Genomic DNA, 143,614 nt, shown 5'->3' with positions numbered 1-143,614 from the left:
CAACAAACATCCCTCTGGACTCAGTGTCTGTTTTTAATCTGTTCAACAGGGTGAGGAGGGAGGTGTGCAGAAGCTCTTCCCACTCTAATCAGAGATCAGGTTGGACTGGAGTTTCAGTATTGACCTGGAAACCAACCAGAACCAAATCTCTTCATGGTATGTCAGTGCACTGCCAGCTCTGCCCTGTTAAAACAGCCTCCAGGTTCTCCAGCAGCAAGGTAAGCTGCTTCATGTCTAATGGTGGGTGGAACAACATCCACCTATTTGTAGAGCTCGGGTCAATCGAAAACGCATATCTACTTCTTTTCAGATTTGGATTTGGAGTTAGTGGGAAGGATCGTTACAGCTTTTACTCCTCACTTTTCACACTTGCTCTCTTTTGTAACCTTTCTGCTCTGCTGCACAAAATGAACTCCACTCACCTCAGGGCTACAACACAGGTCTCGCTCAGCAGCACAAATGGACTCACCACTACGATTCACCAGCCGCCCTTGCATTGCCTATAAATCATCATTAGGCTTCCATAAAGTCCGATATTATAAGAATGAAAAAGTTTTCAATGCACTGTAATGGAGCCGGAGTGGAGCAGTGGGAGGTTTTGTATTACCCCCCATATGAGATAATATGTTTGAGATTTGTCAGCTGGGATTGCAGTCCACATAGAAAAAACAATTGTGATAAATTATCTCAATTAATATGTCAATTTCATTGGAGAGAAATGAAAACATGCCATATGTTTATTTACCTGTTCATTTTACATTTAAACTAAAGGACACTGGATATATTTTGCTTGGAATAACCTCAGGTATCAGTAAATATCACATCTCCTGCCTTGAAGGTATGAAAATTGACATTAAATATAACAAAGCGCTAGTTAACAGACTGATCACGCACATTAATCACATCAACAAATACGAGCTGACCCAGAGCATACCCACAGCATGAGAGTGCTGCCTTCCCAGAGGGGAGTCTGATGTGCTGAATATCATTACATCCTGCCAGAGTAAGGCATATTTACTGTTTGCCGCATACTGGAGCAGCTGGTTCCCCACAGAAACGTATTCCCATTATGGACTAAAACAACACTGGAATTTGAAAATGTCAAGGATATTTTAGGGATTTTATTTAATTCAGTATGCAGTGCAAAACTAGACAGCACAAAAAGATGATATATAACCCAGTCTGAACTTACTAAATTGAATAACAATACAGTTTTAATTGCCTGCAGAAGTGAAACGAGTAGTTAATTAATTGATGACAGAAAATTACTCTCCATCAATTCTGATAATTAAGTACTTGTTGAAGTCATAAGCAAAATACTTTTCAAATAAAAAAAACAAAACACTGACAATAAACTAAATGTCTGAGCGTGACTGTTTGGACAAATCCAAAAGTTTGTATATGTCCTATAACACTACTGCGCTCGTGAAACATCTTTTAATGTAAATACCAAGAATAAAAGAAAAGAATGCAAAATTAAAATCACACTCAATTTAAGATAATGTACCCTGATTTAAACATTTATTACCTAAACACAAAATGAAATTTCACAAAATGTGCAAACAATACACACATTAGACATACAATTGGCCATTACCAAATTTATGGTAAACAAATGATACATTTCCTTTACCAGATAGTTCAGCCATCCTCCAGCACACCCCCAACTTGTATCCTAGCATTGAGCTCGGGTTTCATGCATAAGGTTTTGTTTTTTTATTTGCAAATATATTATGATATATTTTAAAGTTTTGAGTTCGTGGTTACCATATGGTTAACTGTGGAAGAAGCAACAATAAAGTGTTTTCAAACTGGGCACAGTCCCCCCAAGAAAAATGAAAAATGTCATTTCAGCAAGTGCTGTAAAAACAACATATGTGTATACTCAGGTGACACAGCTCTCTATCATCTGTAGAAACAATGATGATGTTGTGTTAGTGTGACAAAGTTCACATCGGGAAGTGGTTGGATGTATGGATGCATGGGGGAACACGGGAGACAGCTGTTCATTTCCTGTTTTCAGTCTCAGTGCTCTTTTTTAAACCATGACAATGATCATTCCCAAACCATTCTAATCCAAAACATGATCCCTAAACCTATACCCAAACCTGAACTGAAGCATTCTCACTTCATTAAACAGATTAATTTTCCAACAGTGACAAGTTTTGACAAATACAGTTGTGCCAATAGGACTATTTATTGTTCTAGAGGGCACGGGCATATTTTGTTACTAATTTGACTTGATGTGAAATTGCCTATGCACTTAAAGAGCACTTGTAGAATTGATCATATTGGTTTCTTTCTAAACTGTAAATGGCCACATTATGGCTCAAGGGAATAAATCAAAAAATACAATACCCTCCCCCTTTAATACGTTTCCTCCAGACCCTTAGCACTGTAAGATAGCCACACTGACTTGATCTCACGCAAATCAAATGGCTGTTACATCCCCGAGTGCTGATGCTGCCAACAGCTATAAACCATTTCAGCAGTGAGAACTATTCCCTGGTTGATGTGTGCCATTTAGCAGCAAACTGAAAAGTGCACACAATGCCCGGCTTGCCCCGCCCTGTCATGCGGTAAAAGGCTTTGGAGATTTCAAAACCGTGGGAGTAGGTGGTAGTTCCACATAGGGCTCAGATAATACTACTTACACTGACAGCTGTTCTCTCTGCTGTGCCCCCAGCATGTATTTACTGTACACCTTAGATTACCTCTTCAGTGACTCTGGGCAAGGTCTCTAATCTTTGTGGCTGGAAGAGAAGGAGAAGAGGAGGCTGGTAAGAGAAAATATATTGGAGGGAGCAGATGATGAAGGGGAGAAAGGCGAGTGGTGATGAGGGGGGAGCTTCGAAAGGGAAGAAAAGCTGGCAGGTTGGAGAGAGGACAGAGGGAGATGGTGGGAGGCTGGAACGAGGAGAAAAGGAGATTAGGGAGAGCACAGTCGAGGGAGAGAGAGAGAGTGTGGTGAGTAGGAGAGACAGCAGGAGAGAGTATGAGGGGTACAGTAGGAGAGAGGAGGGGAACATGGAGCTCCCCATAGGGAAGCACTGTCCTGTGAGTCATCCAAAAGCAGCTGGATCTGGGCCTGTGTAAGCCACAGACTCCCTCCTATGGTCTTATGGGATATTAACAAAGAGGGAGTGATGAATGGCTGCTCCTTGGATGAAGAGAAAATAGAGGAAAAAAGTCTCTGGGTGAATTCAAGGCTGCCTGAATGTGTCTCTTTTCATGTGAAAGAATGCAATGAATGAGTGAGACCTTACACTAGAGTGCTGTTGTTTTCTTTTGATGCTGAAAAGCTTGATACGTGCAGGAAATCCTGAATAACATTTAATGACCAAAATACAAATCATCTTGACTGATATATCTTGACAGCTACATTTCTAAAAAAAAAAAAAAAAATCCCTTTTTTTTTTGCTTGAATTTAGCAGTTTTAACCAATGCTCTCCAAAGTGTTCTAATCTGTCTTCTCTTCAGTCAACATAGATGTTATGTGACTGCAGTGCTAACTCTTGTCGCTCTTACTCCTGTTCATCCTTGTGTTTTTACCCCCACAAGTCACACAAACACAGACAATACATGTGTGTATATGTACCCCCACACACAAAAACACTGGCAGAGGCAACAGAAATAGCAGCAGACTGTGAGCAAAAAGATAACAGCCTCTGCTGCTGTGTGGGTTTGACATAGCTCAGCTTCATCGTTCCAACGACAGTGTCGGAAAGAGGGACTGAGAGAAATCACTACAAAGTGCAGAAACCAATGGTTGTCTTATTGTCTACCCCAGCTGGCTGAAAGACTTGTGCTCCTCTGCTGATATCACCTATACCAAGCTCTGAGCTGCTTCTCATCTCCCACACAGCTCTGTCAGAAAGCTGTTGTCCTTGAAGAGCTGCTCAAAACTGACACGCTAGCATTTTGAGTATTTTCTCTGAGGCCTGAGTTAAAAGGCTGCCCTGTTGCTCATTGGTTTTGCCTCCAGGAAAGTCCTTGTTTCTACTGTGTTAAGTCAAGCATTCTGTCAAGTTGATTTAGTTTAACTTTGCTTCAGACCAGTGCGGTAAAGATGTGATGCTTCACTGGGGGCGAGGACTCCTTCTGCATCATGGATGAATGTGTCTCTAAACCTCCAAAATCCAACCTTGTGGAAAGCACATTAGCAATATTTTCTAACCCACCTTTGTCCACAGAGAACAAGATGAAAAAATTGCCTAAGTTACAATACTTTTAGGGTTGGTTTTTCTGTTCAGGCAAGATTCATGGTAATAGGCTTCACTGGGTGCTGTCCATGGTTCTGAAAAGCCACATATACAGTGTATGTTTAGTAAGGTTGTGTATGGGCACTTGTGCCTCAGTGTTACTTCTCCAGTTGCCAAAAAATATATTCACATATTGAGTCATCTGTGACACCTGAACATTATGTGTTGAAACTGACAGTGCATGAAAACTAGCAGCAGGGAAGTCTAAAATACAGTAAGTCAATTAGCTAAAATGGATAAATGGTTTAAATAGCCGTATACACTGACTGCTCAGTTGTATGCAAAAAATATTGTAACCGTCCATTTTTATTTAATAAAAAGTGTTATGTAACATCCAGTTTAAAATCAGATCAAATATACACATTTGTAACATGATGGTTGGTGTTGTTGAAGAGGTACTTGAGATCATCTGAGAGGTCTGTGGCAGTACTAGTGGTAGCCTACTTGTACCCCAGATGATACTTGAAGCTTGAAGCTGAAGTAATGATGAAAAAAATACATGATTTTATATCTATATTTATACCTTTAAATATGTATATAATGTGTGTATATCCATGTATTTGTGTTTAAGAGGAAAATAAACACAAAAAGAGGATTACACATTGACTTGCATAGTCCTGATGTTTATTGTGACATACACCAGGTTTTATGTAATGCTGTCACTGTATGCACTCAGAATTTTATGTGAGCTTGCATGCTGGGTTTCACATATTTCTATTGCAAGTTTTATGTAATTTCTTATGTATTTATAAGTTGTATGTAGTTTCACACTGACCTGAGTCAATTGTAACAATTGTAACTGTAGCAGAGTCTACATGGATAGCTAAAAATAATGAATAAATGCTTGAAACATCCAGCGGCACAATCTGTGTTTTGTCCGTGGTGAAATACTATTAAGCAATTCTGTTAAGGCCATCACGTCAATGAGAAGAAGAGGTATTTGTGCCCATGTGGTAGGGCTGTGAGGTTTCTTCAGACAAAAAAGTTTGGAAAACATTGGACTATGAGGTTAAAGTGCATCAGAATCTATTTTGAATGTATTTTCACCAATGACAGATGAAGACAGGGACACTCAGCTGTATTTATTCATGACATGAAGTCATGTCAGTCACAGCTGAATCATCTAAAAAAGGGTCATGACATGGCATTGACAATAAGATGTTTTGTAGGTGTTTCACAATGATTCTTAATATCATTATGTTGAAAAAATACATTATGTGTATGTTCCATACAGACCTGATCATAAAAAAACAAACCAAAAAAAAAACTATACAGTCAATGTAACATCTTGACTCAAACCACAAATAAATTGTGAACAAATCCTGCTGCTGCCATGTTCAAAGAGTCAGGGAGCTTTACTTTACCACAGCATTGGATCTGCAGGCCAATAAGAGTCTGGGACTGGCTGTGATTTAGTGCTATGATACTCCCAGCAGAGGTTTGGTGTGCTAGCCTGTCATGTGCATTAACGTTTTTATTTGTGGGTCTTGGGAGAAGCTGAACTTTAGTCCCTTGTAACAGTTGAAAAATGTATTGAGAGCTCTTGCTGGAACAGCACTATAAATCACACAGCTGGACCTTCCCTTCTTTACAGCACAAGATGAAATGAGAAAAACCCTAAAATACTCAAAGCCTCACTGTGATTCTGGGTGAATTTTGTTGGTATACACTTTGCCCATGAAGTATTTTTGTTTTAAAGTTGCAATCTATCAAATTTCTGATGTGGCGACTGGATTCTGTGGTAATCAGATCAACATCTTTAACCGAAATAAATTTGAAGGGAGAGTTGAGTGAATTGCAAACAGCCACGTCATTCTATGAGCAGTTTTACTCCTGGTAAAGGGGCCTGGCCTTGCACATAGCATTGTCCTCATGTTTTCCACTTTGAAGTAATGGTGTGTGTGAGGAATCCATTACTTGAGCCCTAATACCCTGCTGCGAGGCTTGTAGGGGTATGTGACACTCCATTTCCTTTCATTTCCTAGCCGCGCTGCCAGAGCTTTATATTCACTCAGTGTAAAAAAAGGAAAATACATTTTTCCTCCCAAATTATAATTATTTTTCTAGTCACAAACATGTTATGTTTTTGCAATACAAGTGCACTGCCTTAAAATAACATTGGGGCTGCAGGAATGCAGGGGGGAAAAAAGCAGCCTTGTGTAAAATGGGCAAGAATCTTAATGCAAATTCGGTCCCGGATGTTCTCCAGGTCTACTGCAATTCAGCCAATCTCAGGAGTACAAGATTCTACCTCCTGGGCTTTCAAGAAAGATCACAGCTGACCATAATCTAAGTAACAATATCAACAAGCTAAAATAATCCATCAGTATGAATCTGAAAATCAGGAGTTTCTACAGAGCAGGTTTCACACTGGACAGGTATAGGAAGGTACTGCTGTCCAGCAGTAGAGTCACCATCCTGCCAGTTAATACTTCCACTCTACAACTCAGAGATACAAGCTCAAATTAGTTGTATATAAGAAATATGAAGCTTAGAAAAATCAGATGCTTTGCTGTATCTTAAACTGTCCATCAGTATATATAAGTACAATAAGATAAATGATTAGTTGATTAACTGATTGAGATTTTTTTTTTCTTTTTTGATTTGAAGATTTGGAGATTTGGACTATTGGTTGGACAAAACAGGCGTTGTTAAGGTGCCACTTGTGTGTGATTGGCCTTTCTCAATGTTTTCTGAAATGACTCTTTGAACATGACAGCAACAGGATTTGTTCACAATTTATTTGTGGTTTGAGTCAAGATGTTACATTGACTGTATAGTTTTTTTTTGTTCGTTTTTTTTATGATCAGGTCTGTATGGAACATTAATAATTTCAGAAAACATCATGAATACATCAGTGATAATAATCCAATAATAATTATTATTAATACAATAATTAATATCCTTACTGTCACAGGGGACATTTTGCTGCATTGAGTACTTATACTTTATTCATGGAGAAGTATTTTACAGTCTGGTATGAGTACAGGATCTGAAAACTTGCTCCATCACTGGCCATCATCTGTATTCAGCTGCACGCAGTCGCCTCTGTGCCTGTAGCTGATTGTTAATCCCACATCTCCCTCCTCCCACATGCAGGAGCCGGTCATTCATCCTCTCACAAGAGGAGACTCTTGTTGGCAGCTCTTGTCAATCTGACAACCCACTGATGCCGACTACATGATGCCTCAGCATGATGCTACTGAGGTTTCTGAACTTCACACAGATACATTTTATAATGCACCTTTTCAAAATGCAGCCTAATGGGACCTGCTAGGATCAGGGCTGACTAAAAGAGATTTTAGAGCTGGATTGACTTTACTGTTTGTTTAGAGTGATTACACTGCTCACAGTAAATGCTGTTCTGGAAAAGTGATGAAGAGGAGATGTTGTAACACAGCAGATGAGTATCCGATTTAGCCCTTAACAGGGCTATTATCCAGTAAAGCTGTGAGGATATACTGTATTCCAATGAATAAACATTCTTCCATGTGTCGGTGTGTCAGTGTAGAGCTCAGCCTCTATTCCCGTGGGGATTTTGGTGGATAAGGTTCTCTGTGGTTGTTACTCAGCACCAGAAAGCATGAGGACCTCCAAACTAGCTTTCTGTGGTGGCTAAAACGAGAGACAGCCAGTCCTGCTCTGTGGTCAGGCAGTGCAGCATGCACGTTTCAATACTGCACTCACATAAACACAGAGTCTTTGTATGAATGTGGAAAATGACTTGAATTAGTCAGAGCTTGGTTTTCACAGACTGAATCAGCTTGGTTCTGTGTGTGCCAATTGCTGTCATACAAAATTTTTTTTTTTACAGTATTTTTATGATCTTAATTTGTAATATAATGTTCATTTAAAAACCACAAAGGCACAATGGGATTTAGCTGAGAGCTGAGTCATTAATGCTCAGCATGCTATTAGCAACCAAATATACATGATTTTTTATTTATCTTTTTAAAACAAAAATCTGACATGCTGCAAAAACCTAAACGCCTAATTAAATGGGAGGCAAGACATAAGGTAAAAAACATCTGCTGGCATTTTTAACCAACTACTGCCATCTTAGGGAGGAATAGCAGCATTGCAACAGGAAATAGCTGTGAATCCTCAGTTTATGTGTCCAGAACAAGTCTTTATGTTACAGTATGTGTTCGTCAGGCATCATGTTAAAACACGGACATTTCAAAGGGACACCAAAACACATTAATTGCAAATAATCTGTAATTTACTTAGGAAAAAAATGTCACATAAGGAGCCTGTATTCGACATACAGTTACATGTGTTACAGTTTGCTTTTCCTTCACAACACATTTCTGAAGAGGGACACTTTCCTTTATCATACAAACAAAGATGCTTTGTTCATACATATGAAACATAAAGGTCAACACAGTACACAGTATTGCATCACAATAAACACAGGTTTTTCTGGTAGGAGGTTAAACATTAACAGAAAAGGAAATGTGTGCATTATATTTTAATATGCGTCTTTCCTTTAGTTTTTTTATGGATAAAATACAGCAAAATTATTTTCCCTCAAACAAAAAGTCAAAGTGTGGCTTCACAAATGTTAACAGGTTAATGAGACTTATAGAGCACCGTAGCCCAACAGGTAAAATCTGGGATTAACACTGCCAGTGTGATTAAATTCACACAGAGGGCAGTCGAGCTACACACCGCTGGTTTATGTCACCTCTAATCAAAACATGTAAAAAGGATAGCAGATACTTTTTGGAGTTGGCAAAGGTGATCATGGAGAACAAAAATACTATGAAACATGCATTAAACTGAAGCAGGAATACAATCAGAAGCACTAAACCTATTCGCTACACATGGATCTAATTTAAGACAGTTTTTTTTCTTAACAATTATACATGCATTACTGATTAATATGACCAGTTCCTTCAGAAAATAAAATGTCGGGATCATGCAAATTTTTCTTCAGTGGTGGACTAAAAAAGAAAAGTACACAGCCATAGCTGCTAAATAATATATCACAAAAAATTCTTTATTTTGCACAGAATCTTCTCAAAACTAGGTGTGCAGGTACAAATCACAAACAATCACAGGAAGCATTAGTTTGTTTTTCCGTTATAACGCACGAGTGCAGCAACCTCCTCTTGACTCATAACTGCAAAATACAGACGATACCAAAACAAAACAATTTTCTTTTTTCATATTTACTCAAAAGAGGCATTACATTACTCACATAGTAAGAGTGTGTGAAAATTAAATAAATTTTAAGTGAAAAAGGCTGCTCTGGCATATGGCAAAAACATTTTTCTCACTTTGTTTCAGCTTTTAGGCTAAAACTGAATCAGGATTTTTGGCTCGTAACTCGTAGCTCTTTTCAGCAGCAAAAACATCTTCAGTGGATCCCCCTGACTCTCATTTGTCTACTGACTTCTGTGAGCTGTCACGTGGTATACATTTATATACCAGTCCATACAGGTCACTGATTAGTTTTTTTCCACCACAACAAAGAACAGTTTTTCACTGATGAGAAATGGGGACTTCTTTTAACCACAGAAAGCTGCGCTGGCTCAAACACCAAGAAGGCCAAAGTAAAACAAAGATTAGTCCATCACATAACAGGTCCAGTCCAAGGACCAATTCGTGACTTTTTGATCTCAAACCTACTTTTCTAAATTCCAGGCCACCCCACACAAAATGAAGGCACTATAAGGAAAATTATTTAAAGTAGGAAATTACCAAGGACAGAGCACAGAAAATAGTGCTGTGGCTTTAAAGTGCTTATGTAAACACACAGAAAACTCTAAAAGGCCTCTAAAGCAGGGCAAAAACTTAGACGCCAGGTCACATTATTTGTCCGAGATGTCATCTTTTTCATCATATAGTGGACAGAGGGGGAACTGTAGCACAAAGCTCTGCCGCAAGAGGCCCCAGGTCTTAAAGTCCTCCTGCGTGAAGGGGAGACTCTGTAACATACTGTTTTCAAGCTCCTCTAGATAATCCTCCTGCAGGTCACTCAGGGAGCTTGATGAATTGCAGGAATTGTTACTGGGGCTGTTTTGAAATGATGCCATGATGTTGCTATTATCATTTTCACGTCCATTGTGCTGACTCAGGTTATTGTCATTTGACATAATGTCTTCGTCTTGATTGTTTCTCTGTCCACTGCCATGACCCATGCTATCATCATCATCTGACAGTGTGTGGTTGTTCTCAACATTTCCATGACCACTGTGTTGACTATTGTAATTTTGACTTGATGCTGTCTCTGGGATTATTTTGCCATTAGCCTCAAAAGGTCTCCTCTTGGTCCTGACAGGCATCAAGCAAGCCTTGGTGTTTGTCAGGATCTCAACTGGAGCAAAGTTGCTCTGGGTGAGTTGACTGAATGGCACCGACTCTGCCATCACCATATCTTCAGAGACTGTCTGGACGATGTTGAGGCTCCACATGTCTCCAGCCCCTCTCCTGTTTTTGTTAGGGGTGAGTTTCTCGCTAATATCAATAAGGATACAATCAGAGCCCCTTTCACTACCTTCTGTGTCCATCTCTTCTTCAGAGGCATCCTGCTCCTGGCATTCTGCTCCCCAGACATCTTCACATGACCTCCTGGATGCGCTTACAGGAGACTCAAATATCACCCCTTTAGGAGCAAGAGGTTTCAAGTGTCTGCGGCGAATACTGGTGTATGCTGATGAGCTGAGCTGGCTCTCAGGTTGTCTCAACATGTATTGTTGGACTGACTCAGGCACCAGGATTTCGTGGCGCTTTTTGCTGGGCAGTAAGGCAGAAAGACTTCCAGGTATGCAATTTCCTACAATGGGTACAAGGCAGGTGGGTTTAAGTGCAGAGACAAAATCCTCCAGTTCTTGATAAGAGGAGTGGTCAGAGTAGGGCACTACATAGACATTAGGGTGGAAGGAGACCAGGGGCCTGCTTGTGGGCAAGATGGCCAAAGTGGGTTGTTCTTTGTTCCACCGGTGCAAAGCTGCAGAACAGATCTCTGACTGCTCCACAGCTCGGATACGACCAGCTCCTGGGTCAGTGGTGAAAACGTCAGGCAATTCCAGAGCTTTGAGGGTCTCCATCCTCTCAAAGCTCACCTCGATCCAGGTCTTAAATTCCATCGCCAGCTCGAACAGCAGGGACTCTTTCCCCAGTGAATACAAACCTGTAAGGCACAACGAAGTCAGGCAAATAAACTACTATTTCAATTTCAGAATCACATATGGCTGCAATTATTCTTTATTTTATTTAATTTTAGCTACTGACATTCTCCATCAGCCTAAGGCTGATAATAATGATACACTCTTGAAATGATTAAAAGCAACACTATGTGAATGACATTTGTAAAGTCAGCTACCCATTTGGACATGTTTGGACAAGAGGTCTATATAAAATTACCTATGACAACATTGTGGTTTGGGTGGCTGCGGATAATTTCTTTGATTTGTTGAGTGGCGCGCTGTCTGGAGGGGAGGGTGCGGTTGGGGTCACAGTTGGTGTTGTCTAGGTACAGCAGATCAATAGTGATGTTTGTCCTCAGGCACGGCTCACGCAGCATCGTGGGAGTATATCTGAAGTCACCTGAAATGAAGAGGGTGTCAGTGCTGACTGTTAATTCCTGCAATACTGAACTGTGCATACGTTTCCATCATATTACATCAAATATGATGTTGGAAAGGAGAAGGAAAGAAAGAAAAAACACAAGAATTGACAAATATTTCCTACATCCTAGAAGTAGCAGATAAACAGTTCAGACACTGACCAGTGTACAGTATAGAGCCAAAGTAGCCTTCAAAAAGAAACATGACAGCCCCTGGACAGTGGTTGGCATCAATTAGGGTGACCGTCAGCTTCTCCTTGCCAATGTCATCCAGTGGCAGCAGGTATGGCTCACCCAGCTCCAATGGATGGATCCACTGTTCTTTCACCTGAGCGAAAATAAAAAAGAGTCGGGGAAAATAATAAATAATAAAAACATTTATGCACTCTTAACCACTACCCATATGATTAAAATGTTCCTTTTAAAACATTCAAAGTTACTCAAAATAATTCAGTTTCACACGGTCTGACAAAATGATGTACATGATATACAGATATATTCTATGCCTGCTTATTCTAATTCCTGATTGAATCAACAGATAAGCGACAAATTAAAGGTATACCTTGAATAAATGAGTGCAGATACTTTCATACAAGCATGAAAAGGTGACTAAATTTTGATTTTGGACTGGTGTGTTAGTGCTCTCAACCACTAAACGAGAAAAAGACCACTGAATCTGTTTTGGCAGCTCTTGGTGGCCCCACATCTGACTAAGATACTTCATATTGTTTTTTTTCCTCTGGTTGTTATCCACCTGTGTATTACATATACTTAAGGAATATTCAAAACAAAGATGTCTTTTGAATGGCTGCACCACTATGTCAAATATGCATCACTTCTCATTTCCCTTTCATTTATCCTGACATGCTTGTTACCATTTTTAACTTTGGGATCTTGATTATAATCTTCAGTACATTTCTGATTATGCAACACTTTTACAAAAGACATGAGTTTGTAGTAGTGTTTGTCGTCTTATGTGTTCAGAAAATGATTCACTGAATGCTGATCTAATTTCCAAAATTAGATTATGGAGTGGCTTTGTCAATCCACAAAGGAGTCGTGACAAAAAATGAAGTTAATATGTCTTTTAACACTGTAAACTGATATGGATAAACACTTTAAACAACAACTGGATGCAAAAACTCAGTCAGAAGTAATTGTGTTTAAGCACAGGTGCTCCAATCCGCATAAAACGCTTCAGGACACCGGATGAATTGTACTGGATGAGGCAGGGAAATAACATGCAGTCTTAACTCTGTGGCTTTGTGATTTGAGACCCAGTGCAGGAGTATATTTTCACTTAGTACATCCATGCATATGTTTGGTGTGACCCCGCCTCTCCCTCACCTGCAGTTTGAGTCTGAGCAGTGTGGCAGTGGTGGGTGAGCAGTAGATTGCCCGGCCGCTCCAAGTGGAGGTCAAACCCACTGTGTGGTCGCTGTGCATGTGGGACAAGAAAAACAGGCGGGTGCCAGGACACTTCCGCACATGCCAGAAGTCCACGGCCAGTGGGGTGTGCGGGATGACTCTGCCATTGACGGACATGGTCTGTGGTTTCACTGGATGTCCAACTCTCAACGATGTGGCAGGTGGGCCGATGACTGACGGTAACGGTTATTTTTAGCTATTTAACATCTAACAGCTAGTTAGCTATTCAACAGCGATTCATGTATGTTTGTCACAAACAGACCAACAGAAGTAACAGCTGTTGAAGCGAGTTGGAAAATTAAGGTTGTTTCAGTACACATGCCACAGGTAAAATTTACGGCTGCAGTGTCGGTGATAATTAAATGCAGACAACTCACTGGAAGCTAACTCGGGCTAACGTTAGAGGGAACTCCCGCCGTCGCTACACACATTACAGCCAGTTAGCTTAAAACGGCCTGTTGCTTCACGACACCATTACTTTGCGTTTTGAAAAAGTCTTTTCTTTAACCTTCGGCATCACACACAGCTTTGCAGTCGTTTCAGTTTCACAGTTACAGTTCTAACAACAGCGTACACACCCCCGCCATTTCTGTTTTCAATTTGACACTAAACGCCTCTTCAGCTTCTTCTCTTGCTCGGGTTCGCTGTGCAGCTGGCGTCGTGGTTGTTTGGGTTGTGCTGCCGCCTGGAGGTTTTCAGAGTTTAAGAAAAACACGCATAGTAAGTAAGTAGCCTACAACTAAAATAGAAAAAAAAAAATATTGAAAAACTAAATTATGACTCACCAATGCCAAAATTATATGATACTACGTCAAATGTGATAATAAATAAACTGACATTAGTTCAAATTGTAATGTACTTTACGAGATTAAATATGACATTTATTAAGGGGGATACTAAGTCATAACTGTGAAATTTTTAGTCGAAATAGAAATAAAAAGATAATAAGCTTTACTTCTCAGCATTTTATGTTATAATTTTTAACTTCATCTTTTTTTTTCCCCCTGATAGAATTGGGCTTTCAAAGATTTAAAGCTTGCTTTACTTTTGTTTTAGAATGTCTAAGGGGCTTTAAAGACAACAAACCTATCAATATCCTTCCAGTCAACAATAAATAAAATGTTGCATGAAAGAATGAAGAAAAAAAAAGAGCAAAAAGCATCCATTGATCCTCGAACGCTGAAGTGAGAAAATCCCATGTAAACTTTATTAGGGAAAAGGAAAAAGTGGATATTAATTGAGATATAAACGGAATAGTTTCTGGCATAATTTTCTCTAAGACTAGTCAAAGTAATCCTCTTATACAGACTACAGCATCATTTCTCTGGTTCCTAATTTACGGTTACTGTTGTAGCAAATGTCCTAAATAATAGTATAACTGCCTTTAAAATAATTTTTCGTGACATATAAAAAGTCAAAAGCAAAATCAAGAATTCACAATATCACCAACACACACTCTTTTTTGATTCACTTTGTGGATTCTGACAAAGTATGTTAAATAAGAAATGTACTAGGCATACAGTCCAGTACAGTATCTCCCTGAAATTGATCTGAAATGTTCACGTCTCTCCAGAAGATGGAGCCAGGAGAGAGGAAACAGTTATGTTATGACAACTGGATCTTTCAGACACAGAAAATGAGTCTGTGGGACATTTGTTTGTAAGATGCCCATATTTATGAGTGATTCTGTGAGGATGGAGAAGATGATTTGTCAAACAAATCCAGGAAAATGTATTTAATACATATTTTGATTTTTTTGAAAACAAAACAAAACCAACAACAGAAATACACGCAGAAATGTCTTGATTATTTTTTTATATACTTTTATATGGAATCTTCTTTTTCTTCTACTTGCAAAAATAAACAAGAAGCAGTACAGTGTATAATAACAGTGTTTATTGGATTGTGATATTGATGGATGGGTTCCTCTTTAAAAGCTTGGCTGACTCATCTGTCATGATGCTGTGAAGAAAAGCGCAACCAACTCGTGAAATATTAGGATATGTGTAAATTGTTAAAAAAGAATTTAAGCTGTGTGTGAATGTTGGGGGGGGTATTAAATGGGGACGTTGCTATGGTGACAGCAACCCATTGTGGCCCCCTCCCCCTCTCCCTATGTTTGCACACTGCTCACTTTGCAGGGTTATACCTGGGATTGCTGCACATTCCTCTCTTATCACACAGTGTGCGTCCTTTCCTTGTACTCAGAAGCACATTAATCACACTCTGCTTTACAGTTAATTATCTACCCAACAGACACACACACACACACACACACACACACCCTGTGGAAACCTTATGGAGAAGATGAAATACATTGTGCTGGTGATTAACTGAACAGGAGTGGGTCGAGCTCAGTCATGGAAATCAGTGGAGCCCCTGTTACTATTCACAGCTAATGCGTTATGATAAGTCACACAGCTGGGTGCCTTTTAGATTATTTCACAGTGTGGGGTAACTTTATGCAGTCAAGAGACAAGTTGGCAGGTAATTAATTGCAAGTTTTGCTCTGAGTGTATGATTTTTATATTTATATTTTATATATTTTACAATGATTTCTCTCAGTTATGCTTCTTTGTCAATTATTGGATCCTACTTTTACCTGTGCAAATTTTACTTTTTGGCATATGAATCATGAACACACTCATATCTGGCACATGCATTAAAAAAAAAAGATACAATGCATTCAGAACGTATTCAGACCAATTCAATTTTTTCGCCTTTTTTTATGTTGCAGCCTTATGCTAGAATCAAAGAAATCATTTTTTCCCTCATCAATCCACACTCAACGATCCATTATGACAAAGTGAAAACAGAATTTTAGAAATTTTTGCACATTTATCAAAAAGGAAATTGGAGTCCAATCAAGATGTAGATGTAATTCAATTGGTTGGATGTGATTTGGAAAAACACACACCTGTCTCTATGAAGTCTCACAGCTGACAATGCATATCAGAGCAAAAACTAGACCCACAAGGTCGAGAGAACTGCCCGAAGAGCTCAAAGATGAAGATAAAAACACTAGCTCTGTTTACATGTGGCAGGCCAGAGGTTGCTGAGGTCAGGCGGATGAGCTGTCTTTTCTGTCATGTTCTTGTGCAGAGGAAAACAAAAGTGCTGTCAGACAGCAGCAGTGATGCTAGGAAAGCAGATGGCTGCACAGTCTGTGATCTGCCACTGTTGTTGTTACACTTCTGCTGGCTTCAGCTTCAGTACGCTGCTGTGACCTTTTCTATATATTTTCTTCCATGCTATAGAAAACTAATCAACTGGCTATAAGCATTGTGGTTATAAAATGCTGCGATGTTCTCAGTAAAAAAAAAAAAAAAAACAACCTTAAAATCCAAAAATTGTCTGCTGCATCCAAGGCTTCATTGGTATGTGGGGCATCGTTATCAATCCCACATGAATAATGACCTATCTCCATTGCCTCCATTCACCCTCAGTCAACAAATTTGTACAGTCAGAGAGGGTGGCGGCTTTATTTCTCATAACCCCCCCCCCCCCCCCCCCCCCCCTCCCCAACGTCCAACCCCTACAGGGATGATACATGCTCTCCTACAGAGATATTTATGGACATGTGTGAGAAGCTGAAGATGTCCCTTGGGGGCTAAGAGCAAGTTGTCGGCTAAAACGAGCAAGTGAGGACGGACATTTTCATTTGAGCACGCACTCTCACTTATGTCACCTGTCTCTCTCTGTTTATGCCTCTGTCACTCTTGCTCTTCTCTGCACTGATGTGTCTTTGTGTCTTTGTTTCGTTTTCTTGACTTTATCCGTTTGCACTCCATCATCCCCGACAGGGTTTTCATTTGTCTCTTTTTCCGCTCTTGCTGTTTCTGATTTTGACACAAAGACCCACACATTACCGCAGCACAGCAGCATGATCGCTGCCCAACCCTCTTCACAGCCAGTCTTGGTGACCACCCTCGGTCTGTCCCACACTGTAACACCTAGTGTCAGAAGTGGAGTAGCTGCTATTTGTAGCCCAGATTCAGCCATGACGCACCACAGTACTATCAGCTGTGGGTTATGAGAGCTAGTTGATTTCCCCCACTCATCAGGTTTGATTAGCTCAGTTCATTAGACTTTCAGCAGTGTGGCATGCAGTCATCCTGCAGAAGCTCCCCCACGGACCAGTGAAGAGTGCAGTTTTAGGAGCCGCATTATGCATAGCAATGTGCTCAAAGCTTGCTGTCACGGCAACGCTGCATACTGAGAGGAAGATGACTCTAATTGTCTTCCTGGAGGGCTCCAAGTCTTTTTGATTTTCTCTTGGTAGGACACAGGCGTGGGGAAAGCCATAGCTGACGGGGACCAAAAGCTCTCATAGATGGTGCTGTCTTAACAAGCATCATAAGAGCTGAATGAGGCTGGAGACAGGCATTAAATTCACTCTGTCTGTGGGCGGAAGCAAAGCCCTGGTCAATTTATCAACCCTATCAGTCTTCAATCAATGTAACCAGTGTTCCTGAAGGAGATAGAATAGCAGTATGATGAACAACATGAAAATTGCACAAGCTGGAAAACTTTATTTTACTTTATTTATATTCATTGGTGGTGGTGATACGTTAAAAAAGAAATATGCAGGAAATGTTGCACACTGTCCCCACATGCACTGGACTAGAGTACTTGGAGGCTTGGAGTGTATAAATGTGATTCAAGCAATGTTCACTACATTGCAAATAAGTTCTTGTGCTGTATTGAATTTGTGTAATGTTGTGTGTAATAGTCCATTTCTCTCTGGCACGGGCATAACTAATAATCCTACCGTGAGCAAAAGATAAAAGCTTTCGTGCAAAACAGATTTTTTTTTTTTAATTTTTTTTACAGACAGCTCTTCTTGTTGTCCCTCACATGACTAGCCTGACAACTGCCCGACAGCGCCTCACAAATGTACTGTCAACAACAACAAGAACATTCAGCTGTGTATCATTTATTTTTCCACGTGAGCGGGGAAGAATGTGATCATCCACTGAACAGATTTCTATACCTTGCCTCAGTCTATGCATGTAACCTATTTTGCATGACTGCTGCGATGCGGGATTTTCCATCACTTTCATGTGAGTTCTGTTGACTCTCTGCCACTATTCTTCTCATGTAGATCAGGACAAGTTTTTTTCACAAAAGTTGTGTGGCACTCAGATTAAAATGCCCCCCAATGGAAACAAAGAAGAAGACAAGGGATTTGAGCACTAAGAGGCTTTTTTTTAGAAACTCCTTTCTCTCTACAACAGAGAACTAATATTGTAGGTGCATTACTGAAATGGCCCAGGGATTGGATGATGGTTGTAAAAAATGAAAATCTGCAGTAAAAGCATCATTCACTTGGAAGAGGAGCACTCCTGTTCAGTTGTGAAAAATGGGTTTTCAAGTAGTTTCAACTTCGCTGGCTTCAGACTTGAGAGGAAAAACACAAAATGGGTGAACATGGTACAGAGAAAGGCTATATTAGAGCAAAGCTTGCGTTTATGGCAGGTCTTCATGTGTGCTGGTTACAGGAAGTCAGAGAAAATCAATGTCTAAGGGAAGTCGACAGACCACTATTCAGAATTGATATAATTCCAGTTTATCAGATGTGACCACCGTGAATTTGCTTTTGCTCTTTACAGATGTCACAGATCTGAAGAAATGCTTATTCGTGCTAATGGCACCCAGTACACTAAACCATAATAAAAGACATAATGAATAATTGATCATAAAGGCCCCAAAGAAACTGTATGCACAGGGCTGCAATATGCTTTCGTGTATCAATGTGCATGGAAAATTATGTGTGTGCATAATGCATGTATGGAACAGTATTGCAAAAAGCTGCATTTACTGCTGAGGAACTGTTCGATCGTTTCCCAACACTGTTACAGCACCCGTGAGGCTACAGGAAAACTTAACTGTGGCTGCTTCCCCCTCTCGTTTCACACATTCCCTGTAATATTGCCCAATGGGAATAAGCAGGAGAAATGTTCAGTTGTTATTGTCAGTGATCTGGAGGTATGGTGTGTTTTGTTGGTTTGTTGCTGACAGGAACCTTGGAGGGGTTGGCACTGAGCATCTGGAGAAAAATGGGAGCAACCTTGTTTGGCCTGTTGCAGTCTGGCTGGTAAAGCAGATGAATGTCAGAACAACACTTTGCCTTGCTGTTAATGAGGCAACAGGGCACACACACATACGCACACACAATGGGCCCAAAGCCCTCTGTGAGTATATTAAGTTGATGTGAGTTTCCCCTGTGAGTGTTGTCTACAGTTTATTAATAGGGCAAAACAGCAGGTTGGTGAAAATACAGGTATCAGGATGTCATTCTGTACAAGGCTGTGAACAACTCCTCATTAGCTGCCTCATTATAAACAGCCATTCTGCTGGATAACCCCATTTACCTGCAACTACAGATTGATTTACAGTAAATTAAACGGAAGCTGTATTCTCATGGGACTGCAAGACAATCAATACACTGTCTCTGCAATATTAATTTACTGTATAAAAACAGATACAAAATGATTTTTATTTCATACATAATAAAAGATGGAACATTTTACAGATTCACAGCCTTTTATTTCAACTGTCCTGCCACAGTAGAGAGCTACGTGACCCATGTCTGCGGGGTCAACAATCACGTAAAAGGAAGGTTAAGTCAGTAAATATCAAATATGAGATCAGTGCCACTCACTTTGATAGCAGTTTAACTTTTATCTCCCCCTGCAGGATTAGGCACCTGAGTATATTTGTGCACAATTCAGAGAAAGAGAACAAGTGAGCAAGCCGGTTATGGATTAAGTGACAGGAGGTTTCATGTACTCTGTCTCAGTTGGACAATGGATTTGAAAATAAAAGTTAATTTATGTCTCTATATATGACTGTTGACAGTTGTCACCATATGTCACCATAGTGCTGCAGCTCTTTCAGCTTCTTAGAGGATAAGTGGCTGTTTTGTGGGTGATATGAGATGGTTGAAGGCAAACTGAAATGAGTAATAGCACAGTTTATACTTCTGGATTCTCTTAGTTGGCTTTCTGGCTAACCTACTTTTTGTTATGCTTTCATTATCATTTACAAAATTGTGGATTCACATACTGCAGTAGAAGACGGTTGAAATTATTCATGCAGCTCCAGTTGGGCTGACATAAAAGATACTTTTATGGCATCTCTCCCTATTTTATTTCCCAGGATGCCTCTGTTCTTGCCCTCCTTTTTTCTCAGATCTATGTGTTGTCTTTTCCAACTGCAGCCTTTTTCATCTAGCTTCGAATTTTTCACCACAATTTTCTTTTTAATATTCCCACATCTGGAGATATACAATGAATCTTAATTTCACCATGATTTAAAAGGCATTAATTAATAAGATGAAAGCACAAAGCAAAGTATTATGTTGTATATTGTGTATTTCGATTATGCACAAGCAGAGGTTGACACAGTGTGATTAAGAAAAACTCACAACACATAGAAAATGTTATTTTGTTTGACTTTAATTTGTAAATCAGAAGAAGCTGGAAGATTTTTTTTTGTTCTGAGGATTACATTTAGCAGAATATATTCACCTTCACATTTAATTGTCTGTTGAAATGTATTTGATTTCTTGCATGTGAAATCTGCTCAGAATTGACAGTAAAACTCAAACTGAAGTGCCCATAGTTGACAAAAATTGCATAGATTTTAAAAGATCCAGATGTGCCCGCATAAAATAAGGAAAATGCTCAGGTAAACATCCGAGAGTGCTTCCCCCACAGGGAGGGGAGTGCATGAAAAATGCTCTTTTATCTCATCTCGCTCCCTCTTCCTGTGCCCCAGCCAGATGCCAGTATTTAATGCTCATGGATGTCCTGTTCAGCATCAGCTGCAGTGAGTGTAAACTGAGGTGAATTAGTGCACATGTTATGGCTTCTCGGAGGACTGAGACAGCTGATACAACAGTTTTAAAGGTCATGCAGGGAGGTCTTCATCAGACGCAGGCAGCGGCTGTAGTTCTGTGTAGAAGTACTGGACAATCTCATGTACATGACTGCAGCGGTCGTGTTAAAGCTGAGGCTCTAGAATCAGATATAAACTGAGTGACCAGTTTATTGGGTGCTTCTGTGTAATAAGTGCAATATATCGTGTGTTTTTGGAGTTTATAATGTTCAGACTTTATCAACACAGTGTGTAGAGACATGATGATTCACCTCAATGGTCATTTTTAAAGCTGTAGTTATTGGTGCTGTTGTGCTCGACTGCACTGTATTGAAAGGTGTTTTCAATTCATTAACATTTTATTGAGACTGACCAATGCCACATACCACAGCATTTATAGCCTAAGCTAGATTGCAACGCCCGTCTCCTGCTCCATCCGTCTCGTCCAGCGCCAAATATAAACATTACACGTCTCTGAATATAATGCAGTTCAATATGCCACAACACCAAATGACTGCAGTGAATCAACTCCTTTTGGACAAAGTTTTTATTACTGGGTTATTGCGTTATGTTGCATTAGACTACATATCTAATTAGCTGGTATGTCAGTCTATGTTATTCAGATCAACTGAAATAACCAATATGACTCAGCCATGAAGCAAATTGCTGTACCCTGAGTGAATTATATGACTGCAGACGTTCCCTCTGAGGTCTAAACGCACAGAGCTGTATTCAGTGGAGTGATTTCCAATAATGGACCTGAACAGCAAGCCTTCATTTGTCTTCATTACCTCTTGTCTGGTATAACAGACTTCAAAGACTGAACTACAATTTAAAAAATCCACTGAGGCAGTGCAGCTTTCAGCTGTGTGATAACATGATAACAGACCAGGCAGGTTAAACAGAAGTTGAAGGCTAATAGAGGGTCTGTCAGGGTTTAAAAATGTCAAAAAAAGGTTCTTTACAGTATGAAAGGGTTACAACAACTCAAGTAATTAAGTTTAACCTAGAAATACTGAATCTATAATTACATAATAGACACATAAAAATGTAGAACCAGGATGACGTATAGGTGAAATGATCACAGATAAATACATAGAAACTACTGCAAAAGCTGAAAAGGAAAAGACGAATATGAAGAAAGGACAAGGGTACAGCAAAATCCTCTGGAAAAGGGTCCAATAAAGTAGTGCAAACAAAAATACCAATCTACATAGAAGCATAAAAGTCACTCTCCTTTTAACTCCATCTTTCATTTTGTGCTGAGCGTACAGTCTATTTTTAGAGCTTTCTTTTCTGTCGTGGCTGAAACGACACTATGATGTTAACAGAGTGAACCAAAACAGTAAAGGTACATGAAAACAATGAGCTAATAGAAGCAGTAAAGCTCCATATGACTGATGGAAAGCACAAAGTGGGTGAATAATTCTGTGTGTCACTATTACTTATTCAGCAGACCATGCAGGCCATCCCTAGTTTCTGGTCAGAAATGTATCTAGTTGTGTTACGACACACTGCTCTTGCCTTACGTTAAACTCTGCTCAGGCACAGTAGCATCTTGAATGTAGTTTACACAGTAGGAGGCACAGTCTTTGCAGGTTGATGTACAAGGAGGACAGGCAGATTTCCATACTCCCCTCCACAGAGATCGAAAAGATTTGGATCCACATTCATCTTTCTCCATCTGTTGTGTCAGCTGACCCTTTAGATAAACACTCTCTGTCAGTGTGATGGTCTTTTAACTTTCATCTTATGTACAGGGAGTGAAATATTAATACCTTCAGCAGCCCCCAGAGAGCTGAGGTCTTACACAGGGCTCAAAGTGTTAACAAAAGATGTTTGCTATTCACTGGGGACTGCAGCAAAGAGCAGCTAGATTACAGAAATAGCAGACAGAGCGCTTTGGAGCCCACTTCATTGGAGCTAACAGAGCATTTGCTCTTGAGTTTTTAAAGTGCTATTCCCAAATTGACAGGTTATGAGAAATGAATTTGCTGCTTTGATTTTTGCTGCTGTCAAATATGAATCATTCTCAGGCGTGATGACAGGAGAAGTAGGACACACAGCTCATTTGCCAGACCAAAGTGCTCAGTGTCAGCAAAAGAAACTGCTCAGTTCTGAATGAACAGTTTTTTCTATTCTAAACACTGAGCCAGAGAGACAAAGTCAAACTGTCAGAGATAAAGATTTTCCAAGCCGATTCTCTTTTCCAGTATGCAGCATTTTTGGAACAGTGAAACAAGCAGCCAATCTCGATCTGCTGCCAGTGCATCTGTGTTAGCTGTGTCTATCTCATTGTCAGCAGACAGCAGCGTTCTCATTACCATTTTATGAGGCCCAGTTGGTAGGGAGTGTTTGGCAGAGTGCTATAAGAACTCCACTGGAGTGAATTAACTTAAAACAGGATTCAGACATTTGCCCTAGATATTTTTAGTATCTTCTTGAGACTGAATGTCCAGAGCTCCAACAGTAAAAGGGGAAATCTGTGCTGGGACCTTTCCTGCAGAGCTGATAACAGCTTGGGACCAAGAAGTTGGAGGCTGTAGATTATCTGACTTTTACTTTATTGCACTTCTCCTCACAGGTACAGAGCTTAAACCTCAGAATCTACTTTCACAACATATGGTTTCTATCATCAAGAAAAAAAAGACGATTGCAGTAGGAAAAATCAATACAAATGTGCAACTGAAGCCCGTTTTAAATGTAGGAGCCCAATACCCTTGGTAAAATTTAATTAGTCGAAGGGGCAATATTTCTTAATAAGGCAACTAACAAGTCCTGGTGTGCTGCGATGCTGCAGTCCATTATAATCTCTTTCAGTACCTTGTAGGTTAGAGTCTATATAATCATGTTGTTTACTTGGATGAATTACTCACACCACTGAGACAACTCATACCCGTGATGTTCTCCACAATTCAGCAGCAGCTCTCAGTGTATATTACTTACAGGGAGGTGTGCTTGTTTGTCTTGCAGGAAAACATAAGCCCACTGAACAGAATGGGAAAGACCATTATTGCTGGAAAACTCAGCACCTCAGCACTTTTAAAAGGCTATTAAACTTAGTTCTCTGTCCAAGAACTTCGATGGGTTGTTTAACATTCACTGAGCCAGACAGACAGAAGTTGAGAGTTGTGTGCAGACATGAGTAATAGGAAATAAGGTTTTTTAGAAAGGAGTTATTCAGAGTGACGTGCAAAGCTGTGCAGAGGTAACCTTTGTTGTCAAGTGTGAGCATGTGGAGCAGAGGTCTTTTTTTTTTGGTCAGATCTTTATAAAATGTTTCAGCCAAATCTGTTTCGTCTTATTTTTTTCTTTAAGATAGTTCATTGAGCTGCATCTGGAAAGAGTGAGCAGTAATCTCCAAGGTGGATACAGTAAAATAAACTCCCACATTCCCATACCTACCCTCACACCATTTGACTCATTAAGGAGTGCTTGCGCAATTAATGTCAGAGAATATCGAGCCCACGAGAGAGGACTGCAGTATTACTTAGACAGAATTATGCCTTTGCTTTTAATGTGTTCCTTAAGGCCAGTTTTGCTCGTACGAGCTCGAGGAGAGCAGTGAGATAGCAGAAAAACATTTCCTTTTTGTTTTTCTTTCTTACCTATTAATTTATTTTCTTTCCCCAACATTAATTCAGTGAGTTTTTCAGTACAGAGTAATTTAACCTCTGCAGTTGACAGTTTTTTTTCTCAGAGGTGGGCCAGAGTTGGACGCTGCACTCCAGTCCCTCTATAACCTTGAATATCCTTTTCATTTTGGTGCGTCAGATTCTTAGACTGAACGTTGACCTGCCAGCTATTGATTGTAGCAATGAGAGATGCAATCCAATATTCAACATCCTCCTTCTGTCATGCCAGGCTGGCATGTTGACAGTAGACTATTTTGAGAGCAGCATGAGTGGACATTCATTATTCATGTGGTCAAGCGCACTCACTGTATGTATGCATTTTATGTATATGCTGTAGATGTTTCACGTTTGAAGCTGTGCAGCATGTGTAGGATTTTGTAATGATAATTATTATTGTATAAGGAATAGGAAATATTTTTGACCTAAACTAATCTTACTTCTCACTGACTGTGTGTGCTCTTCCTGCAGTAAATCTTCAATACAGCACATTAACTTTTAAGTATGGAATCTGCAGGTGCTTGTGGCCTCATCCGCCAGCAGATAACCTGCAAAGGTGAAAAGAGCTGCAGAATGAGGCACTGACATACCATCAGCCCTGATATGTCTTCGTCCCTCTAGAGAGATGTGTTTACTTTGCAACACCACGTTCCTCCAGGTTAGTGAGACAAGGGCTCCTCAGAATGATCCAGGTGACTGTCAGAGCTGGGGAGCCGAGACAGGAAACACTCCCTGAGGAATAGTGCTGTGCATTATACCTGCCACCATGTCAGGGTTGACAGTGTTAGTGTGTGCAATCTAATACCTATTAGCAAGTGACATGACATGATGGGCAAATGTTGTCGTGGAGGAAATTAAAACACACACACACACAGACGCACGTTCACATAAAATATTATAGAGCACAAAATAATGTGGCAATTTGAAATGTAAAAACTTCAAACTGCGTGGGGAGTAAATTCCACCATCACCATTAAAGTGGCATTTCTGTGATGGCATGGCAACGTTTAGCTGTCACATTCATGGCTGGGCTAAGTGTCATCCCTGATTGTATACTGATTGAAATGACGCTTAGCCTCCTGTTGAGAGCACCCTAGAGTTTAACATTACAGCCCTCTCCTAATTGACAACGCCCTCATGTCAGCGTGAGTGTAATGCTTACACTGCGTGGCAGCAGCTGGTGAAATACAAAACACAGGGCTACAAGAGTGCAAAAATGTGTTGTCTGTGGGTGGCTGGTGTGGGATGTGGGTACTGTGTGTAGTATGGAAATCAAAAGATAGAGAGCTAAAAAAAAAAAAAAGAGGGTCAGTGAGGTGGAGATCTGAGGCAGAAACGAAAAATCATACAGCTGGACAGGCGAATCGAGAAAAGAAATGATATGGTGCATGTGAAAGACAGCAGAGGGAAAAAGAAGAACCAAGGTTAAGAATTAAAGAGGATGGGGAATGTAATAGTGCGATAGCAGGAAAAATCTCCACCGTACTAAAATTTGAATTCAACTGACTGGCTGTCAGCACAGGGCTGCCACAACTTGAGGGCAGGCGTGACCTGTGATTGGTCTCAGTGGGGCCAAGGGGCTGAGATTGAGGCAGTATGGCCAAGGCCGTGAAATGCCTTGGAAAAAGACAGATGCTCTGTTCGAGCAGAACTCTTCAGAAACAGAGTGATAGAGAAAGATAGAGTGAGTGGATATAGAGGGAGAGAGGGATGAAATATTCATTCCAAACCCACCTCTCTCCACTGAGATGCAGAACTTCAGTTTTTTAAAGGAGCTTCTCTCTCTCTTTCTCCCATACTTTCCCCATTTCTCTGCGTTGCTTAAAAAGTTTTCCATTAGGAGAACTTGTTCATTCACTTGTCCAGGTCATTTATAATTTAGCAGGTTTGTCCTGTGGACTTGCTTACTTTACAGCGTTTGTATGCTCTTTCTAGTTTCTGTGGTGCAACCAGGAGTGGAGCTGCCGAGTGCTGCTGATTTGATTGTAGATCAGATTTTGCTTTGAGTGCTCTCTGGGTGAAGTATCTAATTAACTCAATTTGACCTTTGGTATCGAAGTCAAACCTCTGTGTTAGACTGAGGAGTCTAACAGAGATAGAATAAGACTTTTCCTGGAAGATATGAAATGTAAATCTTACAATAAGCAATGCTTGATTAGAAATGGGTGTATCAAATGATGAAAAAGGGCAGGTGAAACCTCAATGAACCAGCAAATGAATCCATGTTTACCCTTGATGCTAATGGATCAGTGCAGGTTAACAGACCTTGATTCACAGCTGTGCTCACAACCACGGATTAATAAGGGTTAAATACTGCTCAACTTCGGTCTAAAAGGCTGCTTATTTTATACAGAATGAGCTGACATCTAGCCCTTCAGTCATTAATTCTCCTCTGACACATATTAGCTTTTTCTAATCCGATGTTGAATATACAATGTCACTGCCTTCTATAACAGTTACAAATTAGTTTTTCTGATCTGACTCTGCCGTGGTTGAGGTTTGGTTTAGTTTAGGCACAGACTAACTCTAATAACTAGTTAGAGTTAGTCATGATTAACACCATTTAACAGTGACATGTGGACAAGATAGGTTTTATATGAATAGCAACAACCCTGTATTGACCCATCAACTATGATCTGATATGAATGGCCAAACATGGAGTTAAACCTGAGCTCAGTATCTCATGTCACTGGGTCTGTTTGTGAAAGGTTATGTTGGTTAGAAATCAGTATGCACAGAGGCAAGATCCTGATGTCCTGCCCTTGGGTAAGGACTTGGACCCTTCAGTAGACCCTTTAAAGAAAATTGATAGAAGACCTTGACCTTGACATGCATTATTCATGTGCATTTACAATGAGCACTTCTAAATCTAAATACAGTCACAACCTGAGAACACAGATTTGAATATAGCGTGAAATTATAGCGTAGGGAAGGACAAAATCGTACAGGATATTACAGGATGACAAAGCTGACACAGTTTATGTAGACTTGACCATATGAAGAGTATCTCAGCAGATACCTTGAAACAACACTGGGCTTATCCGGATTCCAGCACCATGGAATCTGTGTGTGTGTGTGTGAGCAGGCTGTGAGTGTGTGTGTGTGTGTGTGTGTGTGTGTGTGTGTGTGTGTGTGTGTGTGTGTGTGTGTGTGTGTGTGTGCTGTATGTGCACGCCTGTGTGTTTTAATCTGTGCCCTCGTTTGTCAGTAAACCATACAACAGGAATCCAGCCGAGACAATCTCATTCCTCCTCACGAGGCACTGCTCAGTGTGCTATGACACTGAGATTTTTCATGATTTATAATAACAAAATATATGGAGGCAATATATTACACACTGTGTGCTGGTTCATATGCTTTTCATGAGATGAACGGGCATCTATAAAACAGAGATCATCTTTATTTTTCTCTGTTTGGCAGAAATATGGCTCCAAAATACCTGTGAAAAACAAACCAAGCAAACAAAAAAATAAATAAATAAATGAAATAAAGATAAAGGAATCTGGAATCTGGAGATCTGGATCATGACTCAACAAAGTACATTCAACTCAACTGATGTGAATAAGATAAGATAATAATAAATCTTTATTTTTATAGCACCTTTTACATCAACATTACAAAGTGCTTTACACAGGTAATCTATGGAAGCCCTGAAAGGCAAGTAATTCTTTTAATTTTTAAATTTATTTTATTTTATTTTATTTTTATTATTATTATTTTTGCCAGGATTTGCCAGGGTAATTTTTCTATTTTTTTCATCTCTTATAACAAGTGATTTTTATCAGGCTAATTTTTCTAAGTTTGTTTGTTTTGGGTTTTTTTTACCTGTGAAAACACATGAAAAATTTTTTTGTGTTTTTGTATTACTTATTTCGGCCACAAGAGGCTAAAGTGCACCACCACTCCAGTGTTAGTCAGACAAAAAGCATTTTTCCTTCTAGGAGTTTTTTCCATTTCTCCATGCACTCTAAACACAAGGTACTGGTACATATAATGTGTGTTAGCAAGTTATGTAACATTACTGTTCTGTTCCTTCTTTTGGCTAGAAATGTTTTTTTAATCACCAAAGGCTTTCTGCCTAAAACACTTTAGGAACTCAGGTGAGGTGGTATAAAGAGTGACAGGCCCACACAAGGAACAAGCTGTGATGGAAGAATGGATCACATGTAGGACTTTCACTCAAGGGGCCGGGGTCCAAATCCTGTTATATTTATTAATGTCATGACAAATGACAATATTTTGGAAATTTTGTCCAGAAAGTGCTCACAAAAAAAGGGGGTCACAAAAACATTCATTCCGTTGGCCTGTGACTATCTGTACCAAATTTCATGACATGACTCATTCAGATAATAGAAACCCTTGTACTCAGTAATGCTGTCTATATGAACAACCACGCAGTAAATATTACCTTTGGAAAAACACACATTCCTATACAACAACACCACAAACTATGGCCTCAAACAACAACAGAGTTGAGTCAACACCTCTCTGACAAACATATTTTCATAGAGCTATTTACTGTAATATATTATTGCAGACATTTGGTTGGTCATAAAGCCAAGTTAAGTGAAGTTCATACATAATCCCACAGTTTATAAACGGTGACCTTTACATTAGCATTTTGTGATCATTATTCTCATATCTTGATGCTTTAGCTACCATCTTGTACATGTCCCAGCCCCATTCCTATTGAGAAAATTCATGTTTTTAAAATGTGAATTAATCTGTGTCAATCCCCTGAAACGCATTTCTGATGGAATAATTCAAGTCAGTCCAACAAGACAGAATCAACGGAAATATAAGAAATGAGAAAATGGAATAATGACTTGTGTCATTAATATTTATGTCACTCCACATGATACGTACATGGACATAATTTGCAGGAATACTGCCCATGCCTTCCTGAACCAAGAATATATTCCACCGTATGTGAATGGAAATGTATTTATGAAATATTAATTACTTCAGATTTTCATTGTGTGCACACTCTTGCCCTGATTTAATAGCATACACCCCTGCAGCGCATTTATCACATCATATAGATGCCTGTGGGGACTGAAGAAGCAGGACAGTGTCAAACTGTGACCTTATTAGTGCACTTTTGATATCTGGTCTTGTGGGTTTAGGGTCTCATTTAGGGATCTTCCAGTGGCTGCGATACAACTTCAGTACATTTGCAAACTGCACTCTGTATGCTGGGTCCAGAAGGAAACCACTGACCTTCTCATTATGAAAGCAGCAATTAATCTCAGGAAGTTACAGTGAAAGTTTCCATGGACCATGGAAAAAAATCTTCTTTATCCTGATCGCAGTGAACAAGCTTCACAATTGTTAGTGAGTTAGCAGCTCAGAATGGAGCCAGGCTCAAACTGACTAATTTACACTGGTTTCCTGTTCATTGTAGAAGTGACTTCAGTATTTTAATAAGCCCTCACCCCTCTAACTCTAACCATAACACCATGGGGAGAGCCTTTGAGATATGTCACTATGAACAAAGATATAATTTGAGACCTACAGGCAAAGCTTTTCTGCCTTGTTTCCTAGATGTAGACTGAAGCCAAAATGTACTAAAAGATTTACAGTTTGGCCCCTGAGACTTTGAGGTCAAAAATGCATTTCCTCTAATGAGGTTTTGTTTGTTGTCTTTGTTCCTGTTTAGTGGGAAGAATTTTCTAACTTTGTTAGAAGTCCCCCAGCACAGCCACTGACCAGACTATTCGCTCCTTTTATTGTGAGGACTGCAAACACACATGCTTCCAACATAAACTTCACTTTCCGCCGTGCGTCTCTGGTTGTCCCGGTATTTTGGCACACGTGCTCCTGTCTCTCTTATTGCCTCAGCAGTTTGTGATGGCCCACTGTGGCCAACTTTCTGTGTGTGGCAGCCCTCTGCGGTCCAGCACGCGACTGCATTTTAAAGGAAGGGAATTATTAACAGGCAGCAGCTGATCAATCCACTCACCTGCCACTGCTCTCATCAGCCCTCTCCACACCTCCCTCTCTCCTGCACTGCAGCTGCATGACGACCAAGTCTTTCAAGGCAGCTTATCACCCTGACCCCAGGTATAATTAATGTGTGTCGACATTTAGTCTGTGATTGTGGCAGAGTCTTTATCTTGATGAAAATACTCTGGAAGTAGATATTTCATTGCCCAAAGTGGAATTGCATAGGTGACCTAATGTTGATACAGTATTTTACTTTGGCACTTAAGAGTTAAGCTCTCCTGGCTTAAACGTGACATTTTATTCACAGTTGAGGTGGTCTAAGCAGACATTGAGGTATTTCAGCTCTTCTTTGGCCAGAGAATATAACATTTCTCCCTGTTTAATAATTTCGAACATCACATAAGGTAGCACAGAGCCTTAGGTTGCAGCTGCAGTGCGCGTGTGTTCAGTTGTGTCACACAGAATCAATTCTTGCACATGAATATGCTAATAGAGGAGCAAGATGCCACTGGCTGTTTCACAGTCTTGTAACACCTCGGCTTTAGGAACAATGAGTCAGTCAGCAGTTTGTCCGCTGCCAACATTGACAGTGATCGGTTTTGAGGCAAGGAGTGTCCTTAATGCATTCAAACAGCTCTTTGCGGTGACTGATAAACTCTTTCTCTCTCACTGGAAAAGCAACTGTCAATTGTAGGAAATGCTAATGTTATTCCTCTCAGCGACAGTCACTTTGGCAATCCTGAGACATTAAATTTACATTAGACTTACCTTCCTTTCCCCACTGCTTCACATTTACTGACAAATTCTTTTTTTTTTTTTTTTTTTAATCCCACAAAGCAGCAGTCCTTATATGACCCCGTTGGCCTGGCATTTTATACCTACACCCATGGTCCATCTGTTTCTTAATGGACCCACACACACCCGCAAATAAGTCTTGATCCCTGAGGAGCACCTCTCCTTTTCACTTTATTTATTTTCACAAGCCTTTTTCAGCCTCACCACTGCTGTGTGAACAGCAGTGGAGATTGCCCGTGCGTAAAACATTTAAGTTGTTTGCAGCCATGGTCCAGCTGGGTTAAAAGGATTTGGGGCAATTGAGGGGAAAATGCTAACTGGGTGGTTTTGCTAAAGCAGTCTCATCTGTCTCTCTGGGTGTTTACCTCCCATGGCCCACGGAAAAAGATAACATTCAGCTTGATGTCACTGCGATTAATTTGAACTTGGTGTGAATGTGTCTTCAGTCTATATGAGTGGTTGTATCACTAAACACTGCAAATGTTTTCTCCACTGGAAATTTTAAAATGCATTAGTTCCCGCATTGATAGCTGTTGCCATAGAAACAAACATGAATTCCCATATCGAGGGTGGTAGATGATGGAGGATGCATACATCGGTGCATAAGGAATGAATTTCACTCCGAACAAAGCATTTAATCAAGAGCTTTGGCATGGCTGTCACATGCACTGTAAGGCACTGAAGCAATCAGAGAAAATTTCTTATGAACATGCAAAGCCATGAAGCAATCTGCATATGGAAATAGTGCATACAAAAAAGGACAACACATACTGTATGTATACTGTAACCTCTGAGTGAGGAACAGAGTCACATCAATCTATCATATGTGTCTCATATGTGTTGGTAATTATTCATGCTCGGTGATAGACTTAGGAGGGAAGTAATATCCCATATAAATGCCAATGAGAACCTCCCAATTTGTACACAAATTAGCCAGAATCAATATCAATCAAGATCAGTCAGAAGTATGGATGGATGGATTCATAGATGGAAGATAGATGAATTGATAAATCATAGGATGGATGGATCAGGTTAAAGGATGATGACAAACAACATGATTGTTTACACCCTTATCTCCAGAACTGCTTTCTGGCCTCTTACATTAAAACTCAGAATCCTCAGTTAAACTGTCCGGTGATTTAAAAGCAAATAAAAACCTGCTTACATTAAATCAATGAAAGCTGAACCCACTGCTGTGTATTTTAGTTGAAAGATGCAGGGCACAGTGCACTACACTGGTGATTGCCTCAATCGTTTAATCATGACAGTTCAAATGACAGACTAAAACAGTGCCTGTAATCACTTTCTTTTGAATATTAATAATGCATCTTCATATTTCTCTGGGATTTCATTCCCCTTTCCACTGTGACAGAGGCACTCATATTGCAGAAGTCTTTATTGTCTGCTGCTCGCCAGCATTCACACAAATGTGGATTTAAGGCATTTCACATTGCTGTAATTATTTCCTAGCTCTAATATTTAGCACACACATCACTCTCCAAAATGGTGCTTTATGATCCCCAACAGATTCCTTCATTTGCGATATTCCGCTTCAGTTGAAATGGTAAATGGCCACAGAGTGCAGGGATTTATCTCATTAATAAACTATCTTGCTTCATCTCAGACCTCAGATGGCTTGAACTGTAAACGTGACCTTTACAATGAATTTTTAGTTTCTCTTTCTATGCGATAAAAATTTGACTGGGAAGAAGTGTGTCTTCCTTCTTTCTGACTCAAGTGGTTGTTTGTTTTCAAGTATTACAGATAGTAATATTTATTTCCCCGAGGCAGTCCAATTCGAGTAGAGAGGCCAAAGAGAGCACTGGTTTCTGGAGTGCCTACATGTAAACTGTGTCTGTCAAGCTGAGGTAAACTTCTGGAAATCATTTAGTGTCTTGCCCACAGTGTTTACACCATGTTCTGGATATTTCAAAATCTTTAGAGGACCCATATAACTCCCTTTTACTTGGGGGATTCTTACGACTGAGAGATGGTTGAAGAGGAAAAATACTGCAGTGAGCCTTGCAGACTGGCATGCAAAGTGAATGTAACACACATGCACTGAAGCAAAAGTATCTTGCCTCGTGTATTCTGTGGGAGGAGCAGATGTTGGTCTTTAGCTTGGTCTTCTATAAATCAACAAATCCCCAAGGGCTGTTGGTGGTGGGCTTTGTTTTATGGGGACTAGGTAACACATCTTCCTCATACACAGCTGTGTGACAGATAAGAAAAGAGACTGTAATCCTGTAAAAAAAAACAACCTCATAGGTCATCTGTGCAAGCAGCTTATTGGGACCCATAGTTACATTTTATTGTTAGATCCTGAGGTTTTAGTAATTATGACAGGAGCAGAGGAGAAAGTCCATGTTAGGAGGAGGTTGGAGCGGGTGGATGGGTTGGCCAAACACAGGACTTTCACACAGGAGGCCAGTCGTGTTTCTTTTCACCTGACTGTCCCACAACCTTAACTGTGTGTTTATTATTGTAACCATGACGATGAAGGTGCTCTAACATCAAGGAAGTACTTATTTTAACCTCTGGGTATGGTCGTTGAGGTTGGGGGACTTGTTAAGGAACAATTACAGAGCACACATGATGTATGTTTGTGTTGGATTTACATTTATATCACTGAGAGTAGACTAAATATTAGAAACACATCTCAGTATAACGCCATACATTTTAATCAACTTCCTCTAAACCAGTTTCAACAAAAAACTGAACATTATTTTATTTATTTATTAGTTTTTTAAGGACTGATATATTGCAAGAAACCCTAATACCAACAAGTCTTCTAATTAAATGACAATATGAGCTGTAAGTCAATGTCCCCCAGAATGAAACATACTGAGAGAGTGTTTTCTGATTTGGTTAAGTTTAGGTAGAAAACAAGGCTGGTTAAGTTTATGGAATCTTTGTCATTATGGTTACAACAATAACCATGTAGAGCCTCCACCCCATATAAAGGGCAGACAATGGTATTTAGGCACTGGAAACCTTTAAAGGGATATTGCCACAACGCAGGTTGGCAGGCCGGAGTATATGCCCAAAAAAATAATATTTATTACAAAAATATTAACAAAGAGAAGAAAAATGAACTGTGGGAAATTCAACCAAAAAACATCTTAACAACCAGAATCACTGCAGCCTCCCAGCAAGTTGCCACCTCCTCTCATCCTTATTGTCCCTATAAACGTGGGCTGACCTTTCCAACAGACAACAAAGCCATAAACAAAAATAAACCACATCTCACAACCAATGTATTAAATAATCAAAATCTGAGAAATTTATGGAAACATTTGGCTGATGATATAACACATAAAACAGTGACAATGTGGGGAAGCGGTGCCTAGTGAAAAGGGAATGGAGCAGCCTTTTCACAAATCATTCGGTTACAGACAGGGAAATGGTTTTTATGGTTAAAAGAAACCAACGTTGACAGTTGATGGAAAACATTTCATATTTACCACAACCATTACCACATTGTCACTTGAACGTAACCATATGTAATTTTTGGGGCATTTGTTATAAGGACTGATGCACTAATGTTTCTTGGGAGGACAGTCTCAACTGGAAACTCGAACAAATGTATGTAGGATAGTTGAAATTTCATTTCTATCCAAGGATCCATGGAAGAAAATCACCATTTCTATATCCAGCATAACTGCTAGTTCAAAGAATTGTTATTCAGGAGTAACAAAATCTTAATACATGAAGTCCATGGGGTCAACAAATCAATATGTTTCAATTGGTTTTTCCATTGATAAAAGACAGTATGGAAAATTTGCCCTAACTGAAGTGCTAAATAGAGGGTCATAGGCTGGGGCATTTTTTTTAAATTTTTTATGACTGTGTGAATATGCAAATTAAGGTCATACATGGGCAGTTGTTATTTTGGAGGTACAATTAAGATTTCTACACAGAATAAACAATTGGTTGTACTTTGGCAACGACATGATCTCCTCACAAGAGCTCATTCAGCCAATCAATGCAGTTCAAAGAATCAACAGAGCACAGGAATAAAATGAATTTTTTTTTTGTCAAAAGCGAGTCACCAACATCCACTATATTATGTTATATTATATTTAATTATTTGGTACAGTAATGGGAACGAACATCCAGAACTCAAACACACAGTCTTTAGTATACACGCTGTGCACACTGAATAGTGGAGCTTCTTGATGCACCGTGCTATGGGCTTGATTATTAATTCTTTCTCTTACAACACTGGATCTTGACAGCCTCCAAAATCACCGAGCCGACATCAAACACGCTGGGGCTGGGGCACAGCGTCTTCTCCCACAGAGAGCCAAAACTACACGTTTGACCCAGTTTTCTTTTACTTGTCAGGACCCACTTTTGCACAGTCTTTTTTCAAAGGAACATCACAGCAAAGTAGGCCGACAACAGCCGTGACTTAAAAGACACATTCTGAGGAGATGTGTGCACGACAGGCCACATCAAGTCCTTTCATTTGGAGTTGACCACACCTCTTAAATAGATTAGACTGAGAGTTTTGTCATTAACTGACACATTTTTGCACCTCTCCCTCTATTTCCTTTCATCTACTTTCTCATCTATCTAGTCACTGTGCAGAGCTCTTACTGATGCCTCCGTCCTACTCCTCTATCTAATTATATTATCTCCTTTTCACTGATTTTACATTAGTTTCCTCTGTGTTGCCTTCATATTCTGAGCTTAGAATGAGATCAGTATGAGAGTCTGATTTCAAAGGGAAGTGCTGACTTGTGTTTTGAAAGCTATAATTATTCAGGTCTGACTATTTCTCTGACTTCCTCTGAATTCAAATCTGATCCACTTGTATAGTGGGACTTGTTTAAGCAGTTAGCCTATAAAAATATATATGCAGAACATGCTATTACACACTGTATTCCCCTAATTATGATCTTTGTTAACAAATTAGAACATTGCAATCACCTGCTGATACAATATAGAGCATCAATATTTCATGTGCAAGCTGTGATCATGGGAGGGGTGTTACTGTACATGCTGCTGTCAGAGTTCTTCCAATTATTGTCGTGCAACAGCAACAGAAGCACATGTTGGGAAAAGACATTAGATATTCCTTCTCATTATCCAGACCCCTTTCGATATCTGCTCAACCACAAAGAGAAACAGAAGCTTATCATAAGTCTTTCCTACTTTGTTAGCATCAGTTACACCCGGCACATGGTGGCCAGTTTAAGTGATACCAAAAATAGCTCTGAGCAGCACAAAACAAAGTAAAGCCAATTCACCCACTCTCATGAAAACAGGATGTGGGCACGTCACTTAAATTTTTTTTTTAGCACATTTGTCCACAAATAGCTTTGTGTGCAGTTCTACTTTATGATTGGTGTGTAGGCTGCTGGAGAGAGTTTCACTATAAAACCATCAAGCTGATTTAACCCAAGTCAGCTGCCCATCAAGGAGCAGGACAGGCAAAACTGACAGAATATTGAAAATGTCAGCATGCAAGGTGTGACTTACTTAACCTTGATAATTTGAGAGAAGCAGAAAGTGGCACTCTGCTGTCTGTTTTTCTAAGTGTAGGCAGATGAAGTGAATAGCTGTGGGAGATACAGCAGAACACTTGAGAGGCTTGGTATTTTCTGCACAGTAATCTTATTTGGGGCTGGTGTTGGATGACGTGGAGGCGCTCTCCCCACGGAGCTGCGTTAGGGAGCTTGTGGTTTGGGTTTAGCTTTTCTGTAGGAGTAGAGCTCCTCTTCACATTTTAGCACACTCACACTTATAAACATACAGGGACAAAAACACACTTGGGAATCCCCTATTATGTCCCAACTATTGAGGAAACCACAGAAAGGAGAACAAATAATCTTAAAGTAACCTGAAAGCATACAGGCATAGCCATAAGGCTTGCTAGCCTACTTTCCCATACAAATAGCTAAGGAGAAAGACATTGTTAAAGAAATGTTCACAAAGTTAAATGAGAAGACCAATACCACTCTCACTCTCACTGTACAGTAAATATGAAGCTGAAGCCAAGAGATGATTAGTTTAGCTTAGCATAAAGGATAAAAAACAGCTGGTGGAATCTATCATCTATCAATCTAACATCTCATTTTCAGACAGAAAGAGAACCAGTGTGTTTCTCAAAATGTCTGCCTATCTCTTTAAAGGAGCTATAGGTAAGTTTTTTTGTTATCGCTGCGCAGCTAATGTTAGCATAACTGTTTACTTACCAGTCTGGAAGTGATGTGAGTTGAACATCAAACTTCATTCCTGTATTCACCAAGACTTGTCTCCAGCAGTGGAAAGCAACACCAATGAAAACTCTTGTTTTGTTTCTATTTGTATCACTTCTTCTCCTCTCCTGAAGTCAGCATGCTAACCAGCTAGCCCTGGCCCTGGCCCCGGGCCCCCCAGCCCCCTCTCATCTTTTTTCGAAATTCACTGTAGAGACACAACAAAAGACACAATGCAAATTGGTGACCTTTAGAGGTGCTGTTAGGATGGGGTGAACAGATGTCCCCATTTTCCAAGGACAGTCATGTTTTTCGTGGCCCTACCCAGGCTGGAGCTGTCCCAGGAAATATCCCCATTTTTAATTTGTGAATTAAAAACAAACTGGATAGAAAGACCAGGCAGATGGGCAGATTTCTCGTGCTGTGCTTGTTTTGGACAACAGTGGGGGCTGGCTCCTCCCTATAGCAGCTTCATATCACTCTTATTCTACTACTTACCACTTGCTCTTTTTTTAACAACAAACCCACTAAGACCTGCTGATACACCACAACCTTAAGCCAGCAGGTAACCCAGGGTCAGAATCAGGGGTGCGGTTACAGACCATAGGAATCGTACTACCAGGTGATAGGTAGCTGATTTGTGGACATAGAATCTACTTGAATGTAGGCTATTTACAAATATAGTCAGTAAAGGAGTAAAAAGAGTAAAGCAAGGAGAGTGAAGAATTAAGTAGAAAGTTAAAGAACAAAGAGAACTCAATCTTTAATTGTTAAGAGAGAAGAGTGACACAATTTTATCAGTTGGCCTTAACTTCAGTTTATTACAGTACAACAGTTACCATGCTCAAAATACATGAAAACTGAACTGTCCTCCTTTGTTATTTCATAGATAAAAATACTGGATATTTTAATGATATATTGACGGTTGAACTGGAAATGTTCCCAGTTTTCATTTCAGAAATCTGGTCACCCTATGTCAGGTGGATTTATGAACTTTGTACAGAGCCAGGCAGCTGTTTCCCCCCGTCTCCAGTCTTTATACTTAACATACAGACATAATTTGCAGATAAGGGAATAAGTGTATTTTCCCAAAATGTTGAATTTCTCCCTTAAGTATAGAATCCTTAGGCAGAGCCATGACCTGATTGTTTCTAGGGATTTGGGGGATTTCATGACCTGAGTAGGAGTTTAAACACACACACACACAATTTCCACATGATTTAATTTTGACTTTTTGGTCTCGAAATATCTTATACTGTCCAAAGAAAACAAAACAACAACAACTAAATTTCAACGAAACCAGAGGATTCATTAAGTATTTTAATGGCAGGGAGGAGAAGGCTTTGAAAGAGCATTTAGACCATGACATGACAAGAGCGCATTTACAGAAAATGAGTAATGGATAATAAAATGTGAAATAATTTGAATAATGAGAAAATTTTACAGACTTTTTAGGTGGGTGGTAAAAAATTCTCTTAGAGAGTTCATGACCCCTGTTTTAAAAATCCTGGCTATGGCCATGTCAGTGAAGTATATTATTTGGTATAACCTCATCAGCAGGGCAAACGGAGAGTCCCACACATCAAAATATCTCAGTTTTGATGGTGGGAGGACTTTCTGTATGATGCCAGACAGCAAGCTGCTGAGCTCGCTGTTGACATTTTTCATTTTCACCCTGTCAGCTCAAGCTTCAAGTGGGTGTGGTGGTTAATTTCCCGGGCACATTGTGAGCCATGAGCAGATGAGATGATGTAGGGCAGCCAGCTGGCAGCTCTGAGAGGAGCTTTACACTGAAATCAGTATATCCACAAGGCTGTTTTACCTTACTGTAAATAGAAAATCCCAATTTATTAAAATTTAGATCAAATGAGAAGTGTCTCTATCCATAAAGTCACCTGTTCAGTGCCATGAAATGTATTATTCATGAGGCAATAAATTCTGTCTTCTGTAGATGTGCTCACTCTCTGGTGTGTAAAGCAATTTACTATGACCTCTAGCAAAAATCTACAATTAATTTAATAGCAATTTATACCAATTGTATAGAGGAGACACGCTGAGGTAATGGCTGTGTTTGTGTAAAAATCTGAAAATCTGATCTATCTTTTTTTTCTGGAGAGTTTCCATGTAAATTACAGTGGGCCACATCCACTCCCATTCAGCTGTAATAGTTGAGAGGGCACTTGTTCGACTGTCCAGGGGATACATGGGAGTGCTTGAGTGCTCTCATATTGCCTCATATCTGAGATTTTCATTGAAAGTCTTCTTAGCAACGGAGTCAGGGCTATCCATCTTGTGTTGTTTTTCCTGGAGTGTCCCATATATTAACACTACAATTTTATTCCTCAATGTCTCCTGTCTTATTTGAAACACTTAAACAGTTTTCCTTGAAGGAGTCTAAAAGGACGAGATCCCAAGTCTTTGTTGGTTTTAATAATGTTGCTGCCGTCTGGTTCAGCTGTCCACTGAGAGCACCGCTGCAGTTCATCGCCGGGCTTTTTTTTTTTTTTTTTTTAATGACTGAGCAATATTGTTTTTGAACCCAGTTCAGCAGACAAGACACTTGGGAGGAAGATGCTATGTGATCTTTTCTAATTTGAATATGGCTCAGTGCTTGATTCTTCATCCAAGCAACTGAAGCCTTCATATAAATTGTGCTATGTCAGAACAAAAAAGGTTGATGTGCTTTACAAGCTCAGTACAGCTCAGCAGGAAAAGTGCACTGAACTGTAAAACCTGTTTCCAAATTGAAAAATTTGACAAACACTTAGTGAGGCATTTCCTTATTTCCAGGCTCTGTGGACAAGAGAGTGGCTGTTAGTTTGTGTGGCTGAATTGTCTGTGCTAGAAGCACTTCAGGGTTGTTGAAATTCTTCCCTTGAAGGCTTCAGTAGTAAGGAAAGTCTAGCTTTAGGACGTCTGAATGAGTAACAGGGAATTTTTTACATCTTACAAATTGTCCACAGTGAATCAGTAATGTCCTCAGGGAAAATATTGACTGAAGAAGTACAAACAGCATTATGAGGTTTACATTCTCCATGTTGAGCATGACTGTGTTTCCCCGCTCTGAGTCTCAAAGAGAAAAGAACAACCTAAAATGATGGATTAAGCCTCTTCCAGGATCCCTGTGCTACTCTCCTCTGAGGCTTGACATAATGTAGCAGTGGCTGTCATACGGATGGATGCGTACGTGAAAAAGTGCAAAGGAGGAATGAAATGCAAACTTGATGCTCAGAATGTCTCTTGATTGTCAGCCGTGATGGCTTAAGTTTTTTAGCTCACACCAGTTTTTCTGTAATCACTGATTTCTCATGTGTTACCACGGTGCTTATGCTCATCAAAATGTCACAAGTGGATCGGATGCCAATCTCTGCAACAAAACCATATGGCTGCTTCTTTCCTCTGTGCATATTGGCTGACCTCTATAGCTACCGCACGCTGACGCCTCTGACTGTGATGCTGGCCACAGATGGAAGATGCCTTCAGCGGCTGTCCCGCCATCACATGCTGTCTAAGAACGCTGACTAATATCCTGCTTTACCTTTTGTTTCAGTTTCACTCTGAATCCCATGCCGCTGCTCAGCTGGAACTCTGCCTTCCTCCATATTACATAAGTTACAGACCTAAGTTACAGTGAGTGAACACAGTGCACCATCTGGAACCGCTTCACGTCCAGTCTGCACAGTCATTCCTGCCTGGATGTGAAAACAGAGATCCTGCAATGGTCAGAGCTCAGGCTGCTGCCTGCTGTTGACCTTTGAACCCCAGCGAGGGAGCACAAGATGTCAGCGCTGTAGTCTACGCCTGTATGTTTGCAGTGCTTGGCCGCTCAAGGTGCATTGTATGTTCTCAGAGTGCAGGACTAGTTACTGTGTCACTGCCCCAGATTGGTCAAAGTCCTTTTCACAGACCTCTTAGAAAGCCGCAGATGATTTTTTAAAAGGCTGATCAATAACTGTAAATTTGTCATAAGGTTTCTGGTTTTGCTGTTGAGATTTCCCATTAGTTTGGAAGCAAGGGCTGTCTTTGAAGCACACCTGAATATCTGCTTTGTATTAGGCCTACAGATGCCTCTCGGAGGTGTTTAGAAATCCATGAACTGCATGTGGGTAAAGGAAGAAAACAAGTGGGCTTTGTTTGCATAATTGGGCTACTGTTTACTCAGTCCTCTATCACTTAGGGGCCCATATTTGTGCTATTATTTTTCTGCCAGCTGTGGCAATTCACTGCCTCACCTTTTGTCAGAACAATGGGCAAGTGAGCAAGGTCCATTAGCAGTTGGAGGGGCGTGGGCGTAAAGCGTGCATGTGTGGTACAGACAATGAGTGGGAGTTCAAATCACCTCTGCGCTAGGTACGTGACTTCGATGGGACAGTCCCGCAGAAGGCTACAGCGGCATATTCATTTCTGCATCAAAGAAATGAAGGTGTCACACCCACCACAGGACACAAGCAGCCTCGAGTGAAACCAGGGTAATATATTTCATAGAGACAAAGACGTCAAATTCGAATTGGAAAAATTAAAGGCGAGAAAAATCACGCCGCTAATTTGGGCAGCAGCAGCATTATTGCTCTTACTGAAAGCACAGCGAGGGTGAGAGAGAGAAAGAAGGAGCACCCGAGCTGCAACTATGCGCGCTTTTCCTCATAGTTTATTATTTGCTTTGTTAAAACCTGCTTTGTGACATTAAAAAAAAAAAAAAAAAAAAAAAAACGCGGACTGCCGAAGATAAAGCGCCCTCTTGGATAAATCGGAGCGCACGGGAAGGATGCTGCTCTCACTAGGAGCAGGTGTTTTCAGCCAAGTGAAGGCGCAGGGCACAGAGCGGGAGCGACGCGCAGCAGCCTCCAGACCACAACACCTGCTCCAGAGGAAACCTCATCACCCGTAGACATGCTGCTGGTCAATGCGCCTCTTCCCTTAAAAAAAAAAAAAAGAACTGGATTTCCCCTGCAACTTATGCGATAATCGGGACAGTGTGGGCAACGTGGAGCTGATGGACGCGCCGCACATTTGGAAAATATTGTAGCCTGGTGACACACACCCACAAAAATCCTCTCCTCAGAGCGTCGCTTCACTGAAATCAATCGTGGTCTTATCAAGGACATAATCATCTGCAAGGATGCCCGGAGCCCTTTTTTCAGCAGAGTCCCTCTATATAGGGATGGAGGTGGTGATTGCACTCGCGTCCGTAATCGGGAATGTGATGGTGGTTTGGGCGGTGAAAATTAACAGATCCTTGCGAGACACTACGTTTTGTTTCATCGTCTCCCTGGCTCTGGCGGATATTGCTGTAGGAGCCCTCGTCATCCCTTTGGCCATTACTATCAGCATCGGACTTCAAACTCACTTTTACAGCTGCCTGCTCGTGGCATGCACTGTGCTGGTGCTGACGCAAAGTTCAATCCTGGCCCTCCTGGCTATTGCAATTGACCGCTATCTCAGGGTCAAGATCCCGACCAGGTAATGAGGTTTTCACAGCTCACGCATGTAAAGTAAGGAGGCATTCACGTTCGCTTCTTCTCAGAGCGTGTGCCCCATGGAAAGGCGATGGTGGTGATGGTGGTGTTGATTATGGCACTGCTTGGTTTCCCAAAAAGGCTTCTCACAAACAGTAGATGTCACTAGACCTCCAGTGCTGTGGTCCTACAGGCATTCATTTCCTCATGGGTCATGTTTCACTTCACAGGATGCCAGTCCCTGTATATTCATATGGATCTGACAGCTCATCAGAGCATGGCTGATCAACTAACAGCTTTAATTAGTCCCTCCGTCTTCAGGATCTCTAATATGTGTGGGAGAGCGGTACAGTGGCGTAATTAGTACATTTGTGGGTGGGGTTGTATACAGGATGTATCTCTCCTTGCTTTTCTGGAGGGCACAAAAAAGGTCAGGCTCGCTGTCAGTGGTGTTCAGTCTCCCTTCTTTGTATTTGATGCACAGGACCACCAGGGGTTTATCATTCCAGGCTGAAACAAAAGGCTGAGCAGTGGTGCTGAAAGGCTACAAAGATAAGAGGGGAATTTATTGTCTGAGGATTTTGTCTGTGATAGCCTCAGACTTTAATCTCCTGTTTAAGACTCCAATAAGTCTCCTATGCTTATGGTAGCACTTCATGCATTTTAGCTTTTGATTTCTCAGTCTTATTTTTTTTTTTTAAACCATCCATGCTTAGCACATAGTCGTGCCTGACACGAGTTCCTTTTATACTCGTTTATACTTAAATACGTATTATATAAATCAGAAATTAACTTCTTGGTCCATGAAGTGCTGTTGTTTCTCATTTTTCCAACACTCCCTGGTAGACCAGTGTGTGATCTCTTCCGAGCAGGCCGGTCCCCAGGCTCAGTGTGTAAATAATGATCTTGCTGCGCTTCAGACACAGGACCTAACTTAGCACATACATCCCTAATCAATACTAATCCAACATGTGGCACCTGTGACAGTCGGGCTAAATTGCAGAGTTTTGTTCTGCTTCAGGCTACACTTCAACAAAGATCAGGTTATTCTAATGCTAACATTTCCCCTGCAATTACAACATCAGACATTGTAAATAGCAACCACTCCAAAAGGAATCAATTGTTAATCTACACACTTTCCAGCTATGCTGGATCAGATGAACGTTTTCATCCCTCCCTCAGGCGAATATCAGACTCAGTCTCATTTCTTTGTCACAAAACATCAGTGATAAGATTTTACAGCCTCTGCATCTTTTACCTCCCTCTACCCCCTGCTTATTTTACATAAAACACCACAAACAACAAAAAAAGCCAAACCTGTAAAGCTGTTGTAGCATGCAAGTACTGCATCTTATGTCCACGTTTAAGAACTATAATTCAGTTTTGCCCTGAACAAAACAAGTGTGAAAAGGACAAGGTGAACCATTGAAGGTTTCCAGAAACTATCTTGTGCAAGGGGATGTATGGTGCTGCAAGGAGCTGTTTGCAAAGTGTCAAGGGGCTTGTGGTCTAAATGACAACTCTTTCTTGTGAATCACATGTTTTGTCAGCCCAAGCACACTGCCAAAATGAGAAATGAAGTAAAAAAAAAAAAAAAAAAGCATGCATGCCCCTGGAGTGCTGTGAGAGAAAGTGCTGACACGATGCTGCATTGTTTGCTCTTACAGGTACAAGCGGGTGGTGACCCCTCGGCGAGCGGGGCTGGCAGTGGTAGTGTGCTGGACGGTGGCTTTCATCGTGGGGCTCACACCCATGTTAGGCTGGAATAACCTGAGGCGCCTCCAGCAAAATGGCTCCATCAGCTCTGACCTCATTATCACCTGCCAGTTCGAAAATGTCATCAGCATGGACTACATGGTGTATTTTAACTTTTTCGGCTGGGTGCTGCCACCCCTGCTTCTCATGCTGGTTATCTATGCAGAGATCTTCTACATGATCCACAAGCAACTTAACAATAAGAAGATCACCACCAGTCACACAGATCCCAACAAGTACTATGACAAGGAGCTCAATCTGGCTAAGTCTCTGGCTCTGGTCCTTTTTCTCTTTGCTAGCAGCTGGCTCCCCCTCCACATCATCAACTGCATCACACTCTTCTGCCCTGAGTGCAAGACGCCCATAGTCCTCCTCTATATCGCCATCCTGCTCACCCACGGCAACTCCGCTGTCAACCCAATTGTCTACGCTTTCCGCATTAAGAAGTTCCGCACAGCTTTCCGGAAAATCTGGCAGCAGTACTTCTGCTGCAAGGACACACCAGCTCTGGAGATTCAGCCCAGCGACAGGAAAGAGATGCCCAACCCAGAGCCACAGCAGGCGACACCACCGCAGCTCACTCAGACGGATATCCATAAATCTGATCCTCCACAACAGCAACAGCAGCCACCTCCACCTGAGCAGCAGCAGGACCAGAGGTCCGAACCTCTGCAGCAACCTAAAGAACATCCGCCCTTACTGGAGCAGAACACAGTCTAAGCCAAGGGATGGAGCTGTTTGCTGGCTGGGGAAGTAATGATAAATGCACAAGCATTGGCTCTCTCCTCATTTGAATGTAGTCTAATGAGGATTATGAAGAGCTATGATGCTGTAGTGACTGATAATAAATACTGGAAGCTCATTTATCTTAACTCAGGAGGAGTGGATTTACTAAAAGTTTGGTCAGAGAGAAAAAAAAGGAAAAAAGGGTATCTGTAAACTTGCAATAATGGAAGTCGTTTTGACAGTGACTGCCTATCTTAGTAACAAACTCAAGACATTAAGCTTTAACAGTTTTGTTCATTATGGTGAAACAGTTGGTGTGAACATTACAAAATGTGCAAAATAAGTTATTGTGGTTGGTCAGTATCAGATTATCAAATGTTAAAACTTGCTATGAACATTTATACATTCAATAGGGCAAGTTCATCTTACTACTGTTATACTGTGTGTATGTTTAAGCTGACAGTGGCTGAAGAATATGAATGTAATAATAATGTAAATAAGAGACTACAGCAGCACAGCTGGGAACGCTCATCTCTTCTTCAGGGTCTTAATCGCACAACAGTTGCAGAGCAAGTAGCACTATGGAAGAGATTTTTGCAGCAAGGATGTGTGTATGTGCTGATAGACGGGTTTTGTAATCCCATAACTCTTCCCTGCTGGAGCTGAGTGCCTCAGTGGTCCAACTGCACTATTCCATTGCAGAGGAGATGGACAGGGATAAGAAACAAGCAGCTGGAGCAAATGGGAGGTTTTAACCTTTTAGAAGCTGCGTGCAGGACACTCGTGTCAAGCTACTCATGGGGGAGAAAGACAAGATGCACTTAAAACTCATGTTTATCCAGCCTCCATACCACCCGGTGGCAAGAGTGGGTTTTACTTTTTCCCTACATGGACTGGTAATAATTTTATCACAACTTACCACAATCAGTGGCTCTGATTGGCCTTAATCAGTATTTTAATTAGTATTGGCTGAACTAGAATACACAACCTGAAGATTGTGAGTATCTTTACTGTAAGGTCAACATTTTGCATACTGCCAAACTTGGGCATTTATAGATTAGCAGTTAAATTATGTTCAGTGCCACTAACACTGTATGAGAATGTAAAGTAATTATCTTTTGTTTCTTGTGAAGACTCAGAGCTCTGGTCAGTTCACTGATGTTCTCCAAACTGGGTGACAATCTCTTATGTAAGGTTTAGACATTTTCTCTTGCTGTGTGGACAAACCTGTTTCTTACAGAAACAAGTAGTGAACCTTTTGATGCTTGGATGGCTGGTGTTAACAGAAACCTTAATGCAATCCACACCGCCTGTATCTTGCTTTGTCTACAGAGTGTATAGGCCAGATTGACTGTACATAACAAACATTTGTGGGAAAAAAAATGGATGAACAAATGTACAATGATTATGTGCTCTCTGTAGGTAATGCTATTTATAGGTTAGGTTTACAATTTTGACTCCAATAGAATAGTGGAATATACATATTTGTGATGTCATTGTTTTATGTTATTTCCCAGCTTTATGAATGACTTCTGGCACAAATGTAACAACTGAGCACACAGTCCAATCCTGTCCCCCAGAAATGATGTTTATTTACAACTAATTTGCAACCGCAAATATGTCCTGAAGGAAAAGTAATGTTGCCCGGATCATGTTTTCTATTAAGATAATAAGGAAATTGTGTCTATTAATGTATCTGGCAAAGGTAGAACTTGTGAGTAAGATGCTCACTGTCAAAGTATTTCATTTATTTTCTGCAAAAATATCAGATCTTGCACTACAATGAGCATTCATAGTGACTACAAAATTACAAAACTACAAAATTATTCAACTTTCATATGCCTATAGCTACTCACAGCACTTCATTAAGGTTAGGGAAAGATTATGGTCTGGTTTAACACAGAAATTCTGAAGTGACTTTCAGCATGAGACAATTGTTCATAAACATTAAACAAAATCGTGAAGTTTCTCTAACCTTATCTGAATTGCTTTTGTTGTCTCAACATAACCACAGACGCTGAGAATCCCGGTCTCCAGTCCCATGCCCGCCATCCACTGGGAAACCACTTTGATAATATTAATGTCATTTCTGGGAGACAGGTACAAGTTTGTAGTGCTCATTTTAAAGTTACTATTATCTCTATTTTTATGTTAATAAGAGATCACATGACTACTTGTATGTGAAAGGTTTCAGTAGAAGTAATGAATCTGCTGTTTCACTCAGCTCATTGTTTTGGTTTTCTGCTTAGCAATTTTTTTTAAAGATTATTAACTTGGGCATTTACCTTTATTTGAGACAGACAGGAAACACTGGGGCAAGAGAGGGGTGTGACATGCAACAAAGGTCCCTCAGCTGGGAGTCGATCCATGGATGTTGCAGTTAAGTGGTGCATGCTGTAGCCAGTAGGCTGGTTGTGAGCTGAGGTGCCCTCCAACTTGCAATATAATTGATTTGGCTCAGTCTCACCTCCCTCATCTTTGTGTCCAGCAGAAGTAGGCTGCTATTTCAGAGTCACTCTGATTCCCAACGTGAACATCAACTTGTTTCAGTGTTTCCTGAAGAACATGTCCTAACCTGCTCTGTGTGTCAATGAACAGGCTGAGTGACGTCTCACTCATTTGCAAAACCACTTGCCCTGGCTTTATTTCTGCAAAATTTTCATGCACATGTCCCACTTTTCTAAACTATTTTCATCTAAGTTATATTGTGTTTTAGATTTAAATCTATGAATTTAAACCTGACTATTAGCTAGGTGCTAGCTAGATTGTACGATAACTCTGTTATTCTGATAGTAGCCTAACTGACAATTGATCACTCTTTATTACAGCCAATATGATGGCCATATATAAAATATTATGGTATACAAAAAGCAAAATATAATCATTCTAGCTGAGGAAATGATTAAAACACTCATTCTTATAGGGAGAAATCACAACGGGCGGAAAAAAACATCCCCTCCTCTAGCATGCCTCACATTGTGCTACATCGCTCATAGTTTATCTACACAATTTTTCACACTCCATCTGCCAGAGTTCATTTGCTTGCTGTTTGTTAGGAATAGGTGTTAGTGTTTGCACATTGAGCCAGGCAGCCAGAGTTAGCCAGACCAAAACAGAGCTAAAAGAAGAGTGAATATTGGACTCTAAATGAATTCTGATGTCGCTATTTATCTGCTATTTGCCAACAGTTTTGCCGTAATAGCTTAAAAGGTGATAATATGTTGTGTTTACAGATTATTTCTGTGGCCCTCAACTGGCCAAAGGAAAAAAGGAAAGAAAGAAAATGCTGCTTTAAAGATACACACTAATAGCCCTTATCAGTCTGTTCCTTCAGGACATAAAATCAGCACTTCCTGTGTGCTATCTGAGAATACACTCATACAGCCACCCTCCCCCCCAGTGCGTCTATTCAGTTTCTTAAAAAAAAAAAAGTGATATATGGGGCTTCTCCCTATTCAGTGCTCTTGACAGGTCAGCATTTCCTGAGTGATAATTATTCCACAGCAATGAACACTTTAAGCCCATCCCTACTTTCTGTTGGTACCTTGCTGCAGCTCAGCAGCACTGTCATAGTTCTCATTACCACGGTGCAATACTGCAGCGAGTGGCTTGTAGATAACAGTTGAGAGTTGTCACAGCTCTGACAACCCATTTCTTTCCTCTGTATATGAATTCCTTTGATATCTGGCAACGTCTGATGTTCCTGGAAAGGCCATGTAATCCGAATGAGGCCTGCTCACTCTTGCTGTGTCTGCGATGTCTCCGTCTCTCAAGCTGCGCAACCAGATTCACTTCGGATGCCTCTTAAGATATAACATGTCCAGCATCCATACAGCAAAACATACACTGAACATGTGAACACTTTTATGCAATATAATGCTGACCAGAAAGCTATACAAAATCAATTGTCTGGTTCAATGGTGGGGATGTTTTACATACTGTACATGACAAATAATTCAGTCTGTTAGGCTATTCTTACCACATTGGCTTGGTCTCCTGCAATGCTGAGTTTCAGGGCAGGATTGAATATCAAGTGCAAAGAGACTTCCGATAAGAACTACATATAAGAGGAAAGTAAATACCTGAGCTGTGTATTTCCAATAGAGAAGCAGAGGTGACCTTTCCCAGCAGTGACCTACTGTCCTTGGGGCTAATGTGGCTGCTAACCACAGATCCTAAGGGAAAAAGAGGAGCCTTTTTTTTCTCACATTCTGCAATAAAAACAGCTTGGGTTCAAGCTGTAGCAACTTCAATTTTACGAAAGCAACAATTTTATAATACATTTGCACATTTGCTTCAGTAAATGGTTTGGTGCACATTTGCAAGGGAAATTTACAAGAATTTTATGTTGTGGTAATTGTGTTTGGGCATGTAGGCAAATTGATATGAGAGTATTGTGATAACAATGCAAGTGACATCCACACTCATGTACCTGCCTTCTTCTCCTCTGGTAAATGCACCTATTTTGATCAACATTTCTTCCAAGTGGTTTGTTTCAACCATGTTTCGGGTCAATATTTTCCCCTAAAGCTCTAACTGACACAGACTGTTCAATTCCCCAGTGGCTATCTGTACCTTCATGGGGGCAGGCTGAAGGGAAAATGCCTGGCATGATATTTATATCTCAGTGAAGGGCTTTTTTCATTAAAAATGGAGGAGCAGTTTGATTTACCTGGGCTTTGATCAGGTGTCTTGTAGAAGGAGGAATGTTGTGCCCCTGGTGCTGCTGCACAACAGGAAACAAAGGTCTTCGTCAGAACAATTTATAAACCATCACAACATCTGTACAGCTGTAACATGGCCCCAACATGGACCTTTAAAGGCTGAAGGAATGATAACACCCACATAAAAGATATAGTGTGATTAAGTTTCGCCAGCATTCACAGTATGGTTTTATACAGTTAAACACAGAACAATATCCATCATTGCATACAGTTGATTGCTGGCATTGTTCTGCATGTGTGATTTCACAGAAAAGCAGTCAGTCATAAAAACAAGGCCAACAAATTGTGCTGAATGCAAATTTACAGCAGATGGAAACTCTGCATCCAGCAACAACTGCACGGCCCATTGAGATGAAATGCTATACAACATGACTTAGATAAACAGTTGCAATGTAGCAACGCAATAACACAAAACAGATAAACTGACATCATCCTTAGCTGGGAATTTAACCTAAAGGTGGTGCGATCAATTGTCTTTTACAGTCCTTCAGAAACAGATTCTTCCCACTCACTGAGCCTCTGAGAAATAGCAATAAAGGCTCACAGCATGTATGAAAACCATTCAATAAAACAGCATTAGGGTGCTGCAAATAAAACAAATTCATTTCCCCTAGCAATCAATTATTCACCAAACAGGCTTACAAAATTAGAACAACATCAATATTTTATCTCCTCTTTTTTTTTCTTTTTTTTTTTTTTCAAATCTCTGCCTCAGGAAGTACTTTTAAAGCAAATCCTTGAAGCAAGGTTGTAAATGCAGGGAAAATAGCCTCCTATGTGAACCCTGAATAAAGAGAAGATGCAATAAATGGTTCACAGAATTTCATTCAAAGGGGAGTTTTTATACAACAGATCGAGCAGTTTTCTGCTTTGTTAGCAGCAAAATTCACTTCCTTGGGTAAATGAGAGATTTTCCACAGACAGTATGTGGCTGTTAAAGCTTGATGCTGCATTTTCTTCTTGACACTAATTCCCTGCACCAGAGCTCTATTTCCAACTCTCTTTTGGCCTCATTGACTGTCCTTGTGACAGAGTGCCATCTGCTGGTAAAGATTATTTTTGGTATTATGTTTGATTAAAACTGAGCAGTGCCAGAAGGACTCACTGTTGATCTGGCTCTGTGATGGAGGGTACCAAGGTCACATCTGGTTCCTTCATTAAGCTTCTCCCGCAGGTCCTGACGGCCGCTTCAGCATCGTAGACTTTTATTTAAAATCTTCTGATGACAGTTCCAAAGACCTGCTTGGCTCCGTGAAAGAAACTAATTAATATCTCTGAGTCTTACCTATTATTAGATCTTGGAATGGGAATAAAAGAAACCAAAACAAAAACCCCATGATTCATTGCACTGCTGCACATAATGACAAATTCTGCCACATGGCACACTGAACCTGCAGGAACATTAATTTTAATAATGTTCCTCTATAGCGGTAGCAACATGGTTCAGATTTGAAGCACATTACAAGCATTGTTGTTCAGTATGTGGGACCACATACTTAAATTGGACGTGTTTTGTACAGCAGAGAAAAAACTGAAACTGAATTTGCACTTCAAAAGAATGCACAGTAGAATTTACAGGGTAGTTTATCATCTATTTTTATCATCAACAACATTTTTTTAACATTGTGGATTTGTGAGCATGAAACAGTTGTTTGAAGTTGTTGATTATCACACAGAGATCCTAAACATATGAGCCAGAAAATGTTCCCATATCCACATAAGATCACCCCACACACTGTCATTGAGCCCAAGATGTTGTTTCTGTTGTCAAAGGATCCTCCTATGACCCTCAGTATAATGTACCTACAGGACAAATTGACTTAAACCATTTTCAAATTGGTGCTTGCTTCACTTCTCTGGCACTTTAAACAGGTTGCTTACAGTAAAAATGCTGTGCTTGGGATAATGTTATGCTGGATGCATTGCCGTCTACTGCAGTGACACAGGCAGAGTCATCAGCAGATGTATAACCGCTAACAGTAATGTGAGGGTTCAAGTTGTTTTGCTGTATTACAGGAAAATGACACACTGTTTGTGCAACAATCCAGGTTTTTGTCCCGGAGGGAAATGTTGCATTTATTTAAGGCCACGCAAGTTCAAACCTCGGTTACCCTACATGTAGTAACACTGAGCTCAAAACCCCAGCAAACACACATCAAAAGGAGAATAGTTGCCTGTCTCAACAAGTCTGAACCAAAGTGTGCAGAGGCAGCTGAAGGGCTGAGCTTGACTCACTTCCTGACTGCTATCAGCTGCTTGTCCTTTATCAAGGGTAAATTCCCAACCTCTTCCCATTTTCTGAAACAGTGGTTTTAAAAACCTCTTGAATAGACTTTACCATACATGACCTCCTTATTATCACACAATGTTATCTCTAACAAGGCACTTTTTTGTTTTGGTTTACAGGCCCATTGTTTCTCATGGCAGATTTTGAAAACAACTCTTTAAAATAGTTATGGAGGTGTTGCTCCATATGGAGTTAAATGAGCAGTGATAATATTTGGTGCAATCAGAGCTCACATCATGGCCCAGGGAGTGACAGCCTGTGGCTGTGCTTTGGATGGCAGAGAATGGAACGCCCATAAAGGCCACTGCTTATGACTGGCAGCAATTAGCTTTTAACAGTGGTGGTGAGAATAGCTGTTCATAAAGTCAGCACAACTCCGCCTGCCTGGACTTGTTCTGTGCTGGCAGCCCACGCCTCAGCAGATGTACTCAACCCTCTTGCATGGCTCTTGGCCAAACCCGCCTGTTGCTTTTTACTGATATTATATAATAACATGAACTCATACAAATAAATTAGCTATATAGTATAGTATAGTATCTCCCTGGAGTGGCATGGTGGCCTAGGGTTTAAAATGCCAATGATGAACCATAGTGTTCATGGTTCACTTTTAGCAAGGAACCTGTGTTGCATGTTATTCCCCATCTCTCTCTCCCCTTGTTTCTTCTCATTTCTCCACTGTCACTAACTAATAAAGGCAGAAACTTCAAATACAAACAAACAACAACAAATATATACTGGATATCTTCAATTAGTCTCGATAATTTCCTGCCTTCTCACAGGTAACCCATGTAGACAACTAAGATATGTCTGGTTTGCAATGCTACAAATTACAGGGATTGTTATAATCATGTACATATACATACCAGGCCAGTGGAAAATTATTTTTCCTGCATCCCTTTGGTTAAAGTACTTTCTGTCATATCCTGTTTCACTCATCAGTTTGTGTCCCAATCCTGTAGAGTACCTGAGTGGAAGCAGAGGAAGTGTGCATTTTTGGTCTGCGGTTGGTACCAAAGAACCACTTCCAGAGCAATGAGAAGGAAAACGGTGATAAGCAGAAATGGTTTGTATGCCATGCATTTTCAAACGGCTTTGATCAAGTTGACATGGCACTGCGCTTTGATCGCTGGCAGTGTAGTGAAACTTCATTTCCTCACATCAGATTGAGAAAAGTCATCATCTCCTAATGTGAACCAGATGAAGTCTTCAGACTCAGTCAAGGTTTCAAGAGTATCAGATTAACACAACCATTATCTTCATTTTGTTTATTTTGTTTTGTTTAATTTTATCACAGTATCAGTGGTCATCTTGGAATGACCTACTTTAACCTAACCTAGTGTTTTATATTCTTCATCTGGGCTGTGACACACATGATGACACATTACTATGCAGATTGTCATTATCTCTATTATTGCCCTGTCAGCATCTGAAAGTACTATGTGTTTAAAAATGTTGAAAATATTTATTTTTTTTGTGCCAAGGTTTCTTTTATTTTTGGAATCTTGGAATGTGGAATCTGTCTTTTCTGTCTCATTATCTTTACAGAAGTTTATTAGACTGTTGCGCAAGTGTTGACACGGTAAGAAAGAAATATTCCCAAAGGTGACTAATGGTTGAGATTTTGATAAAAGTGTTTGCTGAAGCAGAAGTATAACACTCCTGTCTGCTGCTCCAGGGAAATATGAGTCAAATATATGGCCTGTTGTGCTCCCACAGTCCCTCTAAGATGACTGTACAGAACTTTATGACGACTGTTTAAAGTTCGTCCGTGGAATCATTTCTGTTGAACCTATCACGCTTACCAATGACTCATTACAGATAAGTTGCTATGTGAGCGACATTTGAGGGCTTGAAGGGCACAACTTGGTTTCCGCCCTGGCACTTGCCTGTTTTGGTCTGTTTTTGTTTTGGTTTTGTCACGGTTTGTTTGTTGTGCTCTAAGGATCTTTGTGTACCATGTTCACCCACAAGCATGCATAGTATCCTCACTAATTGGTAAGGGTTCAAATATTCAGGGACAATACATGAGACATGCTGTTGTTATTGTAATATTGAAGTGAACAACATAGGATGGTCAAAAATAAAGCAAAAGGAATCAAAGAGGGAAACTTCTTGGAGAGCCAAAATAAATAATTGTGAAAGTTTAGTGGGTTATAAAAATAAAACTATTCCCAGAATAACTGCAAGGCACAGCAGACTCAGCAGGGCTGGGTAAAGTACCTGGTGATGGGGTAACACTTCCTCCACATCAAACACAGTGACGGTCCTCTGTGTTTACAGTCTCTGTGTCCCACTGCAAAGTCAACAAACCAGTCGTCATAAAACACAACAGAGCTGGACAAGGAAGAACCACATCAACCATGGCTGGAAGTGATCTCTGCATTTATAACTGCCTGCTCGAGGCATACCATAAGATGTAAACAGTTTGCTTTAACAAGGCAGTTTGAAACTGAACAGGGCAAGTCACAATTAAGGACAATGTTGCAAAAGTTGCAGTACAGTGCTGAACTGTACACACAGAAGAATCCGGGTCAGCTAAAGAAAAGCGGGCCATTAAATACGTTGAGTTTTGATGGGAATACGCTACTTCATATGTGAAGCTCCACACGGAATCAGAGTTTTTACCCTGAGCAATTACTGACCTTAAAATGCCAACATTCAGACCCCGTCTGTGATGTGCAGTATTGTTTTGTAGTACTCTGCCTCTCTCTGTTTTAGTAGCCCCAGGAGAAATGACGATTTTTCAGTATTACACGGCTGTGTTGTTCCATGGTTAACCTAATCATATAGATCCCACCCACATGAGCAGTGAGGGTCTTGTTGCTCTACTATGATATTATCCAGTTCTCTGATGACGCAGTTGGCCAGCTCATACAGCTGCATGGTGTGTGCCAACAGCCTGTGCTGTGATTGAGGGAAGTTTTGGGAAGAATGCCACGCAAAAATGTGTATTTTTCGAGGTTCTGTGCCAGACGTCTTTTTGGGAACAAAGTGGCGAAACCAAATGAAATGTGGCATTTGTTAAAATACATGGAGCCATATTCATTAAGGCTTTGACGCCATGTAAAATCAGTGACAGATGTTTTCAAAGGAGGCCTGGGGATCTGCTGAGGAGACACATATAAAAAGAAATAATCCTGCAACAAATGAAAGAGGGCTTGTGTTGAGGTTATTATTTGAAGCTGGATAAACCTGCTTTAATCTGAATGAGACATAACCCATTTGAACCAAAATATGTTTAGAATATGAATGTGTAAACTGTAATTACAGTGTTGCTGTGTGTGTTTGTATGTGTCTGCATGTTAACCAACCGTCTATTATAAATGTCTATACCCACTTTTTCAGAAACAATATGTTGAGTTTGTTGCCAAGAATATCATGTATATAAAGTGTATATAAAATGAGAGTCAGCAAAGGGCAAAAAACATTATAACAAATAGGAAAACATTTTTAAATCCTCTTGAAACCAAATGTGTTTTGACCTGGAGAGGTTGTTATCAGAGCTGAGAACTTATATGATAGTTTAAAACCTTAAGTCACCTGTTTAGACATACTGATCTAACTATGCAGAAGACATATATTCCCATGGCTGCGGCTCTTCGTGAGGTACAACAAGCAGAATTGCAAAGTGAGAAGATACGTCAACAATAAGTTAGCAAATGACGTGTGACTATGTCAAAATGTATGACGTATCGACCATGTCAGGAAATCTTCAACCACAAATATAAGGAAGGATACGCCGCCTCATCACACCTGCGGTATGATGTGTTGGTTTATAATTGGGAAACTGTATCATAACAAAGCTGGTAGGTAGATTTCCTTTTACCATAAAAGGCAAAGCACTTTAGAATCTGCAAGAGAGAGGATGTGCACTACAATTGTTACTATTCCCCAAATTAAGAAAGTCTGTCTCCATTGCAGCCGCTTGTATGATTTGGGAGAACCAGTATTCTGCAGGGGCTTGGACGGGAAATACCCTCTCTACTTTATATGAAGTATTTTGACTTCTCATATCAGTTAAAAAGAATTGTTTATGTTCCTCCATCTGAAAATGCAATTACGTAAGTCCCTCATCTGCAGCTCTGGCCAATCACGTGGGAACACAATGAGTCATGATATCCTGGCTGAGATAAATCCTTGCCCACAACACCTTGATACTCACATACCCAAAAATATCAGCATATACCCACACACTCTTAAGATTATGGATTAGGCAACATGCAAGTTGTTCTTTGGAGTAAAAATTAAAGATGTTTGTGTTTTGTCTAGTTTCACACCAAAAAATAATATGCATGAGAAATAGAGAAGTGAGATCCTCTTCGTAGGAAAAATACAGAATCAGTTGGTTACTCATTACCAAATGAGACGTAGACATTATTACCAATGATTTGGGTTTTAGGAACGATGCCAGACGTTGCATCAACAACAGTGTATAGTGATGATGAAGCAGGTAGTTCCCCAAAAATCCAGCCAACAACACTGTAATGCTGAGAATCAAATCTAAATGCAACATTTTAATCATTTGTCTCAGAAACTTAAAACATAATTAAAGAAATGCTGACATTTCTTTAATGTCTGCATTTCTGCAAATCTGCCTCTTCTTTTGGCTTGACCTAGTTTGCAACTTTATTCAGAATCCAACTTTAGATAAAGAGGAAATTTCTATTCATGAAAAAAGTGGAACCAAACTTTATTTATATCTAACACTACTTTAAGCACAGAAATAACAGAAGTGTCTGGCTGGGTCCCATGATGAATGTGTTATATTCAACATGTGCATGAGAGCTTCACCCATGAATTAAAAGATGACAACGACAATGTACACTGAGCATCTAATCATTGTGTTTAGGCTCTCTATAGTTATTTCATGAAAGTTTTTTTAACCTGTTTTTATAATACAAATTCTTACGATAATAGCAACTTTCAGAGATTTCAAAGTAATTTGTCATTTGGTTAATAATTTGTATGTGTATTCAGGCAGCATGCATTATTTTATTAGCATAACATGAATGCAACCATAATAATTTGCCATAATTTTTATGCCACTACCATTGTTCACACACTGCCACACCCTTCCAGCTTGAAAAAAAAAAAACAATTAGGTAACCGCTCATTAGCTGTTAGGTAAAGCTAAATGTAGATATTCTGGAATTTCCCCATGCCCATTCAACAAGATTTGAAGTGGGAGGTTTTGTGGTAGTAGGCGGGCACAAGAATAAGTGACTAAGAAGTCACTCTGCTGCATAAATATAAGGTCCACAAGGGCACAAAGCAGAGAGACAACAACAGGACCCACCAGTCAAAACAAAGAGAGAAGCCAACACTGACAAAGAAACATCGCTGATCTTCAGGGGACAAGCTTTTTTATTTCTTTTGGCTCATTGAGTACTTGTTCACTGCAAGGCTTTTAGTAGAATTTTTTTTTTTGTTACATTTTGCAGCAATCCACAGTAGATCTCATCATGAGATACTGTGCTTTAGTTGTGTGTTTGGTTTTGGGGATAGGCACGCAGGAGGGATGGAGCATTCCCCTCAAGTCCGTCTCTGTCACTTTCCCAGGAGACATCCTCAAAAACATGACTGATACGGAGATGGCAGAAGTGAGTAGCAGATGGTTCATTTTGTCTTAATAGATTCAAATCCCCAAAACAGAATGCAATCAAGCTGTGCAGGGATATAACTACCTGATCAGAGATCCCTATTATAATGTTAATTAAAACAAAATTATTTTCTCTAAATTCAAGCTATGTGAGTGTTACAGTGAAAGCAAGTGTCACAATAACATGAGATCAGAAAGTAAAAGTCTACTTTAAGACTTAAGACTTACTCTACACTCATCTACCTGGGCTTGACTCACTGATGTGGTTTGTCATGTTCTCCTCCAGACTTATCTGAAGAGGTTTGGCTACTTAGACACAGTGCACCGCAGTGGCTTCCAGTCTATGGTGTCAACTTCCAAGGCTTTGAAGAGGATGCAGAGGCAGATGGGGCTGGAAGAGTCTGGACAGCTGGATCAGGCCACCGTGGAGGCCATGAAACGGCCTCGCTGTGGGGTTCCTGATGTGGCCAACTACCAAACCTTCGAGGGAGACCTCCATTGGGACCATAACGACATCACTTATAGGTGAGTACAGAGAAAGAATCTACCACTAGAGCTGATTTGATTAGAATGCTATAACTTGCTTTGTAATGTAGGGGAAACCATACAAAGGGTATCTAGAAGTCTCTGATGGAGATATATCACCAAATATCATCACTGACATTGTTACAAGTCTGAAAGCATTGTTGTTCATCTCTTCCCTATAGGATCGTTAACTATTCTCCAGACATGGAGAGCTCTCTGATTGATGATGCCTTTGCCAGAGCCTTTAAGGTGTGGAGTGATGTGACCCCTCTGACTTTCACCCGCCTCTTTGAGGGAACAGCTGACATCATGATATCATTTGGAAGAGCTGGTATGTGCTTGTAGGGTGGTCATTTCATCTGTTTTGTACATACAGATGTCACACAGTTGGATTGTAACTTTGTGCTAAACACATTTTGTACTAAAATCAAAGATCAGAATCAGAATCAGAATCAGAATCAGTTTTATTGCCAAGTATGTTTTCACATACAAGGAATTTTTTCTGGTGATTGGTGCAATTGATCAGCAACAGTGGGGCTCTCTAGCCTTGTAGATTGATGAGATTGAAGATTGATGTCTAATTTAATAATCTATTTAGACCACGGAGACCCATACCCATTTGATGGTAAGGATGGCCTTCTGGCCCATGCTTATCCCCCTGGTGAGGGTGTGCAGGGAGACGCCCACTTTGACGATGATGAGTTCTGGACCCTGGGTACAGGACCAGGTAAGCAGCCGTGCTCACCAATACCCCTATCAACAATTCATGTGCAATTGTCTCCCCCTGGTGTTCATGTTATACACTGGATTAAATGAATACATTTCAATCTTTCAACTAAGCTGTGAAGACTCGCTACGGGAATGCGGATGGTGCCATGTGCCACTTCCCCTTCACTTTTGAGGGTAGAACTTACACCACCTGTACCACTGACGGCCGTTCGGACAACCTGCCATGGTGCGCCACCACAGCTGACTACAGCAGAGACAAGAAATACGGCTTCTGCCCAAGTGAACGTAAGTTTTACAGTTTGTTGAGGAAATCATAGGTCAGGGGGTGCCACTTATTTGAGGGCATTTGCGTCTGTGACATGCTGACTCGCTTCACCCGTTCATCCTTCCCCTGTATTGTCATCCTGACAGTTCTGTACACATTTGGAGGAAACGCCAATGGATCTCCATGTGTCTTCCCCTTCGTCTTTCTGGGGGAACAATATGACAGCTGTACAACGGAGGGCCGCAGTGATGGTTACCGCTGGTGCGCCACCACAGACAACTTTGACAGTGACAAGAAATATGGATTCTGTCCCAGTCGTGGTGAGTGACAGGAACTGGAATGCATAAAAATTGTGTTGTGCTGTGACAATGGCTTCTTTTCTTATTTTTGGTTCTTATTGTTTGGCCAGACACTGCTGTATTCGGTGGAAATTCAGAAGGAGAGCCCTGCCACTTCCCCTTTGTGTTCCTGGGTAAGACGTATGACTCCTGCACCAGTGAGGGACGAGGAGATGGCAAGTTGTGGTGCGGTACCACTGACAACTACGATGAGGACAAGAAATGGGGCTTCTGTCCTGACCGGGGTGAGCGACATATAAGACTCAGAGAACAGTAGGTAAACTGCTGTAGATGTGAATTTACACCAGTCATTCACTAATATTCCTTACTGTATGTGTTCCAGGTTATAGTCTGTTTCTGGTGGCAGCCCATGAGTTTGGACATGCCCTTGGCCTGGATCACTCCAACATTAGAGACGCTCTCATGTACCCCATGTACAGCTATGTGGAAGACTTCTCCCTGCACAAAGATGACATTGAAGGCATTCAGTATCTCTATGGTAATTTCAAGACAAGCTGCTTAATACTACAACATAAAAACATCAACATATTTCAATTTCTCTCAACCATGACTGTTTTTTCTTTTCCAGGACCCAGAACAAGCCCTGCTCCCACCCCCCCTCAGCCCAACACCCCCACCACAGTCAACCCAGACCCTACAGATAAACCTAAACCCACTGAACCCTCCACCACTATCACCACATTGCCTGTGGACCCGACCAAAGATGCCTGCCAGATGAACAAATTTGACACCATCACTGTCATTGAGAATGAACTACATTTCTTCAAGGACGGGTGAGCAAATCAGTCTGTTCTTCTTTGTGACAGAAATAAAAATGACAACATCAACAAAAACTGCAGTGTTGATGTGTTAAATCTTATGTGCCATCAACAGACATTACTGGAAGATGTCCAGCGGGCGCAACGCAAAACTCCAGGGACCATTTTCTATTTCTGCAAGATGGCCAGCTCTTCCAGCTGTCATTGACTCTGCTTTTGAAGACTCTCTGACTAAGAAACTCTACTTCTTCTCAGGTAAAGAGGCTTCATACAGTGTAGCTGTATAAGGGACCATTAAAACATAAACTAGAAGTGCAGATGAGCTTCATGGTATCTTTCTTTTTTTTATATGTACAGGGACCCGATTCTGGGTGTACACAGGGCAGTCTGTTCTGGGTCCCCGCAGCATAGAGAAGCTTGGCCTCCCCAACACTATTCAGAAGGTAGAGGGAGCACTGCAGAGGGGGAAAGGCAAAGTGCTGCTCTTCAGTGGGGAGAACTTCTGGAGGTGAGTTAAAATTGCACCTTTAACACATTTAAACCTGGGAATCTGCGGCACGTTGGGAAGAATGTTGTTGCTGGAAGATTTTCAGCTCAACTTTAACCATGTCTGCTCTTCTTTAACACTTATTTGGTCTTTTAACAAGACAGTTAAACCCCACCTCCACTGTGGTTTTTCAGTCAACCTTAGAATAAGCATTTTTACAACCTTATTAAAGTCTGTGCTTTAAGAGGAGGACAACTGACATTTTCTTGTATGGTTTTGTCTGATCAATACAGGCTTGATGTGAAGGCCCAGAAAATCGACAATGGCTACCCCAGATACACAGATGTCGTCTTTGGTGGCGTCCCCAGTGATGCTCATGATGTATTCCAGTACAAAGGTAAACAGATCTGTCAATTTCAAATATTTATGTACTCTCAATAATCAAAATCAACTACAACCAAAGCAGTAGGCAGTTAAACTTAAGAATCTACATTTTGCATTCAATTAATTGAACTTCAATATTTCTTCTTTAGGTCACATCTACTTCTGCCGGGACCGCTTCTACTGGCGCATGAATTCCCGCAGGCAGGTGGATCGTGTTGGCTATGTGAAATATGACCTCCTCATGTGCTCAGATTCTTCAAACCTTCGCTACTGAGATGACCGCGCAGGGATGAGCTCAAAATCAGGTGTCAGGGAGAATGTGATGCAGTATTTGTGCGTAGCGCATGTTGTATGAAGTGTGTGTTTTCTGAGATGTAAATAATTGGCCATGATTGCTGTTGGAAAGTCCTACGACATACAGCAGTGGCCTGAAAATAAGTCAGTGGTCCAGTACATGAAAGTACAAATTGTGATCTTTGGCACTGACTTGCCCTCAGTTTGATAATCTGTGAACTGATGTGATATTATGGTAGCCTACAATTTGAGACAATAACCACAACTTAAATATTCTAAAAAGCCATCTGGATCAGACTCCATTTGCTGAACAATTTCTTTATGTCTGACAGGTTCAGACTCTTAACAGTATTAGATTATTTTGGTATTTATAGCAGTATCTAATATTATTTTTGTGTCCTAAAGCTTATTTTGTTTTGTATGATTCTATTTGTGTATTTCTGAAAATGGTTTCAAAGCCAATTACTTGCACTGGAAGACAATGCATGTCTCCTTGACTTAAATTATTTAAGAGACATAGATATGTTTTGTATTAAAGTTGTAACTTTAAATGCAATAAACATTCCATGAGAATTACCTGTCAGTGCCACTGTCTGTTGTCTCACTCATTCATGAAAATACTTAATGAACTGAAATATCATATGGAAGTAACACGTAATACAGCCCACAGTTTACAGAATAATTTCATTGTATGAATCGGGTACCAATAAAATTCTATTGTACTTTTAGTGTGGGTCCAGTGGAAGAAAACATGACTGTGGGAAACAAGAGAGTAACAAGGAGTCATTTTCAGAGGCATACATTATACTCTAAGTAGATATGTAAATACTGGGTACCTATATGGAGTACACTAATGGGAAATAAAACTGAGGTGTAGGAAACAACCTAACCTTACTGTATAATTAAAGTTACAAAATCCCAAACAGACCCACATACCTTATTCTTAGTGTGTAATCAAAAGAATTGATAATTACTAGGTTCTTCATAAAGGATTTGTTATGTTTGAGCCACCGATCTATATGTTATATTATTACATTACTTGATTATAGTTAGATTATAGTTCGTGTCAACCCTGTGATAGACTGGCCAACTGTGCCAGGTTCGAATAAGCGGTATAGATAATGGACGGATGGATGATTAAAGTTCTTCTTCCTTTGATGACAACAGAAAGCTACTCCAGCGTACATGTTGTGACTTGGTGGATGAACATGCCTGCAAGAAGCAGTTTTCAGAAGCCCCATTTCTCAACTTGATTTTATCTCAAATCCTACAATTAAGAAGACATAAATAAAACCCTAGAGTGTGGGTGTAGCTGTACGCAGAAGAAACATTTGTAAACAGAACGCCCCTTTTTATAGTGTTTTCACCTAGATATCCCACTAATGTGTGTTAATGAGTTAGTTATTTGTATTTTTCATTACACAGTAAATGAGATATATGGGCCTTAATATAAACTCAGTTGGCAGTTTTATTAGGTACACAAGCAAAAACTAATGCAATCTAATTAAAGTCCTGCAATAAATCAGAACTTGTTACTCCCTTGTTCTTCTATTTTGCATACATTAAAGTACCAATAGGAACCAAAATATATTATTGGTAGCTGATTCATTTAATGAAATTACGCTCCAAATTTTGTGACCAAAACGCGAATGTATAAAGACCCGCACTACAGAAATCTAATTCAATGGCTTTTGTTGTATCGATCATTTATCAGTCTCTTGGGACAAGCGGATGTATATTACTCCGCACCCAGTTGCGTAATGCGCCTTCCTCTAAAAACAAGTCCACAAAACGTTTAAAAACATCTCATTTACCGAATGTTTCGACCAATATGTAACGACAAAACTATCGGTAAATACACATTGTTAAAACTGGTAAACATACGACTGTTTGATTAGACAATGGGTTCGTTTTTCAACAAAAATATTAAATAAGATCCGGTTGCACGGGCAGGAAGCAAGGAGATACTCATGGCGCCCGACTAGAATGAGGCAACAATTATCGGTTACTAATTTCTGTTCTGTTTAGCGCCTCTGCACCAAAGGATACCTTTCTACCCGAAAATACACGGTAAGAAAAAAGCGTGGAGATTCTAGTGCCGGTGAGGGAAAATGTTTTCATTTTCTTCAGGGAGAGCATTTGGGCGGTCTGCCGCAGCTGAGGCCCTTGAGGTCCCCAGTAGAGCTCTCAGAATGCCTGAGTGTAAAAGGGGCTGCCTGGTGTAAAATGGCGACGCGGAGCAGGCAGGATGAAGGGCAGCTAGGCCTGTTTAAATCGGCTAGCACATGTCCTGGAAGCTGTTATTGCCGAAATGTCGACTTGCTTAGCTCAATGACATGCTCTTCATTGTACCCTACTATCCTGTTTAACCGCTTAAACTATAATATCAAAAATGGTAGACGTTTTATGTCCGTTTTGCAGCCCTTTAAAACACGATAGTGACATGAAAACAAAGCTGGTCAGCCAGCTAAAAGCTAATGTTAGCTGTTCATGTTCATCAGGAGCTAACGTTAGTTTACAGTGGTATCAAGTTTCTAAATAACTTTATCGGTGCACAAATCGGTCCTCATGGTAGAAATACAATCTGAGGGAAACTTTAGGTTTTCGTCCCCAGCATAGAAAGATTAATTCATACCAATATTTACATCCTTGTGGGAAAAACAGTTCGTACTGCTAGTTATCCAGACACGACAGGTATTAATGCTGACGTTCCTTCTGTAATCATGTCTTAGTTTTCCCAAAATAAACACTTACTTACATTGTCACGTACCATCAAGTGGTGGGTGACGAACTCAACATCCTTTATTGAAAGAAACATAAGTTTCAATAACAGCCACGGATGAAATGCCCTGGAGCTTAACGCGTGCTTTCACAGCCATTAGATGTTGTGGAGTAAAAGTATAACGTGTCACAAAAGGAAAAGAGATGATACATCAAAACTGGTCGAGTTTACTTTAATAAATGTACTTTTTACCCTCTAGCTTCCATATGCATGCCACTGGTACAAAGGGCTTTACCTTCCAACAAACCCATCATTGGTTCTATATAATCAACATATAATCAACACCTCATATGGACACAAACACACAAAAACTACATTAAAGTCCAGGAAACTAGACCACAAAAACTAAAGAGTCAATTTCTAATTGCTTCCCCAATCTCTCAGAATTAATTACAGCTTACACTTACACTTAAAATTATTCAGCTTACACTGTACAATAACATTCAGAAACAGAATATGTTCAACAGCAAGTCTTCGATTACTTAAGTTACCATTTACAGCATTAAGCATCCTTATATCATCACAGTTGAGAAAGGTGGACAGTCTTCTTTCGCTGAGGATCTCTGCAGGTCTTGAAGCTTTTAAGATTCATTCTATAGTCATTCTAAAGTCGTTCTATACTTGGCTGTTTATCCAGTGGTAGCTTAGCTGGGGATATAAATTGTGTTTTGCAAACACTCTTGGCACTAATGACTAACAAAGGTGTCCTAGGGTAAATAACCAAGGAACTAGACATCACTTGTATTAATTTTAACACAATGAACTTTCAGTAATGGCTTTCCAGGCATGCTTTAAGTATGGCACACACTTAAAATTTGATATTAAGTTTGTGTGGAATTTTTGTTGCTAGTTATGGATTCAGAGGAGAATGAAGTGGAGAGCAGCAGTGATGCAGGCCCCTCAGGGATGGAGGAGCCATCTGAAAGCGGCATGGGTATGGAGTCATCGGAGGCCATGTCTGCAGATAGCAGTGATGCTGCTGCATCTCATGCACAGGCCCCCGAGTCTGACTGCCATGTGGGACAGAGCTCAGAGGGACTTGTGGTAAGCTTTGTACATTTGTGTGAGACAACAATAATACAATAAAGCCAGCTAAAAACAATATGACACTTATGTTTTGTCCTAAAGTTTTCTTGATAACACTATCATGTTCTTACTCCCTGTCAAGGTGTTCATCCCAGAAACCAGCTCCAGTACAGATGTCAGAATTTCATCAGTCCACCTCCCAGACTCCTCCTCAGTGGCCCAGTCCACCAGCGTGTCCAGCGTCTCCACAGTGACTCAGTCAGTGCTGGTGTCTGAGTCAGCCCAAGTGCTGGTCCACTCCAGTGCTGTGTCAGAAGGAGCCATGATGGTTTCTGACTCAACTGCTTCTACCTCGTCAGACCTGGGGTCCGCCATTGACAAAATCATAGAGTCCACCATCGGCCCTGACATCATGAATGGTATTTTTACTTGTACTCCATGTTCTGTTATGTCTGTGGTTGTGTAATTTTGATTAGTTTACAGTGAAGTAGCAGATAACTGATTCTGTCTAATGCTTTTATTATTAGGTTGCATATCTGTCACCAGTGCAGAAGATGGGGGTGCAGAGACAACCCAGTATCTGATATTACAAGGACCAGATGATGGTAGGTGTGCTGATATTACTTCTAACTTATTAATTCTTAAGCCCATTTGAAAACATTTTTTGAAAGTTCATGATGCAGAAGAAATTACCACCATGCTCATACAGCATTTATTTATACTCAAGTTGATGAGTAAGGTATGGGAATGGAAATATGAAAATCTTATTTTAATAAACTATGTACAGTTCATCTAGATGTATTTGTCTGTTATAGGTGCTCCTATGGTAGCTCAGATGTCATCTTCGGCCCTGTCCGATCGTATAGCCATAGAAGCTCTCGCTGAAGGTCCCACATCTACCTGTCTGGACCAGGGGGACCTGCAGGGCAACCTTGAACCTGACCAGCCTGACGATCAGCCTGGGCACTCAGGTTACCCAGAGGACAGCAGCAGTCAGCCTGACCAGCCCCAGCACTCTCACCCCTCCCAGTACATGGACTGCAGTGCAGATGGTCCGGACCAGACAGAGGAGTCTTCATCTTCCTATGTGGAGTGCTCAGGTGAGGAACCTGACCAGACGCGCTCCCAGTCAGGCTTCCCTGACTACAGCGGGGATAACAGTGACCAGGACCTGCCTGGATACGTGGAATGCAGTGGGGCTGACTCAAACCCTACCAGTCGAGGTCACTATGTGGTGGAGTGCAGCGCTGGGTATCTTGAGTGTGCAGTGGACGATGGAGAGCAGCCACATCATTCACGCAGTTACATTGACAGTAGCGCAGACCACCGGTCCCAGACAAGTCGGCAGTATGTGGCTGAGTATGGTGGAGAATGTGTTGCAGCTGCAGACTCTGAGCAACCGGGTTGTTCTCGGTACCAAGCTAGGGATGATGATGAAGATGACGAGCAGAACCAGGATCCAGATCAACCACAGCACTCTCAACAGCAACCCCAGCACTCCTGTTACATGGAAAGGAGCAATGGCCCTGAGGCCTCTCTCTATGCCGATGACAGCTCCTCATCAGACCACCCACTGGCAGACACCGCAGGTTCAGGTGGGCTTCCTGAGGCACTGGAGTGCAGCGAGAGCCAGCCTGGGCCCTACATCAGCAGCAGTGGGACATATACGTCCAATCCAGAGCCTGAGCTGCCTCAACAGTGCTCACCCAGCCAAGAGGAGCCCCAGGGCTCCCAGGGGCCTCAGGATGAAGCTGGGCTGGTCAGGGAGATGGAGACATCAACAGTGGCAGAAGGCTCAGGAGACAGACCTCCAAACCTAGCTGAGCTGGAGGAGATGATGGAAGTAGTGATTGTACAGCAGTTCAAGTGTAAGATGTGTCCATACAAGAGTGCTTCCAAAGACACCCTCATTAATCACATGAGAGACAAGCACTTCAAACCTGCAGGTAAAGTAGCTGATCACGAATCACAGCGGTACATAACTTTGCCTATAAGTTATCTAATTTTTGTTTCTTTGTGAAATGTTGGTTGTTCAGGGGATGTGCCAAAGAAGCGTAAACGTGGACGGCCTCCTAAAAGTGAGACATTGGCCCGTCGCCAGGCAGAGAAAGAGGAAGCTGAAGAGAGGAAGGCGGCAAAGGTGAAGGCTGCTGGGCCCCATCAGGCAGAAGAGGAAGAGGATGATATTGTGGATTCTGGTGCTATTGATGACCCTGAAGGTCAGGGAGGAAGACTTTCATTGAACCCCTTGTCAGTTAACATAAACATTCATAATTTTCTAGGTTAGTGAATCAGTCACAGAATAAGAATCATATTCACTTTTCCCTGTCCCTGCTCTTCTGTTTATCTCCAGAGGATAGTGACTACAACCCAGCGGATGAGGATTGCAAAGGAAGACCACCTGCCATTCTGAAGAAGCCTGCTCCTCCTATTTCCTCCTCTTCTCATGGGCGTCCTCGACGTAAGGTTGGCCGTCCGAGGAAGTACAGCTCTTTAGAAGAAGGCTACAACAGCAAAGGTGGGTTTTGAGTTTTGATGGAGCAGAGCAAAAACCAGGTTATCACTGCACAGAGAGCCTGCATTACAAAACATATGCTTCAGATTTCTGTATTTTCATTCCTCTTTTTCGTATGTTTGGTACAGAAGCAGAAAGTATTGCTAAGAAGCCCAGGGTTAGTGCTGATGTTAGTGCACCTGAAGAGGCAAGCTCTTCCGGGCTAGACAATGGTCCTGCTATGGCGACCGATGGAGACACTGCTGAGGCCACGATAAGCCAGTCAGACTCTGAGAACAAAGATCCTTCATCCAACACACAGCCAGAGGAGGAATTCTTCCAGAGGAAACGTGGCCGACCTTCCAAGCGGTTCCTCCGAAAGAAGTATAAGAAGTATATAAATCGAAAGTAAGTATCAGATCATTAAATAAAGTTGTGCTGCAAATAGTATTACATAACTTTCACAACAAGCTTCTCCTCGTCATATATTTCTTCCAGTCGTTACTATAAATCCCTCAAACCGCTGCTGAGACCGCACAACTGCTGGATCTGTGGCTCACGCTTCCTCACTCAAGAAGATTTGCGCTTCCATGTGGACTCTCATGAGGGCAATGACCCTGAACTCTTTAAGTGCCTCCAGTGCAACTATCGTTGTAAGCGCTGGTCCTCACTCAAGGTTGGTTGCAGTAAAACTGCACAATGCTCAGGTTCTCCTCAGTTTACATGCATGTTTCTATAAGTCTTGGGGGCTGTTTTACAGGAACACATGTTCAATCATGAGGGTACCAAGCCATTCAAGTGTGAGGAGTGTGATTACACAAGTGTCTACAGGAAAGATGTCATTCGCCACTCAGCAGTCCATAACAAGGATAAGTAAGTAACTCAGAGAACATGCATAAACAGTGAGTTATTACGTCAATAATTATTAATTGCAGATTATTCATTGCAGATTTTCATTGTCACTGATTTCTTTTCTTTTCCTTTCCACAGGAAAAGAAAGACAGAGTTGGTAAGAAATGTCCCATATTAGGTTGATATTTAAATACTAATTATTAGTATTAATTATTAAACTCATGGTTTAATAATGATATTATACATTCTTATTTTTGTAGCAGAATTACTGCAGTCTGTTTCTGTTTCTCTGGTTGTTGCTGTTTTTTGGACGTAACTAGTCAACTTTGTGGCTTTTGTTCTGATTCTCACAGGCTCCAAAGGTGTCAGAGTTCCCCTGCCCTGTGTGTCACAGAGTTTACCCCATGCAGAAGAGACTGACCCAGCACATGAAGACCCACAGCTCTGAGAAACCACACATGTGTGATAAGGTCAAGAAACATAGATTATACAATTAAGAAATATAAGTAACATAAATTTTAAGTGTTTACCAAGTGACTGGTTGTTGTTATATGCTCCTCCCTGACAAACAATATAATGAATTTCCATACATTCTTTGTGAAGTTCACAAACTTTTTTATGCATTTTTGCACCTTAGTCTAGTGTACAGAATAGTTAGAATAGACATGGCAAGCAATTGAGGATTTCCTGTAAAGGTCAATAGTTAGAATGATTTTGGGGCTAGATTGTTACCCCCGTAAGATGCTTGGTTTCTCTAGACTTCCTTCTTTGAATGCATGATTTACCTGCCCACTAGAACAATTTTGTGCATAACCATGACAGTCTTTACAAGAGAGCAAGTGCACACTTCATTTTATGGAGTATTATGGACAGTTTTATTTGCCTGTTGTGAAGTTTTCCAGACCATTTGATGGTAATAGTAATGATGCTTCTCTGTTTCTGCAGTGTGGCAAATCCTTCAAGAAGCGGTACACATTCAAAATGCACCTACTGACCCACATCCAGAGTTTTGGAGACAGCAAGTCAGTACTGAAAAGATTTATTTCACCCATTTATTCTGCCCTTTACTATTCTGTGTTTCAAAAATATGGATATAGTGGTTAGCAATTTTCATTTCAGTCATTTTGGTTGATGTTATCAACATAACAAATCACTCTTCAATGTGCACGTGCCAGGTTCAAGTGTGAGTTTTGTGACTACACTTGTGACAACAAGAAATTGCTGCTCAACCATCAGCTGTCTCACACCAACGACAGGCCCTTCAAGTGTGACTACTGTAAATACTCCACTTCTAAGGAGGAGTTCCTGGTCTCCCATCTAGCCATTAAACACACAGGTCAGTGTGGCCTAAGTTTGTTTAAGCTGAGCATGTTTTTATTTTACTTAGTCAATGTAGCACTGTTTGACAGCTATTCATTTTGTGTTATAAATCTCTACAGGAGAGAAGCCTTTCTCCTGTGATATGTGTCACTTCATGACAAAGCACAGGAAGAACCTGCGTCTGCATGTCCAGTGTCGCCATCCTGAGGCGTTTGAAGAGTGGTCTGTGGCTCACCCTGAAGAGCCTGTGAGGAGACGACGCAGACCTTTCTTCACCCTGCAGCAGATAGAGGAGCTCAAACAACAACACGACGACACACAGGACTTGCAAAACACTATAGTGAGTGTGTTAGAGGCTTGGTCTTTTATGTCAGGTCCAATTTGACTTAATTTTAGCTTGTGTGTTATATTTTGTGGCATTGGAAGATCATACACTGTAACTGTTTTTCACCCTCGTTCATTAGGTTGCAGTAGATTCTGCGACACTACAAGCCATGCAAGGGATGGAAAATGCCTCAGTGTCCCAGGATGCATTGGGAAACACCACCATCATCTATGAACAAGGTCAGTGACGATTCCACAAGAGACGTTTTTTGATATGTTTTGTGTGGTATGTCACCTTACTGACTTTGTCTCCATGTACTCCTCAGCTGAATCCAGTGATCTATCTGCCCAGAATGCCCTGGACCTGCTTCTGAATATGAGCAATGCCCGTGAATTGGTTGGAAACTCCTTGCAGGTTAGTGCTGTTGCACATCAAAAATTTTTAGTTTGGACAAAAAGTATCCAGTGGCGACGTTTATATGTAAAGTGCGCTGGCATTCTGGAAATTCGTATACTGATACTGATTGTACTCCTCAGGTGGCAGTGCTGAAGTCAGAAGGCAAAGCTACGGAGAAGGGCACATGGAGTACAGTCACCGCAGCCCCGGGCCAGGCCCAAAAGGTCATGACCTTCCACGTGTCTGAGAATGGTGAGACGGTGCTACAAGAGGCCTACGAGGCAGCCACCTCTGAAACAGGGGAACTCACCCAGATTGCCATCGAAGCCTACGAAGGCAGTGGAGACTTCAGTGTGGTGGAGCAGACCGCTGAAGAAATCCATAGTCCTGGATACAGGTAACATAACGCACACAGTTTCATTTTCCCTAATTAGGAGAAATAGATTGACCTTTTGATGATGGTTATGATGTGTCAACAATCTCCATAGTCATTAAACTGCTGTTTTTGCAGTAATGGTGAGAGCAGTCCTTCTCAGGCTTTAGAGGCCTCTGGATCAGACAGCATGAAAAGCGACAAGTACTATCTTACTTCAGCGCTGCCTGACGGTGTATTGCAACAAGTGGAGGTAGCTATCAACTGTTATTTCATTTTTTGACATATAGAGATGTACTCCTCAGTATTGCTTCTCTCTGACTGTCTGATTTTTTTATCGTCAGCTGAGCAGTGAAGCTCCAGCCTCTCCTTCTGCAGTGAGCTCTCCAAGTCTCAGCACCAAGAGGTTTTCCTGCAGAATCTGCATGGAGTCTTTTCACGGACGCTCTGACATGGAGAACCACAAGAGGGCGCACTTGGATCCCAACACCTTCAAGTGTCCTGACTGTGACTTCACTTCCACCTCCTGGCCTGAGGTCAAGGTATAGTATGTCTCTCAAAATTGTGCAGCACTGTCTCAGGGTGTCTGTCAATTCAGGGCTGTTTCTGTCCTTCGAACCTTGACTTTTCTGACAGAGATCAATGTCCTGTTTTGCTTTAGGCTCACATGGAGCAACATTCCTACCTACGTCCCCATAAGTGTCCAAACTGCAGCTTTGCCTCCAAGAACAAGAAAGACCTGCGCAGACACATGATGACCCATACTAATGAGAAACCCTTTTCTTGCAAACTTTGTGGACAAAGGTGGGGTCAGAATTTCACAAAACTTATATTTAGTTAGATTATAAAGTGGTAATGAAAAGCTATGAATGTTTAAAAATTTGGGGGGGGGGGGGGTTGCCCAATATCTCAGGTTTAACCGTAATGGCCATCTGAAGTTTCACATGGAGCGTCTCCACAATCAAGATCATCCCACTCGCAAGAGCCGCACCACACCATCTCAGCAGACCATCATAGTTAACAGTGACGAGGAGGCCCTAGCCACACTGCAATGTAAGGAACACGCCATAGCACATCTCAAGACAAGATGTGCAGTTGAATTTGTGCTGAAAAAGTCAAAATAAATTAATGATAGCACAGACTAGGCTAATAACAGAAGCCATTCTGTCATTGTAAAACAAAATCATAAAAATAAATCTCAAACGTGTGTGTGTGTGTGTGTGTGCACAACAGCCCTCCAGGCACATCAGACAGTGATCACTCCAGAGCGGTTGCAGGCCCTGGGACAGGAGCACATCATTGTAGCTCAGGAACAGACGCTATCGGACCAGGTACCAGCTTTCACACAGTACCTGACATATTTCTAACGTCACATAATTCTCTATTTGCATATCGTATATAGACCTTTTATAACTAAAAGCATTAATGTGTACATTATCAGGAGGAGGGCGCATACATTCAACAGATAACTACCATAGATGGACAGACAGTTCAGCAACTGATGACAGGAGATAACCAGGTGACAGAGGTTAGAGCCATTTTGTAGATTCTTACACTTTATGTTTTAATGTACATGAAAATAATGGAATATAAGACAAAATATATGTATTTCAAACAGAGCTGTCATCATAACTTTTAGCTTTCATTTCATGTTTGATGTCCTGTTTTCAGGTCCAGTATATAATCTCACAGGATGGAGTACAGCACTTGATCCCTCAGGAGTATGTTGTAGTTGCTGATGGCAACCACATACAGGTCAGTGTATCACCTCATAAGAAGTCACCTTAACTGATGATGGATACATGCAGTGTTTGAAGGTGAAACCGTGTTGTTCTCACTGATCTCTTTAACTGTCCCTCAGATGCCAGATGGACAGATCATCCAGTATGAGCATGATGGGGCCTTTCTGCAGGAGCAACAGGTGAGGCAGATCATCTGAAAGGCTCTGCAGTGAGAGTGTTTTGTTTTCACAAAAGCTCATTGATCCATGTGCTTTGTATGTTCAGATCGCTGTGAGTCATGACGGTCAAATCCAGTATCTACCTGTCAGCTCGGAGCAACAGATAGTGAATCCTGAAGATCTGGAGGCTGCTGCCCACTCTGCCGTCACAGGTTGGCTCTCTTATGGAACAGATTGCACTTAATTGTTTTATATATTCAGTCCTCCACTACATTATTAGGTTGTTTATATTTTCCACGGATGGATCAGTGGACAGTTCTTAGTTTAAAAACTACCTTTCAGCTGCTGACTCCCTCTCACATTGCTGTTAGAATCTGTCAGATAACAATGCCCGTACGCAAATAAAAGCACATATGTAAAAATTAAATATGAACCCTATTACATCTTGCAACAATGTAGCCCATCATTGAGTCTCTTTCCTTTGATCATTAAGTCTTAAAATGCTGATTGTTGGAGCATTCTTGAATGCACCATCATGGAGGCAAGAAAAGTTTAGGTCTTTGCAAGTTGATTATCAAATTTTAGTTAAAGGAATGATAACAATTTGCTCCCTGAAATGCAGGAAATCTATATTGTTATTTTATGGTGGGTATACACTAATTATAGATTATGGGCAAACAACATGTTAAACAACAGACATGGTCCTTTAGGCAACCAGCCTAACTATGAGCTTACAAATGACATGACCTGTGAAACCAATTGAAAATCAGTAATAACTATGGCACCCTGACAGCAAATCAAACTGAGTGAATAATCTTTGTTGTTGCAGCAGTAGCAGAGGCAGCGATGGCACAGACCCAGACAGTCTACACTGAAGCTACACCTGAACAGCTGGAGCAGCTGCAGCAGCAGGGCATCCACTATGATGTCATTACCTTCACCGACGAATAGATGGCTTTTTAAACCCACCAAGTACAGGCCTGCGCTGACCAGGACCAATACAAACCACTATGAGCTGACAAATACAGTGACCTCAACTTATTTATGCACTCAGCGGGCTGTGAACTAATGCATTATCTCCTCCACAGTATCATCTGCTCGGGGGCAGTTGCACCATTTAATAAGATCAACAGCTTTTTGTAAATTTAGATTATTGCACCCATTGCTTCTAACTTAATCATAGGGGCTGTGCATTTAACAGTTGGTCTGTAATTATTAAAAATTATTTGTGTTCATGTGCCTCAATTGCTTCGACTTGCAAGACAATGTTATCAAAGAGAATGAAATGGCTTATATCATGTTTTAGAAAATATACCGAGCATCTAATTGAACTTTTCAGTTTTCAAATAGAGGGAATGAAAAATGAGTGTTTATTTTTGACCTGTAATAAGATATGTTAATTGTTAGAATGCCACAACTTTGTGTTTACTGAATATTAAAATGTACATAACTTTTACATTTATTTTCTGTTCCATAATGGAGGATATGTTTTGATTTGGTGAATTTGAAGTGTTTAATAAGCTGAAAGCTGACACCAAATAAATCACTTTGTGTAATCTTTGTGTATATTCTCTATTGTAGCCATAGATGCCAGAACTTACTCTAGGGACTTTTGATATCTATATATCAAAAGGTATGTATAGGTTTTTATAGTGTATTGTTATATTCTAAAATTTGCGGCAGACATGAAAACAAAGTCACTCTACAGAGATGAGTTGATGCAAATCCAGTCATAGTCATTGTGAGGCACAGTTTGTGGTGTTGTATTGCATCACAATGAGCTTATAGAAATTGCAGCATGTGCAACATTCTTGTATTACAAGAGTATATGGGTCTGATGCAATAACAGAAATATGTGAACAATGAAATGCAATCTAATACAGCTACACCACAAACTACAACCTCAGAAATGTTCACTCCTGTCCCTGTGTCCACCCTCTATATATCTGCATTAATACACAATGAACATGTGAACATGTACTTAAAAAATTGAATATATCCTGTAACATTTCTCAGTGTAGAAGCTGATAGTTCGTTTGTGCCTCCAGCTGATGCAGTAACAACTTCCTCATCTTTCACTGGCAAGGAGGAGTCTCAGATCCTCTAAAAAGAATGGAAAACTAAAAAAAAACTACCGAGACTCAGTGAAGATTACACTGAAGATGAAGTTTTCCTTTGTCTTTCTTCTTTTATTAGGTATGATGAAAAAATACTACATTTTGCAGTTTTCTGTTTTCCAGTGCCTGTACTGACTTATTCACAAGAAATGTTTGTTTTCCAGATGTCCCTCATCTGAGAGGGCAGCAGAAGACTGAGGTGTTTGAACACATTTTGCTGAGACTTTCCTTCCCCTCATTTTACAATGGTCACAACAAGTCCTGCTGTAAACTCTATCCAGGAGGTTGTTACAAGCTGGTAGATAGCACAGGATACACCTGTGAATTACTGAGAGGAAGAGTCACAAAAACTGAGAACAACGGCTGGATTGAATTCAAAATATCAAACGTACAGTTTGTGGATGGAGGCTACTACAGATGCATTGTGCTGGGAACCCAAAACCACATCTACAGTGACTACTATGTCGAGGTCTCAGGTAAGTTATGATTTTCATTAATGTGATGTCATAAATCTGTGTTATGCAGTAGCCTCTAGTGTGTCCAATAACGCTTGGGCAAAAACTGCATTATTACAGCTTCCTGACATAAATGTTAATTTGCAAAATTGTATTCCGGTGTACTTTTTCCCCTGTATTTGTGAAGGAGAAATCCTACTTTAATTCTTGCCATAAACTCAGGAAGCTTCTGTGATAGTCATGCATTTTGCAGATGCTGCAAGTCGCCACAGTCAGTCTCAGCCTCCACTGCCAACAACCATCAAAGTCCTCAACACGTCCACAACACCCCCAGACTCCACTGGGCCTGCTCTGACCCAGGATCACAGCTACACTCCCAGGTATTCTCTCTGTACTCATTTTCTGATAGTGTTTTCTGACTGAAGAGAAATAATGGTTAATTTGAATGATGTGTGCTGTCTCCTTCCCAGAGTCCCCTGGAGTTTTGGACTGCTGCTAGCTGTCATTGTGTCCATTTCAGTCATGATTTTGATCACCATGGTTATTGGTGTTGTTTGCTTCAGAGCAAAGGCAAACCATAAACTGTCTGGTAAGCAGTTTCCTCAAACTGATGATCTGAGTGTTTCTGAAAAAAATATTTAAAAATATTCACAACGTGATGTTGTTTGTCTTTGCAGACAAATGTGGAGAAACTCTGTGTGAGTCACTGAAACAAGAGGCCCCGGTAAGTGCTAAACAAGGAACACGTAGCCTCTGTGACTCACTGTCACTTGCCTTTAAAAGCAGATTGAATGTTTATGATGCAAACTTCCTCTACAATGCTGTCTCTTGACAAAGTTTGTCTCCCCCAGGAAACGAGTGGTGTAGTCTACACAACAGTGGACTTCAGAGCTCACCAGAAACCCACAGAGGTGTATGCAAACCTAAAGATACCCAAAACACAAGCGGGAGCTGCTGACACAGAGCATGCTGAGATGGTGGAGTACTCCACACTGGCAATCCACCAGTGAAGTCATGTGAAAGCTTCGTTTCTGATTTTAATGTGGAATAGATTTTATTAGTGACACCACCGTGTTTTAAAGGGAACTCCATTGATTTTGCACATAAATGTTAGTTCGATATATAGGACCAGCACTTCTCAGCCTATGTAGAGTTTGAAAGACATTTGCCAGGCAGAGAGGGTCTAACAAAAAAATGCATCATGGGAAATTAAGGCCCAGCCTTGTTAGAGCGTGAACCACACGAGGGACAATGTATCTGGGCCTCTGCTGCTTTTATTTGAACTTTTGTCATTTTTGAGCTTCCAGAGTTTATGAAAGTGTAATGTTTAATCACTGAACTACCCCTTTAAATGTATATAACATGAGCTTTTTGTGAAATTGGTGACATAAAAATGAAATGATAAAGGCATTAAAGACATGATAGCTCTGACAATAATGCACATAATCTGATGAGAGGTTGTACTGGTTTCCTTGTGGTTTTGTCTGAGTTTGAGACTTTCCAACACTGTGGTCCTCTTCAAAGCGTTGTCAGATCATGTCATCGTGTTATCTTTTTTTAAATCAGTGTTTGACCCCATCAGCTTCTTTTAGATTAGAGACTCAACAGACCCTCTGCTGTTCTGAGAGCCGCTCAATATCTACTCTCGGCTTGTTCTTCCTTTGCACAGAAAAGCTGGTGGCAGTCCTTTGAGCATCATCATAAAAGATCAGGTTTCCCTGAAGAGAGATTGAATGAATAGACTGGGCTGATTCCTATTCCTGTGACCTTTCAGTGCAAAACTGTACCACAAAACTACTGTGACTAAATGTTGTAATAGATGTTTTTCTGTACTGATATATGATCCTGGTCATAGCCACCACAGTCAGACTGACACACACACACACAAATACACAGAATGTTTTAGTTGCTACAATCTCTTTAATGCAAAGATAACTACAGCATGTTCTCACCTGTGTTTTCCACAATGTCCAGTTAGCAACATTTTTTTTGTTCAGTCTTCAATCAGACAAGCCCCTACAGGGGAATACACACCTATAAGTTATTCATCAGGTGTATTATTTGATTACACAGACTTGGCCAGACCGATGGTCTGAGCCTGGGCATTAAAGATGGCATAGTACTCCCTGATGAAGACATCTCCAAGGATCCAGAGCTGGTCAGAGCCACCCTGGCCAAAGCCAGTGCTGCAACCGTAGTAGCTCTGTGTAGTAGATGAGAAAAAAAAAGATTAAATTCCCTCTTCATTATAGTGCTGAAAACTTTCATGTTGCAGTGTGCGGCAGCTGGTATCTAACTGACCTGGGAGATGTAGGCAGATGCGGGGACGGTGAAGGCGTGTCCGTTGAGAGTGAAGGTGACATCAGGCATGTTCTGGATGTTCTGGCAGTTCACTGTAGCCTGTGAGAAGAACATTAAGCACAGAGTTGAAGACCACGAAGCAGCTGAACTTCTATTTATTGCTGCAGCTGAAGCAAGTAACCAAGTCCTACTTCATTATTTTTACTTGAGAGTTTTGACGTCAGAGCATTAAAGGTCTGTTTACTCAGAGTTCAGAAAAAGGGGAAAATCTATGCCAAATGGTATGGTATGATGGTGTGACTCACCTCTCCGTACTGGTTGGTTGAGGCTCCAACCCAGGCATTCATGTTGTTGATGTCACTGGTTGGGCCAACGATCAGGGAGGTGCCAGTGTCAATGATGGCCTGGCAGCCACCAGAGCAGGCCACAGTCTGTCCATTGATGGTAACACTGGGAGAAGGAACAGCAGAAGGTGGATTACAGCCAAGCCAGAAGGCTTTGTGCCACTTATGTTCCCTGCCAATATTCTGCATGTGATAAGGTAATCTACGGTATTGCTCTGAGTCACAGATTTTGGGTGCGTGTCTGTGTACCTGTCCATTTTGATCTGCCAGTAGGTGGCAGAGGTCAGAGGGATCCAGGTGATTCCTCCAGTGTAGTGGCTGCTGTCAACACCACCAAAGACCACCTCACTGCCCTGCTGACTGTTGCTAAAAGAGCAAAAACAAAACAAACAAATTTTATACATGAATTATATGTAAAATGAATCAAACACCCCCAACCAACAGATTTCCACCCTTTCTCAGTACCCGCTCAGGTAGACAGAGAAGAGGGGCTCAGACACAAGTCTCTGGTTGACCATGCTGTCAAAGACAGGCACGACATTGTCAGAAGCAATGCTCTGGAAAGCCAGTCCCAGGATGCCATCAGCCTGCATGTGGGCCATGAAGGGAGCCTCTGTCTGGCTAATTCCAAACACCTGGTTGGCCACAGAGATGCCGCCCACCTGGACACACAAGACAGCTGTCAGTCACAAGCTGAACAGACCGCGGAGATACTGAATGCCTGTTTGAAGTCTAAATACACTGTGCATTTCGTTCCAGGGGCTTTGTTTACCTCAACAGTGTCACTGCCCAGATATCCAGTCATGCTTCCAGTGCCGTACTGGATAGACAGAGGCTGGCTGCCCCACTGGAAGGTGGAGGACTGCTGAGGGTTGAATTTCTTGTGGTTCTCTGCAGAAGAACAACTTCTCTTTCAAATGTGCATTTTATGACAATGTCAAGCGACTCAAACTCTTTCTAATGATGGGGTGAGATTAAATGTAATAAACTGTTATAGACCATAAAACTATTTGTTGAAGTATTTGAATCTATTACTTGAATACCAAAGTAAAAATATTTTGTTGCAAATAAATGACTATCAGCAGCAAAATGCCCTTTAGTTTAAGTATTATGTATGCAGAATGGGTCCTGTGAGCATTATATAATCATATTTATGGGTTGTTATTATTGATGCATTATTGTGTATGAAGCATTGCAGTGCAGCTAGTTAAAGTGGAGTTTTTACTATATTAGTTCATATACAGTTAATTCTTTTAATCTATCGCAGTCTATGCATTGTCTTTAAACTGACCATTGATCTCGTGTAATAATTTAGCAGTTTTGTATGTAAAATATTTAGTCATAAAGTAACTTGAAATGAGAGCTGTCAAATAAATGTAGTGAAGTAAAAGGAAGAATAAAGTAGCATACTGTGAAAAAACTGCAGAAAAGTGCCACAAAACTGCACTTAAGTATTGTGCTTAAAAAATATAGCTCTCCACAACTATCTAAAACACCGTCCATCTGCTGGAAGCATTATCAGCCAATTTTTTTTTTTTTATCCCAAAAATTTCCACAGCTGACTGAACAACAGCCTGGGCTGCAGTAGTAATCTCAGTGGTACTCACGGCAGGCCTGGCTGTTGCAGTAGACTGAGGGGACCCACAGGTTGGAAGAGCCAGTGTCAAAGATGACGCTGAAGGACTGGGGGGGGGTGCCAATGGAGATCACACCATAGTAGGACAGCTAGAGGGACGTGAGAGCACATGCAGCTGAGATAGAGATTAACATCAACTTAATTCAAATGTTTCAGCCACTGTGACAGAAGCACAGGAAGTAGATTTTTCATAAATTCATATTGAACCAAATCTAAATCTCCTGCTCTGGACCTACATCAGCATCGTTGGTCATGGGCTCAGCACCAGTCTGGATGAACTTGGCCATTGGGTTGTATGGGTGCTCCTTCCTGTACTCATCCCATAATCCTTTCTCCTGCAGTGCTTGCCTGGCAGTCTTCCCCTTGATCAGGGGCATCCTACACACAAAACATTGAACAAAGAATCAGCAAAATGTCCAGCTTTTTTTTTACAGCTGGATATTTCAGAAAATAAGGTCTGCTTTCATCTTAGTGCAGGTTTGAATGGTTTGATGGCTCAAAGCAAGATGGAGTACGATGGCCTTTAGATTTTCCCTCAGGAATACCAGATGAAGAGATTGTCTTTCAACAGTTCAGCCTATTCAGGTGTAAAATGTCAAAGAAATGACGGCGCAGGTTGCTTTTCAACCAGCCACGTCAGACTTACTTATGGAGGCACTCAGAGAAAGCCACGAGGGCTGACAGGACAACGAGCCACTTCATCGCGTCGGTCACTTTGTTGATGGACTCAGACGAGTGAAGTTCAGTCACAGAGTTCTGCCCTTTATATACAACATATTGACGTTGTGGCTCCAAAGTGCCCTTCCACATAACTTGATATCATGCATCAGCTGTAGATAAGAAACATGTGATATGGTTATAAATTACCTCTTATCTAGAGGCAAATATACCAATAAACTGAATGAACACTGAGAAAATAGGAAAATATTTTGCAGAGAGAATTTACTGTAAAACCAAGTTGCCTTTATAAAGTGGAACTTTTATGAGTTTACATGTTGTTTATACAACCCCAAATCAGAAAAAGTTGGGACAGTATGGAAAATGCAAATTTAAAAAAATGCAGTGTTTCTTACATTTACTTTGACTTTTATTTCTATACAGACTGTATGAACCCAGGATATTTTATGTTTTGTCTGGTCAGCTTCATTTCATTTATTAATATACATCCATCCCTGAGTTTCAGGCCTGCAACACATTCCAAAAAACAGTTGGGATGGGGGCAATTTAGGGCAAATAATGAGGTAAAAAAACAAAACAAAAACAAAAACAAAATAATTATGTGATTTCAACAGGTAATGTCAACCGGTGATTGTAATCATGATTCGGTACTAAAGTAGTATCCAGAAAAGCTGAGTCTTTGAGCAGCGAAGATGGGCAGAGGTCTTCAGTTTGTCAACAAATGCCTGAGAAAATTATTGAAATGTTTAAAAACAATGTTCCTCAAAGAAAGGCTGGAAGAGATTTGCATATTGTTTCCTCTACGGTGCATAATATCATTAAACGATTCAAGGAATCTGGAGGAATTGCAGTGCGTAAAGGGCAAGGGCACAAGCCTAAACTGAACATATGCTGCCTTCAAGATGACATCTTTTCTAAAGACGTCCATGCATTTTTCAACAAGACAATGCAAAACACATACTGCACACATTACAAAGGCATGTCTGTGGAAGAAGAGGGTACGGGTACTGGACTGGCCTGCCTGCAGTCCTGACCTGTCCCCAGTAGAGAATGTGTGGAGAATTCTGAAACGAAAAATGCATCCTCATACTGTCGCACACCTTAAGATGTGTTTGCAGGAAGAATGGGACCAAATAACACCTGAAACACTTCATCGCTTGGTATCCTCAGTGCCTAAATGTCTATTAAGTGTTGTGAGAAGGAATGGCAACATTACAGAGTGGTAAATGGTTTACCATCTCAACTTTTTTGGAATGTATTGCAGGCCTGAAATGCAGGGATGGATGTATATTAACAAATGAATAAAGTTGACCAGACAAAACATGAAATATCCTGGGTTCATACTGTCTGCAATGAAAGAAAAGTCAAAGTAAATGAAACACTGCAGGTTTTTTATTTATTTACATTTTCCGTACCTCCCGACTTTTTCTGATTTGGGGTTGTATAATACAAATATATATACAAATGTTGTAATTTTTCTATACGTATTATATTATATATATTATATACCCCATTAAATAGCCTATTAAACAGTTGGGCAAAATTAATTTATTATAGGCAATTTCGCAGAGGTTTGTTTTGTCCAACATAATTTAATTATGCTGTACATGTGAGATAAGTGTTTAACAGTGCATGTTTAATGTGCTGATATGTAGATCAGGTGACCTCATGTCCAGAGCTCCTGTTTGAAATTGATATGGAAACTTTCCACAGGTTACCAAAGGTGTGAACTGAGGGTTATCTGATAACAATGATACACAAAGACATGGGGGAATGGCTTGTGGTGTGAACAAAGAATAACACAATGTAACACGATGAATTTTAAGGTGCTTACTCAAATTCCAGAGCATATATTGTATTTTGTTTTTTTGGGGGGGGTCATTTTATACTGCTTCCATAACCTTGGGTGGCATTAGGTTTCACAAAATATGTTTTTGGCAGTGAATTTCTTCTATGAAATACTTAAGGTAACCTTTATCAAAGCACATTAGTGGAAGAAGTATTCGGATGTTTTGCTTTAAAATAATAATAGCAAATGGCTCCTGTCAGTGTATTGTATATCATCATGAAACTATATACGGGCAAATTAATCAATAACAAATGCATTTTATAAGCTCATCATAGGTTTTATACTTCATCTGCAAAATATCCATAACTATAGCTGTGTAATGAAGGAACAAGTACAATATTACCCTCTGATTTGTAGCAGAGTGGAAGTATAAAGTAGCACTGACAGGAAATACTAAAGTACAGTATGGGCCACTTGAGTAACTGTACTCATTTACATTCCACATCTCTCTGAGCAAGTATAGTCTCATGGATGTCACAGCTCATAATGTCTCTGTTAATAACAACAATAACAACAACAACAATAATAATAGTAATGATAATAATAATAACTTTAAGGATTATGTGTCTTGTATGACGATACAGGACAAAAGGTAGTCTTGTCACAAAAAAAAAGAGTAAAATGATAAAATTGCATCGTCTGAAATGGTAGCAGAAAATATCTGTGCAGCGAGGTCACAAAAGTTCATTCAACTTTCTTTCAAACAATGTTGTGCACAAAAACTTGATGTGCCATTACCGTGTTATTAACTTTTTCTAATATACAGAGCATGTCAAGATCGTTATGACGGTGGAAAAATCTTGGGAATGTCTGCATTTTATTTTTATTTTTTTATCAGTTGGAAATGTTCTGGTGTATTTACCCTTTCACTGACATCTGTGCACATCAAATGTTTGGCACAAGTCAGATGCCAAGGTCACAAGTTTGCTTGTTAAGGTAGAGGTACAGAGACTGTGATTAGGCTTATGACCTTCATCATAATCAGACTGATTAAAACCACTTGATACCTCGATCTCATAACACATATTATGTTTAATCAAGCAACATAAACTGAGCACAGAAAAAAACCCCACAGGTCACGTATCACATGACACACAATGTTGTTATAATACTTTTATTGACAATTATATCTATACATATCTCTTGATAAATTAACATAAAATGAGCATGAAAATAAAACAGCAAATGTTTTGAAGCTTTACAAATAGCTTCCAGGAGAAACTTGTTTTCATTAAGTAAATCTGCTGTGGTTTTTGTTGATTCACACTGCCCTGACATCTCCTCTCAAGTCCTTGTTGTGTGCATTAATAGAATACAAACTATGTGTTGTGGTGCATAGAGTACACAAATGAAGAATACAGCCAGTAAAGATGAAATATGCATTTCTGATCCACAGCTTGTTCAAGTCTTCTCTCTGAAATACCGATTCTGCCGTGCTGTTCTTCATCTGAATGTTTGTCCGTTAAAAGTCCATGTTTTTGAAGTCATCAGTACATCTATACTTGCTATCGGCGTATCTGGTGCACGCCAAGTGAGGGAGACAGGGGCAGGTGTGATGCTGCCTTTTCCCTGGATAGGGCACCTGAAAGTGGAAAAAAGGGAGGGAAAATAATCTGACAGTGTAAATCCTTTGTCAACTGAAGAGTGGGATGGCAGATCTGAAACAGCTGCCCTTTAAGAGTCTGAATAGAGAGACAGATTTGGTGTTAACAGAACTAACTGTTGCCACCTCCACTTGATAGAAGCGATGTATGGCTCTGATTGCCTGCTTCACCGCGGAGAAGATCAATAGCCTCTGCAGTTATCAGCAGCTTTTCTAAAGCTTCAGCCAACCTGCCAGAGGTTGATATAATCTGAACTTCGAGTGTGTGTGTGTGTGTGTGTGTGTGTGTGTAGCAGAGAGCATGCAGGTTGGACAGATGCAGATTAACATTTCTCCCCACCTTGTGGCTGAAGGGATGGCATTCATCCCCTTCCACACCTCTTGGGACACACATCCTCAGACCTCTCAGCCACAGACTGACGGCACAGCAAAGACCAAACCCGCACTGCACATCTCTCTCACAGGCCTGCAGGAAAGACATAGAGAGATGAGGTGGTACAGGTACAGACAGAAAAGAATAAAAGAGGCAGACGGAGAGGAGGGGACTTCTTTTGATGCCAGTGAATCAGTTTTATTTTTATTTATGCTAATAGAGATACCCTTTTATGTTTGAATATTTCATTTTTATTTATCGTAATAGAGATGCCCTCTCATGTCTGTACAGTGAAAGCCATTTTATCCATTGCCTGTCATCTCCCTAATCCATTTACAAATGAGTATCAATCAGAGGACTGAGATAATTTCCTTTCATTTTTCCAGTGGACTTGAAGTGGAGGAGGATGTGGTCGCTCATCAGTCATGTGTAATTGAATTTTGCAAAATTATCCACCAAAGTGAGCTGTTCTGTTTGCATTAAAATGTAGCCTTTGCATATTTGTAATTTGAATATAAAAAAATCAAACCAAAAATCAGCTTGTATTGAAAGAGACTGCACATAGGAGTTTTGAGTGCAAGCGCAGCACACTTCCCTTTGTAGAGACTGAAACAATTAGTCAAGTAATTGATCTGTCAATTGCCAACAATTTTATTTATCAAGCAAATATTCTAAAGCACGTCAGCAGATGAAGATCTGCTGTTTTCTCTGTTTTATATTGTTGTAAATTTATTCTTTGATTGATCAGACAAAAAGAGCAATTAGAAAACGTCATATGAGGATCAGGAAACGTCTGTTGAGCACTATTTTACATGTTACAGAAAAACCTGATTATTTGATTGATTGAAAAAAAAGAACAGATTATCAGATGATAAAAAAAACATTCGTTAGTTGTAGCCATAGATAAGTGAGTAATTGCAGACAATTGCAGCAAGAAACAATAATAACAATTCAAAATCTAATTAGATAGACAAGAGTAAGTAGAGTCATTAATCATTTAGAGGAATTAGACAGCCCTCTAAAAGCTGATCACATGAATCTAAAACCTGATAAAATAACAGACCTAACAGTGTGTAGCAGAGCCAGAAGCCTCTCACTCACCCCTGTGATGACGGCTCCTCTGGACCAGCTCAGAGACACGAGGAGGAAGGACAGCAGCACCGCCGGGAAGCCCATGACAGCGACAGGAGAACTGGACTCTCTCAACACCCTCAACACAGGACAACAGCTGTTACCGGGCTCTTCGACACCTCACACTGGATCCCTGACTCTCCAGTCAGTCATGAAGGCTCTCAGAACTCCTCGCAGGGGGGGGGGTGGGGGGGTGGGGGGCACACTCTCTCCATCTCTTTATCCACCTCCGACCCCCACCCAACACTCTCTCCTACCCTCCCCATGTATGAGATCTCCCCACGCCCTCTCCGGCTGTCTCCTCAGACGCTTCGTCATCTTACTCATCTGGACGATGGCTGATGGAGGGTCACTGCAGCCCTCTCTACTTGTAGACTTTTGCCTGTAACGTAGTGTAGGCTTTGACCGAACATCTGCTCAAGGCAGAAGCTGACAGAGTTTCCATGACTCAAGTGGTTCAAACTAACACAAAAAAAATATGGAAAACTACTCCACATTGATGGCATTCATATGAACTAAAATGAATCTGACACCTTTTTATAAGAAAAAGGGCACAGGTGCTATGATATCCTGAGTTATTTATCAGTCTGAGGCAGGCCGGACAAAACAAATCAACATCAAAGCCATATAACAAGTTTACTGAAATTACCACAGGCTGACTCATGGACTGGGCTTCATGTAGAGCATTTGCAGGCTGGGAAATGATATTCTTAATTTTATTTTAGGATATGTGTGCCAGGATGCCATGTACTGTGATAGGTGTCATTAACCTTAGCTGTACATCACCTTTTTATCCACAGTGACAAAAATAAGGCCCTAATCTGCTTGTAAAGTGTATCATCCCTATAGTGTGTATCTTAAACATCAATGTCAACAGTAAAATGTATTATTTCTGCTCAGAACCTGTCAGATGTGGTCTTTCTGAGTGAAAGAATGACTTGCTTTGCTTTGTTTCCAGGTTAAAGTGATGCTTCTTTTACTATTCTTCATTAATTCACTATTTGCATTTGTTTCATTTGAAAACAAATGAACCATGCTGCTGAAAGTTTAATACTGCAATAAGGATTTGAAGAGACTGCCTCTTATTACCCCTCATTGACTTTGCTTATTAAGCTATAATGTAACTAAAGTGGTATCACAATATTAATAATGAGTCTTGGTATCCCTGAATTATACCAGCCCTTATACGGCATATGGCAGAGTGATGATACACTGACTCAGAGTTAGATCTCTATTTTGGGTCTAGCTCATCTGCAGATTTACTGTGGTTGTAAAGTGGCCATAACTAATAATGGGATCTTGTGTTTATGCCAACCACCCTTTACACAAGATTAAATTTTGTGTGAGTTTGAGTGTGTGTGTGTGGGAGAAGGGAAGAAGATATCATGTGTATGTGGACCTCGAGAATTATTCTGCATGCATAAACTTGCATTGTGTATGCCTACGTGTATGCTCAGACACTAATGGGAAGCAGGTTGTCAGCAGAAGCGGCTGGGCTCTGCTGATTTAAGCTGTGAGAAGAGAAATATGAGTGAAAGAAGAGGAGAGGAAAAGATAGAAGAATTGGGGGGGGGCATGCCCCATGGGTTAGTCAGCAGGACATTACCCTGCTGCTGTGAGGGTGATGGATTCCTCCAAAGCCGTGGCCACATAATTACATTCACCCATTTCTGCCTTGTCAGCAGGAGCACTGAAGCCTCACCGTCTTGGACAGGCAGCAGAAATCATGCAGGGAGGTGAGCCAAGGCAGTGGCCTGCAGCTAACTTCTGAGGAAAACATTAACAAAATCCATCAACAAAAAGCCGCAAGAAACAAGGTTCTCGCTTTACACTAGTAATATTAATACCATTTTTTATGTTCAGTAAAGAACATACGTTGGTTTTCATTGTTATCATGCTGAAAAATGTTTTTCACCAGTCTTTTATGACTGGCATGGTGGAGTTCAGATCTGTGTCAAAAGAAAGAAAGAAAGAAAGAAAGAAAAAACTCAAATATGACTGAGGAACATGTGACACTGGAGCTGTTTTAGGCAACCTCAAATTTGTGAATCACCTGATTGTGACTGCCTGTGCAATCCTTGAGAACAAAGGAGAAGTTGACTTTCAATAAAGATTATATATTCAGGAGGCAAAAAAGTATGCAAGTAATATAATTTTATATTTATACAACAACATTGTGATATTCAGAGTAAATATCAAAATCAATTTCTCACTGTGGCTGGAATAAAGAGAGTGGCACATGAATGATGAAATATAGTTACAGGGTTTCATTATTTAAGTGATTCACTTTAGAAAACGATTTAAGTGTCCTAACCACATAGAAGAAGCCAGGAATAATAATTACATCTACTGTGTATTAAGCTTATATATCAAATGCTGAGAGCAGAATATGAAATCTGAGTAGGATAAATAGACACTCCCCAATTAGTAAATGTTGCTTCAAGAAATTTTGACATAAACCTATCTATCTATCCACATCTATGTGTCTATCTAAAGCACTCATCATATATAAATTAAAAGAAAACACTACAGGTCCAAACGCGCACGACTTACGACTTATGAAGACTTATGAACAGTTTCTACCCAGAAGCCATTACCGTAATGAATTATGAACTGAAACCCTCGAACACGTCACAATTTTGATGTGTAACAATCTATTATTAAGTACAATAATAACTGAGCACTTTTTAACTGCATACATTGGCAGTGTTTATTTTATTATCCTTTTTTTCCCTGTTTTGTTCTGTTACAATGACAATAAAGAATCTATTCTAATCTAATGTAAAATACAACACCGTACACATACACAAGTATGATGCAGCAGTCTCCGCTGTCAAGTGTTTGCTCCGCTTCGTGCCGTTTGGTCCTCACAGGGATCCATAGAACATGTGACGATCAGCTGACTCCACCCGGAAGCTTTGAGGAAGCAGGCAACCAAAACAACAAATCTTCATATATAAAACTTGAATTTCTTACGTTATTTACTTCTGTTAATCATGGAGTCGACCCTCGAACAGCATCTGGATGATACGTAAGTCAATACCGGACTGTGTTTGAGTTCGTGTGTAAAATGCTGGGACGTTAAAGACGACTTTTCGCTCTTTGTGTGTCTTTTCTTGCAGCATGAAGAACCCAGCAATTGTCGGTGTGCTCTGCACGGATCAACAAGGACACAACCTGGGCTGTAAGAGAACACCGAGCTAGATACTTGGTCTATATGAGCTTCACAGGGAAGCGCTTCTCAAATGTACCCACACCAAACCGACCTCTGACTGGAGGAGGAGTGAAATCATACGTCAGGAAAATTCATCAAGCGGAGCGTTTAAGTGCGCTGTCGTTTGCTCCTGTAAAATCACTTCAAACTCAAGTGTAAATCATTTTTACACCGGTGGAAGAAATACTTAAAAGTAAAGGTCATATTTGCAATAGAAAAATAGTAGCGCCACAATATATTTGAAGTAGCAAAAGTAAAGGCACTAATGCAAAATGTCCCATTTTAGGATGATATGGATTATACTGTTAAAGTATTGAACTACTTTAACATTTTATACGGACGGCAAGCAGGTGAATTTTCACCCAAAGATCAATCAAGTCTTATCTTAACCTTAAATAATATAAATCCGCAGTGTTACCAGTACCTCAAAACTGCACTTTTTTTTCAAAACTGTACTTGAGTCAATGTACTTACTCATCACCACTGGTTATCTATACTGGCTGGCAAAAAAAAATGTTACTATAAAAAAAATGTTACAATAAGCTATTGTTAGCACCCTTAGAAATACTTAAAATGGAAAATACACATTTCTAAATTGTGTAACTTAAAAATTGCAGCCCATCTTGTTCAGTCAATCTAGGTCATAGGCAGTCCAGGGTTAATCATATTTGCAAAGTTAATAATTGCTTTTCACTGAGAATTACAAATGCGGAAATAACATTGCCAAGCAAAATAAAATGCTTTACTTGCTGATAAAAAAATAACAAAGTGAGGTTATTTGTGAGCATCACTAGCAATACATAACAAAGTCAGGTACAACCATGTGATTGTCACACTGCCAACTAAAAGCTGGATACCCACCTTTTCTGTGCATGACTGGATATCAACAAAATGTATTGGTTTTATTGGGCCTGTTCTTATTGTCTTCTCATGTCTGGAAATATGAAACTACTGCCTGCATCCAGTTCGCTTAGCGTAGCTGTAAGACAGCACGGTTCTGTCCAAAGATACCAAAATCTGACTAACAGCACATGTGAAACTATAACTAATTACCACATGTGATCTTGTTTGTTTAATCCATACAAAAACCAGATTGTAAAAAAAAAAGTTGTGGAATTACAGTGTTATGGGCTGGACTCAGGCTCATTGTCTCCTTGATGACAAAACACTTAATATGATAAAATCAAAAACATGCTTTTTTTGTTTGTTTGTTTTTTTCATTATGTTTGATGTTTCTCCAGTACTGCTCATTCATATTCCCTTACATCTCACAATCACCAGGTCGTGGCTCCCTGTCTGATGAACACGGTGGTGTTGTGTCAGTTCTGGCCAAACAAGCTGCAGCTCTTACCAGAGACCCAACAGACTCTCCCACTGTGTGCCTGGAGTCTGAGTCAGGGTGAGCACTGACACAAACGTTTGTCTTTTTTGCTTGACTGACTCACACCTTTCCTCCCTTTTCTTAGTTACAGTGAATATAAGAGGTTTTCCTCTAGCCATTTTTCATAAACACTTGTGGAGTTTCGTAAATCAAAATCTTGGCAGAGAAGTTTATTTTCATTTGTGTAGCTATGCTGCCACCTTCTGGGCTCTGTAAAACCTCGTCTGATGCACTGCTACAAGGGACTCCAACTTAAATCGACCCGACTGATTATTAGGAGGAAGTGATTTAAAATGTTAGACCTTTGTGGCTGCTGCTTTTTTGTTGCTTTTAACACTGATGTTGCTGATACCCATGATGATGATGATGTTGATGGTAGTGATGATGATGATACTAAATCACCAATGATAATGTCATGCAGATCATCAGTAAAAAGCTAACACATGTCATATCACTAAAAGAACCTTTTGGTCAAACTTTTCAATTTTTACTCATCTCTCTTGCTTGTATGTACATTTATTGTTTATCAGGGGAATATCTGTCTTATGATATTTTGTTTTTGTTTGTTTCATAGAAACATCCTGGTGAGGACTCACGGGACCATCACAGTAGCAGTTCACAAGATAGCCTCTTGAAATACTGTAAAGACATGTACATGTAAACAAACACATTAGTACGATCACACAATCTAAATGAACTTTGACAAAGTGAAATCTGGGATTTCCTTATTGGTTTTTTCTTTATTTTCTGATCACATATTTAAACCAGAGTGCTTGCTAATTTTCTGATACTGCAAACTGGAGTGTGAATCCTTTCTTTTATAAAAAATGAATCTACGCCAGTCCATCAGTAATGCTATTTTATTGATACTGTGTACAGAACAGGTCCCATATGATATTTTATCCAGCCATGTTACTGGTGTGTGTGTGTGTGTGTGTGTGTGTGTGTGTGTGTGTGTGTTTCTTTGTGTTTGCACCCATATCGTTCAATCCAAGGCAGTCATGCACAGAATAACAACCCTTAATAAACTTTAACTTGACTTTCTGCTGCCCTCTTCTGTGTTAAGTATTCATTATTTTCTCCTTTGCTCAGTGTTTCATGGTTAACCAATTCATTTTCTTTGGCAGCCGCATGACATTTATCCAAGAAAACGAGTTCCAGGGTTTGCAATTATTAATGAAGCCACCGAAGTCATGTATGGCGGTAAGATCACATATTTTTCTATTTAAGGAGCGTGTAGGTTCATGTGCAAGGGGAGTGCCGGCTGTATGCAGTGTGTTTTCATGCAGATTTCACAACTCTGGATGAAGGTATGTCAACCAATGTTTTTGTTTTTTTTTTTAAACACGGGTATCTTACTCTCTGCGGCTCGTGGTGGTTTCTCTGCAGAGTAGACTGAGAGTGCAGCGCATCGACTTCGCCCGGGACCTGAGTAAAGTCTGCGCTGGCTCCGATCTGTTGACCGCAGACCGCTTATTCATGCTTCAGTGCTGGCGGCAGTCGCAGCCGTCCGTCAGTCCCACTGTAGTGAAGGTGACATCTCAAGAAACCTCTTGCACTAAAGGATGAACTGATTCAGAGTTTTGTGACCGAAATCCAAGGTCACTGTGACGCACAAAATACGTTTTGGGCCGCAGGTCAGGAATTCCTACTCTAATAACGACTGAATGCAACACGCATGTCTAATAGGATAAAATGATGAAGTGATGACATTTTATAGCCAAAGGGTCAGCCTCACTGTGACACCGCAGTGTTCTGCAAAAAACACTTTTATGGCCATTACTAAACGCTGTAACCCACATTTCACATGTGGTGGCCACCTTGGAACTTTTCCAAAAAAATAAATATAACATCTTTTATTAAACCCCCCGCCCAAAGTCTTCACTTATACATTGCACAAGTGGAGGCACACAGAATGTAAACAGCAGCTTGACCGGTCGGCGGAGGGACACCACTGCAGGGCGGCAGTTCTAGCTTTTCTCCCTCTGCGCCCCGAGACGAGGTTCACTGCTACGTCTCCATCACGTGGTTCTCCTCAGCGAGGGCTTCGCTCTCTGCGGCTCCTCCGGGGCAGCCAGCGGCGTCGAGGCTAAGATATGAGATGCAGCTCAGAGTGGCCCGCTCATAGAGGCAAAGTTATGGCACGGTCGTCATCGGAGGAGAAGGTCCCGCAGCAGTCTCTCTTTGCCGAAAAGTCCCCCTCTTGTGACGCGCACGCATTTCTGGGACGCACAGCACCGGAGCGAGAAACCCCCAAATTACTCGTCAAATTAGACTAATTGAAATCGGTGCAGAAGAGCGTCGAGGACAGGAGGAGACTGCAGGTGTGTGCTTTATTTATTTATTTATTTATTTATTTATCTGTGTCGAATTTATTAAGAGTCTGTAGCTGTCAACTAATAAGCCGTTTTAGTTTGTGATGACCGGACAAAGGTTGGAAATTTGATTAAGCTGTAGTTGATTTTCTCTCTATTGGTGAACTATTTTTGTCAAAACCTTTCTTTCTGAGATCACACAGCACAGAAATTATGCCTGAACCGTTATCCTCTGAGACCTTCCAAACTTTTTTTTTTTTTTTGGGGGGGGGGGGGGGGGGGGGGGGTAAAACTTTTCACCTAGATTGCGTTTGTGCCTCCTTTGGTCAGATGGCACCCAGATGACATCTTCTCGAAAATTCACCGCAGAAGTGTCAGTGTGCGTGAATGGTCTCATCTGCTTGAACGACCCTTTTCTTGCCTCCCCAGCAGTGTTGATTTGAGTGAGGGGCACAATGCAACAGGCCTGTGAAGTGAAGATAACAACTGGCTCACAGCAACACACAGTAAGACCTCCCTGTTTTCTCCTCACAGTAATACGGTTTCGTGTATGCCTTCGTGGACTAAGCCAAAAGCTCTCAGCTAAACACCCTGCATTTACTACATAATCTCACAATCCCTCAGGACCGGTGGCTGGCTTCCCTCGGAACTCACGGTAGAAGTGAGGCCGTGGTCACAGTTGGAGGCTCAGGGTTGTGAGTTTGAGCCTTGATAGGTAGAATAATTAAGCAGACAGACCGATTAAGAAGATAGCATCCCACAGGTCACACAGCTGGCCACCAGCTTCCTTAGATGGTGACATCTGGTTGAATGAAGGTTGTGAAATCAGGTGACCAGATTTCAATGTCAGGGCAAACAATGCATTTGATACTGACAACAGCTGAGGTTGATATTTTGTTGGTTTGAAGTTTTGCTCTTAAGTAACAAAAATCCAGTGTCCACCGCGCATGGGAGAGGTTTGCCTTGAAGGCTTTCTGCCAGAATGGCTTTCTATCATTAAGGCTTTCCAAGGCAATCTCAGTAACACCTGGAGCGAATTGCTTCAAATTTGACACAAACATCCACTTTGACTCAAGGATGAAGTGATTTGATTTTTGTGGTCGAAGGTCATTGGGACCACACAAAATATGTTTTTGGCCATAACTCACACTAATGCACACACTAATTAACTGCAACTGGACGGGTTGGCGGAGGCATACAACCATTTTTTGAGTAACACTATTGTCTTCACTTCATCAGGACTGTAGAGCCATGCAGAAATGCCATTTCTTGCAAAAGAGTAGCTCAGCTTAAGAAGTATTCTCTTTGGGGGAAAAAATAGCTATCAGTAGCTATCAATGCACAATATTGATGAAATCTGGTTATTGGGAGGGTTTGAAAATACAGTACATCCTGATATTTTTACTTTGAAGGTGAAAGAGTATCTTTTTGGTTAGTCTTTTATCTTTAACTGGAGTACTCCTGCCCTGACCCCAGGTAACACTTTATGAAACCGCCCTGTTACGATTAAAATATACACTTGTTCATCTCTGCTGATCAGCTGGAGACTCTGAAAGGGGCTTTTCATCTCCAGTCACCACTACAGCAGTAATCTGTTATTGTCTGTAAGCATAGTAAGACTATAGAGAAACTTTTGCAGGCTACATTTGACAACAGGAATGGAACCGAGGAAGTTTCTTTCACCAAGTATTGCTCTGCGGTAATGGTATGATCTGTGTATAAAGGATCTACTATTACAGTGATGTCAGCAGATGTAATGTGTGGTACTCCTTTTTTTCAGACTCTCACACAATGCAAAATTTTTCTTTTTCTTTTTTTGGATGTCAAGTTCAATGTGTAACTATTTTGGACGTGTGACTTTTGTTTGACACACCTTTTGGACAATTCACCTTCACTACCGTGAACCTTATTGTCTTGGCCTGATCCTTTAAGGAATGAAGCTTTTCAGCTTTTCAAATCTGTCTACATGTTTGTGGTCTTGCTGTGCACTAAACTTAAACAGGGCATGTGACAGCAGCACAGACATGTTGACACTCTGAACCTGTAGAACAGGATGGGAATGTTTCTTAAAGGTGGATATGTCCATCCTACATTAACTATACCACTTATATGAACCGGGTCGTGTGGGGCCTGGAGCCAATCCCGGTTTACCATGGGGCGAGGGCGGGGTACACCCTGGACAGGTTGCCAGTCCATCGCAGGGCTGACATATAGAGACAAACAACCATTCACGCTCACATTTAGAGAGGCAGTTTAGAGTCACCAATTAACCTAATGCATGTGCATGTCTTCGGACTTGCGAGAGGAAGCGAGAGTACCCAGAGGGAACCCACACAGACACGGGGAGAACATGTAAACTCCACATAGAAAGGCCCCAGGGGTACGAACCCAGAACCTTCTTGCTGTGAGGTGACAGCGCTAAGCACTGCGCCACCATGCCGCCCTAATTTGATACATGCTTTTATAGTTTTATTTTCCTGTTATTGAGGAGACGTCTATATAGCTGGGATGGGTTTCTGGATGAATTATTTGACTGTTGTCTGATAGTAATGAGGTGGTTTGCCTGGAAAGAAATATTCAGAGCAGCTATAACAACTTGGATCCACTTATTTGTGCAAAACCATCTTCTCCGCAAAGACCCAGATGAAAACAAAATAATTTTCACCACTTTTTGCAATGCCAGTGCAATGCACACTACATGATTATTAGCCTCACCAAGGAGGTTATGTTTTCACATGTGCCTGTTTGTTGGTTTTGTTTATTTGTCAGCAGGATTACGCAAAAAGGTACTGAACCAATTTACACTGAACTTGGTAAAGGGGCGGGGCAGGGCCCAGAGAAGAACCCATAACATTTTGGTTAAAAGAAAAAAATAATTTTCTTTACCATGGTGAGATAGGGCGTATTTTGATTCTGTCATCAAATTCTCAGGAAATAATGTATAGATCTTGATGTAAAAAATTAGACATATTTATGGTGTTGAGATGACTTTGTGCAATTTAATGCAGATCCAGATAGTAATCTGGATGTAAGATTACATATAATAGATCAATGATTACATATAAGGATGTAAGAAGGCCCAGCTGAACTGCCAATCTGACTCTTGTTGAATATAGAGCAGAACATGTTCAGGTAACTATTGTAATTACCAGCCTGATGCCCAATTCAACTTTTTCCTGACTTTCAGTCATTACTAGGCATCTTTTAGTAATTAAATCTGATTGCCACTGTTTCTCATTGTAAATGGAAACACAGAGAGGGAGGAAGCAAAGTGCAACATTCTTCTCAGTGCTGCACATCTGTAGAGTCAGACTGCTGACTGAAGCACTATTGCAGGGGCTGGATTCGCTGCAGTCGCTGACCCGGTATGTTAACAGCTCATGTCATCAGTCACTCGTAAATATCTCACATAATTAAGAAAACTGTGGGAACTCATATATAAACTTTGAAGATGCCAGTCATAGCGGGCCAGATATTTCCCTCAGGCATTGGCAGAGAACAAAAACAGAATTAAAAGAGCGTGAATAGTGGACTTACATTCATCTGGTGCCCAGAAATATGTCTCCAAATGAATGATGTTGCTCTGTAACTTCTGGAATGTGTGAATGAGCAGCTCTTTGCTAATAAGTTCACCATATCAACTTAAAGGTGATGATATGTCAGTATTGTGTGAACAGCTTATTTCCGCTGCCCCCAAATGACAAAACAAAAACCAGCCAATAAAGGTTTAAATACGAATGCTTTCCAGCTTGGTGGCAATTTGAGGGTCATTCTGTGACAAATTTGGTAAAGTTTTTAGCCACAGCAGCGGCAACTTTGACTGAAACATCTTAACAACTATTAGTTTGGTTGCCATGAAATCTTGTACAGTCTACATATATATATATATATATATATATATATATATATATATATATATATATATATATATATATATATATATATATATATATATATAATGAGCTTATATATATAAATTATAATATATATATATATATATATATATATATAATTTACTCTGATTTAAGGGTTCTTGAATACACACAGTTTGTTGCTGGTGAGTGACATGCAGGTTCTGCAAGTCATCGACTATAACCTGAAAATGAGGCTTGTATTCTTTTTCAAGCCGGTGCAGATTAAGGGTTAGGGATAGGGCTTCGGGTCATTCTGTTGAGGCTTTCATCATCATCATCATCATCATAAATGCGCAAGGAACAGGAAACAACAGAAAAGGAAGATTTGTTTGCAAAAAGAAAAACAACCTCAGTTACCATTGTTCACTTCTTCTTGCAGGTGTAATGCTAATCTTGATGCAGCCATAGCTCCAAGTGCCCTTCAACCAACCTGAGGATGACACTCAGAGAATAGGACTGCTGACTTTATTCTTCACCTGTGGAGCCTTCAGCATACTACCAAAACAGCATAGAAGGTAAGTCATCAAACTGGTTTAGGCAAAAATTCTTTCTGCTCTCCTTAAGAGAAAAATAAGGATGATGTCTGCACAGTTTTGGTGGCTAAACCTATAACATGATGACCCTGATCTCCAAAGCTTTTTGCTGTTAGTTTCGACAACTGAAATGTGTGTGTGCATCTGTGTGGTACATATTGGTGTTGAATGTAAACATAAATGGCAACCTCAGAGAACGAAGAAGAAACGTAGCTGGAGGGGACACTAATTGTTCCTCCTGTCTATACTGGCCATAACCACATCGCTTGAATGTCAGTATAAAAAAATCCACAGCCCTTGTTCTGTGGAAAAAGAACTCAAGGCTTTAGCAGTCTGAGTTATCTTCTGAAGTTAGTGTCTTTGTAGCATGAATTCCCATCTCTGTGTTCCCTCAGACATTGTTTCACTGTTGAGTTGCAGTAGTAGGATACGTAGCACATTTTGTAAAATCCCCACTTGGTTTTTCTTGTCTCTCATCATTTAATAAAGGTGTATTAGTCCTTGCAAGCAGGAACAACTAGTTTTAGGTCCATATCAACATGAACCAAAAACTGCTTCCATGTTGATATGGACATGTGTGTAAAATTGACTCAAAAATATGTGAACTTGTCAGTTCATCTGCTCCAAAAAGCCTTCTTTGTGAATGGAAATGCACAAATTAATCAGTCAATTTGAAATTTCATTTGCAAATTGTGTGTGTGCATACTCTAAACAAAATTCAAAACAAATGGTCTTTTTCATGGTTGAAAATGCCTCATCCCTTCCAAAATGTAATTTCATAGACAAATAATTGAGTATAACCACGCCATAACTATAACAACATTTATGAAATGTAATTTATCTAACAGCTTAAAACTCAAAATACAGTATCACCTAAAACTAAATATGATATTGTAAACTGGTCTTTAGAATGTGAATTGTTTGTAGCTTGTCTCCTAAAGGGGAGGATGCTCCCAGGTTTGTTTTTTGCATCTTATCTATTTTCCAAACTAGGTGGCAGGAAATGAGTTTAAATCACTCTACAATAGACAGTAGTGCTTCGGAAAGTTGTGCTTCTTACGTTCTGCTCTCACATCTGTCTGGTCAAACACACATAGACTAACTAAACTAACCCCCCCACCCCACCCCCCCACCCCCACCCCCCCTTGTTTTTGTTTTTTCACCTTTATTAGATAGGACAGTCTAGAGGCAGACAGGAAACGGAGAGAGAGAGAGAGAGAGAGAGAGAGAGAGAGAGGGTGTGACATCCCCAGCTGGAATCAAAATTAAAGGTTCCCTGTGTAGTTTATCTCATGGACGTGCAAGAGGACACACTTGCATGCTTGGTGAACCGATACACTGGACCATGATTTCACACTATTCCACTGATCAAAAGTTGGAGATAACACACAAAGATATACAGCAATGCACTAGCAAAGGCAGTGAAGAGGAAGACAATGAGCTCATAAGCACAGATGTAGACAACACTGGATTTAACATGCTTAAAAAAATCTGGTTTCCAAATGTTTTATGAAGGAGGACATGCAGTCAACACATTTGTGAGAGCTCAAGGACACACAATGAGCTTGTGTGAGTAACACTGACAGTAAACTTAACTTTTGTTTGTTTACAACAAAACTCCACATGGTACCTTTAAGACTTCTGTTTTCAGTTTGCTCAGTCCAGACTTCATGCACAGACTCGGACTCATAAATCAGGCTTTTAAGGGGGAGGAGGGGAACAGATCTGTGAGTAGTACGTCATTGATTGTTGTGATTCTTTTTGCCCACAGGAAATATTTTTTAAATTTATACCTCTATAAATGGTATGATGGTCAAATAGTTTTGGAGAAGATTATTTACCAAGTAACATTACTAAAATCTAATATTAGACTAGATGCACAATGTAAAATTTGGAGAGAGAATGTCTGGCTGGAAGTGTGCGGCAACATGGTGTTAATACCTGACTACAAAGTGCTGATCTCCAATCCACCATCGCTCCAACCCTCAGACCCACAGCACATTTAGAAACATGCACTCAAACACACACTGAGGACAACTTGTGAACAGCACATGGGGAAATACTTTCCCCGCAGTACACTGGCCCAATTCATTCCCCTTTTAATCCGCTCTCTGCTCTCTGCCTAAATTGGTCTTGGCTTCTTATTCATGTCTAAGTCAGTCTAAGTTAGTGATGCAGGCTACAAAAGACTGGTGATAAATACAGGTTTACTACCTCCTACTTTGTTCAAAATGACTTTGCTTTTCAGCGTTTGAGGCGAAGCACAGTATATGTGAGACAAACTGTCAAATAAAAACAAAAGTATCTGTATGGCTAGATACCATTTTAAACAAGTGAGGAAAATATATAGTATATATATATTTTTGGTTTGTGTGAACTGACTCTTTGATGATAAATGACAAAGACACATGACATACTGTAGGTATGTACAGTAAATAGCTGATTTTGCTAATAGCTGTTGACGCAGCTGTTAAAAGCATCAAACTCTTGCTAGCGTTGCCTCTGTTTGCTCTTCTGGTTCATCTCTTGACCTAAACTCTGGTTCAAATATTAATATTTACTTAGTTTTTGTCTGGAAGTCGTTTTTCATCACAAATGACTTTTTGTTGTTTGTCCATGTCTGACACTGTTGAAGCTCACACACGAAGTCTTGTATGTTTCTTTTGTTAACAAGGCTCATTAAAAAATGCAGGTATAAGTCAAAGACATAGGAGGAGGATTCTTTGGAAATATGTTAGAAGAACGGTTCAAACTTACTCAAGGTCAGATGTTGCCTGTTGGGGATTACAAGTCAAACTGCCGTACATTTGACTCATAACAGAGGTAGCTCCTGAATCACCTCTCAACAGGGGCTCAACAGGTTCATTTCACAAAATTGCAGTCTTAGGGCTTTAGTCTTAACTTCATATGTTACATGCAATTATCACTGCATTCAGTAATCCATTATCATCCCCTTTGACCCCCTCCTTTATTTGCCAATACAAACATCATACTACATTGTCTTATAGACCATCAGTGCATTCATGTTTTGTAAATGTAAACCTGGTTTACTTTAAGGTACCCTATGAATTTTTTTTTTTTTTTCACTCTTTCTATGTGTATCCTTGAAGTCTTAAATGTGTGGGTGCCTTGTTCAAAGATTGCTTCCTAGAAGCAGGTTCACTGAGTCTGGATAGATCTTATGAGGGTTTTTAGGTTCTTTGCAAAGTTATCCAGATAACTACATACCTGTTTCCTAGAACAACCCCAGGTTTTTCAGTTCACAAGTTAAACTATCACAAAGTTAAAACATCATCATCAAAGCAAACTTTAGCCCATCATGCACAGGGCCCACCGTTACATGCTGACAGGGAGCTTGGAGATACACATTTAAATTAAATATTTGCACTTGCTGCGACAAAGATACACTTAATGTAAACACGGCAGACATTCAGTCCAGCTGTAATAAGAGAGAAAGAGGTGGAAAAGTAACCAGGCATAGCTGTACTGTAACTGACCTGTTTCACAGCTCAGTGACTTGACAAGTATTACTGTCTATAGTCTGAAAGGATCATTCTGTACCATGACATGATAACACATTGATGTCAAATTTCAGGGACCACTTTGAATGGTTTAAAATGATTTGATTAAGTTTTTGGTCTACATTTTTCTGTTATGTTGCTTGAAGCAAAAGTAGTGTAAGGAAGAAGAAGTTCATATCACAGTTTGAGTTTTATTTAGAAAATAATTAAGCCTTTCTTTTTTGAGAAAGAACCTGCTTGTCTTGCTGTTTCAAAAACTACAAAATGCAACATTCTGTTTTATTGTTGTTGTTACATGGGAAGAGATGGAGATTCATACACAGAACACAAATGCATAGAATGTATCTTCCTTAAAGATGCAATAGAGAAAAGCTATTAGATATGGATTAACATTTATGCACATTAGTTACTGTGTGACTTTGTAGCAGATGTTTTACTTTCCATAATGAATCCTGAACATTACCCTAAAATTCTGTGCCATTAGTATTTATATCCATGTTACCCGTGTGAAGTTATATCATGAATTTTAGTTTATAATTATGTCCTGTAGTTAGATGAATGCTTCTGATTATGAAGCCTATGTAAGTTTAAAGTTATTTATTATTGGCCCTTTTTTTCTCCTAGTGAAACCTAGGTAGCCATGAACCTGTTCAGGAAGGATGCCATGAGCACAAAGAAGGAGAAGGAGAAAGAGATCCAATATGAGGACCCTCCAGATGGAGGTTGGGGCTGGATGGTGGTGCTACATTGCTTCCTGGTATGTCCACCTCAGTTATTTCTGATAATGTGGCTGTTTTTTAATTTTATTTCTGTGATGCTTTTAAAATGGCCTATACAGTATTATAACTTCAAAACATAAAGTAAGTGTTAATTTTATATTTTATACTATCTACAATGGTAGTTTTTTTTCTGAACAGGAAAAATGCAAATATTCTGCCCAATAGTGTTTCACAGCACACATCTTGCCCTACAATACCTGTGCCACTACACTTTTTGACAAAACTGGATATAATATTTCCATGTGTCCATATGTGTGTTTCACGAGGCTCAACCTGAAATAACAACAGCAGAGAGAAAAATGTATCTACTTCACAGACAGCACTGATCTGTTTCCCATTATTTTCATGTGTGTCCAGGTAAATGTCTTAGTGATGGGAACACTGAAGAGCTTTGGGATCTTCTTCGTGGCCTTCCAAGATGAGTTTGGAGGCTCAGCAGAGAGCATCAGTTGGATCGGCTCCATCATGTCAAGTCTGCGCCTGTCTGGAGGTATGAATCAGTCATCTATCTAGCCCTCAGTCCATAGACTGGATGTAAAGATACTGTAGGTATTGGACAGCAGAAAATGAGGAACTTTTTAAGATCCTATGTCTTTGTGCTTCCTCTCCTGTATCTTCTGAAGCACCCATAGCCTCAGTGGCCTGTGCCAAGCTGGGAACCAGGGTGACCTCCATTGCTGGTGCGCTACTGGTTAGCGGAGGCTTCCTCTTGAGTATTTTTGCGCATAACGTGGTGTTTCTCTACATCAGCATGGGAGTGATAGTTGGTGAGTAGAATTGGCAGTAAGCCAAAACACTGTCTCCATGATAAGTCGGAATCCGCAAAGCATTTCTCTGCATGAGGCCATCAGTTTGAGGTGACTGGTTGTGAATGACTTACTCTTGCGTGCTCTCATTCCTGTGTCTGACACTGTGTTTGATAACAATAATCTTCTTTCCTCCTCACAGGAATGGGTTTTGCACTATTATACCAGTCCTTCTCAGTGGTCACAGCCCTGTATTTTCGGAAGAGGTTAGCAACAGCATATGCGATTGGGCGTTCTGGGATGGGTTTGACCTTTGCTCTCGCCCCGTTCACTCAGCTGCTGCTGGACCAATATGCCTGGCAAGGTAGGCGGGACGAATCTCTCAATAAGCAGGCAGTATCAGAGCCTTGAGCATTGCTTTGATGTGTGCACATTGCATAATTAAGTATGTTTTGTGGTATATTTCTGTTTTTTTGTGCTAGTAGAAATACAGAACATATAAGGTGGCGTTTTGGCACCTGAGCTCTCTTTGTCCCCCACAGGGGCGATGCTGATTCTTGGGGGTCTCATGCTGAATCTGGTGGCCTCTGGGATGCTTCTGCGACCAATCAATGTGAAGCCTCCCATGTCAAACGCTACCTCTTCTCCCATCCAAAAGAGCCCTGCTGTTTCCCTCAAGAGTTCCTCAGAGAAGGAATACACTAAGAGCTGCTCTAATGGCTCCTCTCATTTGTCCAATGGCATCTCCAAATCAGACTCATTCCCATCCTCTCCTCCCCCTCACAGGGACACTGAGAACCTGGGGGGGCAATGTACTCAGGGAGCCCAGGACCAGCCAGTGAACCCTGAATTGACCAGACTGGTCCTCAATGGTGTGAATGGCCATGAGCCTCACCATGACTTGGGTCAGTCTAAACCCACAGCTCCAGACAGCTCATTGGAGCTCAATGGCAGCCTGAATGGGTCCACCATTGTTGGATTTCCCTCACATGCCAGCACACCCAGTGAGGTGACTGTCAAAAAAGCCAAAGTACTGGATTTCTCCCTGCTAAAGGACCCATTCTTTTGCATCTACACTTGGTCCTTGGTCTTCAGCCAGCTGGCTTACTTCATCCCCTATTTCCACCTGTCTGCCCGAGCCAGAACCCTGGGCATCGATGCCATGGATGCTTCGTTTATCATCTCTGTGGCAGGTGAGAGACACATTGATCAAAACTTCCTGCTGTGTTGTTATGATCCACCTTAATAGAATAGTTTAGTATTTTGGAAAATTGAGCTTATTTGCTCTCTTGACAAGGGTTATGTTTGTTGTGAGAAGGAGGAAAACTCACTTACTGCCATCATTAAGGTCACCATTTACACATAAAAACTGCCAATCACATAGAATAGAGTTCTTAAAGCATGGCTTTTTTTAAGGGTCAGTTTCTAGTTTTGAACAGCCACATTCGAAGGTGGAGTGAAATGTCAGGTGTCATAGAGAGGGGCGGTGCACAATATCATTTAAATATGGGGATACTGGCACACATTTTCAAACTGGTGGGAGATGGTCATAGTGTTGCACTCTGTAGTTGTACAAGAAAGTTATATCAAGAAATAGTTATATCAAGAATGCAAAATAAGAGTTCACTCCTTGACTTTTTTCTCACCTCTGCAGAGCTAATTGTGATGTGAAGTGGGTTTGAATGTCGACTCGTCGGGTTGGAAAGTTACAGAAATTGTGAGGGATGGGGTTTTCCAAAGCCATTTGATAAGTAGCAGTACTGAAGAAGGCTACTGGCTGCTTAAAAGAAGTTATCAATAGCAACCTCATAGCCCTCAAAGATAATTTCAAGTTTTGAAAAGCGGCACGCTGGCTTTATAACACAACACAAAGTCTTTTAATCAGCCTTTAAATGTGAAGAAATTCAAAATTAGGAATTTCATAACATGCTTAACAAAAGTGTTGCCTATATCGTACAGTGTCCATGCAATAAAATATTTATTGGTGAAACAACTTTTTTAGGGGTGAATCATTTGAATTATGTTTTTATTACATTCTCGATCTTCCTGGGTGAGTAGAATTGCTTCCATAATTCTTATTGAAATATCTAAAGTTTTTGCAGTATCTGATAGAAGCATCTTTTGGTTGTGTTGAGTATTGGCATCGCGTTCGTCTATTTGGCTCTGTTGTGAGTTTTTGCAGCGTGTTTGTGTATTTGGTTGTGTTGTGAGTATTTACTGCACATATATTGTTAAATTGATGAAGATGTTTTCTGAATTTGTTTTCGTTTTGTCTATTTGCATGTGTTTTCTTAAGTTGCAGTGCCTTGAGCTCTGAGGGCCACCGATTGATACAGCTACATAGCTACATCCAACACCAGCAGCACCCCACACCTGACTTCCAGCTCAGCACTTTGATTGGTGTACAACCACATGATCATAAACCAAACTCAGTCATGGCCACATGATTTACAATGTCCACTGATGGCTGCTGTGTTAACTGTACCTAAGAAAACATCTCCTTTTTAAACAAACTTAACTCTCTGATGTCCTTTATGAAAGTCAAAAGTGGTGGGTTTAAAAAAAAAAAAATGAAACTCATCTCAAAAGCACAAATTTTCATCTTTTAGATCAGACACCAGTCATGCATTTGACTTGGTCTGAAATTTGGACAAAGCATAAAGTCCTAGAAAAACACTCACACTCTTTATGAATATTGACAGACTCCTGACTGAAGAGACAGTGGACTGCTGCCGTTCGCCTTTGAATGTGGCTTCCAGCAGGGATTTCACAGAGACTGTTAAGAGGGAGGTCCACGTTTCTTTAAGACTGGGTTTAAGAGGCGATGCAAAAAAGTCCTCAGTCAACTTCTAGGCATTAATTATTTGTGAGCTGCTCAGACTCTGCAGTCTTATGTAATGAATGTGCTTACATAAAAGCTGAACTTTGGTCCACTGGCCCGGACGGGTGGGTTCAGCAGTATGCCACTGATGAGGCCACTTCATATGAACAAAAAACAGCATTAACATTTTGACCACAGAGAACATGTGCATGTAATTATTTAAGAGTGCTTGGTGAGGCTTTGTGAATAATTGAAATGCACCACATAGGGTTGAGCATTTATGAGTTACGTGCTTCTGTTCTGTAATCAGTACTCAGCAGATAAAGATAATATTTCCTTTGATGACAGGTGTCTTGTACATAATGAGAATGACTGTTAAATGGTCTGAAAAACATCGGTTATCACAGGCTTAGGGATGTAGAGGGTGTGAGAGATGTTATCGTGACAGTAACACAAGACGTGATGACATCTCATACACTTGATACATTTTTCTTTCACGTCGCATCTCTTCGATGTGACGAGATTTGATTTTTTGCACTCTGCATCACTGCTCTGTTTGGCTTCTTAGGACATGTGATTTTAGATTGCCTGAAGGACTGTTCATGTGATGCATTTGAAATAAATAAATAAGTAAATAAGTGAATAAATAAATAATCAGTCATTGTGAAATGTGGTACTTAACCTGCCTGTGAAATTCAGTGTTTTCTTTGTCAGCATTGATGAAACAGCAGCATGACACCACCAATGCTGGGGAAAACGGAGGAAATTACAGAAAGAAGTATCATGAAAACACTATGTCCTGCATGAGAAACACAGCTGGGATGAAAACATTTATGGATCGGCCCAAAACTATGATTGGGGTCAAGTAACATGGCTGTATAAGATTACACAGGATGCTCTTAGGGTTCTTATAACAAGCTCTATGGAATCTCATCTATCCAGCTGTAACAAAAAACAGAGGATATAGATGTCTGATGGACTGTTAGTTTACGAAGATGAGCTTTGTGCCAGTGATCAGTGCCAGAGAGCAGCAAGCAACACGTTTGTTCTGTCACATTCTCTGGTCATGTGCACTGTAATGAAAGAGAGACAGAGCTAGAGAGACGGGGTGCCACCCACACCACAAAGCCACAATCCCAGTGTCCTGCTGTCCCTCTTTCCCCGACCCAGTGCTTGTCATAGAGGCCTATTGACTGGGCAGAGCAAGGGAGGCCGCTATCATCCGGGTCAGTCTGTTCGTCAACTCTCAGCCTCCAACACTGGATTCAACTGGAGTCGCTAAGCAACAGCTAACTGAGTAAAGTTGCTGGCGAGGTGACAAGAGGGGTCCAGTTCTAAAGTGGCTGATACTTTGCAGAGGAGCACTGAGGCGGCAACACGTACAAAAGAGGAGGCGAGACAAGCCAGCAGCAACCTCAGAGAAGCTGGGAAAACCAATATATGCTTTTATAACCCTTTGCTTTAATCTAGTGACAAAATGTCCTTCTCTGAAGCAAAGGGAATGGCATCTCTCCATGCCTTGCAACCCTCCCATGGTGAGTTAAATCCCAGAGGCATTCATATACAACCTCTATACCTGCTAGCACTGCAAAAAGAAATGGACAGAACTAATCATGTCCCTGGTGCACTTGGCTTAAGGTGCTACTTGGAGAGGCCAAATTTAAACTGCATTGTGCTGAGTTTGAACAGGAACAGCTGCAGGATTGGACCAACCTGCTGAGGCTAAAACACACAAACAAACTCATAACTCATCTGTATGCAAGCAGGGGACACCCCAGGACATTGTCGTGGGTCGCTAGAGGAGGACACATAAACACAGCACAGCTGCCTCTTGTCATCTTTCTAACCTCAGATGAGAGAGACGCTCTAGAATCTGTTATGTAAGGAAAGCAGAGGTGTTCACTTTGTAGCCAAAATATAGCTGATCATTTATTACTATACATGTGTTGATTTATGTAGATGAATGTAACCTTTATTGGCATACACTGTGCATATGCATACTTTACTTGGTACAAGTACTGTAACTGTAAACTCTTATTCAGCAGAGTTTCCTTCTGTTTTGGGTCCAGGCTGGGTGTAAATGGCTGCAGCCTTTGCAGTTGTGTTGCAGAGGCTGAGCAAAGGATCAGTAACTGTGATCTGCACAGAACCAGTTTGTTTTATCGATCAGTGGCTAAGCGCAGCCTGCTTGTAGCTATTCCTGTGACAGTCAATACACCACTGCAGTTTCTGCATCATCTATCATGTTCCAGTTGACCCCAGCAGAGAGCAGCACATATCTGCCCAGTCATCATACTGGAGTAAACAGTCAATCAGATAGGATGGAGTGCATAATGAGTTGTTTTAGCCGGGTGTTGGCAGTGCTATACAGATGTTAACAGAATGCCTACTATTCAGTAACATTTTTGTCTCGGAGAGCGGGGACAACAGGGACTCGTCTAGACATCCCGTTTGATGGTAATGCAGACCTGTGTCGCTTTGCTGCAGAGCATCATTCATCATTCTTTCACACACACACACACACACACACACACACACACACGCATAGATGCACATTCTGCACACTCACACTCCCTCCTGGCTCAGTTTTTTTAAGCAGACAATAGCTGCATGATTTTAAGGAAACAAGATGCGGTATGCTCACAGGTCCCTACGTGAATCTTTCATACATTACCTCAGCTGCCCTTTAATTGATGACGTATAATGTAATAGAAAATGTTGCGAACAAATCGACAGGCAGCAGACCAATGGTGTAAGTTCGCCAGGAACTCAACTCTGTATTTTTTGTCACCCCTTGGTTTGTGAACTGCCATTCTGAAGCCTTGAGTTTGCAGTTTGTCTGTTGCCATCTAGGTTTTTTGAAACCAGAATAAACCATATTTGGACGAGAAGGTAGAGCTGAGTAGGAGTGAGGGGTGGATCTGATCTGCTCTGTACTCTGTCCTGATTGTCAGGCTGGTCGCCGTGTGTGGTACAGTCTGTCAATCTCAAAGCAGCCCCGCCCTAATGCATATCCTGCTTTATGGTCTAGTTTCCTCTAATGGCACCATGATTTTAAAAAATTAATCATGTTGCATTGAAGAAGTCTTGAAACTTGTTATTAAGACCATAAACTCATGAAAAGTAGGTCAAGTGAGAAGTAGGGCCATTAGCATAGCCATGCAGATAGTTTTGGTTATGTTTTTCTAAGTTTTGAGATTTGAGAGCTTTCTATCTCAACCCGGATACAACGGAGGTGACTGGAATTTGTTTGTGGTGCTCACGGTGTTGAAGAAATACACTTAAAACTAGAAGGGCACTCAGAGACTGCAGACCTCCACCAAGGCCAATGTCAAACAACAAACAAAAGACTTCAGAGAAAATAATTCTTATGGGTAGTAAATGATCAAAATCTGCCCCAAAATGTAATGCCACACCCCTCCACCAAGTTCATTGCAAATCAGTTCAGTACTTTTTGCGCAATCCTGCTGACAAATAAATAGACATGGTGAAAATGTAACCTCCTTGGCGGAGGTAAAAAAAAAAAAAATCAACAGCAGCATGTCTCTCCAGGATGTCAACAGTTTAAAGCGGACTATTTCTGAGGTGGACGTGAGGTGAGAAGCTCTATTAAAGGAGCAATATGTAAGTTTTGGCTATTGCTATATAGCCAATGTTAGCATTAACAACTGTTTACTTACCAATCTAGATGAAACATTGTGAGTTCAGCATCAAACTTCATTCCTTTACTCGCTGACAGCTGAATCTAGCGGTGGAAAGCAACGCCAATGTTGACTCTTGTTTTGCCTCTATTTCTATCACTTCTTTTATTCTACTGAAATTAGGATTAGAATCTAATCTGGACGTAGACTGGACACTACAGTGATGAGAGGGTCTGTTAGTACAGACCCTCTCATCACTGTAGCGTCCAGTCCGTGTCTGTCCTATTCTCGTAACAACTCGATGAAACTTCTTCAAATTTGACAGAAATGTTCAGTTGGACTCAAAGATGAACTGATTAGATTTTGTTGGTCAAATGTCAAGGTCATTGTGACCTCACACTTTTTAGCCATTACTCAAGACTTAACACAGAAATTATGACAAAATTTCACACAAATGGTCAATATTTTATATGACTCTGGAAAAACAGGGATTTAATCTGAAACTAGTCAGAGTTACGGAGACACACAGCAATTCTAGTTAAATGCTTTGACCACTTAAAATCTGTGGATTTTTTGCCATAGGATATTATTTATTCTGTTTTAATAAACAACATAATAGTGTTTTAATAATTGTGAATTACTCTGGTATCTGTATATCTTTGACTGGACTGGATCTGTTTTCTAAATTTTAAATGTGGCATTTTTATCTCAAGTTGAAGAGAGCAGCTCTTTACAAAGAGCAGCTTCCTGTCAATACCTAAATATTTTATTGTACTGTATGTGTTCCCCAGGCTGCCTCTCTTCTCTTATTCCTTCCTTTTAAGAGACTGTTGGAAACATGACTGTATTTCAGCAGGATAATCCACTCAGTATCAATACTGCTTTTCCAGGGATTTTATGTGGGATTTGTGTAGTGGTGTCAAATCCTTGTACTCTCACCTTTCATCTTACTGCTCATTTCACATTTTAGTTAGAGTGAAATTATTTGCAATGTCACTTTTTAGGAGTTCAAATTCACTCTCGTGCTTCACTCTTTCCCAGTTTCACGTCCACCTGTCCAGCCACCTCACCTGTTTGCCTCTGTTGCAGGTATCACAGAGACGATTGCCCAGCTGGCCTCAGGCTGGGTGACAGACAGGAACCTGTTTCATAAATACCACTACCACAAAGCGTACCTGATCCTGTGTGGACTGGTCAACCTGCTTTCCCCACTGGCAACCTCCTACATCCTGCTGATGGTTTATGCTGTCTTCTTTGCCATCTTCTGTGGCGGCTACATGGCTCTGCTGCTGCCTGTTCTAGTAAGGAGAATATCTTATCTGAACAATGCTATTTATCTGTTCTCGCTTAAATCAACCTGTTATAGCTCACCAGGTTTGTAATTTTCAGCAATGCATCATTACAGGTCCCATAGTTTTGCATAATTTTCTAGAAAAGAACTGAAATGTTAGTGTCAGTAACTTACATGTCAGTTCTTTCAAATAAATTCCTCTAGAAATGAACAACTGCTTATAAACTCAACACAACTAACTAAACTCAAAAACACTGATTACATCATTCTTGTCAGGGAAGTTGCAAATAATTTTTTAGGAAATTAGAGACCCATAAAATTAATTGTTACCTAACTTTCACTAAATACAAAGTGTCTTTAAAAATGTTTCAAATAGGCATTTGTCATAAAATAGTCCAGAAAGAAATACAGTCATGGTTTCTTTATAACATCACATTACAGGGTAGGGCAGAAAGTAAAAGTAAGTCTGAACAGCTTGAAAGTGAAAACTGGGTTTTAGAAAATAAATAAAGATTAGTGAGGGCAGTTAAATGTTGCAGAATCTGGTACCTTTAGATATCACAATGTGCTCTCTCAGTATCTCTCTGTATCAGTCTGAAGTTCATTAACCAAGCAAGACCCTACGGTAATAGACTATATAATCTGGTGATTCCCAATAAATGTATTTGTGCGTGGGGACTTTTCTGTAAAGGTGAAGTGGCTTCATTACATCATTATGTCATGTACTGAAAGGGAAATGTATCCTTGAATCAGACTATTGGATTTATGTCTCAACTGCCATTATGGGTGGTGCAGCATATTAAGCCAGCGAGTATCGAGTATCTTGAGGTCATAGCACACCTGAAAACAAAAACATGTGCTGTGACTTCACTTGTGGTTTCTGAAAGGCAAGGACATGCCTCTGGGTCTTAATGCTGACAAGTGTGAAGATGCACAGAGGAGCCAAACTAGTTTTCCTCTTCATTAATCTCAATCAATTGTTTGTCTGCTGAACAATGGTTTTCTCATTTAATGTTTCAAGAAAGAAAACACCTATGCACCTACTTTCATTGCGTTGACAGACAGGTATATCAAAAAAACAATCTGTAGCTCAAAGGTAAACAAAAGGATCAAGCCACTGCAAAATTAACTGAGACTATGAAATGAAAACGATCTCCATCCAGACGACCACTTCAGCTACGTATCAGAAACCTCTTTGTCCATAATATCACACCTGGAAACGCTTACATACGTGACCATTCACGTCCACTGGGCATGTGCGAGCCAGTGTAAACATTAAGTATATAGTCTACTCTGCAGTTGATTAGTTACACAAAATACTATGAACGAGGTACAGCAACAGCTACAGTTGTAGCAGTAAAATAAATCATTTAGCTGTGCCACAGCTGCTAGCAAAGACAACCACGTTATAAACTCTTGTAATTCATTATTCATTTTACTTTGACAACTGGTAGTCAAAGTAAAATGACACAATGTTTGTTATGAATCTGTAAGAAAAAAAGGATTAAGCCAATGTGTTTTTAAGAATAGGGCAGCATCTTTTAACCTCTTAATGTCAACACATACAGCTTTCAAGTGTGCATTGGTATTAACAAGGACAAGGATTGTGATTTGTGATTTGAAATGCTGGTGTTTTGTCTGTTTGTTTGATTTGTTTTTTTGCATTTTTTACAAACGAAGTATACACACCTAACTTTTTCATAACATAACGTACTTGACATACTAACCTACTTGAGTTCCTGGCATTGGTTTTTATGCTCATCATGACAGTATGTAAATCAGCTTGCAGACAGGTAGTCCATCAAGTTGAACTTGTTCAACTTCAACTTGTTTGTTTTTTTTATTGAACTCAATGCTTAATTGGCTGAATGTTTTTGACTTCCTGGTAGGTATTTATTTTATTTATAAAATATATATATATACATTTATAATATATATAATATATATTTATAATATATATAAAAATGTTTGTTATAATATGGTAGCAATGTGAAGTATAAATGATCTGTATGGAGCTAAAACATATAAAACACTGGTTATTGGCAGTTACAAGTCCCAGTGTGTGAAGAGCTTTGGGCTGAATTTGTTGCTCTGCTCTCCAGGTAGATCTCGTGGGGTCAGAGAAACTGAACAACTCCATGGGCTTCTCCATGTTCTTTGTTGGCCTGGGTTGCCTTACAGGGCCTCCTTTGGCAGGTGAGTGGATCACGTCATGGAAACCCTTCGGGAGTCACACATGTGCTAACCTACTTTTCCACATAATCACAATAACAAACACATACAGTACATATGAACCACATGTGCATGGGACTGTAGCCATGACATTGCTTTTCTAAAATGATTTGTTACACAAAGGGCAAGGTGAAGTTTGTACACATGTTTCTGTGTGTCCTTCTGTGTGTCCTTCTGTGTGTGTGTGTGTGTGTGTGTGTGTGTGTGTGTGTGTGTGTGTTGGCCCATAAGGAAAACAGGGAGGGATTGAGTAGAGGATAGAACATATATTTTTTTGGAGAGATGCTGCAGCACATATTTTCATGGGGCCCTGAATTCCTTGCAGTGCCTTCAAGCGTGTGTCTTCCTGTCTGTGTGCGCCCAGTCTGAAAACTGAAACGTGCCGCCCCTGATGCAGACTGGGATTTTGTGATTGCCTTGACAAAAATTCATGCAGGGGTTACTGGGCCAAATTTCATCCCACCTACAAGCACATATTGTGTTCATTGCAGGGTTTGAGTCACTTTGTTTAATTGATGGCAGATTGCCATTGTTAGTCTTCGGGAGTTGTTTCTAATCTGGGGCATGTTTTTTGTTGTTGCATATTCCTTCTAATGAAGTACCTTTTTATATCAGCTAAAAAAATCCAGCAACATCAATCATCTGCTCAAAGCATGACCTGGTAGTTGTTTAAATATGGAACGCTGAAACTTGTACAGAACTTGTGCGAGTTTGATCATGATAAATATATATATACAGCTCCACTTTTTTTCTGTAAATATGCAAGGTATTTCCAAGAAAAATAACTCCTCTTGCCCTTACTGCTAACATTTGGCCGGGGGGGGGGGGGGGGGGGGGGGGGGGGGGGGGCAGGTGGTGGTTGGGGGGGCACCGGGGGTGGGGGGGGGGTTTCCCCTGAACTTATTGACATGGTCCCTGCCCACTGTGTTGTGCAATCCCCTCAGAGAAGCTTATGGATTTCGGGGTTGAAACGTGACTAATGACCCCCTTTAGGGTGGTACGGAAATAGCATGTGGTTCTGTTTACAATTCCTGTGGTTCAAGTAAGGAACTGATGTTGGGCAAGCTGTAGTCCCTCTTTCAGGCCACAGGTTGTGATAATATCCCCTTCGTCTAATTCCTCCCCTCAGGATAGCCAACTGCCTGCTAACTGTCTCAGCAGCAGCTGTAGTGTGGTCATACCTGCTTTTGTTTGTCTCACACCAATTCAGTGGTTTGAAATAAAATGTCAGCGTGGCTCATGTGAAGAAAACAAATAAGAACACAGGAACAAAGGAAGCTACAGTATGAAGTTACAGTACACTGCCACCTGCGGTATAGTTTACACTAGGATCACGCATGCTAAACACGTGAGCCCTCGACATGCTATGATATGAAGAATGTTAAAGTGTATGTCAAATACGAAATATAAAGAGTTTACTTTTGAGAAATGACATAACCATTATGAGGAAAATATCTGTCCACAAAAAATATTTTATAAAAAATTATCTATGGAAATTGTAGCCCTACTTTTTAAATGAAGCATCATTTATTACGGTAATAGTTGATAAGTTGTCTGTAATGGCTTCATTTATTTTATTTCATTTGTTTTATAAAGCAGTTATAAACTATTAAGAACGGTTGGGTTGCCAGGTTATGAAAAATGTCTTTTGATGGCATCATTGCTTTTTTAATTTGATGATCATGCAGTTATAAAATAAAATAAATGTTCACTGGCATTGGCAGACTTTTCCCAATAATCTCTCAAGTCTGAGTTGTAAATGTTAGAACATTTTTTAATCAATTGATTTTGGTTTGGACATTTGGTTTGCAACTCTGTTCCATAAGGCTCAAGGTCAAACTGTCCATTGGTGGTTTTTTTGAGTAACTAAACAGCTAAAACAGGAAAAGCAACCAAAGGATTTTTTTTAAAACTTGGCAATCCGAATGATGTTCTTATTAATGATCTATTATTCAATTGCTCAAAATCTTACAATTGACCAGTTCAAATTTGTCAAGCACTTTCAAATGGTTTCTTCAGTTTAACAATAAATCAATGCACCGGTGAACAGACACTCCTAAGGTTTTCCTGTGTTGTTGTTGTCGTTGTTTTGCAGGGTTCCTTTACGACTACACTCAGACTTACGACTGTTCTTTCTACCTGGCTGGGCTCTGCTATCTGCTCTCCTCCCTCTCCCTGTTCATGGAGCCGCTGGCTCGGCGCTGGAAGGCCAGGACGAGAATGGCTCAGGCCAAGAGAGCAGAAAGCAGCTGTAAGACAAATGGCTGTTTCACCCCGGACCGCCTGCAGAATGGCGCTGTGTAGGAATGAAACCCAGGGAAGGCCTTCGATCGAGAACCAGCATGCTCATGACTTGCCGTGGGCCTGCATACCTTGGACTCCAGCTTAAAGTCAGGACCTACGTGACCCTTAATTTCTGCAGGAGCGCAACATAGGCTTGGGAGAAGGAGAATATGACTACAATCACGTGATGTTAAGAACATACAGTTGATGGTGAATAGATGGTTATGTTTAAGTTTTAAAAAGCCAAAATTTTAGAGTTCTACAAAATGTTTTATCCCCTATTCTTTTACATGCATCAAAACCGAAGACAATCCCCTACATACCACATCCAGCACATTTTAATATTAGCATTTTTGCAACCATAACTTATTGAAGTATTATCTAATTCTGTTTTCCAATACAACAACAAAAAAAACCACTTAGCTTTGTAGTAACATTTAATTGCTGGGCACAAGGTATGCAGTTGAGCTGGCAATCGTTCCTGAAGCATTTATTCATGAGAGAGTACGTTTCATCTGATTTCCTTGGACGCCTTTCCTGTATCTGTAAACCTGAACTAACTGAAATGCACTTTGGGCCAAATTGTAATTATGCTGCGTGACAGTTGCTCAGACCTGTATCTGCCAGATAATTAAGATACTGAGCAACCATACAATAACAGCCTGCCTCTGTGACACAATGTGTAATTTGCTCTCAAGAGCCAAAAAGCAGTATTTGCTTAACTACTTTTCACACTTCCACACCCGCGACAGCCAGGGACGCTGTTAGATTTTTGGGTTGTCCGTCCTTCCCATTTATGTGAACGCGATGTGTCAGTAAGGCTTTGAGGGAATTTCTTCAAATTTGGCACAAACATTCACTTGGACTCAACAGTGGTGATCAAATGTCACGGTCATGGTGACTACACAAAACACAGTTTTGTGTTTTGGGTTCACAAATTCATATTCATCATATTTGTATAATTTTGACACAATTTATCACAAATGTCTAGTAGGATGAAATGATGAAGTAATGACATTTTATATCCAATGGTCAATGTCACTGTGACATCATAATGTTTGCAAAAACACTTCTGGCCAATATTTAATGCTGTAACTCAGGAACGGGAGATTGTGACCATATTTCTTGGAACTTGACTGGACGGTGGAGACATACAAGCACGAGGCAGGAAATCTAGTTTCCCATAGAAATCATTGGGCAAAATATTCAAAAACTGAACATTTCTTTCAACCTTTTATATTTCTCATCAACCCATTAATACCTTGACCTAAATACTAACCTTTGTACTTTAACCCATTGGTTTTTTTCATACCTTTTAAAATATTTCTGGAAGTTTTTTTAGAAATTATAATGGCTGGTGACACTCACCTCTGCCAATGGAGCATTCAAGGGAAGTAGGAACATAAACTGACCCTTCAGTTTCTTTCACTGCTTTCATAAAAACTGAACTGAGAAATCAAATCAACTGCTTTCAGCGTCAGTGCAGCTGCTTACAGGGCACACTTAAACTGTCTCCAGCACTTCCACTTTAACTGATATTTCGACTGCTTAAATTTCAACAGTTCAACCATGTTTTACTAGTAGACACATCAACTGACAATCCAACTGCTTTGAATTGACATTTAAACCGCTTTCAGCATCGAACAACTGATTTTCATTCTTCAACTGTCCACCTGTTTTAACTGACATTCAGTGTCATCATTTACAGTTTAACTAATTTCAGTTTTCATTTGTAAATCTGCAAATGACAATTCAGCTGCTTTCATCTCTTATGCTGACAGGTCAACAGACGTTTCTGTTACTTTCATGACTCGGACATCAAGTAGAACTACACTTGTTTGCATGTCTTACTCCTCAGTTGCTTTCAGCAACACCTACACTGAACAAACTCAGCAATTACACATCGAGCTTTTAGCTCGAACACTTCAACTAACACCTCAGCTCCTTTCAGTGCTTTAACTACAACCGATCCTTAAACTCCTTTAATCACATTTTAATACATTTTATCTTGTTTACAGTCAATGCACCTCTAATTTTCTGCACAAGGGAGCATGCTTCATTTTCTTGAAATTGTGGTCTTGATATAAAATTAAAACCTCAGTTGTGACTTTTTTCAATACCGCAACTATAAAACTGCCTTTCTCCTTCTGTAGGTCAATAATGAAATTACACATTTAAATAACTGAGTGATCTTCTACTTGGCAGAACCTGGTTATAAGAGAACCTTCACACCTAGCTCATCGCTTGTGAGCTGTTCTATGCAAGTGCACACAGAGAAAGATTTTCCTTTGATGGCTTGCTTGCACGCACAATCATTGTAACTATAACAAAGATACCAGCTCACGAAAAAGAAGAACCCTTTTTGGTCGAGGTTAAAGCGTTTTGATGTTTCCTGAATGTTTTGATCACAGTTGGACCAAGGAGCAATGGAGCTGATGAACTCCATGGAACAGCAGGGTTTCCTGTGTGATTATGTGTCATTTTATCAACCTTGTATGTTTGTAAATCTCTCAGCTGTGTAATGAAGATGTTTTGCTGATGTCGCCCATATAAATGCATGGTGCCCCAAACTAACTGTTGCCCAGCCTTTACAGTGCCTGCAGGCAGCCAATTAATGGTAATGCAACTTATAATTTTATTGTGTTTGTACATGGGAGTCTATTGGTTATGGAATCTTTTCTTTTTTATAGTAGAGATTTTTGTGTTTTCAGTGGATTCCTTGTTTTTCACCACTGTTTGCCTTACAAGATACTGTATTGTATCTTTACTAACTTCCTGTGATGTCAGCCAAAGACACATTAGAAACCTACCTACAACTTGAAGCTTATTATGAGTTAAATAGCATGGACAGTGTGTAGTAATTTAAACCACTATGACCATCCATTATTCAGTCATTTCCAAGTCTTGATTGAGCATGGCCCAGAGTCAAGAGATGGACATGTGTTTTGTTATGCTGCCCTCTTGTGGCAGAGGAAGACACCTACTCAAGGAATGCTGTCTCAATTAGTACCAAATTATTCCCCCTCAACTCACTTTCACAATACTGAGCAAGGCTCTTTGTATTGTTTCAATAATGACAGTCATGCACAAAAGCTCTTTTGGCTCACGAGTTGCATTCACCACCAGTATGCTTTTGTGATTTAGAGTCACTGAATATTTTGTACCATAATAAATCTTTTATGAAAAGTATTTGATGCTTTAAAAGTAGATTTAGTTTGGGATTATTTTACTTGTTAGTTATCGGAATCTTTTAAGAAACTGTGTGGTTGAGGAATACCTTGAAATACTTTTTATGTCTCTTTGTTAATGTCTCAAACACCACTGTTAAGGAACTGTGTTCTGTTTGATGGCGTTTGATCTTATGTTCTTGTCGCAACAAATGCATTTATGGGTGAAGCACTGTTTTATCACTACTCTCGCTCCTGGATTTGTTAACTGATCGAGTTTAGAAAATATGCTTAACCAATCATAGATATCCTGTTCCAAACCCTTAGAGTTCATTTGTAAGCCTTGTAACAGTGCGCGCTCAGCGGTAATAAACTGACGTGTGACTCATTCTGTTCTTGTGTGATTCAGATAACTCAAAAGTAATAAATGCATTGATTCCAGACCAACTTATATCTCTATGCAAAAATAAAAAACACTCACAAGTTCCAACAGATTTAACATTTATTGACACATCATCTAGACAGTAAAAATAAAATATCAAAATTATTTGTGTATATTATTGCATTCATTTTCATCTTTGGTTTGAAAAGTAGACCCAGCAAAGGCTCGTTACAGTTATTTCTCTGAAAAATATCCTTTTTAAAGGGTTACACACTTTTTGATGTAATATTGTTAATCAAAGCAAACTAACAGGTTACTTACATGAGGTGAGACCTGGTGGTGTGTTTATCAGAGGCCTGGAAACAAAGTGATCACCAACTGCTGTCCAGTGGAGCTCTGTATAGGAGACATGGAGACATGTTTTCATCCTGACGTTTACAGTGTTAGATGGTCACTAACAACAGTTTGAATGTATTGAATGCGAGACCTGAAAATGCTTGTTATTGCAAATTAATACTTGTTTTGAAAAGCTTATTGGCATCATAACAACATCCAACTTGCAACTTTACACGACAGTGAACTGCACTGCAGTCAGCAACAGAAATCAAGTGTGAAATGTTAAGACACATTTGTGGCTTTTATAGCCTAATGCTTATCTACCATTAAGTAGTACCAGTAACAGTTCACATCGATCTTTCTTATAGTAATGCATGAGCACATATAACATGAGATCTGTTCAACTAATAAAGTTGCATGAGGCCATATTGTACACCAGTTTACATTTGCAAAAACTTAATTCTCTTACTGAAACTGGTACAAAATTATAATATGGTATCTCCAGAAAACATTATAGGTAATAGTAATAACTTTGAAAAACTGGTGATACTTTGACTTCAATCCATACATCTTAATGAGGGACTTCATGAACTGCTTTAAGATTTATGTAAATGGTTCTTTACAAAGCAAGCTTTTCGATTTTTTTTTTTTTTTCAAACTCCAAATTACAAGAAAGAAAACGTTCCTTATGACTGTGTATAAAGTCAAAATCTAACCAGAGTTAAGCTGTAAATGGATAAATATCGTTTTTTCAAAGTTTATTTTTAATTATCTTTTTTCCTTGAATTGGGTTTATCTGATTTTTGAACAAAACATCTAACCCAACATAGTATTGCTGCTCCAGTATTGTTTGATGAGTCAGACCTCATTGACATATTGATCAGTTAGAAAAAAAAAAAAAAAAAAAGAATACTTAGCTGTATGTCAGTCACATAACATCAACTGTGGCAATATAACAAAAAGCACATGTAGCTGCTCATACAACCTGAATACACTGGGAGCAGAGTAAAAAGTGTACTGGTATCAGTGAGGTGCCGGCTGCCAGATCAAAAAGTCAAGTATTGGCCACAGATTGATAACATTTATTTTCTCGGGGTCTATATTGATTGCAAACTGGTGGCACGAAATGTGTATTATAGGGTCCTGGACTAGACCTCTTTAATCTCATATTAATATTCATGAACTGGAGTTTATCATCTGTGGCCTTTAGTCTCCTCATGTATAAGACCATTTTGTACCAGAAGCCATTTCTTCTGTTACTATAATTCCTTTTAATCACAGTTCTCTGACTGGCAAGTGATGATAATACCTGAGGCTTCAACATGAACAACAAAATTATCTAATAAAACTGTCTTTTAGCAGGACATGACATCATCTGTGACCAGCAGTGTCTTACCAATGATGTTCCATGTAATTGTGAGTCTTATAAGAGAATACACTGGCTTGAGGCTGTTTTTTCCTCTCTTGCAAAACAATTACGCCTCCATAACTGAATCTACATCACAGTTTCCTCACAGACCACATCATATTAACCTTGCCTATCGTTTCGGGCTATTTTGTCCATCAGTGACATGATAAATCTTCTTCAAAGTAAATGATGGGAATTACATTTACATCTCTAATGAGGCTGCAGAAACAACCAGATGTGCAGCATTTTGTTATGTATCTAATCTAGATCGGGGCTGTAGGATTTAACCGCTGCAGTAGTCGTGCTGTAAGAACTCACCAGAAATGTCTTGCCTCTCTAAACACTTCAACCTTTTACATAACAGCAATCTTGTAATGTATGTGAACAAAGTAAAGTGTTGGAGTACATCTATCATATTTTGTGTTGGTGATCAAAAGAGAACCATATGCAATATGTTATTGTGGGCAGTCAGTGCTCCTATTATCTTACACTGGGGTCTGGGATTTATGCCAATTGCCATCAGTGGAAATGACCTCAGTGAATTACTTTGGATTGAAACCAGAGTATGCCATTTTGCATTTGTTATTGTAAAACATGTGGTGTTGACACTGTACTTACCACACTGCTGCCTAAGCCACCGATACAGACCTGGCAAGCAGCACTTGTTCTCCTACTCACCATTGTGCCGCTCTATACAGCAGTCATACAGTGATACCAGCTCTGTCCTGGGTGCCTGGTGTGCATGAGTGTGATGTATCAGGTAGCTGACTGTGAGAGAGGATAGCAGGTGCTCCATGGTCCTCAAGATGGCAATGTTTCTCTAGTGAGGTAAGGGGTCCTTCTCAGCACAGAACACAGCATTTGTTTTCACACTAACATGACTAAAATGGATGGTGGGAGGAAATGGAAAGCTTTCTTTCCTGTGTAATGTGGCCTTAAACTTAGAAAGGGGCTGAGGCAAAACAAAAAGGTCTCCTAGAAGAATTTGGGGGAGGGTTGGGTCCGCAGTGTGGATTCCTTCCGGTGGTGTCAAAAAGGGTAAAGAATCTGGCCTGTTCTTGTTTCATTTCCATGCTGCAGCAGATCTCAGATGACGGAACGGAATAAAGCTTCAGCACAGCAAACATGCTTCGTCACTCGTCTCCTCAGAGAGCGTTCAATCAGAGGAGAACACAAAGATGGGATGGGGGCAAACAATATTCCTAGCTGAGGTTGGACCAATCCTCTTCCCTGAGTCAAACATTAAGTCAACTCAAATCATAACTGGGCAAAATATAATAACGACAAATCAGCCCAGTGGTTCAGCTTGGCCTCTGCAGTGAGACAGCTTGAACTGTAGATGCTATGGAAATTTCAAGGCGGTGTCACCCACAATCTCCCGAGTGGAGTGTGTGACGGCCGGTGATGGAATTTCCTCAGCTCCTATTCAGACCCAGGAACAATGCACATGAAACCTTTAGCATAATGAGCAGGGAAAACAACAGGATACTGGCACATGTTGCCGTTTGCTCCGGCCCTCGCCTCCCGAACTGCACCGCTGTCTGCATCTGCCACTGCTTCACACTGCAAACTGGACTCTGGCTGTAAACAAGGGACGCGGAGGCTCCTCGATCCTGATCAGGTGTTCACATGCCAACAGCAGCAGTTGAGGAGTATAATAGGGGGTCATGAGGGAGGGAGTAATTTTTGATGGGCAGCTTAGGAGCTCAGAACAGGCCTGTGAGCAAACAGCGATCCTCACACGAAACAGGGGTCTCTCTTCGCTGGTGCTAAACAAATTGCAAATTGTCTCCCTTTTCGTGTGCAGAAAGAAAATTTCAAGTGACAACTCCTTCCAAACACAATAAGGTATGGCAGCTTGTTTCTTCAATTCACTTCCATCGAAGAAACATGTTTCCCTTCAAATGAACAATTTATTGATAATCGGTCACATTAAAGTGCCCAAATGCACTTTCAGGTATGTGAACAGCTTCGCATGGGCTCTATGGATTTTCCTTTCCCATGACATCAAAGTGTACATTGCTCAATTTTCCATTTAAAACAGAAGTCATCACAGGTGCAGATGGGCTACACAACTTAAAAGCTGCCACATCAGCGAGGACTCACAAATACTAGGTTGCCTTCTCTGCAGAGGTTTTCAGCTCTGCACACGTCTCCTCAGGAGTCCAGCGTTGCGGTGGGTGATGTTCACACATAACAACTTTCCCACATATGTTTGAATGTTTTCAATACATATTAAACCAAACTCAGTCAATTATAATTCAGGGTGGATTACTTTTGCATGACAAACATACAATGGCAAAAGAAAATATGGTAAGCAGGCCTTTGGAACATGTTGGCAGTCATGAGTAAACTATTCAAATTCAAATTTAGACCTCTAAAATTGAAAATCCAACATCAACAGTTAAGGTACTGCTAAAACTTTAAAATTACACAGACCTACTTACTGAACAAATAGCAGGTTTTTGTTACTTTGTACCAACATTAATTATACTGAATATCATTATTATTATTATTATTATTATTGGTGGAACTACTGGTTTCAGAGCAATAAATGAAACAGACTGTCAAATATCAACACAAACTTCTCTAAGCTTTTTTATCCATAACTACTGTAGTTTTTTCATAGATCACATTACACAACCATTTCTAAGGTAGGGATGCACAAAATAAAATATGAAGTAAAAAATATGAGAAGCATGTTATTATTTGTTTTGCTATGCTATGTGTGTTGTGTTATGGGCTGTTTGTTTTATAGAAATCTCATATCTATTAGTATTCAGCATTCAACAGAGTTGATGTGACAATTTAGTTTTACCAGTGGACTGGACACAGTTCATTGTCTATCTTGCAATTTGGTGTTCCACAAACTGAGGAACACAATAAAAACACACTCATATCTAAACCATGAACCTGAATATAATTTTTCTAACAAAGTTGACATGTAGGTAACTGAAATGTATCAGCTGTATCTATACACTTTTCACCTGGTGACCTTCAAAATGGCCCAACTCTGAGAACACACACAGGGAGACCAGTGTGAGCTTCGATGCAAGCCCAACAAAACTGGACACACAGCACAACTCTCCCTCTGCACACCACACTCTACCATTTGCCACATTTACCTGATGAAGGCAAAAAACCTTTAGTAAGAAGAGCTTGGTGCACTGGAGAAGGGTTGTGCATCAGTGACCATCAAAATGATAACAGGGTCCTTTTGCCAAAGAGATTAGTTTTGCAACTGCAGTACCAAATCATTCACTACACCTTAACTGTAATCCATGAATTCAAAAATGTCATTCTCACCTTAATATCCATCCATTAAAAAGTGATTATAGTAGAAATATTATTGCACTGTAATTCAAAGCTTTGAAAGATGATGTCTTCTGATTCCCCTCATCCTAAGTACCTGTGTAGGAGGTAGACACAACAACAACACCTGTACAACCTAGGGGCATTACAGTATACTTGCCCAGAAATAAACATGACCTTTTGTTAAGCTGGTAATTTTCAGCTTGTGTTAACACTGTGACAGGGAGATGATTCAATGAGATCATAGTTTGTGAAGCCAGGCTTTGTGGTTTATTGTAGTGGAGGTATTATTGTGTCCACTCCTTGCATTTCTACATTTCCCTTTCCTTTTCTTGTGGTATATCTGGATAGCTAAGATTTTAAACCTGCAAATGAACTGAATGTTTTCTTTATAACTTATCTCTTCTTAAACGAAATCAAAATGTATTCCTGCTCATGTTTTACAGTATCCTGACTGAATTACTGCAGGTTTATGACTTTGTGAGCAATTCACCCTTTAAAAAATAATTTCAAAACCACACACCCTTTAGCTTTGTAGAAGGGCGCTGTTTGTCCTTTTAGTGGATTACATGGCAACATACAAACACTCAAGAACCATACTAGTGTAACCCATAATGCAGAACACACAGCATGCAATAGTTACTGACATACAGCAGATTTTTTTTTTTTTTTTTTTTTTTACATGACTTGAACTTAGTGTGTTCTGGTATTTTAAGATGCTCCACGAACCACAATCATGACCAGATAGTCCTCTTCACTTTTAGCCAGAGCTTTAGCAGAGGAATCCAGGAACTGCTGGGAGAAATCACAGGGAGGGAAAGCATGAAGAACCCCTGTGTTGTCTTTATCTCTGCTCCCTCCCACAGGCAGGCTGATGACTCCTGCTGCTTGTTTTTGGTTGAGGTAGGACACCAGGTTCCGAAGCGGCCGCTGAGTAGAGGCTGCAGGGTCAGACGAAGATGCATCCTCTGTGGTCCCAGGAACTGCCAGCAGAATGGCATAGCCATCGGGACCCGCAACCTTGATGCGTCGGGACACCTCGTCAAGCTTGGGCTGGTCCAGACGGAGACGTTGGGTGATCTTTAGCTCGCTCACCTGCCTTCCTGTTGTGCCATCAACAAGCAGGTCACTGGCTACATTGTGGTCACCCTCCAGGAGGTGCATGTTGGCTGGAAAGTTGCTGTTCTTCAGCAACAGCATACCATGCCAGGCCAAACTGAGTCTGGTGCTGTCCGGCTTGGACAGCTGGCCACCCTTGGAACTGCTCTCAGAACGTTCTCTCTTGGCCGGCCCTTTACCACCATCACCTGCTTTACGTTTACGCTCTCCAACTGCTGAAATGCTGCTGCTTGAAGGTCCTTTGTCAGAGAGACTCTGGCTTTTGAGTCTCCGTTCAACCCCACTTCTTTCCAGGCTGCTGTGACGTTCTCGTGCTGGGGAGGGCCTCTCGCCCCGCATAGGGCGCTCTGAGTCACTGAAGCGGCCTCCATCTCTACTGCTACCTCCAGGACTGCCATCTGGAGAAGCACGTCTGCGCCTTACTGTCCTCTCAGTGCTGTCAGGAGAGTGGTCTATATGACGTCCATCCTCCATTACACGCCGCTTGCGCACTGGTTCTCGTCCCTGCAACTCTCGTTCCAAAGACCAGGGCTCCCGTGCCCGTCGCTCACGTTCCAAATGCTCCAGAGGCTCAAAGGGTGAGGCACGTACCCGCTCACGAATAGCCGGGTTGGGCCACTCAGTTCCAGGAAAGAGTTCTCTCTCTCTAAAGTGAAGTGGCGGTGGAGTCCGTTCCCTGACCCTCAGTGGTTCAGGTGTGGCACGGTGGACAAATGACTCAGCCACCATGTCAAAAGGCGGAATTGGAAGAGGCTGCAGGAACTGCTGCTGGTAGCGATGCTCAGTGTCAGCAAAGTCCACTCTAAGTCTTCTCTCTGGACCTCCCAGCGGGAAGCCCCTCATGTGTGTGCATGCCGCCTGTGCAGCATCCAAACTTTCATACTGAATGTATGCCCAGGTATCCCCCTTTCTGTAGTCAATGGTCCTTATCGTGCCAAAGCGATCAAACTCTCTGGCCAGGGCAGCTAAAGGAACCCAGGGTCCAAGTCCACCCACCCACAGGCGTGTGGTAGGAGTTGCTTTTCCATAGCCTATCTTTATGGGGTTGCGGCCCACTATTTTGCCAGACATACTAAGCTTGGCACGGTGAGCCATGTCAAGGTTCTCAAATTTCAGAAATCCATATGTGCTGGTTTGTCCCCGTGTGGGTCTTTTAATGTCCACTTCTGTAATGACCCCAAACCTGTCAAAGGCTCTCCTCAGATCGGCCTCTGTAACAGTTATGTCCAGGTTGCCTAAAAACAACGTCCTATTGGCTCTTTGGTCATCTTCTGGAGATATAAAATCCTCCTCACGAAAAGCTGCTCGCTCTGCAATGAAAGCCGGACGTGCCCTGGCTTCAAACAGGGCAAACTCCCTTTCCCGTTCCAGTTCTCTGGGCAGAGGGGGCGGCGGGGGAGGGGGGAGCCGCCCCAGGGCCAGCTGCTGAAGCCGGTAGTCTCTGTATCCGAGCCCCGTTGGCGAGAGCGGTCTCTGCAAATGTCTATGGCTTTGAGCTGCCCCGTACAAGTCTCTCTCCACCGGGGAGCGGCTTCTCCTTCTGTTTATGTACACTGCCTCGATTTTCAGCGGCCGGTCGTACAGCACCAGCCGTCCCCGGGCGTGCTTCGCAGCTCTGGCGTCCTCCGGCTTCCTGAAATTCACAAACGCTATCCGCTCGTCGTTGCTACGGCTTATCTTGACGCTCACATCTCCAAATTTTTTAAATTCATGAAAGAGTCCGTCCTCTATGTCTTCGTCGCTTAGCTGGGTGCCGAGGTCGCTTATTTTGAGGGTTTTGTACTCACTCTCGGCGCTGGGCGGCTGGACCCGCTGCTCCCCCCGTGAAGTGGTCCTCGGCGCGGCTAAATCCAGCGTCAGGCTCAGGTTGTGGTTTTTACCAACAGAGCTAGCGGCAGCAGACTGACAGCTGTGATTATTTGCAGTCCGAGTGTGACTGTCGAAATCCCTCTCCCTCTTTTCGCCGAGTAGACTCCTCCTCGCTGAGCCGCCGTCGCTTTTGGTCGAGCTATTTCCATTATTACTGCCACTGGAAACGGAAAGAGCCCCCATTTTCTTGCTGGTCGGGTGGCATCCTCCCCTGTCTCGAATATCGTCCAAGGCCCGGGAGCGTTTTTTAATCGGAGACCGCTCTTTACCTTTCATTTCAGTCCACACGGAGCCGACCCTTTGGGCGCCTGGGCTTTTTTGGTGCTGTTTCTGCAAATTAGTGCAGAAAATTAATGAAATTAAAAGCGGATTTATTCACTGACCCTGCGGCAAAACAACAACAGTCGCCATTTTGTAAAGATTAGCGTGAAGGCCCGCCCCTTCGCCCTGATTGGTTGAAAAGTGGGTGGAAAACTTTAAAGAACATGTCAATCATCCGCTGAGAAATTTAAATAAAAATGTTTAGGTTTTTCACATTTTGTGACCAAGTAACGAGATGGACAAAATAACTCTAATACTGCATAAAAGAGTACTCATTTTGAAATTTACGATTTATCTGAGGGCTATGTGAAAGCATCAGCTGTGACCTGTAACTGTTATTTTGTCCATTCTTTGTCAAATGACTCCAGTACTATGGACAATACACCCACTAAACATATCAAATGAGCAGATTCATGACATGTGTCATAAAACTTAATCTAGAATATCGCAGGAGGGAAACTAAATGATCATGGTGTAGGGGACAGAGACACTTTATCATCTCAATGACACGCATTGACCTAATACCACAAGGTGGCAGTATTTGAACAGTAGCTCAAAAGGTACAGTGGACCATAAGCCGCTAACTAATCCCTAAAAATGACCTTGGCTTGCCACAAGGCCTATCTGCCTGGGTTGGTGGACAAAGCAAGCTGTAAACCTGTTGCAATCTATTTCCCCATCCAGCAATTAAAATTCAGTCATAATTTAAGGAATTTTATCATATGAAAATGCAATTACCAGCCTTTTAACATGATAAGTAATTAACAGTCTTCTTAATTGGACAGATTTTCAGCCACTACACTTGTTAGTGTCCTTTAATATTTTTTAGAGGGGTTTCCTTTTTTTTTTTTTGAAAACAAGATGAAACAACACAATTATCTAACAACCCACTTAACAGTATTTGGCCTTTACTAGTTTTATCTTCCTAAATATAGGAAAAAAATAACAATAAGATGAAAATTCTGCACCTCTTGATAAAACATTATCTGCAGTACAGTAAAACGCAAATAGTCAGCTCAGTGGGCACCTAATCGGAAGGCTTTTCTGTTGTGTAGATAATGAAAAGTCAAATGGGTGCAACCCAGTATTTCATAACAGACTGGGTTGAACTTGCCTCACTACACTGTAACTGTCACTCTGAGCTTCCACGTTGTTTATCGTCGTGGGACATGTTAATGCTGTATTTGAAATACAAGGATATGTTGGGTCACAATAACTGCGCTCCAAGGCTACGATAAATCTTGTTGAGATCAAAGCTCAGAGCGATGGCCAGCAGGCAGCTTTACAGATGCTAATGAGCATTAAATCATATTTTTAGTCCATTAATGAGGCTAGGCGTATGGTAATTTCCAGACTCTAGCTACAGTCTTCACCCACTGACCCTAACACACAGAGTGATGCTTATTTAATAACTGCCCCAAGCATTGTACAGTCTTAACTCAACAGTTTTCATTTATTTCTCATATAGGGCTTTTGTAGTCTGATATACTGAGTCAACACAGATCAAAGCTTATGTAATTTAAATGTAATTTAAATGACCACTTAATTAAAACTGGTAACCCACTACTGTAAGATGAATTTTAAGTTGAATAAACCACACTGCAATTATAATATTGTCTGTTGCTCTATTACAACTGTCCTTAAACTCTTCAAAAGTGAACATATCAAATTCACTAAGCCGCACAGTTTTCTCTTTTGTTTATGGACAGATAGTTAACCTGTTGCCTATCAAAAAATAAATATTAAAATTGAGCCCTGATCCACCATCTGCTATTTCTTTAGCTTTCCTAAAGATGGCCATCTCCTCAATCCCTTATCCCTACTGACAGGTCTTCTTATCTTCTCCACTTAATCTGGGATTTAATCAGGGGGACTATGTAACTGCAGTAAGGGCTGCCGTCTCCCAGGGCCTGGCTGGAATTTGAAGCTGTGGGTGTGGAAAGTGTTTCTGATGGGTTTGTGCATTCTTCTATTGGAACCACATGTTAGTGGCTCACACAAAACCCCGACACAGACTAAGGGAATGGCAGCTAATCCGCCCCAGCATGGCTGTCATGGTGAAGCAAGCAAAAGGGGAAGGAGAGCCAATATATTCCGCCGTAAGCCATGTACACTCCTGGGGAGTAAGTGGAGCTTGGGAGGGCTTTGTCCACCAGTGGAACTCCTTTTTTCTCAATTCAAGTTGCATTCTCAATCTCACACAGATTGAAATGTTCACATCTGACATGAATATGCTGGTATTTAGTAATTTACACCAGATGGGATGGTACCATACAATTCAGTGTTTCCTTGACAATAAAGTAAATTGTTTGGGGTAAGGCACAACAAGAAGATTTCCTGAAAACAATTATTAGGAAAGCATTCAGAATACACGCGTGGCTAAGTATGGCATAGAAACTTATGTCATGTTCCTCTTTTAAGACAACACACAAATACATAAGTATTTATAACTGCGCCATGGTAACCCCAATTTCTTCTATTAAACTGTAACTCATTATTCAGTTGGTCGGGTTTACCGCTGATGCCAGATGTGAATGAGAAATGCCTGCCTCACCATGAAGCCAGCCGTCTGTGGGAGGCTCTCCACTTTATCATCAATAGTCAAATGTGGTCGCTCAGTTAGCTTTTCATTAATGAACCTGCCACTTGTCCGTGATACATGAGGTGCAACCTGAAGGCCTCCTGAAGTGAAGCCAAGTAGGCTGCACATGTACGGTCTCTCTGTGCATGTCCCGAATACAAAGAAGCTCACTTCCTGCACAGCAGAAATCTCTATGTTTATGGCAACCACAGCCTGTGAAACATTTTTGCCTCACGACCGCATTCCCAGTTAAAAACGTGACACAGACTTTTGGTTAGCTCACTTAGTTATCGTTTTCTAAAAGAGTCATGTCAAGGCTAAAATAATTCCGGCTGAGATTGTTTTTGTTACATTTTCATAATGTCTTTTCCCAAAACTACTTTCCTACTGAATAAGACAGATGATTTTGATGGAGGCCTTTATTACTGCTCACACTATAAAGCACAACAGACATAAAACAATGATTAATATGATAATTACATTTTTTACATGCTTAAATAATTTTTTCCTCTTTGGTCTCAGCATTGTGATATTAAAACTAAAACTGGAAACAAGAAAGTTCCTAGTAATATGTTGGGTTTCATGCAGGGGGCTCAAGTTGCCCTGAATGTTCATGAAATTCCTCTTCATAGATCTTCTGAATCATGAAAAGTCTCCAAGTCTGCTTACATAAATGTTAAGAGGAAATATTTGAGTCATATGCTGAGGTGGGTGTGTACATCTGGGACTGTGCATGGGTCAGGAATGTAATATGCTTTGGCTCAGTCAGTGCATAATGGAGAGCTGGCACTGTTGTGGTCATGTAGGCCAGGAGAGGATGCTGCCTGGCTCTTTGGCTTTCATCCGCAGCGCCACCAAGCCCGTTGGCTTGTATTCAGACTCGGGCCCCTCGATGGAAGGGGACCCGAGGCCTCCAGGGAAGCTGTGGAGCGAGTAGAGGCCATTGATGCCCGGATGGTGAGACGGGTGGTGGTGGTGGTGATGGTGAGGGTGGCTGGGGGATGTGGGCATGCCCATGAAGCCCTGCAGGTTGCTGTGGGGGTGAGGGTATGGACTCATGCAGGATGAGGGGATGGAATCAGCTCCTAGGACACAACCAGCACCTGAACCACCGCCTCCTCCTGAGGCTGCCCCGGGCCACAGGTTTCCCTGCATCTGGAGAGATTTAGGATAAGATACATTTGGACTATGATGAAATCGACAGTATTTCATACTTTGCAATGAACACCAAATCAAGACACAGCAAAGGTCAGATTGAGCTTGTTCAGATTTGTACTGGTTCTTGTCCTCGCAGCAGGATCAATAAGGTACTTCTACCACTACAACATGTATGTCATGTGAAATCTGTGGTGGCCCACCTGGTATGTATCATGGCGAGGGAGAAGAGAGATATCATATGTAGCAGCAAAGTGGTTGCGCACCTCGTGGATCTTCCCATACCGTTCCCGTTTCCTCCACTTCGCTCTACGATTCTGGAACCAAACCTTTAAAAATACAAAAATGTAGCATATAGTAACAGGACATTTTCAGATTACCATAGGTCTTGTTGAGGCCACACACTCTCTTCTGTTTGTAATTATAAACAGGTCTAAAATGTGAATTAGTTGCCCTAATACACACCTGAACCCGAGCCTCAGTGAGCTCGGTCCTCAGTGCCAGCTGTTCCCGGGCATACACGTCAGGGTAGTGTGTCTTCTGAAACACTTTCTCCAGCTCCTCCAGCTGAAAGGTGCTGAAAGTGGTGCGGTTGCGTCGCTTCTTGTTCTTGCCTGACAAGTCGATGGAGTCAGCGATGGAGTCCCCCTGCAAACCGCTGACTGACTCTTTCAGCTTGCCACAACAGTCTGTGCCAATCCCAGGATAGCCCATGGTTTTTGGAGCTCCTTTCTCTCTGACTGAGGCATGCAGGGCACACAGAAAGGTAATGTGTATACATGCACATATATATATATATATATATATATATATATATATATATATATATACATCAAAATAAACGAAAATTCATATGCAAATACACATATGAATACAAATAATTGCAGCATTTTTTCCTCATCATTAAATGATACCACTTTTGGTCATTTTTAGGGTGCTGATTCAAATTAAGATTTTGAATTCATAAACTTCTGATTTAAATTTTAACATCATTGCAGTCTGATCCTCCAACAGTTCATGCCATCTGTCTTATTTTCTTTGTCTGGATCTTATAGTTGCCCATCTTAGCCAGGGCACTCTTTAAACAATTATATAGTAGTGAAAAAAATGTTGACGCTTTATTGGTTAAATAAAATTAGAATAAATTTTTTTTAACCTTTGTTGATTTCTTTCACAGGGTTTCAGACAGACTGGGCAGGACCCTGAGACACACCACAAACAGATCTGCAGCCTTTTACAGGGTAACACAGATAACACTCGTGCCTCAAGCCAAATCCGAGCATCCAGAAGCTATCCCCACAAACATGAGGCTGAGAAACATGTAACGTTAAATGAGCTAAATGAGCTAAACGAGTTAAATGTCTTTGCATGTCAGGCACTGATGCAAACAAATAAATGATCAACAACTCCCCTTTTCACTGCCGGAAAAAATTATTTAATGTCTTTTTTTAAACCAGAGCACTTTCACTTATATATGGATCTGGCACACAGTGGTCAAGACCAATAAACTGTAACTTTACAGCTTGTTAGTAATATCAAATTAAACAGGATATCACTTCAAACATTTTGTTCTCGAGGTATCACTGAAAACCATTAATCTCTTGCTTGTTTTTTATGCCTCTCACTTTAATTCCCAAACAAAAGCTGCCAAAAGAGGCTGAGCTGTGAGACGCCTGAGAAAATCAACACACACAACACTAATTCAGTCAGGCAGTGTTTTAATTAGATTAGCCCAGACAAACCATATTTAGGCAGTGAACTCTCAGTGAGTTGGCTTGAGTTAAACCCGCAAGGCAATAGGTAAAAAACAAGATTTGATTTCATTTGGAAATACAGAAAAGAAAGGTTTAGGGTCACATTCCTAACAGACATGTCAATTTATTCTATGGGAAACTTATTGCAATGTCCAAGTCAAAGCATTCACATTAAGAATACGATAACTAGGATACAGCACTGAAATATTTGACAAATTTATATATGATAATACACTTGATTGTTTGAATGAATAATATACATTCTGGCCTTTACATTCAGCGGTTAGGGGAATCTGAAAGTCTTGTTTTCCTTCCTGTTAACAGACCGTGGAAAGAGCTGTTCCCTCCTGCAGTGTTTGGATGTTGTTGTCCATGTTCATTAGGTTTAACCTTGAGCTCCAAAACAAAATCACTCTCCATCTATCCGCAGGCACTCACTCACCGGGGGCAGCTGAGACACTACTCTGCTATTCTCTCGATTCAATATGGGGCCCAACAGAGAGCACTTTTCATTGCAACATTAGGTTCCTCGTGTCCATTAGATCCAACCTCACACCACAGTTAAAATATTCTCCGTCAAGATAGCAAACTGGAGCCGCGGGCCACAGTATAGCTTTTACCCTGTCAAGCACCCATATCTGCTCTGCCTCCACTCCAGTGTAACTGGAGATCTATGTAAAAAGCAAGAAAAGGCAAATAGAGCAAAAATTCAAAATGTATACGCAGGAACATCGTGCTGTGCGTACGGGGATCAGTTCTTATACACAAAAATAGTCATGGTAGAAATTAAAGCTGCTTCTTTTCCAGGCCCCCTGCTCTGCTCTACACTTTCAATTTGTGCAAAACACCACTTCGATCTTAACAACATGTGTCATCCTGCTTCATTAAAGGACGTAGAACATTCACTGGTTTTAAATACATCTGCTGTATTTATTATAACAGATGAATGATAAAAACGCAGACAATTAATAATGATGCAGTCTCAGCCGCTTATTGGGGTTTAGCGAGGTTTTAACCTTTTTTTACTGCTGAGAGGGGAAAAACAGTTTGAATACTGAGGGATTTTTAGAGAGGGATATTTTATTCTATTTTGCTTTTATGTAAAAATGAGATGCATTTGTGTGTATGGCATATTTTGATATTAGAAAATATGAATAAGGTTAGGAAATGATTGTACCTGTGGATAAATTTAGTATGGGATATTTGGTGGTGGATATGCCATACATTTAGAGACAAAAAACAAATCTACTATTGAGAACATCATACATATAAACCAAAATTTAGCGATGTAGTGAATATAGTATAAAACGCAATGTATCTAATAAATACAAGAAAGACATGAAAGCGTTAAAACTCTTCAGAGTGTAAAAGAACAAAAGAAGCATTATCCTTTAGATACTGGTTGCCTTTATCTGTAAAAAATAGTGAGAAATCTTTTAGGGTATTTAAAAAAAAAAAATTTAGTTTGCATCATAAAAATCAAGCAAATCCTTGTAAAGCAGTTTTATAATGATTAATTCACCCATTAATTAAAATGCATTAACTCTGTATTACAATTTCAAGAATGGATTGTATGGATTGAAAAGCAATATTGCAAACTAAAATAAAACCTCAATGTGTGAAAATGGTCGAGTGTTTTTTTCATGTGTTGGCCTGTCCCACCATCACTTAACTGTCCTCCCACAGTAGACAAAACAGGAAGATGTGTCTGCTTTTGAAGGTGTGCGAGCCCGAACTCAAAAACACACTTATGAAGAGTACTGTGGATAGATACACACACATGCACATACTCTGTTCCGTGCATGTATGCAAAGCCCGGCTCATTTGCAGCAATATGAAAAAGTAACACCTAACAATTGTCAGTGCACAAGCTTGTGTGTTTGTGTGCTCCTGAGAGAGAGGACGGGGGAAGCCATAGATGCCTTCTCTTATTCAAACATTATTCAAAAAGAAAAGTAATAAAAGTCCACTTTGAAACTAGACAGCTGATATCGTTATCATAACTAACTGTGAAAAAAATCTACTGGCTGTCTTTGGCAGGAACATGAATCAAGCTGTTGTATATTATTCTGGACACAGATATCACAAAGACCTTATCGGGGCTCATATCCTCTTTTGCTTTGCAGAATCATCAACACCAATAAATAGAGTGAAAGACCACATCATTTCTTCAGGCTTTGGTTCAACAAATACAGTTGTTACTTTTCTTCCCAAGATGGACATTTGAAGGTTATTCCGTCTGACAGTCTTTGAGTCAATGCCTTCTTGCAAACTTCAAAGTCAAATCCTGTTGCTTTACACAACAAAACCTCCCATATGATGTGAAAGAAGCAATTGAAAGAGACAGTCTAAAGGCTGAAATATGCAGAAATATTCAGCTGTGTGTCGGCCTAAAAAGATGATCGTGGAAGAGCAGCCTAATGACACACCCAACTTGCTGCCAAGCTGACCTTTAACCTCTCTCACTTTACATCAAGGACTGTCAAGTGAAAGAAAACTTGTTGACATTTTTATCACAACCATGCTTTCCTTTGCATTGCCAGTAAAAACACTAATAATTAGTTGAAATGGCACATTTACAGAGGCTGAAAACAGAAAAAAAAAGATAATGAGTTGAAATATGAGCCACTGGATTTGTGTAGCCTAATCTAATCACTTACGAAATGTATTTTATTTTATTTTTGTTTGTTTTGTTTTGTTTTTATTTAATTAAAGTTTTTTCTCAGTTTTTATTCCTCCATTCATCCAATTATTTTTACAGCCGCTCATTCTGAGCAGGACGGTCATTATTTTATTTTTGAAATGTCATAATTGGAGGAAATGTGCGAATGCGAGGGTTGTCTTTAACACTAAAGAAATTTAGGCAAACAACTTATTTTCAACGCCTCTTAAATACAAGCTAGATTTTATTCAATTCCAGTGTCAAGCGGTCGTGCGTTGTTGTAAAGACTGCTGTAAGTGTGTAGCCTAGTTCAGACTTATAAAAACAAGCAAAGCTCATCATTATTGGCAGCAGAGATCTTGTTGTTGCTCCTACTTTTATTTTATTTATTTATCCATTTGCAACTCTCGAATTTGCACGATCTCTAACTTACCTTCCGCGCTGTTTTCATAAAACGCCGGCTTGCCACTTATCGCCGTCCCCTTCTGATCCTGGTTTATACTGTCCAAGAACTTGCTGTGTTTGGATGGTGAGGCGGGCGGGTTCGCCGGGGCAGCGCCGTGCGTAAAGTCCGCCGCAGCATCACCAAACCTCCCCATGGCGGCGGCGTATACATCCCCGCGCAGGCTGAGGCGGTGAGGCAGAGGAGGAGGAGGAAGGTGCGAGGGTTTCTGCAGCTCGTCGCAGGGGAGAAAGGAGCCGGAGCCGCCGTGCTCCAGTCCCGGGGAGTTTTCCGGCGTCCTCCTGCTGGTCTGCGAAGAGAAAGGCAAACAACTCTCAGTCTCCATCTTACGGGTCCAGCGGGCAGGACAGAACAACAGCGACTGGGCGCTGATAGTGTGGGCGCCTGAGTGAGAGGTTTTTTTTTTTTTTTTTCTTCTTCTGCGTTCATGTCAAGTGGGTGGGATTTAATAGATCAGAAACAAAGACCCGTGAAACCGGGGCTGGAGTGTGTGCGTGCGTGCGTGCGTGCGGGAAAAACAGGCAGAGAGACACTGAGAGAGACTGAGAGAGAGATAGAGAGAGAGAGAGAGAGAGAGAGAGAGAGTGTGTGTGTGTGTGTGTGTGTGTGTGTGTGTGTGTGGGTGGGTTGTCTGTTACAGCATCGACCAATCTGATATAATCCGCCAAAAATTCAATCACGTGTGGTTTGTGTCCGTCCAATTAACCATTTAATTCCTATTTCATATATTATTACGGGCCTAATCACCAAATCAAGCAGGACAGGAGAAGCAGACGGCAGTTTACACACGGAAAAATCACCGAATAAATACACAACTTTCTTCCTGAAGGCCACGATGACACAGTCTGCCATTTGTTTATTTTCGAAAACTTGTTTTCACGTAGTTTTTTTTTCTTTACATTTCATTTTACTGTTCCATTAATTGTCAGTAACGACTGGGCCTGAACGCTGTCTTTTTAAAATCTTTTGTCATACTGAGACTTACCTCCTTTTCATTTAGCCTACTAAACACTTCTCACCTATTTATTTTTTTGGTCAGATTTCGATGCATTATTCTGCGGATAATTCTGTTTTCAGAGAGCCTTGTTGACCTTTGCCGCTATAAAAGGGAAAAGGGGAAGACATCAATTGCCTGCATGCCACATCAAAAATGACCAGTTGACTGTTGTGCAACACAAATTCCTGACCATTATAAATGACTCATGTAAAAATAAGAAAGAAAGAAAGAAAGGAGAGTCATTTAATTTAAAAAAAACAAAAAAAAAAAACGCGTGGAAATCAGACCAGAAGACTGCCGAGGTCAAGCACAACTTGATAATCAGACAACAGCTACATTAAATATGCTAATCATGTAAACAAAATATTAATCAATAATAGTTATTTTAATAGTAATTAGTTTAACTGTCCACGCACTGTAATATCATTTCCGGTCGCTTGTGTTTTTGACAAACTAAAGACCATCATTCTCGTTGAAAATGCGACGGCATTCATCGAGACATTTCTGAGCGTATGCGGCAGTTTGGCCCACAGCTGATCCAGCCTGCAGAGATCTGCAGCTCGAAGGAGACATTTGGGATTTTTGAGGCTGTTATCTGGATGATACGCAATTTATTCGAAATTAAGAACATTTAGCATCCGCTGTTAATTTAAACCAAATAGCGCAACTATTCGGTCATGTAATCTTGAGAAGACTGCCACATGCCAGAAAACCGACGTGAGGCCGAGATACTGGTTATGACTAAAACGGAGATCAAAGAGATTAAATGGATAATAGTCGTGTTGTTACTGTACATTATCGATGTGTCTGCCCGACTATTACAGCAGTTGCTGTTCACCTCGCCATTTCCTTTTCTTTCAGCTACAAACTATGGCGCTGATTTCCTGTGGTTGTACTAAATAATACTGAATGTCTTTCAGAATTGGCGGAAAGAGCAAAACAATAGTTATGAAAGTCATAACATTCCCCTGCAGGCAGTAAAATACTGTTTTAATTGTTGCAATATTACTCTTAGATTTTTGTGGTTTTTTTTTTTTTTTAACTTTAAATAAAGTAACATATGTTTTGATAAAAGTCTTTGAATATAAAAACAATACCAGTATCTTAAATAAAAGCAGAACGAGCATTCTTTGTCTCCGGCCCAAGATGTGTTATTCATTTTTACCATGCAGCTCAAAACTGACTGAATGTCTTCAGAAAGAGTTAGACTCAGCAGTAAGATAAAAGGCTGATACTGACATGTTATCTGCGATCTAGACAAACCTCGACTAAACACAGTGCACTTACCAGGTTTGGGGACATCTCACCATCTCTCTGGATACCTGAGGCCGCAGGCTGCTCAGCTGATGGACAAGTGTGTAAACATGAGGTCCATTTGGGCTGAGAGGCCTCATAAGCCCCATTTGATTCCATTTCGAGCTCTGAAATATCAAAGTGTCCACACTGCATGTTACAGATCCAAGTGTAGGAAAAAAGGCTGTGTAACAAGAAAAATGGAGTTAACATGGCATGTGAATGATGGCTCCAAGTGAGCTCAAATTCCAGCCTGAAGCCTTGTTTTTATGACATTTAATAAAAATATTAACAATTAGTAAACCAACATGACACAATTTTTAATTCCGTCTTCATCCTCCAACGTGCAAATAACACCCTCTAACTACATTCCAGTCTTTACCCAGAGACTCAAAAGTGTAGCCATGAACAAAATGAAAATTTTAGTCTTCATCTGGACACAAATTGTAAAGACAAGGCCGCGTGCATGGAAAGGAAGCGCTCCTCTAAGTTTAAAATGATTAGTGACCTCAGATATGAGGCCTAATGACATTTATGTGTAACATGACTTAGATTAACATGTTTGGGTCAGTAGAGCGTGGAGGCTAAAAAAGGCTGCACTGTCATGTTAATCACAACCACAGTGCCACCTTTTACCCCCCCCCCCTCCCCCTCCACACTCTGAGTGCATTCATCCCCATAAACTTCAGCCTAGGTGTAGTTGCCAGCATTTATCAAACTGTCTGGCTGGCCACCATTAAAAACCTCATAATTCTGTGAGAGGGGAGTATACATTTTAAGACGTACACACAAGGGGATGTGGATATGTTCCCCAAATCTTGTGTCAAGCATGTCCTCTGTGGCCCGAGGCAGCAGAGCACTCTTGAATTCATGAACCCAGCTGAGTAAATGCATTCCAGAAATGTGGGCAAGAGGAAGAACGTCTGCGCTATGATCTTGGAGCCGCCGCAGGTAACAGTGTTTATATGAATATTGCATCAAGAGAGCATAAAATGTAGAGGATTATGGGTATGTTATTTGCTGAGGAATCAGAGTCTCCTATGAGTCTATGTAGACATCTGTATGCTGTGGCTTACTTAATTACCCTTGAGGTGGGGAGACCGTTCATTCATGTACCGAAAGTTCCAACTTCCAGGATAAAATAGACATTGATATATCTGTCACATCAAGCATAACAAAGCCCCTTTCCTTTATAAAATGAGCACATTGTGTGAAATTATGACTAAATCCTACCTCAGCAAGAGGAGGAAAGAGAGGAAAGACGCGGTGGTTAAAAGCAGAAATAGCAGAAAATAGCATCAACTTGCTGTCCATACCGTGACCAGCTCCACTTGCTGCTCCCTGCGGTCCTAAACCCTTGTCCTCCAAGTCTGTCCTGGGCATGACCCTGCACAGGAAATGAGTTCAGCCTGTTGGGAGTCCCAGGTCTCCCCCCACCACCTCCCGGCTCTGGGCACAGACAGCATGGATAAAGGTGACCCTGCACTCTCACGGCGCACCCTGCGGCCCTTGGGCTAAAGAGCCACTTCCACCCCTCCCTCCACTACATCCTCTCTGCCTGACTGTCAATCTGCAGGGCTTTGTCACACCCTGTTACACCTTACGTCCTGTCTCCTACACACACAACTTAATGTCACATGCACAAGCTTGTATGTGTGCATGCAGGCAACATTACAACTGTAATCAAATGGTTTAAGTGGTGGGAGGCCAATTGCTTACATACAATCAGACTTTTAAAAGGTTATTTGGTAATTTAGTGATAGACTAACAGTGTATAACTCTATCATGTCAATAGAGAGTAAACAAAGATCTGACCTTTTCCAGTGACTATCTGTGTGATCCCCAAACAGCTTGTAGATGAACAAGTTATTAAGACTGACTTCAGATGAACATCAACATAGACCGCCAGCTAGAATGAAGTACAACTCTGTACTTCATACACGCTGGCTGTCTTTGACTATCACTGCCTGAGGCCTTTCCTCTCACGTACAGGGTGGCGATTCAACCTGAGGTTTGCATTAGAATAGGAGAAGGATGGCTAATTTAATTACCCGCCATGAATGCACAGAGATGATCCCATATGCAGAGCCAGGGCTCCTCTCAGAGGCCTCCCTCACATCCTCCAGTCTGTGTCCAGAAGTTGCAGAGCCAGCTGAGGATGTGATTGGCAGCTGCCGACCCAGGGGTCAACCGGCAGGAGAGGTGCATTCTGGGAAGCGAAAGCTGGTCTGCTGTAGTGAAAGGGGGTTGAGGTTTCGAAGGGAAGTGGGAAGTGGTGTTGCTGTCCTCTGTCTGACCTCGCATGAGGCGTCATGGAGCACACTGGAGCCCAGTGAGTGTTAGCAGCCAGCCAGGATCCACAGCCACAACACACATGAGATGAGCTGGTTACTTATCTATCAGAAAAGAGAGGACAAAGATTTATAACGACAATGTAAAAAAAATTTTAAAAAAGCGATGGTTGATGGTATTGTTTTGGTTAGATTTGACTGTATGAAAATATTATTTTCCACACAGCTGCGCAAGAGCATAAAACATGAAAAGTAAAAGTTTTTTCCATTATTTTCACTGCTGGAAAGATCGTGACATATTGAGCCACTCAATTAACCTCCCAGTGATCTTCAAACCAAAAGACCTTCATGTTTGACAGTGTAGATAGACTAACAATGACAAGTCCCACAGCCCTTGTTGATCAAAATTTGGAAATCCTCTTGCTCGCTTACTGTAGTTTCAGAAATTGGGAGCACTTAGTTCAAATCCAAGAGAGAGCTACCGTGACCACTTTCTGGTAAGGCACCACTGACAAAGGGTTCATAAGACATAATTTATGGCTCTATTACTGGTTAATAAATCATTTATTATGTAGTATAGATCAGTTATGAGCCATTAATAAGAACAATTGATTTTTTTAGGTTAAGGAAAATCCTCCTCACATATGACAATTCTGTCTTTTAGCTTTTTAATTCATCAGGGAGATCCCTCCAATACACTGTTAACAGCGTAATAACATTTATAACTACAGACTTGATGGATTATTATAGAACCAATTATCAATGATTTTATAAACATTTATAGCTGACTAACTTTTGCTGGTGGCTTATTACAAATTAAGAAACTTATTACCGTTTACTGATGGCTTACTAACGTTTATAACGGCATACAAAATGACTTAGAAAGTGAGAAACATGGCACTGTGGATGACTCACAGTTATAAATGCAGACTTGATGGCTTGGAGTGGTCTCTCTGATGATTTAAAGGATTTTCCACAACCTGGCAACCCAAGAGTTGTCGTTATCTATGGCTTATGGCTGCAATGTTGAGAATGTGTAAACAATTAACTAACAATTAATAAAGCCATTAATTACAGCTTAGAAAGCCATAATAAATTTTGCCTGATCAGAAAGTGGTAGGCTGAAAGCCTCACAAGGCCCATGACAGAAATGTAGCCCTATGAAAAGTGAAACTTTGCCCATTTAGTTTTCTAACTTAAATACAGTTTAGCCACAACACGAAACAGTAGTGTAAATCTACATGTAAAAAAAATAAAGATTTTTTATATTAAATGCTCTACAAAATTACGCTGACGAGGGTTGTCATAGCAACACAGTAGAAGGGCCCCCACACAGGTGCTAGCTTAAATTCTGACATTTCATCAGCTTAATATGAGCATTAGCCCACTTCACATTAGCGGCTAGCTGGATTCAGCTAGTGGCTGAATGAGGCACAGTAGCTCGGAGACAGAAACGCCGTGTGTGTGTGCGGGTACACCGGGTTATGAAAGCTCAGTCTGTCGTGATAAATGCCTCTCTGCTCTGACTGGCGCTTAATGAAGGACAGACCGGTGCAGCCTCGCTCCTTACTCTCAAACTCCAGGAATCCGTAAACACGCACCTCAACGAAACCATCTGGATGTATCAGCTAGTCCCAGATACAGCAGACACACGCCAGGGCTAAAAATAAATAATCCCTAAATGTGTTTCAGAGCGGACCGGGAGGAACCGTTGGCGAAGTGGCCCTGCTGGGCGGCGACGGAAGCGTGAGGAGTGGACTACAAAATAACCGTTAAAACAAATTTAGCATTTCGTTAACTATCGGCATGTGTAGCTACATATCAAATTTATTTTTTATTGTTAGAATTAATAGCCATATGCCTGTCAAAATCCTTTATCTCAATTGGTCAATTTTGGATGCCCTTAGATATGAAGTCAAACGTGAGCTAACTGGTTATTTTCCTCTTAGATGATGAAGGTTAAAATAAGCTAACATTAGATTAGAAATGGTCAATAAAGGCTATTTCCTTGAAGTGAAAGAATAAATGTCTTTGGGGTCATATAGCTTTGGCTATTTGATTTCCTTGACCACTTCTGGCCGAGGTTCTTCTGGTAATAAATTAGCCTATTTCTGAGTGATATGGGCTGCCTATTGACGGAAAGCAGACTAACATAAGGAGTTAAATGCAGGATGAACTGTGAGATCACTTTAACAGCTTGAATCATATCGATACTGCTTTTTGTTATTTTTTATAACAGCCTACAAGATTGCCCGTGACCCGGGGGTCTCGGCTTGAGTTATGAACAGCACGGATAGAAGATCATGGGGTTTTCATTATCCTCCTCAGGTCCTCCTCCTGTCCTGCAGCCACCGCGGTTTCCGGTGAGTGGGTGAAAAATGTCCAGAAGACATTTAGCACCTGTGTTCTTCCTGGAAGGGGATGATCACCTCTGGAAAGATATGATGTCAAGCTGTCAATGAGGTATAATGACCACATTCAAAAATAAGTTTAGGTAAATATCGACCAAGCGATAGAATGTAAAAATAAATCAATCGTGAAAGGCTATAGCCTAATGATTTGAATTCTAAATTAGTGACAGCATTTATTTATTTATCTATGATATTAATATAGGCCTATCCAAATAGAACAGATGTATATAATTTATAGAGGCCTATGATTTCAGTTAAAACGATCAGAAATCGGCTCAATAAATGTAAACCTCTAAATTCGGTTTGTAATTAGGCAGGAAACGGATATTTAACCTGTGCTTAAAAACCAAACCATTTGTCTTTGTTTGGCGAATAATATTTCAACAAACCTAATTGATCAATTTCTTTTCGGTTTTCCTTTGTTTTTCTATCACAGCGAATAAAAGCAGAATATTGGTTGGAAACTTTTTTTTTTTTTTTTTTCCAGCCGTGTAGGCTACCCCCTACGTCTCCCTTACAGACTCTATTCTCCGCAGATCACTTCAGATCGTTTTTCACTGCCGATTTGAGGAAACGAGTTTCTTTTCTGATTGTTTTGATTGCCAACTAGAAATCTCCAAATCACAGGTTTCCACAGATAATAAATTAAAGCAAGCAAACGAACGACGGATAAACTTTAATCATTTTCATAGCCATTTTTTTTTTTTTTTTTTTTTTTTAGATGATTCATGATCTGGACTTTGATTTTAACAGCGAAAAAATAAGATTAGAATTGGCTAATTCATTTAAGAGGAAGACTTGTGTATAGATATTTATCCTAAAACGTTAAGACCTTGCCTGCAGTTGAATACAAATAGATTGAATCAGGAATCTACAGATAAGTAAAAATAAGTAAACTCATTGAAATCGTTTTCAACCTAACTTCACAAAAATATAAGAGCCTACTCTCTGTTTAAGAACATATAGGAGGGTCAATCCTACAGACAAGACACTTTTTCTGAACAAATGTTAAGCAAAATATAGAAAACTAAACCCCATCGCCTGTAAAACGCCAGGTATGATCCTTCGACGGGGGAAACATAGGCTACTTTTCTGAAAGCACGGCTGATTTTTTATTGATATATCAGTAATCAGTTGTCTTATACTTCGTACAAGTCGCAGTCTTCACATGCGCGTGTGAGTGGCTGAGTGATTTCTCTGGCATTGTGACAAACAAACCGACAGACACACAGGTCTGTGATGAGGCTCCAGACAGGACCTGCGGCTTTGGCAGCGGCCTCCATCTCCAGCGCATCACATGAGAAAACTCCTTTTTGGAAGAAAAATATATATATTCTATATTCTGGATAAAAACTTAGATGTTTTTTTTTTTTTTTTTTTTCGCGGTGCCTGACAA

General features: G+C 40.6%; 9 protein-coding genes across 16 annotated transcripts; 4 read left to right on the top strand and 5 right to left on the bottom strand.

The window, feature by feature from the left end:
* Nucleotides 1–8,466: 8,466 nt before the first annotated feature.
* On the bottom strand, nt 8,467–14,061 carry dclre1b (DNA cross-link repair 1B). The gene is made up of 4 exons (XM_071476052.1): nt 13,183–14,061; nt 11,998–12,163; nt 11,634–11,816; nt 8,467–11,400 (listed from the first exon to the last, which is right to left on the bottom strand). Exons 1-4 carry the CDS (start codon nt 13,378–13,380, stop codon nt 10,079–10,081), a joined length of 1,869 nt encoding a protein of 622 aa, XP_071332153.1. The 5' UTR covers nt 13,381–14,061; the 3' UTR covers nt 8,467–10,078.
* A 28,071-nt stretch (nt 14,062–42,132) lies between these two features.
* adora1b (adenosine A1 receptor b) lies at nt 42,133–58,108 on the top strand. The gene is made up of 2 exons (XM_071476053.1): nt 42,133–43,183; nt 44,847–58,108. Exons 1-2 carry the CDS (start codon nt 42,843–42,845, stop codon nt 45,652–45,654), a joined length of 1,149 nt encoding a protein of 382 aa, XP_071332154.1. The 5' UTR covers nt 42,133–42,842; the 3' UTR covers nt 45,655–58,108.
* On the top strand, nt 58,088–77,438 carry znf335 (zinc finger protein 335). The gene is given in 48 exon segments (XM_071474970.1): nt 58,088–58,271; nt 58,557–58,795; nt 58,978–59,126; nt 59,394–59,522; nt 59,636–59,809; nt 59,936–60,109; nt 60,199–60,372; nt 60,471–60,626; nt 60,717–60,921; nt 61,022–61,161; nt 61,264–61,414; nt 61,687–61,790; nt 61,927–61,982; nt 64,029–64,141; nt 65,229–65,422; nt 65,704–65,897; nt 66,022–66,298; nt 66,407–66,484; nt 66,695–67,825; nt 67,916–68,098; nt 68,233–68,397; nt 68,523–68,781; nt 68,872–69,049; nt 69,134–69,246; nt 69,364–69,382; nt 69,579–69,695; nt 70,171–70,247; nt 70,401–70,561; nt 70,665–70,885; nt 71,010–71,109; nt 71,196–71,284; nt 71,407–71,663; nt 71,778–71,892; nt 71,984–72,181; nt 72,301–72,443; nt 72,553–72,692; nt 72,873–72,970; nt 73,081–73,167; nt 73,311–73,394; nt 73,501–73,560; nt 73,646–73,751; nt 74,369–74,487; nt 75,603–75,735; nt 75,821–76,132; nt 76,365–76,491; nt 76,582–76,700; nt 76,789–76,835; nt 76,963–77,438. Coding segments are annotated over 48 exon segments (7,962 nt in total). The 5' UTR covers nt 58,088–58,133; the 3' UTR covers nt 77,122–77,438.
* Nucleotides 77,439–78,011: 573 nt separating this feature from the next.
* Nucleotides 78,012–81,192, bottom strand: LOC139620469 (pepsin A-like). The gene is made up of 9 exons (XM_071476054.1): nt 81,039–81,192; nt 80,629–80,770; nt 80,364–80,481; nt 79,529–79,647; nt 79,222–79,418; nt 79,006–79,122; nt 78,718–78,862; nt 78,413–78,511; nt 78,012–78,314 (listed from the first exon to the last, which is right to left on the bottom strand). The coding sequence occupies exons 1-9, from the start codon at nt 81,092–81,094 to the stop codon at nt 78,177–78,179; spliced, it is 1,131 nt and encodes a 376-aa protein (XP_071332155.1). The 5' UTR covers nt 81,095–81,192; the 3' UTR covers nt 78,012–78,176.
* Nucleotides 81,193–84,024: 2,832 nt separating this feature from the next.
* prok1 (prokineticin 1) lies at nt 84,025–88,872 on the bottom strand. The gene is made up of 3 exons (XM_071476050.1): nt 85,997–88,872; nt 84,863–84,988; nt 84,025–84,501 (listed from the first exon to the last, which is right to left on the bottom strand). The coding sequence occupies exons 1-3, from the start codon at nt 86,069–86,071 to the stop codon at nt 84,382–84,384; spliced, it is 321 nt and encodes a 106-aa protein (XP_071332151.1). The 5' UTR covers nt 86,072–88,872; the 3' UTR covers nt 84,025–84,381.
* A 27-nt stretch (nt 88,873–88,899) lies between these two features.
* On the top strand, nt 88,900–91,660 carry lamtor5 (late endosomal/lysosomal adaptor, MAPK and MTOR activator 5). Its single transcript, XM_071476051.1, has 4 exons — nt 88,900–89,057; nt 89,149–89,210; nt 90,522–90,639; nt 91,196–91,660. Exons 1-4 carry the CDS (start codon nt 89,023–89,025, stop codon nt 91,254–91,256), a joined length of 276 nt encoding a protein of 91 aa, XP_071332152.1. The 5' UTR covers nt 88,900–89,022; the 3' UTR covers nt 91,257–91,660.
* A 137-nt stretch (nt 91,661–91,797) lies between these two features.
* Nucleotides 91,798–118,252, top strand: slc16a4 (solute carrier family 16 member 4). 3 transcript variants are annotated; one of them, XM_071476048.1, is made up of 11 exons: nt 91,798–92,945; nt 93,369–93,442; nt 97,230–97,365; nt 101,529–101,661; nt 102,041–102,173; nt 102,307–102,450; nt 102,632–102,793; nt 102,972–103,622; nt 109,981–110,192; nt 112,285–112,378; nt 114,510–118,252. In XM_071476048.1, exons 4-11 carry the CDS (start codon nt 101,545–101,547, stop codon nt 114,716–114,718), a joined length of 1,722 nt encoding a protein of 573 aa, XP_071332149.1. In that variant the 5' UTR covers nt 91,798–92,945; nt 93,369–93,442; nt 97,230–97,365; nt 101,529–101,544; the 3' UTR covers nt 114,719–118,252. The 3 variants fall into 3 exon arrangements, with proteins under 3 accessions (XP_071332149.1, XP_071332148.1, XP_071332150.1); XM_071476047.1 differs by having other exon boundaries at nt 93,366–93,442; XM_071476049.1 differs by lacking the exon at nt 93,369–93,442.
* Nucleotides 118,253–118,352: 100 nt separating this feature from the next.
* rbm15 (RNA binding motif protein 15) lies at nt 118,353–126,729 on the bottom strand. The gene has a single exon (XM_071476046.1). It carries the CDS (start codon nt 126,564–126,566, stop codon nt 124,014–124,016), a length of 2,553 nt encoding a protein of 850 aa, XP_071332147.1. The 5' UTR covers nt 126,567–126,729; the 3' UTR covers nt 118,353–124,013.
* A 2,867-nt stretch (nt 126,730–129,596) lies between these two features.
* Nucleotides 129,597–142,391, bottom strand: alx3 (ALX homeobox 3). Of its 6 annotated transcripts, XM_071476041.1 has the most exons (9): nt 141,409–142,391; nt 140,723–140,787; nt 139,568–139,912; nt 138,833–138,903; nt 137,511–137,644; nt 135,197–135,515; nt 130,813–131,087; nt 130,551–130,676; nt 129,597–130,347 (listed from the first exon to the last, which is right to left on the bottom strand). In XM_071476041.1, the coding sequence occupies exons 3-9, from the start codon at nt 139,594–139,596 to the stop codon at nt 129,991–129,993; spliced, it is 1,311 nt and encodes a 436-aa protein (XP_071332142.1). In that variant the 5' UTR covers nt 139,597–139,912; nt 140,723–140,787; nt 141,409–142,391; the 3' UTR covers nt 129,597–129,990. The 6 variants fall into 6 exon arrangements, with proteins under 6 accessions (XP_071332142.1, XP_071332141.1, XP_071332143.1 ...); XM_071476040.1 differs by lacking the exon at nt 140,723–140,787 and having other exon boundaries at nt 141,378–142,391; XM_071476042.1 differs by lacking the exon at nt 140,723–140,787 and having other exon boundaries at nt 138,833–138,965.
* Nucleotides 142,392–143,614: the final 1,223 nt, after the last annotated feature.

Source organism: Trachinotus anak, unplaced genomic scaffold, assembly GCF_046630095.1.
Source record: "Trachinotus anak isolate AG129_WGS33_773 ecotype Australia unplaced genomic scaffold, CSIRO_AGI_Tana_v1 ptg000004l, whole genome shotgun sequence".
NCBI lineage: Eukaryota > Metazoa > Chordata > Actinopteri > Carangiformes > Carangidae > Trachinotus > Trachinotus anak.
This window is presented reverse-complemented; position numbering and strand designations above follow the sequence as displayed.

Excerpts from the sequence above, each read along its gene's own strand:
- dclre1b (XM_071476052.1), bottom strand. The coding sequence starts at position 13,380 with ATGTCCGTCAATGGCAGAGTCATCCCGCACACCCCACTGGCCGTGGAC. Across the intron at positions 12,164-13,182 it reads TGCTCAGACTCAAACTGCAG|GTGAAAGAACAGTGGATCCA; the intron begins GTGAGGGAGAGG and ends ATTTTCGCTCAG. Across the intron at positions 11,817-11,997 it reads TGGCTCTATACTGTACACTG|GTGACTTCAGATATACTCCC; the intron begins GTCAGTGTCTGA and ends TCTTCATTTCAG.
- adora1b (XM_071476053.1), top strand. The coding sequence starts at position 42,843 with ATGCCCGGAGCCCTTTTTTCAGCAGAGTCCCTCTATATAGGGATGGAG. Across the intron at positions 43,184-44,846 it reads AGGGTCAAGATCCCGACCAG|GTACAAGCGGGTGGTGACCC; the intron begins GTAATGAGGTTT and ends TTGCTCTTACAG.
- LOC139620469 (XM_071476054.1), bottom strand. The coding sequence starts at position 81,094 with ATGAAGTGGCTCGTTGTCCTGTCAGCCCTCGTGGCTTTCTCTGAGTGC. Across the intron at positions 80,771-81,038 it reads TTCTCTGAGTGCCTCCATAA|GATGCCCCTGATCAAGGGGA; the intron begins GTAAGTCTGACG and ends TTTTGTGTGTAG. Across the intron at positions 78,863-79,005 it reads TGGCAGATCAAAATGGACAG|TGTTACCATCAATGGACAGA; the intron begins GTACACAGACAC and ends TCCTTCTCCCAG.
- prok1 (XM_071476050.1), bottom strand. The coding sequence starts at position 86,071 with ATGGGCTTCCCGGCGGTGCTGCTGTCCTTCCTCCTCGTGTCTCTGAGC. Across the intron at positions 84,989-85,996 it reads GAGGAGCCGTCATCACAGGG|GCCTGTGAGAGAGATGTGCA; the intron begins GTGAGTGAGAGG and ends TCTTTCCTGCAG. Across the intron at positions 84,502-84,862 it reads GCCATCCCTTCAGCCACAAG|GTGCCCTATCCAGGGAAAAG; the intron begins GTGGGGAGAAAT and ends TTCCACTTTCAG.
- lamtor5 (XM_071476051.1), top strand. The coding sequence starts at position 89,023 with ATGGAGTCGACCCTCGAACAGCATCTGGATGATAC. Across the intron at positions 89,211-90,521 it reads ACAAGGACACAACCTGGGCT|GTCGTGGCTCCCTGTCTGAT; the intron begins GTAAGAGAACAC and ends CACAATCACCAG. Across the intron at positions 90,640-91,195 it reads TGCCTGGAGTCTGAGTCAGG|AAACATCCTGGTGAGGACTC; the intron begins GTGAGCACTGAC and ends TTTGTTTCATAG.
- slc16a4 (XM_071476049.1), top strand. The coding sequence starts at position 101,545 with ATGAACCTGTTCAGGAAGGATGCCATGAGCACAAAGAAGGAGAAGGAG. Across the intron at positions 102,794-102,971 it reads GGACCAATATGCCTGGCAAG|GGGCGATGCTGATTCTTGGG; the intron begins GTAGGCGGGACG and ends TGTCCCCCACAG. Across the intron at positions 112,379-114,509 it reads TACAGGGCCTCCTTTGGCAG|GGTTCCTTTACGACTACACT; the intron begins GTGAGTGGATCA and ends GTTGTTTTGCAG.
- rbm15 (XM_071476046.1), bottom strand. The coding sequence starts at position 126,566 with ATGAAAGGTAAAGAGCGGTCTCCGATTAAAAAACGCTCCCGGGCCTTG.
- alx3 (XM_071476040.1), bottom strand. The coding sequence starts at position 139,596 with ATGGGATCATCTCTGTGCATTCATGGCGG. Across the intron at positions 135,516-137,510 it reads GTGAGATGTCCCCAAACCTG|ACCAGCAGGAGGACGCCGGA; the intron begins GTAAGTGCACTG and ends TTCTCTTCGCAG. Across the intron at positions 130,348-130,550 it reads CTCGCCATGATACATACCAG|ATGCAGGGAAACCTGTGGCC; the intron begins GTGGGCCACCAC and ends AAATCTCTCCAG.